General features: G+C 41.1%; 1 protein-coding gene across 1 annotated transcript; it reads left to right on the forward strand.

Moving 5' to 3' along the window:
* The first annotated feature begins 35,820 nt into the window (after positions 1-35,820).
* LOC126110722 (uncharacterized) lies at positions 35,821-121,261 on the forward strand. The gene is made up of 4 exons (XM_049915001.1): positions 35,821-35,920; positions 85,551-85,806; positions 85,889-86,003; positions 121,127-121,261. The coding sequence occupies exons 1-4, from the start codon at positions 35,821-35,823 to the stop codon at positions 121,259-121,261; spliced, it is 606 nt and encodes a 201-aa protein (XP_049770958.1).
* The last annotated feature ends 635 nt before the right edge of the window (positions 121,262-121,896 follow it).

The raw sequence follows: 121,896 nt of genomic DNA on the forward strand, positions 1-121,896 counted from the left end.
ATCGTGTCTGCCCAGGGGAGGGGTTAGTCGCACACTCGCAGATTTGCGGAAAGTGCGGAGCTACTCGCGAGAGGCAGTTATGTACAGTGAGCACCTTTGCTGCCTGGCGCGTTAGAAATTTCCCACGTGTTATGTCACCCTTCACATCGTGTTCTTTCGACTTGCAACAGTAGCTGTTTAGTTAAAGCATGTAGATCAGATAACGATAATGTTGATTCTCAAAAAAGGGAATGTGTCATGCAGAGAGTTGCTCACCTTCATGCCAACTTGGAAAACCTCATTTGTACTTATATGATTATGCTATACAGGTGTTCCGACCCTATATGTTTTTGTGTTTAAATCTCAGATTACTTCTACGATTTATTCAATAAATCAACTGTCACAATGACTAACTTTTCATTTCGCATAAATTAATATACCTTAATCACATAACAAATTTTGGTCTTTTTTCTGCAGGATATTAGATGTTATTTAGTTTCATCACAAATCTGCCAACTTAGGATTCAGTACGAGGTGCATTCAAGTTCTAAGGCCACCGATTTTCTTTCTCCGGACTGGAAATACATAGAAACATGTGCATTGTTTTGCAATGAGGCTGCGTTCATTGTCAATACGTCCCAGAGATGGCAGCACCGTACAGCAGATGGAATTTTACCGCCAGTGGCGAGAATGAGAACTGTTTTAAATACTTAAAATGGCGACGTTTTCCTTTCTTGAACAGCGTGCAATCATTCGTTTTCTGAATTTGCGTGGTTTGAAACCAATTGAAATTCATCGACAGTTGAAGGAGACATGTGGTGATGGAGTTATGGATGTGTCGAAAGTGCGTTCGTGGGTGCGACAGTTTAATGAAGGCAGAACATCGTGTGACAACAAAACAACCTCGGGCTCGCACAAGCCGGTCTGACGACATGATCGAGAAAGTGGAGAGAATTGTTTTGGGGGATCGCCGAATGACTGTTGAACAGATCGCCTCCAGAGTTGGCATTTCTGTGGGTTCTGTGCACACAATCCTGCATGACGACCTGAAAATGCGAGAAGTGTCATCCAGGTGGGGGCCACGAATGCTGACGGACGACCACGTGGCTGCCCGTGTGGCATGTTGCCAAGCAATGTTGACGCGCAACGACAGCATGAATGGGACTTTCTTTTCGTCAGTTGTGACAATGGATGAGACATGGATGCCATTTTTCAATCCAGAAACAAAGCGCCAGTCAGTTCAATGGAAGCACACAGATTCACCGCCACCAAAAAAATTTCGGGTAACCGCCAGTGCTGGAAAAATGATGGTGTCCATGTTCTGGGACAGCGAGGGCGTAATCCTTACTCATTGCGCTCCAGAGGGCACTACGGTAACAGGTGCATCCTACGAAAATGTTTTGAAGAACAAATTCCTTCCTGCACTGCAACAAAAACGTCCGGGAAGGGCTGCGCGTGTGCTGGTTCACCAAGACAACGCACCCGCACATCGAGCTTACGTTACGCAACAGTTTCTTCGTGATAACAACTTTGAAGTGATTCCTCATGGACCCTACTCACCTGACCTGGCTCCTAGTGACTTTTGGCTTTTTCCAACAATGAAAGACACTCTCTGTGGCCGCACATTCACCAGCCGTGCTGCTATTGCCTCAGCGATTTTCCAGTGGTCAAAACACACTCCTAAAGAAGCTTTCGCCGCTGCCATGAAATCATGGCGTCAGCGTTGTGAAAAATGTGTACGTCTGCAGGGCGATTACGTCGAGAAGTAACGCCAGTTTCATCGATTTCGGGTGAGTAGTTAATTAGAAAAAAAAATCGGAGGCCTTAGAACTTGAATGCACCTCGTACGAGGGCCACACACTTCATTAATTTGCGTCCGGCGTAAACAGATAACAGCAACGTTTGTTAATGACGGTTCTGCATTGATGGCCATTCCAGGGCTGAAGCTAAGCACAGCTCATTCCCACATTACCATACCACCATTACCATACCATGCAGCATAGAATGACGGATCCGTATCTGTCATTAGACATGTTAAAGGTGGCAAAGGCGACGGCTCTGTGCAATAAAGTTCGCACTCTGTGTGCCCCCGAATCACCTACCCTGTACAGCCACATTAAATAAAATTTCTCTATTTGCTATTCTTCCTGGTGTTGCAGTTTTAACGGCCACCAGTATATGGGTGAATCACCTTAAAACGTAAAACTCAAACAAATCTGGAACGGTAGGTGCTATTGATGCGCTGCTTCACGGAAATGATGTGTATATCAAGAGACTGAAATTGCAGCCCTCACACCCTTTTTAAAAATGGCTAGAATGTCTGTTTATTTTAGAACGTCACATTTTTAAAAGGACCAATGATTATTGATAAACAAAAATTAAACAGAGAAAATAAAAATTTCAATAGCGATTTTATTTTAGAATTTTAGTACAAGCAGTCTACATGCAAGCGCCGTTTGAAAACTGCAAATAACGGTAGTCGTCTGCTCTATGTGTCAGGAAAAAGGCGTATGAAAATGCTTTGGATCCTGAACATCAAAAAGAACTGGCCTTCTAAAGTGGTGTTCATAGTGCAAACGACAAACTCCAATGTCTCATGTAAAGATTGATACACACGTTCAAGCACTTCCTCAGAAATTACAGTGCAGGCAGCAATAAAACAGCCGCGCGGAGTGGCCGTGCGGTTTGAGGCGCCATGTAACGGACTGCGCGGCCCCTCCCCCGGAGGTTCGAGTCCTCCCTCGGGTATGGGTGTGTGTGTTGTTCTTAGCATAAGCTAGTTTAAGTAGCGTGTAAGACTAGGGACCGATGACCTCAGCAGTTTGGTCCCTTAGGAATTCACACATATTTGAACAATAAAACATCATTTCATATCATCTGCTGTAGTTGATATACTCTTGCGAACAGTGACTTTTACCTTTCCACGAAGAAAACAAAATGTAAGAGGTTCAAATCTTTCGAACAGACCAACTAGAGTACAGGTTTCCCTCTTCTAGTCCTACGATTTGGTAACAATTGGCATCTTGAATTATGCATCGACATGAATAATACTGATACCACATCATAAACACAGTAGTGATTATTAAAGTCTGAATATGGGCTGTCATTATGGGCCTATGTTCACACTTCACTTTAGTTAAAGTAGCACAAAACAGTGCCTTATAATTCAGGAGTGTTTAGGGTACAAGATTTAGATGGTTCAAGTAATCTATGCAGGAGCTTTTTCTCTCGCTTAATGTTTTATTCACCTCTAGCAATGACCATTATACGCGAAAAACAGCAAGTTCCACCGTGGTTTGGAGTGCTCGTAAAACGATACGCCAACCTACAATTGGCTGGATAACACAGTTCAAACGTCGATGGTAGTCACCCTTGTGATTGGGAATCGCTATAGATGTATGATGATGATGATGATGAGTCCCATACTTCTTTTCAGAGCGTAGGGGAGCGACGCGGGAGACCCGCGCCGCCTTACTAGGCAAGGTCCTAGTGCAGGTGGTTTGCCATTGCCTTTCTCCGACCGTAATGGGGATGAATGATGATGATGAAGACGACACAACAACACCCAGTCATCTCGAGGCGGGAAAAATTCCTGACCCCGCCGGGAATCGAACCCGGGACCCCGCGCTCGGGAAGCGAGAACGCTACCGCGAGACCACGAGCAGTCTGAGAACTCGATATTCAATGTACAAATCACTGTGATACTAGACCTGTAATTATATGCCTTTTTGCCTGTATGTACGAATAATTTAATTGGCATTTATGTTTTATTTTTGTATTAATCCGATATTTACAACATTACTGAAAAATAATGGGTAAAAAGCTTGATAATTAACTAAAGATAGGCTCGCGTCTCTTCAGCGCTGAGGTCGTTGGAGAAGAAGAGTAAACTCGAAATGGAAAAGAATTGGGAAATGTATGGGCCATGATCTTGTCATAAGACATCATTTACCACACATGACTGAGAAAGCGATGAAGAAACTGAATCTTGTAGGCCAGACTGATTTAAATCACACGTTTCCGGAATGTGAATGCAGTGTCTTAATAAAAGAGTCGCCGTCTTCGATAATGAATTGACAGCAACACTGTCCCTCCTCTCTTGACAACAGGCTGCCTGCGACGAATTGTTTAATGGATAAGGACTGGTATACACTGCAGCAGAATACTGTACACCAGTTTGGCTCCGAAGCGCCCACGTAGTGAAAGCAGACGACCAACTGAACTCCGTTATGAGAGTAATTATTGGTACAGTCCGGTCCACACCTACTTGCTGGCTACCAGTGCTTTCAAACATCTGTCCACCAGACCTCCGTCGAAAGCCCGCTCTTTACAACCTCTGTCAGCAAGTTTCTGACGATTTGCTATCACTGCCCAGGAAACGCCTCAAATCTAGAAGACCAGCTTATGAAATGGGAGTCAAAATGCTATCCACAGGATTCGACCAGGACGCAGAGTGGAAACTGGAGTGGCAAGCTACAAGAACCCGAAACCACGAACTTGTAGACAATCCGACAGTTCTAGTTCTAGGCTTCCAAAAGCCAAGGGAGGTGTGGGTGCAGTTGAACAGATATCGGTGCAAATACAACATGCACAAGTGGCGCTTTTCAAGTGACAGTGTGTGTGACTGTGGTGACACCCAAACAATGAGCCACACTGTGAATGAATGTCCACTCAGACGCTTCCCTGTTGGCATTGAGAAGCTCCATCAAGCATCCCACGAGGCACTCCGCTGGATCGAGTCCATCAACATCCGAGTGTAGTCTGAGCTGTTTTAAAACTTGTGTACTGTATATAATTTCACATGTTCATTTTTATATGTATTTTTTTTATTTTCCTAAATGTATATTACTGTAATTGATGCATACGATAATAATAATAATAAATTGATAAGGCTTAAACGGTTCAAATGGCTCTGAGCACTATAGGACTTAACATCTGTGGTCATCAGTCCCCTAGAACTTAGAACTACTTAAACCTAACTAACCTAAGGACATCACACACATCCATGCCGGAGGCAGGATTCGAACCTGCGACCGTAGCAGTCTCGCGGTTCCGGACTGAGCGCCTAGAACCGCGAGACCACCGCGGCCGGCAATTGATAAGGACTATCATACATTGTGTAGTTGCTGGTGCGACCGTGCGTTGCCACGCCGCAGTAGCAAATCGAAGGATAACCAGACGAATCCGCAATAATTTCATACACTGCCGGAAAAAAATAGCATACCTAGAAAGACGGCATAGATTGTGAACTGATAACGGCGTATGCCACCTGCAGGGCAGTAGACATAATGGCTTGCACATCGCCCTCCAACAGATAGCGTAGCGGCATACCTACCAGATCACCATCTGTGTCTGCCCTCTAATAGGGAATGCTCACAGCCAGAAGGCACAGTGTGGTGCAAACGTACGAAACAAGTAGGCAACCATGCCACCGAGAAGTACGCCTGCTTCCTACAGCCAGCTGAGCGAGTTTGAAAGAGATCGAATTGTGGCATTCGGAGTGGCGCCGGCCCTTTGTGACGGAACGGTTCTAGGCGCTTCAGTCCGGAACCGGGCGACCACCTCGGGCATGGATGTGTGTGATGTCCTTAGGTTAGTTAGGTTTAAGTAGTTCTAAGTTCTAGGGGACTGATGACCTCAGATGTTAAGTCCCATAGTGCTCAGAGCCATTTGAACCATTTTTGAACCGAGTGGCGGGACGGTCGTTTTGGAGAACTCTCACACAATGTAGACGCGCTGCGTAAGCTGTGCAACAATGACAGCGGTCACGTGAACATTCTCACACCCGTAGGCGAGGTTCTGGACGTCCACGCAGCACAAAAGCCCTCCAGGATCGCCCTACTGTAAGGGCAGCAGTGGCAGATCGTACAGTTCCTACAGCACATCTAAGAGGGCTTGTGAGCCCAAGGAGTGCCAGCCCGAACTGTTGAGAACCCGTTAGTAGCAACTGGACTATTGGCACCCACACCTCTAGCCCGTCTTCCACTCCAGCCACAGTATCGACGTGCACGGCTCCGCTGGTGCCGTCAGAGGATCATTTGGAAGATGGAATGGCGCGCCGTGGTCTTCAGCAATGAAAGCAGATTCTGCCTATACGCGAGTGATGGTCGTTTGTGCGTGCGACGTAGACCTGGTGAGCGCATTCGTCCAAAACACACTGGCGCCACCCCAGGCCTCTTGGTGTGGGGTGCAATAAGCTACAACTCTCATTCACCTTTGGAGTTTCTGGAGGGGGCGCTAGCCAGCGCTTCGAAAAGGTAGAATGTTGTTAGATCCGTTCTTTTGCTGTTCTTGCAACAGGAAAGAGATGTGTTGTTCCAAGAGTATAATACTCGCCCATACACAGACCGTGAAACTCAACGTGCTCCGCAAGACGTGCTGCAATTTTCCTTGCCAACACGATCTCTTGCTGTCTCCATTCCAGAACGTGTGGGATATGATAGAACGAGAAGTGCCTTGTGTCACTCGTCAGCCAACAACTATCACAGAACTACTTGAACACGTCTATCAGGCGTGGCATGACGTTTACCAGGACAGTATTCACCATCTGTACCATCGACTGGATCGCAGGGTCAGCAGCTGCACTGCCACCCATGGAGATTACACCACGTACTGATATGAGTGTTTCAGCATGGGCTAACACCTGGTACCTCAGAACCGCTTGCGCTGTTAGTTTGTAAATAAAAGCATTTCACGTACTCCATATGCACTGTTGCAACAATAAATCTTGACTGAATTGGAAACCTCTAAAAGGTCCACTAATCTTTTTCCCGAAGTGTATAAGTCAAATCATCTATTTAAATACAATTCTTCAATAGCAGACCCTTCTCGCTATCAAGAGAATTTGGGCGTAGACTGTTGAGTTACGTTCGTGGGAAATGTTTGCGATATAGTGAAACAAACGAAGACTCCATGCATGGATCTTCCAACAACACGATAATCTCTGGTGTAATGTCCTCTTTCATACCCTTTTATAACGAAAGTATTTAACGACATGTCTTTTCTTCAGTATGTAAGCGTTTGGTTAGCTCAATTCAAGTTATATCATTAGCTGCAGGTCGTTGTTAGAATTTCAATATCAGTGTTTTCGTCAGCTATGAATCACAATCAGAGATAACACACTTATTAGTAATCATAATAATTTGTAAAAAAATATCACCGTACCGAGCGAGGTAGCGCAATGGCTGGCACACTGGACTCACATTCGGGAGGACGACGGTTCAATCCCGCGTCCGGCAATCCTGTTTTAGGTTTTCCGCGATTTCCCTAAATCGATCCAGGCAAATGCCTGGATGGTTCCTTTGAAAGGGCACGGCCGACTTCCTTTCCTGTCCTTCCCTAATCCTATGAGACCGATGATCTCGCAGTCTGGCCCCCTCCCCCAAACAGCCCAACCCCAAAATATCACCCCTATATTAATCATAACAAGCGTGCAAGACACCAGTAAACTACAAACTAACAAATAGATCGTAAGAGTTCTTCAACAAAGCCTAAGCGACGTTGATAATTATGTTCAGCTCATTCGGCGCATCTTACATGCACATAATTCACAACCGTTGTAATACACGGTTCATTGATTTCTATTTAACTGTCTACCCCTGTGACGCTCGTTAATCGAGCATTAACAGCTCAGAAAGTTCCGTAAACAATGGTTTCTGGAATGCAAAATAATCATTCTAAATCTTCACATATTGACTATCAGTGATATTCTCACACTTCTGATGATATACCACGCGTAAGAACATTTACTGTCATTTAAACTACAATTTAGACTTCTATTCGCTTCCTCTGATATAAGAATCTCTATTTAAAGTTGCTTGGCTAATGTACCTCTCACAGTTAAAAATTGTCGTATTAAATAATTCTCACAACTGAGATATCTTAACTCGTCTTCTGAGCTCTTGTTACGTACATCACAAACAGACACATATCTGTTAGTACACAACTTTTAACGTTCACAGTGAGACATCAAGTAGAATAGTGAATAGAATTCATCATTACATTCATTAGTAAGACATTTTTAATAATAAAATTTCAGTCTCGACAATGTTGTCGAAGACTTCAATAACACCCGGTACACCCGCTGCCGCGTCGTCAAAACAGCGTTGGAACATCATACCGAACTCGTTTGTGGATCGCGAAACAAATACAAAACGAATATTTTTAGTACATCAATTCATATAAAATCTATAATACAAACTACAACAGTTAATTAGATTGAGGTGACAAAAGAGGTCGGATATCTCCCAACATCGTATCGGACCTCATTTTGCCCTGCGTAGTGCAGCAACTCGACGTGGTATGGAGTCAACAAATCGTAGGAACTCCCCTGCAGGAATACTGTGCCATGCTGCCTCTGTAGCCGCCCATAATTGCGAATTTGTTACTGGTGCAGGATGTTAAGCACAAACTAACTCTCGATTATGTTCCATAAATATTCGATGGGGTTCTTGTCTGGCGATACGGATGGCCAAATCATTCGCTCGAACTGTCCAGAATATTCTTCAAACCAATCACGAATAATTGTGGCCCAGTGACGCGGCACACTGTCATCCAAGACAATTCCATTGTTGTTTGGGAGCGTGAAGTCCATGAATGGTTGCAAATGTTCTCCAAGTAGCCGAATATAACCATTTCTAGTCAATGATCGGTCTAGTTGGACCAGAGGACCCAATACATTCCGTGTAAACACATTCCACACCATTATGGAGCCATCACCAGCTTGCAAAGTGCCTTGTTGACAACTTGGATCCATGGCTTCCTGGAGTCTGCGCCACACTCAAACCTACTATCAGCTCTTGCCAATTGAAATTGGCCAGGATTTTCCAGTCGTCTAGGGTCCAACTGATATGGTCATGAGCCCAGGAGAAGCTCTGCAGGTGATGTGCCGCTAGCAAAGGCACTAGCTTTGGTCGTCTGCTGCCATAGCGCATTAATGCCAAATTTCGCCGCACTGTCCTAACGGACACACATTGATTTCAGCGGTTATTTCACGCAGTGTTGATTGTCTGTCAGCACTGACAAATGTACGTAAATTCCGCTGCTCTCGGTCGTTAAGTGAAGGCCGTCGGCCACTGTGTTGTCCTTGGTGAGAGGGGATGCATGAAATGTGGTATTCTCGCTCCACTCTTGACACTGTGGATCTCGGACTACTGTATTCCCTGACAATTTCCTAAATCGAACATTCTATGCTTGTAGCTCCAACTGCCATTCTGCTTTCAACGTCTGTTAAATCCCGTCGTGTGGCCATAATCACGTCGGACACGTTTTCACATGAAACACCTGAGTACAAATGACAGCTCCGCCAATGCACTGGCCGTTTATACCTTCTGTATGCGATATTAGCGCCATCTGTATATGTGCATATCACTACCTCTCAGTTTACACTTGCCTGGCGTAGCTCAGCGGGACCTATCAGTTTTTGCCACTGATTATGATAAACACTACACAGAGAAATAAATACACTCCTGGAAATGGAAAAAAGAACACATTGACACCGGTGTGTCAGACCCACCATACTTGCTCTGGACACTGCGAGAGGGCTGTACAAGCAATGATCACACGCACGGCACAGCGGACACACCAGGAACCGCGGTGTTGGCCGTCGAATGGCGCTAGCTGCGCAGCATTTGTGCACCGCCGCCGTCAGTGTCAGCCAGTTTGCCGTGGCATACGGAGCTCCATCGCAGTCTTTAACACTGGTAGCATGCCGCGACAGCGTGGACGTGAACCGTATGTGCAGTTGACGGACTTTGAGCGAGGGCGTATAGTGGGCATGCGGGAGGCCGGGTGGACGTACCGCCGAATTGCTCAACACGTGGGGCGTGAGGTCTCCACAGTACATCGATGTTGTCGCCAGTGGTCGGCGGAAGGTGCACGTGCCCGTCTACCTGGGACCGGACCGCAGCGACGCACGGATGCACGCCAAGACCGTAGGATCCTACGCAGTGCCGTAGGGGACCGCACCGCCACTTCCCAGCAAATTAGGGACACTGTTGCTCCTGGGGTATCGGCGAGGACCATTCGCAACCGTCTCCATGAACCTGGGCTACGGTCCCGCACACCGTTAGGCCGTCTTCCGCTCACGCCCCAACATCGTGCAGCCCGTCTCCAGTGGTGTCGCGACAGGCGTGAATGGAGGGACGAATGGAGACGTGTCGTCTTCAGCGATGAGAGTCGCTTCTGCCTTGGTGCCAATGATGGTCGTATGCGTGTTTGGCGCCGTGCAGGTGAGCGCCACAATCAGGACTGCATACGACCGAGGCACACAGGGCCAACACCCGGCATCATGGTGTGGGGAGCGATCTCCTACACTGGCCGTACACCACTGGTGATCGTCGAGGGGACACTGAATAGTGCACGGTACATCCAAACCGTCATCGAACCCATCGTTCTACCATTCCTAGACCGGCAAGGGAACTTGCTGTTCCAACAGGACAATGCACGTCCGCATGTATCCCGTGCCACCCAACGTGCTCTAGAAGGTGTAAATCAACTACCCTGGCCAGCAAGATCTCCGGATCTGTCCCCCATTGAGCATGTTTGAGACTGGATGAAGCGTCGTCTCACGCGGTCTGCACGTCCAGCACGAACGCTGGTCCAACTGAGGCGCCAGGTGGAAATGGCATGGCAAGCCGTTCCACAGGACTACATCCAGCATCTCTACGATCGTCTCCACGGGAGAATAGCAGCCTGCATTGCTGCGAAAGGTGGATATACACTGTACTAGTGCCGACATTGTGCATGCTCTGTTGCCTGTGTCTATGTGCCTGTGGTTCTGTCAGTGTGATCATGTGATGTATCTGACCCCAGGAATGTGTCAATAAAGTTTCCCCTTCCTGGGACAATGAATTCACGGTGTTCTTATTTCAATTTCCAGGAGTGTATGAAAGTGGAATACTCTAAGGGTAGACAAAGATTAAAATCTGTGGCATAAATTACTGAATGTGCTGGTGACAGCAGGTGCACACGAAGAGTTTAGCCAAAACAAGAGACGGTGCACGTCATCGCACCAATAAAGAGACCTAATGACCATCCCCAGTCCCCCACCCAATTAAAGGAAAAACATGTAAGTATCTGGTAGCTTATTTGTGTTAGTAGCAACTTTTGTTGCTTCTCGCAACCCTCCCCTCCGCTGCTTGGGGACGGGCACAGGAAAGTGATGTGTTAGGAGGAAGTCTGCAGAGATCAGTGAGCTACCCAAGGACGTGCCAAGGACGGCGAGCAGTGGGGAAAGCAGCCGCGTTATACTTTGGACCGGTCCTGTGGGAGGCTGGCGGTAGCGGTGGCGGTGTGCTGTCTCCCAAGGACGCGCTGCTAAAACATGCAGGCGACGAGAACTTACTTCAAGAGTTCACAAGAGTACCAACGGGCAAACCAGTGAGGCCGTACTTTGAGTAACATATAAGCACTTGATCTTACAGCAGTGTCAAAGGGGAGAGTCCTTAGTTCTTTGACATTAGATTCTATCGTTGTCCGCCCCCCCCCCCCCCCCCACGCAATGCCATAGGCGTCCAGACGCAGACTCTAGACATGAAGATTATTTTTAATTACTAGTCTTCTGACTGGTTTCATGTGGCCCGCCACGTACTCCTCTCCTGTGTCAACCGCTTCGTCTCAGACTAGCACTTCCAACCTACGTTCTCTATTTTTTGCTGGATATATTCGAATCTCTGTCTCCCTCCACGGGTTTTACCCTCTACAGCTCTTTCTAGTACCATGGAAGTTATTCCCTGATGCCTTAACTGATGACCTACTACCCTGTCCCTTCTTCTTGTCCGTGTTCTCCACATCTTCCTTTCCTCTCAGATTCTGCGCAGCACCTCCTCTTTTCTTACTTTGTCTGTCCACCTAATTTTCAACATTCGTCTGTAGCAACACATCTCGAGTGCTTCGATTCTCTTCTGTTCCGGTTTTCCCACAATCCATGTTTCACAACCATACATTTCTGTGCTCCAAACGTATATTCTGACATTTCTTTGACAAATTAAGGCCTATGTTTGATACTAGTAGACTTCTCTTTGCCAGTGCTAGTCTGCTGTTGATGTCCTCCTTGCTTTGTCTGTCATTGGTTATTTTGCTGCCTGCATAGTTTAAATTCCTTAACTTCATCTACTTCGTGACCATTAATCCTGATGTTAAGTTTCCCGCTGTTCTCATTACAGCTACTTCTTATTACTTCCGTCTTTCTTTGATTTACTCTCATCATTATTTTTTCCTTGTTAGAAAGTTCCTTCGTTTCAGCAGATATTGTAATTCTTCTTCACTTTCTCTGAGGATAGCAGTGTCGTTAGCGAAACGTATCATTGATATCCTTTCACCTTGAATTTTAATTCCACTCTTGAACCTTTCTTTTATTACCATCATTACTTATGCGATGTATAGATTGAAAAGTAGGGGCGAAAGACTTACACCCTTTTTAATCCGAGCACTTCGTTCCTAGTCTTCCACCCTTATTATTCCCTCTTGGCTGTTGCACATGTTGTATATTACCCGTCTCCCCCTATAGCTTACATCCAACATTCTACATAACACCTTCACATGTTTTTTTCCCTTCTTTTTTTCCTTTCTAGAAATATTAACCCCCTCGCTATGCATAGCACAATACTAACACCTCTTCCTCCTTCTGAACTCAACATCTGACTCATTATGGAGGGATGCTGGCTCAGTTTTTCAGGATAGCAAATGGGAAGCAGCGGTACAAAAAATGGCCCAGAGATCACCAGTGTGTGTGTGTGTGTGTGTGTGTGTGTGTGTGTGTGAGTGTCTGTCTGTCTGTATGTGCGGAGAGTGAAGTGTTATGAAACAATGTGTGTATAGTGCGTGCAGTGACTGATACTGAGATATGAGTGAACAGGGTGGCATTACATTATTTAATAAGATATCTGTAAAAAAAAAAAAAGGAACCGTACACCAGGAATAAAAAAATAGTTCAAATGGCTCTGAGCACTATGGGACTTAACATCTATGGTCATCAGTCCCCTAGAACTTAGAACTACTTAAACCTAACTAACCTAAGGACATCACGCACATCCATGCCCGAGGCAGGATTCGAACCAGCGACCGTAGCATACCAGGAGTAAATCTAATGATTGTCTCTAACTGGGAGTCTGTAAATATATGTCTATACGAATTAGCTTATTTTAAATTGATCTAAACTTATAAATACTTCGACATGTCTTATATCCTAGCAAAAAGAGATCTACGGGTGAATAAAGCTTCTACTACTACCTATTTTCCTCAGTATTTCGAAAATCTAACACCCCCTCACATTCTCGAACGCCTTTTCCAGGTCGACACATCCTATGAATGTATCTTGATTTTTCTTTAGTCTTGCTTCTATTATCAACCGAAACGTCAGGACTGCCTTTTGGTGCCTTTGCCTTTCCTAGAGCCAAACTGATCGTCATCTAACACATCTACGAAGAATCTTAAGTAATAGTAACTCATCCACGAGGGAAGCGGCTTACAAGGAGCTTATTCGACGGATTCTTCAGTACCGTTCATCAGTCTGAGACCCTTAACAGATGAGACTGATAGAAGAGTTATAGCAGGTCCTACGAACAGCGGCATGTTTCGTCACGGGTTCGTTCCGTTGGCGCGGGAGCTTTACAGAGGTGCTCAACAAACTCCAGTGGTAGACATTACAAAAGAGGCGTTGTGCGTCACGGACAGGCTTAGTATTGAAATTTCGAGTGGTAACTTTCCGGGAAGAGTCAGACAACACACTACTTCTTCCCACATGTACCTCACGAAATGAGCACGAATAGAAAATTCGAGAAATATGAGGCAATACAGAGGTTTCCCACGCGTCATTCGCGAGTGGAAGAGGGAAGGGGGATCAGTTATTAGTACCAGAAGTACCCTCCACCACAAACCGTTGGGTGGCTTGTGGAGTATGGTGTAGATATGAATGTCCAACCTGCGACCCGTAGGCTGCATACGGCCCAAAGCAAATATCAAACTAGCCCAAGAAGTGAACACATACCACATGATCGGCAAAATTATAAATAATTCCACATAATTACATTTATGTGAAGGTACGATACTGAATGTTTTCAACTCGGAACTCTCACCAAACGATGCTCTTCATCCACTTCACTTTTTGTTAAGTGCATATTACGTGCGGCCCAAAAATACTCGTCTTATTCCAATGTTTCCCATGTAAGCTAAGAGACTGGACAAATCTGATATAGATGTAGATGTAGCTGTAGCCTCGTTTCGTCCAAGCCCTCTGACGTTCGTCTTGAACTGTATTCTCTATGGCTCTCCTAATGCATCTTCTCAGTTGTTACAATGCCTTGTCGTATTTGTAAGATGCTTCTCGCCATACATGGTGTGATACGATTGATCGACGTGGGCAGTAGAAATGATACAGTCGTATAGGAGCCACCTAGTAGTTTTACGTGCCCTCCACGAGATGGGTACTAACCAGACTGTACACAGTGCGACTCTTCGCTTCAATCTGCTCTTCTCGAATAAATGTCGCTAATATCTCCAAGATCGATGGATATATGAAACGCATCAGGTGGGGCAAGCTCTCCCTGTTGTTGTGATGTTTGGAGCTGAGCTTTAATGTACATAACTGCTGAGTCAGTTTGTAATATCTCTAACTCTCTAATAAATGAATAACCTGCTTCAAGGAAGCTGTGATTATTGGTGAGTGAGAAAGCAATTCATATTCGTAATTGCATTTCAAAAAATATTTTAATTGGTTTGTTTTACTCGATCTTGAAACACCTCCAAAGAATGAGCAAATTTGAGAGGATGTGATGTGCTCTTTGATATTGCGGTATTTGAATTCTACTAAATTAGTTGTATTCCATGAATCCAGGAGACAGGGTCTTTTTGGGGTGTGTAAAGAAGTCGAAGGTGAGCATGTTATTAGTGTGTAACAGGCTTAATCCGCAGCTCGTGGTCGTGCGGTAGCGTTCTCGCTTCGCACGCCCGGGTTCCCGGGTTCGATTCCCGGCGGGTCAGGGATTTTCACTGCCTCGTGACGACTAGGTGTTGTGTGATGTCCTTAGGTTAGTTAGGTTTAAGTAGTTCTAAGTTCTAGGGGACTGATGACCATAGATGTTAAGTCCCATAGTGCTCAGAGCCATTTGAACCATTTTTTGTAACAGACTTAAAAGTTAATGATATTATTGTATTACAGTGCTAGTATCAATTTTAATATAACCTACAAAATTTACAAATTTATATTGACCTAGACAACTTGTGTGAGCTGACATGACTACATCCAAAGTAATGCAACTGACTTAACTTTAATTTAATCGGCTTGGAAGCTTATGGGGCATAACGTAGTGGCAGTTACGATATGCCAATGGTGAGCTTAGGCTGGGAGACGCTAACATAGTTGACTTAATTTAGAATTTCCTGTGGTATTAATTTGTAGTGATTGGGTTGAAGGTGAAGGAGCAGGACATTCGAGTGAAATCGTAAGTTGTGATAGGGAGAACCTAATACAGTTGACTTACCGTTAACTGCCGCCATCTGAATTTAAAGTAATTGGTTCGTCGACTATTTTCGTGTGGACATGACGAAAACAAAAATTGGCTCTGAGCACTATGGGACTTAACGTCTGTGGTCATCAGTCCCCTAGAACTTAGAATTACTTTAACCTAACTAACCTAAGGACATCACACACATCCATGCCCGAGGCAGGATTCGAACCTGCGACCGTAGCAGTCGCGCGGTTCCGGACTAGGCGTCTAGAACCGCTAGACCACCGCGGCCGGCCTGACGAAAACAGCATTGACATGTTGTTACATCATGTCATGCGAATTGAAATGGCTTCATTGATGAACTGTCCTCACCACAACCTAAAGTAAGGGCCATCAGACAGAAAGTCGGGTACAGAGACGTACAAGTACATAACACTGCTCTTTTAATCTCTGCCCAGCAAGACATTAGGTTCAAAATTACATACTTCATGTGCTAAAATAAAGACAGGGTGTCCCAGAAGGAATGTTCGATATTCAGGTATATGACAGAGGGGTCCCCAGGATCTCGGTGTCCTCAATTGTCTGTGTAAGAGCTTTGTAGATTATTGTGGCGGACGTAGCGTACAGTGGACTGTGGGGCACATCAAGGTAATTAAAAACTTTACTAAGACCTGTCGTTAAGGGATCCATGAGTGGTCCATTGTTCTGCGATCTTAGTATTGAATTCTTATTACATGTGTTAGACGTGGCAGACGTTATTGAAGGTGTTGCTGCATACGACTGCTGACTATAAGTTACGAGAGATTACTGGTCATTCTTGGGATACGTGCGATGGATATCGTGGTACGTTACAGGGAAGCGCTGTTTTGGTTGGGGCGTGGACGATATGATCATGGTTACGATCACAGGCAATCATATTAGTGATAAAAGACGCTCACGATCCTGGAAGTTAGATGACTGGCAGCGTGACAGGAACATTAGAAACACTGCAAGGCGGATTTACTATGTATCCCTTAGCATCAGATACAGGCTCAAATTGTGCGACATTGCTCCTACTGGGGGGTATGGCGCTCCTATTAACAGGTCACGGCCCATACCCCAAACATTTGCGTCGAATGGGGTGCAGTAACACCTATCTGTGAATGTGAAGAGGGAGGCTCTGCTCATCAGGTCATTCAGTTATCTCCTTTCTCAGCTAGAGACAGACTGTAGACAGTTTGGTAGCGATCTTCAAACAATTGTAAGTGACGAGAACTTGTGAACAACAGTAAATATAATTGCGCATAGAATAGCTAAAAGCAGCTGCTTAACTTTCAGTCTACAAGAGAAATTGGACGATCTGAATATCAAAGTAACGTCAACAGGTCACAAGAAACGATTCCTCCATTATAGATAATGATAGGCACATATAAATTTAATTAAGAGAAATTTTAAGGTATAGATATACATAAAAAAGAAACATTTTTAAAAAAGAAAGAAAGAAAAAACTGTTATGACTGTCCACACAGGTTTGCGTAGACTCGAGGATTGCTGAGGCACACACGTATTGTGGGGCGGTGGGTGGAATAATTGTGAATGTTCCTATTATTTATTTAATGCTGTTGTTTGCCGTTCTCAACACTGGCTCTCTAACTACAATATTGGCAACCAGAAAGTGATTAGCAAAACATGAAGCCTGTAATTAGAATTTCTAGTGCCCACTTCATCTGAGAAATACAGGGTTATTATAAATGATTGAAGCGATTTCACAGCTCTACAATACCTTTATTATTTGAGATATCTTCACAATGCTTTGCACACACATACAAAAACTCAAAAAGTTTTTTTAGGCATTCACAAATGTTCGATATGTGCCCCTTTACTGATTCAGCAGACATCAAGCCAATAATCAAGTTCCTCCCACACTCGGCGCAGCATGTCCCCATCAATGAGTTCGAAAGCATTGTTGATGCGAGCTCGCAGTTCTGGCTCGTTTCTTGGTAGAGGAGGTTTAAACACTGAATCTTTCACATCACTATGCGTGAAACTTGCCCGCACGCGTTCAACCGTTTCTTCGCTCACTGCAGGCCGACCCGTTGATTTCCCCTTACAGAGGCATCCAGAAGCTTTAAACTGCGCATACCATCGCCGAATGGAGTTAGCAGTTGGTGGATCTTTGTTGAACTTTGTCCTGAAGTGTCGTTGCACTGTTATGACTGACTGATGTGAGTGCATTTCAAGCACGACATACGCTTTCTCGGCTCCTGTCGCCATTTTGTCTCACTGCGCTCTCGAGCGCTCTGGCGGCAGAAACCTGAAGTGCGGCTTCAGCCGAACAAAACTTTATGAGTTTTTCTACGTATCTGTAGCGTGTCGTGACCATATGTCAATGAATGGAGCTACATTGAATTTATGAAATCGCTTCAATCATTTGTAATAGCCCTGTACATTTATAGCTACAGAGCTTATAGCTCTGAGGAATTAGGAGATTGTCTGGGATTCATAATCAAAAACCATTCTCTCTAAAATGTTCACTATATTCTGAAAGTCACAGACGAAAAAGAATCCACACAATCCAACAACCAGAGCAGCTCAGAGTCTAATGCGATGATGCAACTATAACTGTTCAAATTAAATGTTTATGTGAATGCTCGCCATAAGGTGTTCATCAAACGCCACGCTAATAATGGTAGAATGTCTGCCCTGCGGCGGCACATGAAAATACGACATAAGCAAACTAAAGATAGATCATTAACGTCATCCCAAAATTAACACTTCACTCGAAAATGATTTCATGGTTACGCATATCCTGAGCAACTTATTACTGCATCCGAGGCTGTGACGCTGTTTATATCAACGATACCGACGCGACGTGAGTCCCAGCATAGGTGGTGCGCTAATCAGCGTGTGGAGAGAACTGGGGCCTTCCTCCCTTTTTTTCACGCAGCTTTCTTACATATAAAGCCGGGGTGCAGACGGCTAAGGGAACGCCTGATCAAATCTGCTCTCCCGACTAGCCGCTGGGCTAGTAATGCACCACTTTAAGCTATCGAATAAATCATTGCTTCCTTTGCTGATGGCCGATGAAGCTCTCAATTTAAATGTGCTATCAGCACACAGGTAAGTAATCATAATAAAAGTCTGACGTGGCTAAGTCAAATATTTTGGGCGAGATAATTAATTTAATTACACTACATGCAGTAGACTAGCTCTGAACTTGCCCTTTGGAGATACGCTATTGCTATAGTTTTATAGTTATTCAGTTGAAACTTCTGACATCTTTATTATTATAGCGGATCTCCCTTCTATTTAAATTTAAACATCCTAGCTTTATTTATTCGCCTACTTAATCTATCTTGCTTCCTTAATTTTTAAGATAAAAACCAGAGAATGGATTAAACTTTCGGGTGCCGTGCTATTCAAACCGCAGAAGAAACAGTGTAAAAGTCCCCTGTATTCAGCGTACGAGGGGCGTTCAATAAGTAATGCAACACTTTTTTGATCTGCCTGTATCGGTTGAAAAAATGTGGAATTTGTTGTGGACATTACGGAATATTCGCGCTTCATCCTTTACAGTTTCATGAAATTCCGGTAAGTGGTGACGCTAGATGTAGTCTTCAAAATGGTGTCCGTAGCTCATGTGCATTCCAAGCAGAGAGCTGTCACTGAGTTTCTTTTGGCGCAAAGTCAGAGCATCGCAGATATTCATAGGCCCTTGCAGAATGTCCACGGAGACCTGGCAGCGAACAAAATCACGGTGAGTCGTTGGGCGAGGGGTCTGTCATCATCGAAACGAGGTCGCGCAATCCTGTCCGATATCCTGCGCGCCGGCTGGCACCCATCGCCACAAAAATGCGAACGAACTTCTTCTTCTCCCTGACAACGAAAGGCCTTACACAACTCTGTGCATCCGAGAGGAGCTCACAAAACTTCTTTGTGTTGTTCTTCCTCGTCCACCCTACAGCCCGGATCTCGCACCTACCGACATACATCTGTTGGCCCGATGAAGGATGCACTCCGCGGAAAGCGGTACTACACGTGCAAACAGAGTTGACACTCGGCGCGGTGGCTGATGGGAACGACAGTAAAGGCATTTTCCATTTGTAGTCGCTCCCGTCAGCCACCGCGTTGAGTGCCAACTTTGTTTCCGCGAATTTTACGTAGATGATGACGAGGAGGTTATTCAAACAGCAAGACCTTGGCTCCGACGTCTACCAGTAGAGTGGGACCATGCAGGTATATACAGGCCCTCTCAATAAGATTGCGTAAAGCCGTTGCATTGAACGGAGATTAAGCTGAGAAATAGAATTTTGCAGCCAAAAGTGTGGGGAATAATATGTTGTATTGGAATCGTGAATAAAACCAACATGCTTTCAGAAAAAAAATGTGTTGCATTACTTACCGAACGCCCCTCGTATTATTATTGCGAAATAAATCTACAAAACATTTACAAAACTGAACTGTTTTTTGTTCTGTTATTCTGACACAAAAAGTAATGTACAACCATTTTAAAACATACTAATTTTTCGTTGTATTTTTGGAAATGCGTCTCTCAAATGATTTCCTCTAGCGTAATCAAATAGTTAAGAACCAAATATCCTTTGTGTGAACCATTTTGCCATCCGTTGTGGCCGAGCGGTTCTAGGCGCTGCAGTTTGGAACCGCGTGACCGCTATGGTCGTATGTTCAAATCCTGCCTCGGGCATGGATGTGTGTGATGTCCTTAGGTTAGTTAGGTTTAAGTAGTTTTAAGTTCTAGGGCACTGATGACCTCAGAAGTTAAGTCCCATAGTGCTACAGCTACATCTACATTTATACTCCGCAAGCCAGTGTGTGGCGGAGGGCACTTTACGTGCCACTGTCATTACCTCCCTTTCCTGTTCCAGTCGCGTATGGTTCGCGGGAAGAACGACTGCCGGAAAGCCTCCGTGCGGGCTCGAATCTCTCTAATTTTACATTCGTGATCTCCTCGGGGTGTATAAGTAGGGGGAAGCAATATATTCGATACCTCGTCCAGAAACCCACCCTAGCCGCGTGGGATTAGCCGAGCGGTCTCAGGCGCTGCAGTCATGGACTGTGCGGCTGGTCCCGGCGGAGGTTCGAGTCCTCCCTCGTGCATGGGTGTGTGTGTTTGTCCTTAGGATAATTTAGGTTAAGTAGTGTGTAAGCTTAGGGACTGATGACCTTATCAGTTAAGTCCCATAAGATTTCACACACATTTGAACATTTTTTTGAAACGCACCCTCTCGAAACCTGGACAGCCAGCTACACCGCGATGCAGAGCGCCTCTCTTGCAGAGTCTGCCACTTGAGTTTGCTAAACATCTCCGTAACGCTATCACGCTTACCAAATAACCCTGTGACGAAACGCGAAGCTCTTCTTTGGATCTTCTCTATCTCCTCTGTCAACCCGACCTGGTACGGATCCCACACTGATGATCAATACTCAATACAGGTCGAACGAGTGGCTCAGAGCCAGTTAAACCATTTTGTGAACCATTTTCTTGTACATCAAATTTAATATAGATCTTGCAAATACCAGAGTTAGTGGGCGCATCCTGCATATCGGGAGTACTGAAGTCCTGTAACGCTCCCTAAGGGAACGCCCGAAGCTACTTTTCTGTACGTCAGTTTCGTCCCATTACGAACGGGTTTCAGTCCTTTCTGGTAGCAAGTCCTGAAACCATTCGCAAAGCGTATACCATTCGCGGTAAGCTCGCGTTTTGTCTACTATGCAACAGCCTGGATCTATATCGAATGCCTTCCCGCAGACAAAGAACACTGTATAATAAGCTGCTACCTACAGCCCCGTGAGTCTAATGGGCGAACAGGGCGATCTGAGTTTCACAAGATCTCTCTCTGTTTGCGGGATCCACACTGCCTCCTTTACGGAAGATCTGTGTTCTTCCAAAAATTCATAATACGAGAGCATAAAACATCACAATTCTACAACAGGCTGACGTCAGTGATTAAGGCCTGAAATTATTTGCATCTATCTGACGTTCCTTCTTGGAAACCCCCGCCTTTTTCCCAATTACTTGTTATTCTTCGTTGTTCCTGCGACCTACGAGAAACTGCTGCTATAGTGGGACCAAGTTCTTGCACCAAATTTGTATAGAATCGTACAGTAACTCTTCAGGACCAAATGTCTTTCTTCTATTGAGCAATTTTAGATGATTTCTGTCCCGCAATCGCTTTTCCCAATATCTGTCGTTTCGCCTTTCATGCGATGATTGAAAGGACATACAACACTCCTCTTTGCCTCATGAAACAGTTTCGAAACACATAATTCAGTATTCCGGCTTTGTTCCAATACAATCTTTGAGCTATTGGATAAACGATTTTAATCCTTTCACTAAATTTAAATTACGCCAAAACTTCTTGTGATTTTTCATCAGTTAAGATTTGCTTTCGAATTCATTAGGCGCACCTCACATTACTCTTTAAACGCTCATTTTACCTTTATTCAGCTTTTGATGAGATCGGTAATGAAGCTCCCTGTAATTTTGTTCGAACTTCTTAATAAAATCTCTGAATCATCCACTACAACCTTGTTCGGCATACACCGGTAAATGTCTAAAGCATAATGTACAAAACCTCTAAATTTTTCCCTGTTGATGTTCCATATCTTCGTCCCTAGGGATAAATGTTTGTTACCAACGCTCAGACAATCGGCACTGACTTCCTATCACACTTGCTAAACAAAAACATTTTGCAATATTCACAGCTATAATTTCTTTTTTCTTTATTCGGTCTAAAATAGTTCCATGGGTAAAGCATTATTAACATTAGCGCCTTGCATAAAAAGGATGTAAAAAGTAAATTCCAGTTAAACTTAAAGACGCACGACTGTGAGAAAATAATTAAACTAAATCATTTATTTCGTGTCATATAGTCGTAAAGGTATAGAGAACACGAAATATGAAACGAAGTGCAAAATTATTTCTGGAACACATATTCAAATGGCTCTGACCACTATGGGACTTAACATCTGTGGTCATCAGTCCCCTAGAACTTAGAACTAATTAAACCTAACTAACCTAAGGACATCACACACATCCATGCCCGAGGCAGGATTCGAACCTGCGACCGTAGCAGTCCCGCGGCTCCGAACTGAGCGCCTAGAACCGTGAGACCACCGCGGCCGGCGAGCACATATTCATTTTGACTTCTGTGGTCATTGACCCTTCTCAATGTTAGTTGATTCGAAATGTTATTTAGGACATTACCATAATTTATAGTCAAGTGGCGGTCGAGTAGCACACTTGCATTCATGTTCACCCAAGTGTTCGAAAACTTTTAGCGTAAAGTGATAACTGGCTTTGTAAAGATGATAAGCTGTAACCCAAAAATGTCGTCTCCCCTCCCCCCTCTGGTGCAGTGTGCTCCTATTGATCCTTTCCCCGCCATCAATCCCCTTAGTGATCCCAGCATTCTGAGAGGGAACTAGGCATTTTCAGTCCGTACCTCACTCAAGCAACAGCAGCTGTAAATTTAGGTGATATTCGCGAATTTCCGGCAGAATATGGCACTAGCTTAGTTTTCGCAAATGTTTTAAGGAGTATCGCATCCAACGCTGTTTCCTGCAACGTGCGACACTATTCACGGTTTCGCAGAAAATTTTACCGATTTTTAAGAAAACACTCGTAAATACAGGTTTCATTGCCAGTTTATCAGTTTGTTTCCAGCTTCTAAGAACATATATGTAAACATGGTTCTCGTTTCTGTTTCCCTCTGGTTTTTAAGAAACCTGGGTTCCATGGTAATTTTACCGACTTTTTTTAGAAGACGCATCAAGTGCAACCTTCGTGGACATTTTACTGATTTTCCAAAAAGCTGAATTTGAACTTGAGTTTATAAACACCACCACTATACATGCCCTGCAGGTACCTTAATGTATGGCGCTATTTACGGTTTTTGGGTAATTTTTTCCGCTTTTTCAAGACAACATACGTAAATACTTTACTGTGAATGTTTAAAAAAAATTCACAATCTACTTTCTGCAAGCACACCGTAGTTCAATTTACACTGATCAGCCAGAACGTTGTGACCACCAGCCTAATAGCTGGTATGTCCACCTTTGCTTCAAATAACAGCGGCGATGCTTCGTGGCATGGAGCCAGTGAGGTCTTGATAGATCGCTGGAGGGAGTTGGCACCACATCTGCACACTCACGTCACCTAGTTCCCAATGAGCTCTGACGCCACGTTCAGTCACATCCCAGATGTGTTCGAGCAGGTTATGCAGCCAGCATATCAGCTGGAACTCACCACAGTGTTCCTCAAACAACTCCATTGCTCTCCTGGCCTTGTGATATGGTGCATTATCTTGTCAAAAATGCCACTTCCGTTGGAAAACATGATCTTCATGGAGGGTCTGCAACAAGGGTTGGATACCTGTTGGCCACCTTGATGCCATGCACAAGCTCCACTGGACCCTCTGATGCCCACGTGAATGTTGCCCAGAGCATAATTCAGCTGCCACCACCTTGTCTCCATCCTGCAGTACAGGTGTCAAGAAGCTGTTCCCCTGGATGACGACAGATTCGCGCCCTCCAATCAGTATGATGAAGAACATATCAGGACCATCTGACCATGCAATGCTCTGCCACTGCACGAACGTCCAGTGCTGATGATCAAGTGTCCATTTCAGTCATAGTTGCTGACATCATGGTTTTAACATTGGCACATGCATTGGTCATCGGCTGCAGACGCCCAGCGTTAGGAGTGTTCGGAGCATGGTGTGTTCAGACACACATGTACACTGCCCACCATTAAAGTCTGAAGTTAGTTCCATCACAGTTCGCCACCTGTCCTGTTTTATCAGTCTACCCAGCCTATGACATCCAACACCTGTAATGAGGGACGACTGCCTAAACTCATGACATCTGCACATGGTGTCACATTGGTTTTGCCACATGTTGAAGACATTCACCACAGCACTCCTCAAACACCTGGTAAGTCATGCAGTTCCCAAGATGCTCGTGCCAAGCCTCTGAGCCATCACAATCTGCCCTAGGTCAAACTCAGACAGATCACGAACCTTCCCATTCTCCACATGGATAGCAGACTTACTGATCTTACATACACCATGCCTGTGTCTGACTAGCAGCGATTCCTCACCAGGTGTGGCTGCTATCATCTCGATGGATTAATATCGATAGTAAGTCAGTGGTGATAATGCTCTGGCTGATCAGTATAGTTATACAAATTTATTTCACAGTAGTCCACAAAAGCCACATTTTTTTACACATGTAAAAAATCAGGCGTTAAGCAATCACCTTTAAGAAATTATGCAGATCTACTAAATATCCTCCCTTCATCCACTGGACAGACGTGTGGGACAGTGCTGTCAACAACAGTCCTCTGTGCACTATAACCAGTCCCCACCCCACCACCCACCCACTCACCACATGCAGACCTGTCTCTGCAGGCTACAGGTTGCAGTGGCATCATTTCTTCAAACAAACTTTGAAAGTAATTAGGAAACTATTTCAGCCATAGCGCGAATCTGCAACATGCAATTTGTATTCTACAGACTCTCTCTGGTCAAACGTTTCTCGAGACCTAATGATAATAACAACAATAGTTACACTGTTGTAGCATTGGAGAAACAGATTTCCCCTCCTAAGAGTAATGCATGTTATTATTATTAACAAGAGGAGCAAACATTTTCCATTAACTCATGGCTCTGAGCACTACGGTACTTAACATCTGATGTCATCAGTCCCCTAGAACTTTGAACTAATTAAACCTAACTAACCTAAGGACATCGCACCCATCCATGCCTGAGGCAGGACTCGAACCTGCGACCGTAACGGTCGCGCGGTTCCAGACTGAAGCACCTACATTAACTTATGTTATTTGCTACACTCCTGGAAATGGTAAAAAGAACACATTGACACCGGTGTGTCAGACCCACCATACTTGCTCCGGACACTGCGAGAGGGCTGTACAAGCAATGATCACACGCACGGCACAGCGGACACACCAGGAACCGCAGTGTTGGCCGTCGAATGGCGCTAGCTGCGCAGCATTTGTGCACCGCCGCCGTCAGTGTCAGCCAGTTTACCGTGGCATACGGAGCTCCATCGCAGTCTTTAACACTGGTAGCATGCCGCGACAGCGTGGACGTGAACCGTATGTGCAGTTGACGGACTTTGAGCGAGGGCGTATAGTGGGCATGCGGGAGGCCGGGTGGACGTACCGCCGAATTGCTCAACACGTGGGGCGTGAGGTCTCCACAGTACATCGATGTTGTCGCCAGTGGTCGGCGGAAGGTGCACGTGCCCGTCGACCTGGGACCGGACCGCAGCGACGCACGGATGCACGCCAAGACCGTAGGATCCTACGCAGTGCCGTAGGGGACCGCACCGCCACTTCCCAGCAAATTAGGGACACTGTTGCTCCTGGGGTATCGGCGAGGACCATTCGCAACCGTCTCCATGAAGCTGGGCTACGGTCCCGCACACCGTTAGGCCGTCTTCCGCTCACGCCCCAACATCGTGCAGCCCGCCTCCAGTGGTGTCGCGAAAGGCGTGAATGGAGGGACGAATGGAGACGTGTCGTCTTCAGCGATGAGAGTCGCTTCTGCCTTGGTGCCAATGATGGTCGTATGCGTGTTTGGCGCCGTGCAGGTGAGCGCTACAATCAGGACTGCATACCACCGAGGCACACAGGGCCAACACCCGGCATCATGGTGTGGGGAGCGATCTCCTACACTGGCCGTACACCACTGGTGATCGTCGAGGGGACACTGAATAGTGCACGGTACATCCAAACCGTCATCGAACCCATCGTTCTACCATTCCTAGACCGGCAAGGGAACTTGCTGTTCCAACAGGACAATGCACGTCCGCATGTATCCTGTGCCACCCAACGTGCTCTAGAAGGTGTAAGTCAACTATCCTGGTCAGCAAGATCTCCGGATCTGTCCCCCATTGAGCATGTTTGGGACTGGATGAAGCGTCGTCTCACGCGGTCTGCACGTCCAGCACGAACGCTGGTCCAACTGAGGCGCCAGGTGGAAATGGCATGGCAAGCCGTTCCACAGGACTACATCCAGCATCTCTACGATCGTCTCCATGGGAGAATAGCAGCCTGCATTGCTGCGAAAGGTGGATATACACTGTACTAGTGCCGACATTGTGCATGCTCTGTTGCCTGTGTCTATGTGCCTGTGGTTCTGTCAGTGTGATCACTCCCACTTAAAAGATTCGAGAACTTCACGAGTGGCATTTGCCGTGTGGGCCCGGGCGTTGTCGTGAATCAGCAAGATCTTTGAGCCCAACTTTCCCCTGCGCTTGTTTTGTATTGCTCTTCTGAGGTTGTGCAGAGTTTGGCAATACCTTTGAGAGTTTATTGTTGTGCCTCTTTCCAGGAAATCCACAAAAATCACACCTTTTCTGTCCCAAAAGACAGTCGCCATCACCTTCCTTGCCGACATTGTCTGCATGTATTTCTTGGGTTTTTGGGGGGAATTTGTGTGGCCCCACTGCATTGACTGCAATTTTGTCTCACAGTTCACATGCTTAACCCATGTTTCGTCACCAGTAACGATGCGATCGAGTAATGAGTCGCCATCTTTCTTGTAAGCGTCCAAAAACGTTAACGCTGCAGCCATTCGCTGATTTTTGTGAATCTCTGTCAAGATTTATGGTACCCATCTTGCACAAAACTTGTGGTAACCAAGCTTTTCGGTAAAGATTTCGTGCAACAAACTTCGTGAAATTTGTGGAAAACTCATAGAGTGTTCCGTTATTGTGAAATTACAGTTTTCACGGACTGCGGCATCGATTTTTTCGACAAGTTTGGCAGTCACTATGCTGGGTCTTCCACTTCGCTCTTCGTCGTAAACGCTAGTTCGGCCATTTTTAAATTTTATGACCCATTGACGCACTCCACCTTCAGTGATTATGTTGTCCCCATACACTTCACAAAGCTGCCGATAGATTTCTAACGGTGTACAGTTTTTTGCAGTCAGAAACCTTATTACAGCACGCACTTCACACATCGCGGCATTTTCAATTAACGCTGACATTTCAAACTGTCACAGTAACTCAACGGAGTACAGCACGAACCTATCACTAGGACGGCAGGATGCCGACTGAGCGGCGGAATGCCATGACACCAAGATGGCCGCGCTAGCCCCGCCCCTAACGTACACAAACGAAAACGTAATGTACTTTGTGGATAGTCCTCGTACATGAATGTCGTGAATGATCTCTCTGTCTATTTATATGCAGCAGGCTACATTATGTTCTGACCAGTTACTAGTCCTCACGTAATTTTTATGGTGTTAAGGTATCTGGCAATGGTGCAGAGGAGTCTAGCCATTTTGTGGTGCAAGACTTATATTTATTTACATTCGGGTAACTACTAGACCGTGGGCTGATCCCCCAGAGGTCTTCTTGCAGTTCACAGCACCGTTCTTCCTTTAGGTAATTAGACATGACTGTCTTAAGGAGTATGACTAAATGTAAGTTTTTCAAATTTATTTAACTTCAGTGTAATGGTCAAACCATAGTCGCATCAAATTACAGAAAGTATGGCTACTTTTGGTGAAGCTCTGTCGTCATTGTCAAATGTAACAAGTATGAAGTAAGCCTGCTCTTAATTACGAGAATACGAAATATAAGAAACATCTAACCACAATACCTTAGTCATAGGAAGCAACACTACGAATTTATCATGTTAAATTAAATCTCATTATGCAGTAATGCCCAAAGTAGCAACATTATTGCAATTGATTGCTGTGAAGCCTTTACCTATACAGAACATTAAAATCCTACAGCCCGCATCACATAGGATGGCACTTCTGGGCATAGAGGCGCAGCGATAAGGAAGCGTGGAGGTATGAGAACTGCGCATGCGTGGCAGTGAGGAGTGGGCGGACAAAGTCCAAGTTGCTGAACTGTGTTGTTGCAGACAACAGCCAGGCTCATATTTTGCCTGTGGCACGTAGTACCATATGTTCAAATCTATGAGGGGAATAGAAGCTTTCAAATTCTCACTTGAAATGCTGTAAATGATCCCCCTCACCTGTTTGTGAAGCATTTCACATTTATTGCTGTCATGTGACCTTTTTTTAATCTCACTTAAACATTTACAGATATGCATTCACAGTTATACTACTACAAGAAAAAAAAGGAAACAAAAAACTGGCAGTTGAATGAATAATTCGGTTGTCGCGAAGTACGGCAACAGGGCAACATTTAGGGGCGAGATTCTCGCTGCCTAGCTGTAACTCGCTGCTAGTCACTCGAAAAGAGAATGAATGCCAGTGGCGAGTGGAGGGGGATGCGCAGAACGGCTGAAAATTGGGCCGCCTTACTACAAGACGCTGACTTTAACGTCGTGTATGTTGGATTAGGATCGACGTTGTCCAACTACTTACATAACGAACATGACAAGTGAAAGTTCATGCCTTATTAATCTTAGCAGCTCTGGTGGATTTCTGAAATATATATTTCCCAAGTATGAGACCGAAACTGTTAACTGAAGTATCAGATGAAATTAATGAAATAACAACATCCATGCATGAATACTGCATATTACTATCTGTATATATTGTCTGCAAACCAATTGGGCAAATCTGAGAAAAAAATCTCGACATCTCAAAGTCTTAAGGCTGAAAATACATCCCTTGTAACCTTGAACACAGCACTAAATATCACTATCTCCAAGATACAACTGTTTGCTTGCACGACACATATACAGTCAAGGTCAACAAATAATTGATCAATACGATGCATGCAGCTCTCACTGCGCTCAGTAGCACTGTATCCAAGAAATAACTGTTTCCTTGGACGACACATATACAGCCGAGGTTACGATATGACTCAAGGCTACGATATGATAACCTAATACATACACACTTTGCTAGTAAACTTTGAGAACAGTAAACGTCTTCACAATGAAGACTTGGGAACTATGACGCCCACTGCTTAGGTCATGAGTCTCTAAAAGAAGTATTTGCTGACTTTACCCCACTGATTAAACAAATTTTTTACTACCCCTCTCCCCAAACGTTGTAGAGAAAAGAATTATTTTGTTGCGGAAGAAAACTCCAATTTCTAGTTACAGTCATTTCGTGAGATGTATGTGGTAGCGAGTAATATCTTGCTCACAACACAAGAACAACTACTCCTTACAGCAGTCATCGATCACATGCAAATCCTGCAAATCGCTACTGGTGCTGCAACCATCCTGTATAGACGAAAACCTACATCTAAGCCCACATTCCACAAGCCACTGTACAATGCAATTTGGGTCTATGCGATAGCAATATTACCGATCGCTATTTAACGACTTGTAGGTCGGATGCGTACTGTGTTTACCTGGTATACACGCAGTCCACCACAGATTTATTAGAATATTCACACACTATGTGATAAAATCCCGTAGCCTCGGGAGTTGACAACATTCCATTAGAACTACTGACGGCCTTGGGAGAGCCAGTCCTGACGAAACTCTACCATCTGGTGAGCAAGATGTATGAGACAGGTGAAATACCCTCAGACTTCAAGAAGAATATAATAATTCCAATCCCAAAGAAAGCAGGTGTTGACAGATGTGAAAATTACCGAACTATCAGTTTAATAAGTCACAGCTGCAAAATACTAACGCGGATTCTTTACAGACGAATGGAAAAACTGGTAGAAGCCGAACTCGGGGAAGATCAGTTTGGATTCCGTAGAAATGTTGGAACACGTGAGGCAATACTGCCCCTACGACTTATCTTAGAAAATAGATTAAGAAAAGCCAAACCTACGTTTCTAGCATTTGTAGACTTCGAGAAAGCTTTTGACAATGTTGACTGGAATACTCTCTTTCAAATTCTGAAGGTGGCAGGGGTAAAATACAAGGAGAGAAAGGCTATTTACAATTTGTACAGAAACCAGGCGGCAGTTTAAGAGTCGAGGGACATGAAAGGGAAGCAGTGGTTGGGAAGAGAGTGAGACAGGGTTGTAGCCTAAAATGGTTCAAATGGCTCTGAGCACTATGGGACTTAACATCTATGGTCATCAGTCACCTAGAACTTAGAACTACTTAAACCTAACTAACCTAAGGACATCACACAACACCCACTCATCACGAGTCAGAGAAAATCCCTGACCCCACCGGGAATCGAACCCGGGTGCGGAGTTTGTAGCCTCTCCCCGATGTTATTCAGTCTGTATATTGAGCAAGCAGTAAAGGAAACAAAATAAAAATTTGGAGGAGGAATTAAAATCCACGAAGAAGAAATAAAAACTTTGAGGTTCGCTGATGACATTGCAACTCTGTCAGAGACGGCAAAGGACTTGGAAGAGCAGCTGAACGGAATGGACATGGTCTTGAAAGGAGGATATAAGATGAACATCAACAAAAGCAAAACGAGAATAATGGAATGTAGTCGAATTAAATAGGGTGATGCTGCGGGAATTAGATAAGGAGATGAGACGCTTAAAGTAGTAAATGAGTATTACTAGTTGGGAAGCAAAATAACTGATGATGGTCGAAGTAAAGAGGATATAAAATGTAGACTGGAGATGGAAAGGAAAGCATTTCTGAAGAAGAGAAATTTATTAACATCGACTATAGATTTAAGTGTAAGGAAGTCGTTTCTGAAAGTATTTGTATGGAGTGTAGCCATGTATGGAAGTGAAACATGAGCGATAAATAGTTTAGACAAGAAGAGAATAGAAGCTTTCGAAATGTAGTGCTACAGAAGAATGCTGAAGATTATATGGGTAGATCACATAACTAATGAGGAGGTATTGAATAGGATTGGGGAGAAGAGAAATTTGTGGCACAACTTGACTAGAAGAAGGGATCGGTTGGCAGGACATGTTCTGACGCAAACCGCAGAGGGAGACCAAGAGATGAATACACTACACAGATTCAGAAGGATGTAGGTTGCAGTTGCTACTGGGAGATGAAGAACCTTGCACAGAACAGAGTAGCATGGAGAGCTGCATCAAACCAGTCTCTGGACTGAAGACCACAACAACAACAACAACATGTGATCAAAAGTATCCGGACAGTCCCAAAAAACATACGTTTTTCATATTAGATGCTTTGTGCTGCCACCTACTGACAGGTCCACCATATCAGCGACCTCAGTAGTCATCAGACATCGTGTGAGAGCAGAATGGGACGCTCCGCGAAACTCACGGACTTCGAACGTGGTCAGATGATTGGGTGTCACTTGTGTCATACGTCTGTACGCGAGATTTACACACTCCTAAACATCCCTAGGTCCACTGTTTCCGATGTGATAGTGAAGTGGAAACGTGAAGAGACACACCCAGTGTACAGGCCGACCTCATCTGTCGATCAGTTGTAGAATTTTGGAACACGTATTGTGTTCGAGTATAATGACTTTTCTGGAGACTAGGAATCTACTCTGTAGGAATCAGCATGGGTTTCGAAAAAGACGGTCATGTGAAACCCAGCTCGCGCTATTCGTCCACGAGACTCAGAGGGCCATAGACACGGGTTCACAGGTAGATGCCGTGTTTCGTGACTTCCGCAAGGCGTTCGATACAGTTCCCCACAGTCGTTTAATGAACAAAGTAAGAGCATATGGACTATAGGACCAATTGTGTGATTGGATTGAGGAGTTCCTAGATAACAGGACGCAGCATGTTGTTCTCAATGGAGAGAGAAGTCTTCCGAAGTAAGAGTGATTTCAGGTGTGCCGCAGGGGAGTGTCATAGGACCGTTGCTATTCACAATATACATAAATGACCTGGTGGATGACATCGGAAGTTCACTGAGGCTTTTTGCAGATGATGCTGCGGTGTATCGAGAGGTTGTAACAATGGAAAGTTGTACTGAAATGCAGGAGGATCTGCAGCGAATTGACGCATGGTGCAGGGAATGGCAATTGAATCTCAATGTAGACAAGTGTAATGTGCTGCGAATACACAGAAAGATAGATCCTTTATCATTTAGCTACAAAATAGCAGGTCAGCAACTGGAAGCAGTTAATACCATAAATTATCTGGGAGTACGCATTAGGAGTGATTTAAAATGGAATGATCATATAATGTTGATCGTCGGTAAAGCAGATGCCAGACTGAGATTCATTGGAAGAATTCTAAGGAAATGCAATCCGAAAACAAAGGAAGTAGGTTACAGTACGCTTGTTCGCCCACTGCTTGAATACTGCTCAGCAGTGTGGGATCTGTACCAGATAGGGTTGATACAAGACATAGAGAAGATCCAACGGAGAGCAGCGAGCTTCGTTACAGGATCATTTAGTAATCGCGAAAGCGTTACGGAGATGATAGATAAACTCCAGTGGAAGACTCTGCAGGAGAGACGCTCAGTAGCTCGGTACGGGCTTTTGTCAAAGTTTCGAGAACATACCTTCACCGAAGAGTCAAGCAGTATATTGCTCCCTCCTACGTATATCTCGCGAAGAGACCATGAGGATAAAATCAGAGAGATTAGAGCCCACACAGAGGCATACCGACAATCCTTCTTTCCACGAACAATACGAGACTGGAATAGAAGGGAGAACCGATAGAGGTACTGAAGGTACCCTCCGCCACACACCGTCAGGTGGCTTGCGGAGTATGGATGTAGATGTAGATCTGTTGATTGACAGAGACCGCCAACAGTTGAAGAGGATCGTACTGCGTAATAGGCACACACCAATCCAGACCATCACACAGGAATTCCAAACTGCTTCAGGATCCACTGCAAGTACTATGACAGTTAGGTGGGAGGTGAGAAAACTTGGATTTCATGGTCAAACGGCTGCTCATAAGCCACGCTTCACGCTGGTAAATGCTATCGACGCCTCGCTTCGTGTAAAAAGAGTAAACATTGGGCTATTGCACAATGGAAAAAATTGTGTGGAGTGACGCATCACGGTACACAATGTGGCGATCCGATGGCAGGGTGTGGGTATGGTGAATGCCCGGTGAACGTCATCTACCAGCGTGTCTAGTGCCAACAATAAAATTCGGAGGCGGCGGTGTTATAGAGTGTTAGCGTTTTTCATGTTGCTGTTCTGCGAGGCACTATCACAGCACAGACCTACATATTTGTTTTAAGCACCTTATTGCTTCCCACTGTTGAACAGCAATTCAGGGATGGCGATTGCATCTTTCAACACGATCGAGCACCTGTTCATAACGCACAGCCTGTGGCGGAGTGGTTACTCGACAATAACATCCCTGTAATGGAGTGGCCTGTACAGACTGCTGATCTGACTCCTAAAGAACACCTTTGGAATATTTGGAACGCCGACTTCGTGTCAGGCCTCACCGACCGACTTCGATACCTCTCCTCAATGCAGCACTCCGTGAAGAATGGGCGGCCATTCCCCAAAAAACCTTCCGGCACCTGACTGAACATATGCCTGCGAGAGTGGAAGCTGTCATCAAGGCTAAGGGTGGGCCAACACCATATTGAATTCCAGCATTACCGATGAAGTTTAAGTAATTTTCAGCCAGGTGTCCGGATAGTTTTGATCACATAATGTATGTTACCTGGGGGTGACACATCAATCAAAAGTTGCTTTCGTCCTTAGCTTTTGCTCACCAGTGAATTTCTGGGGTGAGCGTACCCTGCTGAGTACATCATCAACATCATGCTGTAGTAGTTACATGACTTCGGCATAGCGTGATATGTCTACACTTGATGTAATATTTAAACTAAATATTATATGCATCTCTCCTGTATTAGCATTTGTTTGTTTGTAACTGCTATGGTGAACTACTGTTTCTGTGTCTTTTTATAGTAAGGTATTGCAAAGGATTGGTCTTAGGTATAATACCAATTAGTGGGCCTTTATATGTTGAAATAAATCGAGACACAGTGAAATAAGACGCAGTATCATTGTGCTTATTGTTATGTTTTTATGACCCTGAATTTATTATTCGAGAGACAGATACGTGCGAGAGAGAGAGTCACTCAGTGATTTACATACATAATTCGATTCGCGGTACTAACAGAAATTAGACAAGAACATTACACATACTGCGAGATCATTTTAGAGCTTTGGTGTATCGTTCGTTCAGATTATTGTCTTCACCTTTTGATTAATATGTTAGTAAATAAGATACCATCTAAATCTTAAATAAGCTTCATTTTGCCCATTCTCCTCTGTTTTTGGAACATTGACCTTTTCTTTGGCGGATGACACTGTAGGACCGTAATAAATTTTTATGTTATATGGCTTTATAATGCATTTAATCAATGATAAACAGCTCATCTTAAAATATTGAATATTACTGTTTTCTTGACCAAAAAATCGAGATGAATGAATAAAGAAAAATAAAAAAATGGACAAGCATATTGCATAAATTATAAAATTTTTGTACGCCTTAACTCCAAATTCGTTTTTTCTCGGGACCCTTTCAGCTGCAGCGGCGTATCTGCAAGCTATTTCACAGTACCGCCGCAGCATAACTTACTAGAGCAGAGACGCAGAAATATAATCAAGAGCAAAACAAAACAAAAAATAGAAATCGCAGTAACAGCAACATTCGCGCTGTGAAAGTTGTCGCAAACAAACGAAATGCGCTTTAATTTCGCTCTTAAAGTCTTTATCTAAGTGTATTCCAGATACAAAATTCAAATTATTAAAATGCTTATGAAATCACGTGTACAAAATACGCAATAGATCTAAGCAGGGTTATCAGCAAATGAATAACGTTTAAAAACAGCAGAGTGCATACGGACAAACGTTCCGACGCATCGAAGTCAGGTGACTGGGAGACAGTACAATGGAGGTAAAAAAAGGAGGGAGGTGGCATTACCTCACAAACTGTAAACCGATATTCGCCACCTTAGTTAGCCGAAAACATTAGGTTCACCGCATTTATAACCCCATAGTTCACCGCGGTGACGCTTCCCTGTGACGTCACTCTGACTCTGCCGTATTACTAGCACAAATACACATTCAACAACAGAGGATCTTTTGAAAGTGCCTTCCTGACACTATGTTATTCATGTAAGCCCTATAAAATTGGTCAAACCTGACGGGTTATATCCCCTGCTAAACTAGACCCTGTTTACGAGTGCTTCTTGTTCATTATTTCTGTTGAGTGCTGTTTTAAATTCTGCTTTATATTCTAAAAACAATTGTCTTCTAATGTTTTGGGCTACTTAAAATGGCGGCAGGCCCACCCACTCTGGCTTCAAAAAACGTACAGTGGAAGTCTGTAGTGCCACCTTCCTTCATTTTTTACCTCCTTGGGCAACACATATGTTGACAAAAATCCAATTCTGCTAATCTAAGTTTACTCCAGAGATACAGCTACTCCATGACGTTAACGAGATGACAAAAGCCTATGAGTAATGTTATATTCGGTGACTCAGCGCTGTTCTTAGAGCTTTCCAATGAAACGGATACGTTTTAGCCGATTCATAGGAAGATTTTTTCATATCTATCTCTGATACCGTCTATATGTGAAAATGGGAAACAAAATAACTGCTTTCTTCCAGCGAGTGTGTGATTATCCGATAAAGAGGAAGCCCATATGTTTCCTGAGACAGGAAGATTACTCCTCCACAGGTAAGCATCGACCGCTTGCATTTCTTCGCTAACAACACAAAATGCTTGTAGTCGTTTCGAACATTTGAGTAGGTGTACACTTGATAACAAAGTTAGTTTTCTTCTTTCGATGCGTATAATCACTCATAAAATTTTGGTATAAAATTTTTGTTCACGGTGCTTACAAATACAGGGTGAACCAGAACATTGCGGACAAAATTTCGGAGATTTTTTAGGGATATGTTCTGAATATTTTGATACAACGGATCCGTGGTCTGTTACAAATTAATTGCATTTTTTACACACACATTCATTATTTCTTAATTAGCGCGATTTCTAAGGATAAGATTAAGCTGGAACTTTAGAGCAATAGTTAAATTTCTGCAAGTGAAGCGATTAGTAATTATAAAAATAATGTTGTTTCTTACAATTTTTTGGCTGTTTTTGTAATGTGGCAAGCTTTTTCAGGATGAAGTTAGCGAGGTGGGTAAGTCCGTTGCTTATATGGTCGTGACAAAAATGAGCTGTTATGCTATTCATAATTTTGGTTTTTGCTATAATTTTCTTTTCTTCAAAGGTGACGTTGTTGAGTCGTTGCGTATTTAAAATCGATTGTTATATTTCATGGAGTGTTGTTGTTAGCAGCGGCTCGCTCTTGTGGCTGGTGTTTTCTTGATGATGTGGTTCATAGTAATGACTTACTTAAGTCGTTGAGCTTTTAGTATATATTGCTTACTTTTTCCTTTATGATTATTGAGTTGTTAATTTTCGTTTGTATTGCGATTTCAATTTTTACATGTATTTTGTTTCTGTTTATTGAGGAGGAAATTGTTTCTGTTTCTCTGATTAAGTAGCATTTTTGTAGGGGTGTGTATGGTATCCCTTTTTTCGTTTCAGCTATACGTCAAGCCAGGAATGCTATTGCAACTGTGCGATTTTTCCGGTTTATTTTAGGGGCATTCGTTGGTTCAATTTTTCGTTTACATAGCTTTTTTGTTGGAGGGGCGAGGGGGGGGGGGGGGGGAAGCTGTCTCCGACAGACATACGCTGTATATAGATATATATATAGGTCAAGAGAAATATTTTATTTTAGTAGCTTGTTTATTGCATTTTTTTCGGTATTTATTCTGAAGGAATTTGCGCATTTTTTTCGATCTTATAATGCCTTTGCTGTGTGGATGTCTGGTAGCGTTGTTGTCATTTGATTTACGTAGGTCCAGAGTACACTGCGATTTCAATTTTTTGTTCCATATTTCGGAGTTTTATTATGGAGGAAGTACTTTGTGTTGTTATGCGATTAAGTCGTGTCTGGTGCTCGTGGGTCCTAGAGCTGTCTTCGTTTGACTGTATAGGTCTGCACAAAATTATTCGATTCCAATTGTGTATTTTCTCTATATTTTCTTTCCGTTCACATTCACGTGCCCTATTTTTGATGTCTTGGTTGCTCTGGAATTGTCTTTATTAACCTTTTCTTTAAGTTTGCCCCACCCACAACTCCCTCATTCCTTCGGTTGACCCGTTAATTTCATTTTCTTTGCTGCTTTATAAATTGTGTATTTTCTACGTTTATTTACGAACAGAATGGTCTGGGTCAATGCTAGTCTGTCTTGTCACCGCCGTTTTGAAGAATGTAGTTGGCCTGTTACTACATGTTGTCTGTGGTTGCCTCAGTAACTAAATCAAACTATCCTGTTTACGCGTAATATGACAACATTGATCAAAAGAGATGAATGTAACAGGACTTTACCATGGAGTTAAAAAAAGAAGGGAGATGGTGCTACAGACTTACGCTGTACTTTATTTTGAAGACAGAGTGTGCGAGTGTTGTGGGAAGGGGGGGGGGAGGGGGAGGGGAAGGCCTGGCACCAGCTTATACAGCCCAAAACATTAGCAGACTACTGTTTACAATTGCTTCTTATTCATTATTTCTCAACAACTGTTTTAAATACTAAAGATTACGACTCTTATATGAAGTACACAGTGTCAGAAAGGTAATTTCGAACGTTTTCCTGCTCTTGAATTCATATTTGCTCTAGTAATCCCCCACACTTGACCTCGTAATGTAACTTGTTTTCTGTTGATATATTTTGAATAAGAGAAGGAAGTGATGTGAAAAGCATGCTTTCGTAATCCATTTAATTCAACTTTTACTATATTTGTATCGATCGCAAATGAAGCTGGAACTCCGAAACTAACCATCCTGACCTGCTTCTTGTTACTTTCATTTTTCAGCTCTCATCTCATACACACAACATTTTTGATGTTCACGTTTGCAAAAGAAACTTACCTACGTGTTCTCTGCTAATCCATAAGCGTGGTAATGATGAAATATCGTATCATGTGCATGTCAGCAAAGTAAGCAATTACTTAAATGTCAAAGAAACAGAACTGCGTAGTGGTATACCTTCATACGGAACAGAGTTCTTGTGCATTAGTTTCACAGTGCGTCTTCTCACTTCAAAATCTTACCTATCTGCATCATTCCGTGTGTGACCAATAATAGCAATTTACAAGGTAAAAACACGATATAATTCCTTAAAACATGTTCCAGCACTGTGTAATGCTGTAAATGTGATTGAGGGAATGCACTAAAGCGCTTAGATCGCCTAAAATGGATGTTTTGTTTTAAGATGTATGTATGTCAATTTTTAGTAAAGATAGCCTAACCTGCGTACCACGTAGACCTACCTTTTCAACAGGTTTATTCGCTTCTTTTCTCGGAATATTTCTCGTCAGTAACTCTGCCAGTATTTCAGGAATAACCAAACATATCACTATTGGATTCTACATGTACTTTCATCATACGCTTCTTTTTACTTCTAAATTTAAGTTTGAGACTTTCAAAGTATGTAAGTCTGTACCACGCTTTGTGATATACCAATAGTTAGTTAGTTTCATATTCAGCGTATCATTTGAATGATAAATCGTAATGCTGCGGAACATGTCATTTTATATTAAGATCACCTTTTCGTAAATATGCCTCCATGCTGAGCATTATCGTTTTTTTGTTTATAAATTAAAGACAGACAGATGTTAGTAATTCCTTCTCGTCATCATCCACTCGTTACAGTAATAGATAGTCTTATGCGGAATAGAACGAGTTATCAAAGAGAAATGTTTTCAGTTTAATTTCAAATTTTTCTTTCATGTCTTTCAGGCAATTTGTGTCACTCGGTAAGTGATCAAAACTTTTCGCAGCAGAATTGCGAATCCCTGTTTGTGCTACAGACGGCCATAATGTGGCATAACGAATGGCACTTTTTTCTTCTGGTGCTGTAATTCTGTACATCATTGTGCCTGTTGAAGGGCAATGGATTCTTTACAAGCCTCATGAGGCAATAACTATACTGTGAAGTGGATGGAATGCTACTCACTCGCCGAGCTGCAGGCAGGCACGACGAAAAGATTGTTCACATAAGTTTTCGGCCGAAGCCTCCTTCAAAAAGGAACCAGACAACACACAAACACACACACACACACACACACACACACACACACATATATATATATATATATATATATATATATATATATATATATATATATAGGGCGTTACAAAAAGGTACGGCCAAACTTTCAGGAAACATTCCTCACACAAAAGAAAGAAAATATGTTACGTGGACATGTGTCCGGAAACGCTTAGTTTCCATGTTAGAGCTCATTTTATTATTTCTCTTCAAATCACATTAATCATGGAATGGAAACACACAGCAACAGAACATACCAGCGTGACTTCAAACACTTTGTTACAGGAAATGTTCATAATGTCCTCCGTTAGCGAGGATACATGCATCCACCCTCCGTCACATGGAATCCCTGATGCGCTGATGCAGCCCTGGAGAATGGCGTATTGTATCACAGCTGTCCACAATACGAGCACGAAGATTCTCTACATATGGTACCTGGGTTGCGTAGACAAGAGCTTTCAAATGCCCCCATAAATGAAAGTCAAGAGGGTTGACGTCAGAGGAGCGTGGAGGCCATGGAATTGGTCCACCTCTACCAATCCATCGGTCACCGAATCTGTTGTTGAGAAGCGTACGAACACTTCGACTGAAATGTGCAGGAGCTCCATCGTGCATGAACCACATGCTGTGTCGTACTTGTAAAGGCACATGTTCTAGCAGCACAGGTAGAGTATCCCGTATGAAACGAAGGAAATGTGAAAAATGAATAATTACACTGATTTCATTGCACGGAACTTCTGAACGTTTCTAGGGTGAAATTTAGAATCCAGATTTGAACTCAGTTTTCCTCAGAAATTACAATTTATGAATTTCAGTTACGTACAGTTTTCCGAAAACCCCTGTTTTCAATACTTGCAAATTTATGTTTATTTTTAAGTTTAATTTTGTGTGTTATTTTGCTTTGAGATTTGCCAACGTTGTACGACCTTGAAGCAGTTGAGTTCAAGTGATTAATTCAAAATGTCGCATTGTTGGTGTAAAAACAGTCCTGACAATTTTTGTTATGTGTGCGGACAGTTTACTCCTACGAAGCAGCGACGGAACGTAACTACATTTTTGAAGAAAGCATATTATGAAACTTCCTGTCAGATTAAAACTGTGTGCCCGACCGAGACTCGAACTCGGGACCTTTGCCTTTCGCGGGCAAGTGCTCTACCAAATGAGCTACCGAAGCACGACTCACGCCCGGTACTCACAGCTTTACTTCTGCCAGTATCTCGTCTCCTACCTTCCAAACTTTACAGAAGCTCTCCCGCGAACCTGGCAGAACTAGCACTCCTGAAAGAAAGGATATAGCGGAGACATGGCTTAGTCACAGCCTGGGGTATGTTTCCAGAATGAGATTTTCACTCTGCAGCGGAGTGTGCGCTGATATGAAACTTCCTGGCAGATTAAAACTGTGTGCCCGACCGAGACTCGAACTCGGGACCTTTGCCTTTCGTGGGTAAGTGCTCTACCAACTGAGCTACCACTACAGTGGAAAATTTACTTTTTTAGAGAAATTGCGAGGTTCAAAGGGGAAAAAAAGGAAATAGTTCACGGAGGCAGAAAAAATGCCGTGCAACAGCATACAATCTAATCCAATATTTATTTATTTCTTAACCTAAAAATTATCAATCTACCTAATTGAAAACAGATATGACAGTGGTAGCTAAAGTACATGTCAAAACTATGTATTGTAGTCGACAATGCAGTTCCCAGTTATGTTATAGAATAGTAGAGCGGTCTGAATAGTTGATAATGAGTTCATCAACATAGTACCGCTCGGTAGTAATCGCTGTACGTCATAATCGTTCCTTCCTCCACTGTTTCTAATCTTTGCGATGTACAGAGATTGATATCAATTATTTCAGTTTTCGCTCGAACTCTGTAGCATGAAAAGTAAGTTTCCGCTTCTGTACACGATGCTTCTGAGGCATCGCCGCCTTGAAAGACAGGATGCTTCTTCCTTCCTCCTCTCAAAACCTCTTGAGGTGACCTATTGTGGGCGCAGTGGTATCACCTGTTCGAACTTTATTGCAGCATTGTCAAATAATGCCAGCTATAGTTTGCCCCTCTCTAAATATACCATATCGTGCTATTTCGGCACAAGTTGGAACACTAAGGGTTGTCTGTCATCTGTTTCCGATTGCTGACAGCATTAACGTTCTGTAAGCAGTGGCCAACACACACACACACACCTACTGAGAATAGACCGGGAGGGCTTTCTTCCCCGTACTAACAATAGTAACAACCTCTGAGGCCCTCCACAGATATTGGAAACGCAAAACAATGTGCTTCTTTCTCAAAAGCTCTCGGATGACGTCGGACCTTGTCGGAAACGTTCGAACACAAAAGTGTCAATGATCACTTAACAGTTTACATATGATAATAAAACTAAAATGGATACCGGAATGTTTCCTCTCAAGCCACAGCCTGGCGATATTAATATTTAATGGAACAAATTTTAATTAGAGAATTTAATACACCGGAGACTGCAGAGTACATTGACACACTCCCTTAGTTCCCTAGTGCTCCTCTGCAAGAATGAGTACTGCTGTACATAATTGTCAAAGCTTATGTGGAGATAGAGTTGGTGGCGGTGCAGTTGTCGTATACACTATGTGATCAATTATCCGGATACGCCCAAAAACATATGTTTTTCATATTAGGTGCTTTGTACTGCCACCCACTGACAGGTACTCCATATCAGCGACCTCAGTAGTCATTAGACGTCGTGAGACAGCATAATGGGGCGTTCCGCGGAACTCTCGGACTTTGAACGTGGTCAGGTGATTGCGTGTCAATTGTGTCATACGTCTGTACGCGAGATTTCCACACTCCTAAACATCCCTAGGTCCACTGTTTCCGATGTGATAGTGAAGTGGAAACGTGAAGGGACACGTACAGTACAAAAGCGTACATGCCGACCTCGTATTTTGACTAACAGAGTCCGCCGACAGTTGAAGAGGGTCGTAATGTGCAATAGGCATACATCTATCCAGACCATCACACAGGAATTCTAAACAGCATCAAGGTCCACTGCAAGAACTACGACAGTTAGGCGGGAGGTGAGAAAACTTGGATTTCATGGTCGAGCGGCTGCTCATAATCCACACATCAGTCCAGTAAATACCAAACGACGCCTCGCTTGGTATAAGTAGCATAAACATTGGACGATTGAATAGTGGGAAAACGTTGTACGGGGCGACAATCAGGGTACACAATGTGGCGATCCGATGGCAGAGTGTGAGTACGGGGAATGCCCTGTGAACGTCATCTGCCAGCGTGTGTGGTAGCAACAGTAAAATTCGGAGGCGGTAGTGTTATGGTGTGGTAGTGTTTTTGATGGAGAATGGCTTGCATCCCTTGTTGTTTTGCGTGGCACTATCGCAGCACAGGCCTACACTGATGTTTTAAGCACCTTCTTGCTTCTCACTGTTGAAGAGCAATTCGGGGACGGCGATTGCATCTTTCAACACTATCGAGCACCTGTTCATAATGCATGGCCTGTGGCGGAGTAGTTACACGACAATAACATCACTGTAATCGACTGGCCTGCACAGAGTGCTGACCTGAATTCTATAGAACACCTTTGGAATGTTTTGGAACGGCGACTTGTGACAGGTCTCAAGGGTCTAGTGCAGCAGGGGATACAACCCGTCGGCTTTGAACAATGACGTCATTCCTTAGTCATAGATCGTAATGTCTTCACTTCGAGGCATAGATAATAAAGCAGTTCTGTGTTCTAATAAGCACTATCATTAAAATAATTGCATGTAAATCTAAAAGCGATCGCTTGATATTGGGTGCATCATTTTACTGATTGCTTAATAAAGTAGGATCAGTTTATTCTATCTCGTGAGATTTTTTTTTTAAAAGCCAAAAAACACTTATTAGGTACTGAAGGGAGCTGCTTAATAAAGTAGGATCAGTTTATTCTATCTCGTGAGATTTTTTTTTAAGTCAAAAAATCGTTTCTTTACTGATTGCTTAATGAAGTAGGATCAGTTTATTCTATCTCGTGAGATTTTTTTTAAAAAAAGCCAAAAACTCTTATTACGTACTGAAGGGAGCTAGAACACTAAGAAGAATCGCTTCTCTGCTTTTGACAAGATATTGCTTAATAAAGTAGGATCAGTTTATTCTATCTCGTGAGATTTTTTTTTAAAGCCAAAAAACACTTATTAGGTACTGCAGGGAGCTGCTTAATAAAGTAGGATCAGTTTATTCTATCTCGTGAGATTTTTTTTAAAGTCAAAAAATCGTTTCTTTACTGATTGCTTAATGAAGTAGGATCAGTTTATTCTATCTCGTGAGATTTTTTTAAAAAAAGCCAAAAACTCTTATTACGTACTGAAGGGAGCTAGAACACTAAGAAGAATCGCTTCTCGGCTTTTGACAAGATATTGCTTAATAAAGTAGGATCAGTTTATTCTATCTCGTGAGATTTTTTTTTTAAAAACCAAAAAACACTTATTAGGTACTGCAGGGAGCTGCTTAATAAAGAAGGATCAGTTTATTCTATCTCGTGAGATTTTTTTTTTTTAAGTCAAAAAACACTTATGCTTTTGACAAGATCAATGTTTATCTCTCTCGCATTCCTTTGTTTCGCAACATTCTCCTCAGCTCTTTCATCTCTGTAATACATGCTCTCTGGCGACTTGTGACGTCATTGTTCAAAGCCGACGGGTTGTATCCCCTGCTGCACTAGTCCCGGTCTCAACGACCGACATCGATACCTCTCCTCAGTGCGGTACTCCGTGGAGAATGGGCTGCCATTCCCCAAGAAACCATCCAGCACCTGATTGAACGTGTGCCTGCGAGAGTGGAAGCTGTTACGGCTATAGGTGAGCCAACTCCATATTGAATTCCAACTTTACCGATGGAGGGCGCCACGAACTTGTAAGGCATTTTCAACCAGGTGTCCGGATACTTTTGATCACATAGTCTATGACTGCTTCTTTTGTGAATTAGACGGATGCTGTGAAAGTTTAATGCGGCGTCTGCATTTTACTTCTTTACAAGGTAGTCCTATGCACCTGCTAAATTTTGTAATTACATCTAACTCCTTAGCAGGTGGTTAAAAATAGAAAGAATCTGCCAAGTTCCACTACACGGACTGCAATAAGGGCATATTCATGACAGGTAAAATTCAATTTCTAGAAACATTTACAAATTAAAAGCCTGATATAATTATACGTAATTTAGCGTACATGGAGCCCGCCCCTCCCCCCCCCCCCCCCCCCCCAATAATCAAGTGCACGTGACGCCCGTGGATGCAGCATTAGTTATGTTGATCGACAAGAAACAGTAAATAGCCTGCTAGAGACTGTGAAGTTTTTTTTTTTTTTTTTTTTTTGTCATATTACTCCGAAGCTAGGCGTTTAATCATAAACGATAAACTGTCAGCGAAGTAGAGCCTTAAGCTCTGCGTCTATTCAAACCAATAATTTTCATTATTGATCAAGCGATCATATTATAAAACTATTTCAGAGGACCTCAGTTTCTACAGTTTTCGAAAACTCTCGGTAATCGTTTGCTATACGTGTAAATTTCGTACGAGACAAGTAGCCCCATGCTCTCTAGTGCCAAATGGCACGATTTCGAACATTTCGTGCCGATTCTCTTCTGTTTGCAATGTCTGTCACCCTGAACAACCTAACGGAAATAGCTCCTTAGTAATCATTGTTGTCATACTCATTGCACCGCATTGAAACACTCTTAATCTAATTTCATAAACTGTGTTAGAAATAAATACCGCATATCTAGACAACGTTTCTATAATGTGCTTCCACGAGCCTTGTTAAACTGTGTTTAAGGTCTACATCTGCTTGTCTCCTGCCTCAAGTGAACGGTCGTAGCATCCTGGGCTGTGATTTAAAGGCACAAGCAAAAAACGGTGTTCAGCCTGGCGGGACTGCTGTGTGCATTCATTCACGTTAACCTGAGAATCAACAACGCCGAGTTCCAACGGCCCGCTCAAACAATGGAATGATTTAAAGACTGATCTTGAAAGCAATGTGTCTCATAATATCATAACTGCAGTGTTTAAGTGACAAGACCCAACTAAAACATAAATGAGTCCAATTCGCCAAATATGACAAAGAACATTGAATAATAAGAACAATGCATGGTATAAGCCAAAATAAATGTAAGGACAATGATTAGCACCTAATATTAAGTATTTTCTTTCACTGTATGCAATTCTTCTTGTAATATTATGTGTATAGAAAGTAAGTTATAGTTTTCAACTGGGCAAACGCGCAGCTCTCGGGAGAAGAAAAGTGAAATAGATCTCTCACACCCTTTCCTGTCCTCTGGTCTTAAAATGAAAGGTACTTCCTTGGACCACATACATATATTACTCATAGAAAATACCTACATTTTCAAAACTGTAATTTTTATAATCACGGTAACAACTACTACTGTCTGCTGTCATAAGCAAGAACTGAAGCATGTACTTCCAGCAGACAGGGATGGCAATTGTGATGTTACTTAGTAGATGAAAAAAAATTTGTGGGAAAAAATAACCGTTCTAAAAATTTGTGAAAGAAGTAGGAATTTATTCGAGAATCATTACTGCGACTTTATGTAGTAAATACAGTGTGATTACTGGTACTATCAGAGAATCATTACTGGAGAAGAAAAAGTGAATCATTACTATTTTTTGTTACCTTTTTAAGATAGTCTCAGCTCTTGTTCTCACGAATGTGATAGCTGTGCAAACATCTTGATTTGTATGGGAAGATGAAGCAGTATTTTTTGTAATCTACGTGCTAACTATACAGTATAAAATATACAAATGTTAGTGAATTAATCCCTCATAGAATATTGCAGCCAGAGTCAGTCTTAAACCAAAAAGCCTTAGCAACATTAATGTCGGATTCGTCACCATTACAGCTAACATGGTAATGACTATTAAAAGGAGTGGCGACATAATAGACCTTAACAAAGAACACAACTAACAAAAAGGTAAAAAGTCGAACTTCATAATATTTATGAACACTGCACTGCGTGACCCCGTCGAAGAACTGATACACGGAGCTTCTCAAGAGAGACGACTCACCATAGTCTCATAATATTACATAAAAATAACATTTCAACTAATAGCCTACGATTTAAAGTTATAAATATAAATATTTTCCTTGTAAGCTTGTCCACAACCCTCTCTATTATTTTATTAATTTAACATTAATGTTACATACTGACTCGCACTTTAACACAAACCTAATTAGTATTCTTACTACACTCCTGGAAATGGAAAAAAGAACACATTGACACCGGTGTGTCAGACCCACCATACTTGCTCCGGACACTGCGAGAGGGCTGTACAAGCAATGATCACACGCACGGCACAGCGGACACACCAGGAACCGCGGTGTTGGCCGTCGAATGGCGCTAGCTGCGCAGCATTTGTGCACCGCCGCCGTCAGTGTCAGCCAGTTTACCGTGGCATACGGAGCTCCATCGCAGTCTTTAACACTGGTAGCATGCCGCGACAGCGTGGACGTGAACCGTATGTGCAGTTGACGGACTTTGAGCGAGGGCGTATAGTGGGCATGCGGGAGGCCGGGTGGACGTACCGCCGAATTGCTCAACACGTGGGGCGTGAGGTCTCCACAGTACATCGATGTTGTCGCCAGTGGTCGGCGGAAGGTGCACGTGCCCGTCGACCTGGGACCGGACCGCAGCGACGCACGGATGCACGCCAAGACCGTAGGATCCTACGCAGTGCCGTAGGGGACCGCACCGCCACTTCCCAGCAAATTAGGGACACTGTTGCTCCTGGGGTATCGGCGAGGACCATTCGCAACCGTCTCCATGAAGCTGGGCTACAGTCCCGCACACCGTTAGGCCATCTTCTGCTCACGCCCCAACATCGTGCAGCCCGCCTCCAGTGGTGTCGCGACACGCGTGAATGGAGGGACGAATGGAGACGTGTCGTCTTCAGCGACGAGAGTCGCTTCTGCCTTGCTGCCAATGATGGTCGTATGCGTGTTTGGCGCCGTGCAGGTGAGCGCCACAATCAGGACTGCATACGACCGAGGCACACAGGGCCAACACCCGGCATCATGGTGTGGGGAGCGATCTCCTACACTGGCCGTACACCACTGGTGATCGTCGAGGGGACACTGAATAGTGCACGGTACATCCAAACCGTCATCGAACCCATCGTTCTACCATTCCTAGACCGGCAAGGGAACTTGCTGTTCCAACAGGACAATGCACGTCCGCATGTATCCCGTGCCACCCAACGTGCTCTAGAAGGTGGAAGTCAACTACCCTGGCCAGCAAGATCTCCGGATCTGTCCCCCATTGAGCATGTTTGGGACTGGATGAAGCGTCGTCTCACGCGGTCTGCACGTCCAGCACGAACGCTGGTCCAACTGAGGCGCCAGGTGGAAATGGCATGGCAAGCCGTTCCACAGGACTACATCCAGCATCTCTACGATCGTCTCCATGGGAGAATAGCAGCCTGCATTGCTGCGAAAGGTGGATATACACTGTACTAGTGCCGACATTGTGCATGCTCTGTTGCCTGTGTCTATGTGCCTGTGGTTCTGTCAGTGTGATCATGTGATGTATCTGACCCCAGGAATGTGTCAATAAAGTTTCCCCTTCCTGGGACAATGAATTCACGGTGTTCTTATTTCAATTTCCAGGAGTGTATGTACGGGTTGATACACATGTGGCACCACGTAGGAAGTAACAGTGTAACTCATATCATTATCTCAAAAGGTGTTTTCTTCCGTTACTGGTATTATTTGTACCTCTCAACTAAAAATGTAAATGTCGTGTGACTAGCGCCTCCCGTCAGGTAGACCGTTCGCCGGGTGCAAGTCTTTCTATTTGACACCACTTCGGCGACTTGCACGTCGATGGGGATGAAATGATAATGATTAGGACAACACAACACCCAGTCGCTGAGCGGAGAAAATCTCCGACCCAGCCGGGTATCGAACCCGGGCCGTTAGCATTGACATTCTGTCGCGCTCACCACTCAGCTACCGGGGGTGGACACCTCTCAACTTAAATATTTTTACGAGGTGTTAATATATGATGCTCATGTAATGGTTTTATTTATCTTTTATTAATTATTCTTATAACAAAGCATATTCATCTCGACATGTGGAGTAATCGGGTGCTACCTGAAGAAGGCAACGAGTTACGTGGCCGAAATATTGTGCCAGAGCGACACAAACATCCCGCAGTAGACCCGATTACTCCACATGTCGAGATCTCGCCGGGAAAGCCTGAAGAGTTACAATATTCATCTCGCTTGTTCTTCTTCTTTATGTCATGAGTACTAATGCATTGATTTCAAATATGTGCAATACAGAGTATTTTATTTCATATCTGTGTTGTAATACTTAAAATTTAATTTTGCATAAGCATTTGACAATCTACTAGTGGTCCCATCTGCTAAGCTTTTGTGAAATGTTGATGACTACATCAGTTATGGGAGAAAATGTGAAGGTTAACCATTTCTTTACTGCGAAATGCGTTACTATAATCAGCGAAAGCGTTAAGTTGTCAAACGTTGAGTAGCCAGATGCTTCAGTTATTCATACGCAACTCACAGCAGATGCGTCAGAACTAGTATGTTTTCCTACAGTACGTTCTTAACTATTTTCATATTCACAGTAATGAGCGTTCATGGATTTTTCAGTGCTTTGCATATAATTTGTCATCACACACACTGACACATTCATACATAATTATATTCTCTACAAGTGGAATCCTCACATTTCCTACCACTGTATACATAAATTCTCTCCTATCAGCTGGGCCGTCCACTGGCATCATTACCAAGTAACTAATACTATACAAACTATTTAGTTGCTCAGTTACCCATAGTATAGCCAGCTCGCCACCCATACCTAAGCACAACATTTGTAGAGTAATTAAAGAGCACACTGTTCTCTATTTTTGCGAAACATTATTCGTATGTCTTGTACAGTCCATAAGTACTAAATCTGAGTCCATTCAGACGAGATTCTGGCTAGGGAAGATACGTATTTGTCTTTCGTGTGTTAGCAACCTGGTGTTGCAACACGTTGCATTACCAGACAGTAAAAAACCAGCCTTTTAAGCATTTCAAGCCGTTTAAGGATGAGGGCTTAAGTAAAACTTAATTTAATGTTTATCTACTGAAAATCGCATTTATTTCTTCCCACTTTAGTCGTAGCACTTAGTCATATTACCTTTTATTGATCGCAGTTACTCACTGTTGTGGAAGGAAGTATTGGCTCTGAGCACTATGGGACTCAACTTCTGAGGTCATTAGTCCCCTAGAACTTAGAACTAGTTAAACCTAACGAACCTAAGGACATCACAAACATCCATGCCCGAGGCAGGATTCGAACCTGCGACCGTAGCGGTCTTGCGGTTCCAGACTGCAGCGCCTTTAACCGCACGGCCACTTCGGCCGGCGTTGTGGTTAGTGTAAATATTGTAAACAATATACTTTTAGATAGGTAGTGGTGTAGTGTAGTTCCTCTTTTGTACGTATTTGTTCTCTTCTTTCTTTCTCTGTGGTTTACTGCCTTATCCTAAGTCTAAAAATTAATATTTAAGATGTGCAGGTTTTTTACTTTCCTTTTGTAATTTCTAACTATTATTTGAACCTGGCAATAGGATATTTTATCCTACCCCTGTCGACTTTAGCACACAAACTTCTTTATGTCTCTAGGTGGGTATAATCCGCGTATTTTTCCTGAATAGGGTTGACCCGTAAGACAACATCCAGAGTGTAGGATGTTGACTACCGTGCATGACCCTGCATAGAGTACTTGCCGCTTACAGTTCAGTTCCTTTAGTTTGCTGGATTTAGGGTGCGTGCGTAAGTGTATCTCCTCTTCGACTAGAAAAATACACATACGCCCTAATCTTTAATCAGGCTTTTGTTTTCTCTTTTCTGCCAGTGCGTTAACGGTTGTTAATGCCTGCCAGACCTTTTCTTCTAAAAACATTACATTTTGGGGCATTCGCGGTAGTGATTTAACCCCCTCATCAGTTACAGTCTCTCCATTCATCAACTCTGTCGGTGTGAATCCCGTGGAGGCGTGTGTAGGATTATTTACTATTTGCTGAAATGGGGCCAGATATTCTATCCATTTAGTTTATTTATGAGACGCATATGTCCTAATGACCCTGTTAAACTCTTTAGCCGGCCGCGGTGGTCTAGCGGTTCTGGCGCTGCAGTCCGGAACCGCGGGACTGCTACGGTCGCAGGTTCGAATCCTGCCTCGGGCATGGGTGTGTGTGGTGTCCTTAGGTTAGTTAGGTTTAAGTAGTTCTAAGTTCTAGGGGACTTATGACCTAAGATGTTGAGTCCCATAGTGCTCAGAGCCATTTGAACCATTAAACTCTTTAAATACCATCTCTATCGAACTTGCTTCTGTGTGGAAGTGTGAAACTAGAATGTGTTTCAATCGTCGTTCTTTCAAAAAATCTCTCCGCTTGTAAAGTTGGAAGCGTTATGTGTTAATATTACGAACGGTTTAACCAACTCTCGGTAAATAATCATTTGCAGTTCTCCTGATAACAGATGCGGAAGTCCTGTTTTAACAGCGTACATGTGAAAGTAGGTAGTGAAAACATCATTTAACTCAATTATATATTTTAACCCGAGCCTTGCTCGTGATAGGGACCAGCTGCGGCTAGGGACACTAACTCCAGTGGTTTAGTAGGAATAATTGGACGTTGTTCCGTTAAACTAGATCGACTTTGGTGTTTCAGCTTTCGAAGAACGACACATTTTCTTATGAATCGCTGTACCTTTCATCGGACATTAGGGAAATAACAGTGCAAAACGATTTGGTTTGAGAAGCTTGATACCCCATAGTGCCTCCAGACGCAGTGGGTGTATTTGATAAATTCATCGCATCAACTACACATACGTACCGCTGGGACGACTCTGGCGTGTGACAATGAAACAGCACTCTTTGGAGCCGAGTATAGTACTCACGCAGTTTTTAACTATTATATTCTTGTAGTATCCGCTTTACATTCCGCCTATGTAGATATTCCTCCTGTGACTTACTCATATTTTGACATATCCTCAAAAATATGATTGATAAGTGCCATCGTAGATAAGAAATATGCGAAAATCGGAAATTTGTTCTGTGAGTTCGCAGAATTCGTGTGAAGCTTGTGGCAATCGTGAAAGCGCATTTGGTATAATATTCTGCGCTCCTTTTACGTATTCTACTTCAAAACTGAATTCTTCATAGAAAAAACACCAGAGGACAATATGCCTGTGTAACAACTTGCAGGGTAGTTAACAGGACAGGGCTTGATGATCGCAAAACACGTGTGTGTGTTTAGGGCTTGATGATAGCAAAACACGTGTGTGTGTGTGTTTATCTCATAAATTTCCTGGCCAAGGCTTCAAGTTCTGTTACCGAATTTTCTTTCATATTCTGTCATGGTTCTGCTTGCGAAACTAACCACGCATCTGGTAGATTTTCCGTCAAATTTTCTGGTGGGCATGCACCCACTCCCTGTAATGGTGCATGTGTGCGTAGACTGGCCCATATCAGGATCTTGTATCAGGCTCGCCTTGGCTAAAGCTTCTTTAACTGCTTCATAATCTTTCTGGCAGTGCACTGTCCTCAATCAGGCTTAATAGAGTGCCACTGTTAAGCAACTGATTTGGCACAGATTTTCTGAAAAAAGACATTAATCCTAAGAATGTTTGAATTATCGCCTATGTCGGGATGCTAGAAAAATGTTTACTGCATCGATCTTTCTTTGTCTGGCACTGTTTTTCTGAGGTAATAGTGTGACTTAAAATTTTTCTGACGTCCAGATCCAGACTTTTGTAAGTTTATTGTGACATATTCTCTTACAATCTTTCTAACTCTTTGCTTAACAATCACAGGTGTTTATTTCCAATAGACCATCCACATACGTGGTCAGTCTACTTAGCAACGCTGGGCCGAAAACTGTATCCAGAGCTGCTATAAATACTTCCACACTAATATCTGTTTGTAAGGGAAGTATATGGAACTGATAATTCTGCCTGTACAAACGAATGCTGTATGCACTATCAGGATAAAGGGCTATCCTGTAGTATAAGGGAGGTAAAATATATGCTAGCTAAGTATTTTACATTTTGAAGTTTGAGCAGTTGCTCACATAAATTTTCCGGCTTTGTCCCAACTGGGATAGTGATTTTGTTTATTTCTCTGATGTCTTAAAGTAGGCAGACACTGCCGTTCAGTTTCGTAACTGCCAGAAGAGGGCAACATGGTAACTGTGAAGGCTCAATAACTTCCCAAGTTATAATTTTCTGTATTTCTTTATGTATTGTTTCCCTTTTTAACCATTGTGCTGCATACGAAAAGAGACAAAAGGTTTGGTGGGGATACATCTCCATCTTATACACCTAACCTTTAATGATACCAGGACGTTTTTCAAATACTTGTTTGTATTGTAGTTCACATAATTCATTTCTTTGGGTTAAAGATGGGTAATAGGACTCCTGCCTCTTGTAATGTGTGATTCGCACATCGGTAGTTGTATCTGATGAATTGGTTAGCGTACGTATCATTTAAAATATATGGAAGAATGACTTGTAAATCTACTTCATGTTGACTGATATCTTGAATTGTTGTCGTCTCGACGAAATCAAGATCTTCAACTTAAAAATTTCACTTACCTTTATCTAAGCCCATTTTCGCTTCATACTGGCAAAAAGTATTCGTACTACGAATGCAGTTGACTACTAATTTTTCGAAGATAAGAAATTTACACATTATTATAGTATCGTTTATCGTAAAAGGTATATATGATTGCATTTTCACTACCTACGATTTGTTACTCACCGCTGCTAGAATTCTGCATTTTTGCGCAGGTATTATAGGTACATAATATTTCTTTTGATTTCTTTGGTTAACTGACTGACATTACACCCATCGAAGTGCCCATGTCAAGATTAATGTGTACAGGTAAGTAAAACGCCTACTTTAGTGATTATCATTACCTGTATCACTACATCTGCCTCTCTGCCATCACATGTCTCATCAGAATACAACTCATCTCCTATACCTTTATCCTGGTCGTATCTTAAAAAATGTATATGTTCGTTCCGTTTTGCCTCTCTGCCATCACATGTCTCATCAGAATACAACTCATCTCCTATACCTTTATCCTGGTCGTATCTTAAAAAATGTATATGTTCGTTCCGTATGTCCCCACTGCTCCTACCGTTCGTTGTCAGGGGGCTTACCGTGACAGATCGGTGTTTTCTGTCAGTGGCGGTGAAACAGTGTTACTATTGTCAACAACCTCGACTAAATGCACCACGTGTTCTGTATTGCACCGGTTTGTGTCTTGATTGCTACGAAAACCTTGATCCGTTCGCCTAACGGTAACCACTCTGCTTTGCATGGTTCCAGAATTAATTTGCCTATACTCATTATGTGTCTCATTATTTCTTCGCCTTGTATCTATATTGCCTTGCCACTGATTGTACTGATTTCTGTTTTCGTGATTGGGTGAATGTTAGTATCCAGGATAATATCTTCGACCTCATTTTCTCTTGTAATGATTATTTCCGTAATGGTAATTGTTTCTCTACCTATAGTCTTGTGGCAGCGCATACGGATACTAAGCCTGACCATTATTATTGTTGTTATTGTGCATTTCCTTTACTCTGGAATTTCGGTTGCGCAAACGCGTTATTCGCTACACCTCAACCGTCCTCGTAAATCAAATCAACAGAGTCCGCTGCCTCCAGTAGCACACAAGGTTGCCTCGAATATGGAGTGGTTATCGATCTTTCAAAATTTTCAGTGCATCCAAATGATATACAGGTGTGCTCAGTTATCTTGCTTTGTTAGTATATTTTTCAAAATATTTCCTTAATCCTCCCAGTTTGCCATTGAATGGTCGTGCGTCAAGTATTTTCCGCCACAATAGTCCTTGAACAGCTGCCCACCAAACTTTTTCCAAGAAGACGTGCTCGAATCGATCTGATTTATCTGTAGCCCAGGTCAAGGCGTCTGAGTAAATCCCACCACGCAGAGTGTTTCCTGTTGTTCTGACCAGCTACATGGCAGTACGTTACGAAACACTCCTTTGACATTACTGGGTGTAGTTTTGTCGATTTAACTATAAACACTTGAAATTGTCTGTTTTTCAAAAGGCTTTCATCAGCTAACATCGACAATTATAAGAATCTGCTCCTGGTGTATGTAACACTGACATCTGGTTGTGTGTGGTTACTTGTTTGGTTCGTCATTTTAACTGCGGCAACTGATTTATAAGTGCCAGAATTTCTCTCGTTAATACCGTGAATCTGCAAGGGTGGCTTATCAAACCGTCTGGCTTGGTTCCTGCGTTAACTTTGATTCGTTCGAACTGATCCTGTCAGTGTTCAATTCCGATCGAATTTGTGAACTGCTGTTTCGTTATCTCTCACTAGTTTAGCAGCAATTTTCCTTTCTTTCTCACAGATCAACTTTTCTATCTCATCTACGTACGTTCCGCGTTGTATTACAAATTTTGTGCACTTGTGGTATCACAGTCAAATATGACTAATCATACACGGTCGTTACGTTCGTTTACATCGGTACTAACACGCTTTTGTTCAAGCTTTATAAACCCGACCTCCACCGGCAGTTTCTGTACCTTGTCACAAACTGCAGTTCAGAAACTTCTGTCTGAACTTCCGTTATGGTTTCTGCTAATTCATCGTGCTCAGTTTGCAAATAATCTTGTTTCGCAGTTAGCCCATCTAATTCAGCTGCGGTTTTCTTTTCTTCATCTAATATTTTCGAAGAATTGCCGCTCGAATTCCTTATCAAGATTTGTAAATTTTTGATCGAATTTTGCATCAAGAGTTGTAATTTTGTGATCGAGGTTTTCAAACATACCCTTCAGAAATCGCATCCTTCATTCTCGCTGCTCGTATCAGTTGCTGAAATGTACCCTAATGTCTGTAATGCTGTTCGCACGACATCGTACTACTTGCAATTTCCTGCTCTGAGAAGAAACGCTGTCGGGTCTTCACTGTGGTGGTTATTTCGTCCACTGCATTGAAATATTACCTAACAAAATTCTCTCAGTCATGTTTTCCACCAAGTCCTTATCACGACTGCCATAATGGTGCCGTATCATACCTGTTGTTTGTATCTGCACATCAACACTTACTATTTCTTGAATTTGGTTATTTAAAATATTTATTAATTTGCTCACTGTTTGTTGGTTCCATTTTAAGTGGCTAAACAAGTGTACACGCGTGCAAATGTTACTGTGAGTCGCAAGTATTCTTTATGTACTGGAAAACTTTTAGTGCGGCATTCGTGAGCATCGAGATGGCTGCTACTTTGTATGAGAATGTTCTGTGCAGCACAAAATTGCTAACATAGAATGCTATGTTCTACTGAAACTTACTACTAGAAAAATTACATAGAGAAAGCCTATTCTCGCAGTTGGATCTAATTGCACAGCGTTTGACTGACTACAGGGTGATAAATATCAAGCCTTACCCTGAATGAAGGTGTCATTGATTTGTTATTTCACGTATTACTTATTCTTTGTATTATAATTTTGGAAAAGCGTCGGTTCCTGTTGTGGTGTCACCGCCAGACACCACACTTGCTAGGTGGTAGCCTTTAAATCGGCCGCGGTCCGTTAGTATACGTCGGACCCGCGTGTCGCCACTATCAGTGATTGCAGACCGAGCGCCGCCACACGGCAGGTCTAGAGAGACTTCCTAGCACTCGCCCCAGTTGTACAACCGACTTTGCTAGCGATGGTTCACTGACAAAATACGCTCTCATTTGCCGAGACGATAGTTAGCATAGCCTTCAGCTACGTCATTTGCTACGACCTAGCAAGGCGCCATTACCAGTTATTATTGATACTGTAAAACATGTACCGTCAAGAGCGACGCTCATCATTAATGGATTAAAGTTAAGTATTCCACCAGCTACGTCCGTTACTCTAAAGTCTAATTTCCTTGTCCTGTTCCAGATCTCACGCCAGCCTGCGTGAGCTAAAACGCGTGCCTTTCGGCTTCCTCTAGTACCCGGTGTTGGCTCTCCTGCCAACCCACAACACCTGTCTCTTTCTTTCTTCATAAACCTACTCGTTTCTCCTTATTTCTATTATTCTACTTCTCTTTTTAGCATGTAAAGAGAAAGAAAGTTTTCATGCATTATTAAGTGAATACCTTTTACAAACGTGTGTAAGTACGTGACTGTTGTTACAGACACTGCCCCTGTGAGGTCGTCACGACACTGCAGAGACTAAGTCCGATTCATTCACTTCAGGCTGCCAATAAAACCGACCGCATCTCAGTATTCTTTGACCAGACATATGCACGATTCGGCAACATTGCAGGATGCGAAAATGTATGGAGGAAGTATTGTCTCCTCCTCGAGGTGTTACAGCGGTGTATGAGCTCGAGGCGTACAGCACTGGCATGGTAGCTCAGCGTGTTCGGCTCAAATGGTTCAAATGGCTCTGAGCACTATGGGACTTAACTTCTGAGGTCATCAGTCCGTGTTCGGCCAGAGGGCTGCATGCCCTCTGGAAAAAAAAAAGACCGAGTGAGGTAATCAACGATGAATATGAAGTGCTCTTCTCATGTGAAGTCAAACCAGACCAAATGCCGAGAACAGAGCGACGAACAAAATGACGGAAAAGTAGTTAACGTCACGTAATGTAGACAAGAAGTTGCGAATTCAGGTTCATATGTTTCCTCATTTTTTAAATTACATATCTGCTGTCTGCTGTGTCCATCAGTCAGATGGAACCTCAGAGATAAAGCTCTTCACTTTAACCTACCAGTAACAGTAAGAATTTCCAGAAACTATTTCGCAAAACAGCTCGTGTCTGGGTCAAGATAGAATAGCATATGGTACAGAGTTTCTTCGACTACCGCATCCACCGGCTACCAGCCATTTAACCGTCGTGCGACATTTCCATTCAATGGGCAAGGTTCAGAACTTGTTTTAGAAATACTGCACGCTCTAATTCCGAGCAAAAAAAAGAAAAAAAAACAGGTGAATATTGCTGCATATTTTCTTGAACGTAGCCAGCTCGCTCATTGAGCATTCTTATGGAATATTGTTAGTGGTGATGTGTTATGATGCATTTATGTTAACTTCTTAGCAGAAATGAACAGAAGACATATACTCAAGCAAAGGGCAGTGTCAACATAATAGTTTTTACCTGGTGGTTCGAAGACGGTGTTGTCCCCATGAATTACTCCCAACATTTGTGTCCGTTGCAGCTCCTATTTGTTGCCAACAACTGAGACACCTTTTGGTCGCAGAGTAAGAGAAACGACTGACAAAACTGTATCGTGAGTTGCCACTACACAAGATAAGGCATTCTGCTGATGTCACAAACAAAACTCTCCATGAGTTTGTTTGGGAAGTCTTTCAAGTACTTATTCTCAAATATGTCTTTCCCACTCCTCATCTGACAACCGTCAAGAAAATTTCTTTCCAGACGAAAATGCAGTTCAAACATGGTTTTACAACATCCTTAGCTCAGAACCAATAGGTTTCTCCAGGCATGGAATCTGTAAACTACCTGACCTTTGTCAAACTGTTTTAAATAACGTGAAAGAATATACGGGGTTTTCCAGGAGGAACAGTCAATATTCAGCGATGTGACGGGAACGATCATTCAAAACAAAAAAGTCTAGTAAATATGGACTCTAAGATGCACATTAAGAGCTATGAGTATTTCTTCATCTTCGATACAAAACAAATCCTTTCAGCTACACGATCTTTGGTTTCCATATATTGGGACGTGGCAGTATGGACAAAACTTCCTTCAAACATTCTAGTCACACCTGTCTGTGTTCTCACAATGTGTTTTGTTATTTGAGCATCGAATAACTGATGATGGTCGATGTAGAGAAGGTAAAGTGGTAGGTCTAGAAAGTAAGCACTATTTGTATTTCTTTCCGTGACACTGCTAATATTGCAGTTCAGTGCACGCACAGTAGTTACTTTGAGTCAAGGATAATGAAATGGCATTATTTTGTGTCCTCGGTGCGTTGCTTATGCTGTAGAATGCTACTTTAGATTAGATTAGATTAATACTTGTTCCATAGATCATGAATACGACACTTCGTAATGATGTGGAACGTGTCAGGTTAATAAAAGATGTCTGTACAAGATATTACATTACACAAAATATTGCATGACACTAATGTTTAAGTTGGTTTTTTTTCCCTCCCTTAATTTATATCTAAAACTTCAGCCAATGGGTAGAAGGAGTTGTCATCTAGAAATTCTTTTAATTTACTTTTAAATGTTGCTTGGCTATCTGTCAGACTTTTGATGCTGTTTGGTAGGTGACCAAAGACTTTTGTGGCAGCATAATTTACCCCTTTCTGTGCCAAAGTCAGATTTAACCCTGCATAGTGAAGATCATCCTTTCTACTGGTGTTATAGCTATGCACACTGCTATTACTTTTGAACTGGGTTGGATTATTAACAACAAATTTCATAAGTGAATATATATACTGTGAGGTTACTGTGAGGATCCCTAGATCCTTAAATATATGTCTGCAGGATGACCGTGGGTGGGCACCAGCAATTATTCTGGTTACACGTTTTTGAGCAATGAATACTTTTCTACTCAACGATGAATTACCCCAGAATATGATGCCATACGAAAGCAGTGAATTAAAGTAGGCATAGTAAGCTAATTTACTGAGATTCTTATCACTAAAATTTGCAATAACCCTAATAGCATACATAGCTGAACTCAAACGTTTCAGCAGACCATCAATGTGTTGCTTCCAGTTTAACCTCTCATCAATGGACACACTTAAAATTTTGAAAATTCTACCTTAGCTACAGACTTCTGTTCAAAGTCTATATTTATTACTGGAGTTGTGCCATTTACTGTACAGAACTGTATATACTGTGTTTTATCAAAATTTAAAGAGAGTCCGTTTGCTGAGAACCACTTAATAATTTTGTGAAAAACATCATTTACAATTACATTACTTAGTTCTTGGTTTTTGGATGTTATTACTATACTTGTATCATCAGCAAAAAGAACTAACTTTGCATCTTCATCAATGTGGAATGGTAAGTAAGTAATGTATATCAAGAGCAGTAAAGGACCTAAGACCGAACCCTGTGGGACCCTGTACCTGTTAACCCCCTTAGTTTGAGGAATCAGCTGTTGTTTTAGCATTACATGAACGGCGAAGTTGATTGAAAATGCACCACTTGTGAGATTAGTTCTGTAATTCCTCTTCTGAGCATGAAGAACACTAAACCAGTCAATATCCATTGGAAGATTTGTGAGGTTTACACAGGAACGGATCCAAGGAGGAAGAGGGAGGTCATTGGGGTCCTGACCCCCCTCCCCCCCCCCCAAAAAAATACAATGCAGTAGAAGTATTCACATTTTTACATAATCTCTATGGACAAAAGATTGGTCACCCCAGTGTGTCATGAGCGTAAGGAAGCAGCGATCAGTGAAACATTTATGTTTCAAGCGGACATTGTACATAAACAGGGATAAATGTAAGGATATGACCGAATGGAAAAAAGGGACAATCGTGTTTGGCTGTGCCCATGGCCGCACAGTGAGTGAAATTGCTCGATTTGTTGGTGTTTCGCCTCGTACTATTTAACGTGTCTACAAGCAGTGGTGTAACACGCCTGGCCACGAAAAGCGACGCCGGAATTGTGGTCGAAAAAAGATCTGAGCGAGTGGGACTGTATATGCGTTTTACGGCTTGTGTTCAAAATTGCTTCCAAACCCGACAGTATTGCTGCAGGCAGTGAATGAACGGAGGTTCCTCCCAATCTGTTAGCGAGAGAACGTTGCGACTGGAACTGCATACAACGAACAATTGGAGTTGGTGACCTCATAAGAGGCCATTGCTCGAACAAGCACACAAAGTTGCATGTCTTCATTGGGCTAGAAATCAGTGAACGTGGACAGTAGCTGACTGTCGGAATGTAATGTGGTCTGACAAATCACGTTTTTGGCTATATTCAAATAATGCACATCGCTGAGTGCTCTGAAGGCCAAATGAAGCATTTCATCCTGAATGTGTGCAAGTTTAGGTTCAAGCCAGAGGTGGATTTGTGATATTTTTGGGGTTGTTTATCTTACCAATTGTGTCCACTCACTGAGGTGGCCTAACATAGACAAGTATGTTTATTTAAACATTCTGAATGATCAGATGTTGCCTTTCGGTCAACATCTGCTCGATGAGTATGCCATTGGTATCCCTATTTTGCCTCCTGGTTAGCTAAGTTATACCTGGATCAGTGTAATAATTTGATTCACATTTAGGTATGGAAAGGTGTGCTGTTATCATTTTTTCATTACCCACATGACCACAGCAGCAGTAGCTGTTCAGTTCACTATTAAATTATTTAATATGTGTTCCGTTAGTGAAAAAGTGCTCATAGCTCCTTAAGATACGCTCTAAAGAGCCCATGCTCACTGGATGTTGTTTTTCTTGTTTTGGTCCATACTACAACCTTCCAAAATATGTACAACAAAGAACATGGAGTAGAAGAGATTTGATTCACAGTATCTAGGATGAAGAAATGATAATAGCTCTTAAGATGTGTATTTTAGAGCTCATGTTTACTTGATTTTTTGCTTCGAATGATCTTTCCTGTCAAACCCTTTTTGGGGTACCTTGTAGAAGAATGTTGAAAATTAGGTAAAATACTAAGTAATAACGAAGTTCTCTGCAGAATCGATGTGGAAAACGTGACAAGAAGAAGAAACAGGCTGATAGGACATGTGTTAAGACATCAAGGAATAACTTTTGTGTTACTTGAGGGAGCTGTAAAGGATAAAAACTGTAGGGACAGACAGAGTCTAGGTCATATCCGCCAAATAACTGAGGATTTACGTTGTAAGTGCCACTTGAGATGAAGAAGTTGGCACTGGACAGGAATTATTGCTGATCCGCATGAAACCAGTGAGAAGATTGATGACAAAAAGGTGTACTGTCCTTCTCTTTTTTATCTTCCCTCACTTCCACCAGTTTGATGGTTCTACTTGTGGACTTATGATCCATGTTGGATTTGTTATTGATGGCAGTTAACGTCAGCTTAGGAATGTGTGCTTTTACTTGGCTAGAATGTTAGCGGTCAGGGCATGAGCCCACCCACGTGGCCAAGCCCTCGCAAAATACAGTGTGTTAATTATAGTGTGTAATCCATATAATGCCTTCCCATACTCGAAAATATTTCATTTCAAGCAACGTTATTCTCTGAAAGGTAGTTATGAAATTGGAAAATGGACGTAAGCCCAAAAGACAGAAAATTAGTCACTCCTAGAGAAATCATTAGGCCCTACACGCATCATGTAGTACTATGTAATTCTGCCCATGGACTGGATAGCCATCTGGATTTGGTGAGGAAGTGAGTCCACAAGGCTTTGCAGGTACATCGCATCCAGGATAAGCCACTTGCTTAGTTTTTGATAGTGCAATTCCACCACACTGCAGGGATGCTGATGTCGGTGTTTTACATGCTGTTCCAACGTGCCCCAGAGATTTTCTATGGGCTTCAAGTCGGGTGATTTTGTAGGCCAGTCAAGATATAACAGGGTGGGGGAGGGTTTATAAAACCAGTCTACCTTGCTTATTTTCATTCGCTTGTGTCATATGGTCTTATAATCTGGGGTAACTCTTCCCAATCTAAAACGGTATATCTGAGGGGATGATGATGTTTGGTTTGTGGGGCGCTCAACTGCGTGGTTATCAGCGCCCGTACAATTACCCAATCTTTGCTCAGCCCAATTTCGCCACTTTCCTGGATGATGATGAAATGATGAGGACAACACAAACACCCAGTCATCTCGAGGCAGGTGAAAATCCCTGACCCCGCCGGGAATCGAACCCGGGACCCCGTGCTCGGGAAGCGAGAACGCTACCGCGAGACCACGAGCGGCGGACAACGGTATATCTGTGGCTAATAAACAGGCAGTTCGGGAAATAAGTGGCGTAAGTTCGCGAACCTCTTATCGACCCCTGTTCACTGGTCTGGGTATTTTGACATTGCCCTCCCAATGTATATTCTTTACTGTCGTTTCTTGTTAACAATATCAGCTTATTCCCAAGAATTAGCAGCTTTCATTCAGTTAATACTCAGCAGAAATCCAATCTACATTTGGATCGCATATCCTTAACTCTTGTGCAGAAAGGTGTGCAGTGTACAGCGTCATCCATTTTCAATAAAGTACCACAAGAATTCAAAAATATTATCAGAAATTATGCTCTTTCAAATTGAAACTGATGAGTTTCCTCATGGGTCACTCCTATTCTGTTGAGGTTCAAATGGCTCTGAGCACTATGGGACTTAACATCTATGGTCATCAGTCCCCTAGAACTTAGAACTACTTAAACCTAACTAACCTAAGGACAGCACACAACACCCAGCCATCACGAGGCAGAGAAAATCCCTGACCCCGCCGGGAATCGAACCCGGGAACCCGGGCGTGGGAAGCGAGAACGCTACCGCACGACCACGAGCTGCGGACGGTTAGTATTCAGGAGCTCATATTTTTAGCCAGTAAACAGATTGTTATAATACCTAGAAAGCGTATTTTCCGTGCAAACACACACTTCTTTAAATGGAATTAATGCCGAGTGATATTGATGATGATGAGTCCCATACTCCTTTACAGAGCGTAGGGGAGCGACGCGGGAGACACGCGCCGCCTTACTAGGCAAGGTCCTAGTGGAGGTGGTTTGCCATTGCCTCCCTCCGACCGTAATGGGGATGAATGATGATGATGAAGACGACACAACACCCAGTCATCTCGAGGCAGGAAAAATCCCTGACCCCGCCGGAAATCGAACCCGGGGCCCCGTGCTCGGGAAGCAAGAACGCTACCGCGAGACCACGAGCTGCGGACGCCGAGTGATATTAGCAGACTAAAATTAGGGTAAATTAGAATGTCAGTGGTTTTTGTTGCAGGATTCTAGTGCGAGTCGTTTACAAGATTTCGTATTTTGAAAAGTTCCTACGTTGACACTTGTACAATACACATGGTAGCACACACTAAAGAACAACGCAAGTGCAAATACTGGTCATGTCGATTGGGACAAGGAACGAGACTATTGACCACCATAGGTTGTGTTCAAAATGACGACCAGCAGCTGCAATACACGCTTCCAGTCGGGTACGGAATGACTGTTGCGCATGTTTTAGCATTTCAGTGGTCATGTTGATGCAGGATGCAATACGTCATTGCATATCATCTGGTATAGTTGGCATGTCCTTGTAGATAACGTCTTTCAGCTTTCCCTATAGAAAAAGTCTACAGACATCAAATTCCAGGAATGGGCCGCCCAATGCACAGGTCCTCTGTGTCCAGTTCAATGATTTGGAAACAATGCATGAAGACATGCTGTAGTTCCTCATGCACTGTGCCCTGGACAACTTTCAAGTTGATACCACAGTTTCCTCCTAGTCTGCAGAGCAACGTCTTCTAGCCTCTATGGAAGATGGTCTGCTATGAGGCAGCAATTCTTGTGTGCATTCAGTGTTCCATCTTTGAAGAAAGGACCTATGAGCTGACAGTTCACTATCCCACACCACACATATACCCTCCATGAGTGCTGATGTTCCACATGATGAAGCCAATGGGGATTGTCAACAGACCAATAGTGCATGTTTCAGCGGTTTACCTGGCCATGATTGGTAAATGTGGCTTCATCACTAAATGAGATACATGATACATCGGGTGTATATTATCTTAAGGCCCACGTATGGAAGTTAACACGATTCTCATAATGATTTCCATGTACACTACTGGCCATTAAAATTGCTACACCAAGAAGAAATGCAGATGATAAATGGGTATTCATTGGACAAATATATTATACTAGAACTGACATGTGATTACATTTTCACGCAATTTGGGTGCAGAGATCCTGAGAAATCAGTACCCAGAACAACCACCTCTGTTCGTAATAACGGCCTTGATACGCCTGGGCATTGAGTCAAACAGAGCTTAGATGGCGTGTACAGGTACAGCTGCACATGCAGCTTCAACACAATACCACAGTTCATCAAGAGTAGTGACTGGCGTATTATGACGAGCCAGTTGGTCGGCCACCATTGACCAGACGTTTTCAATTGGTGAGACATGTGGAGAATGTGCTGGCCAGGGCAGCAGTTGAATATTTTCAGTATCCAGAAAGGCCCGTACAGGACCTGCACCATGCGGTCGTGCATTACTCTGCTGAAATGTCGGGTTTCGCAGGGGTCAAATGAAGGGTAGAGCCACGGGTCGTAACACACCTGAAATGTAACGTCCACTGTTCAAAATGCCGTCAATGCGAACAAGAGCTGACAGAAACGTGTAACCAATGGCACCCCATACCAGCACGCCGGATGATACGCCAGTGTGGAGATGACAAATAACCGCTTCCAATGTGCATTCACCGCGATGTCGCCAAAAACGGATGCGACCATCATGATGCTGTAAACAGAACCTGTATTCATCCGAAAAAATGACGTTTTGCCATTCGTGCACCCAGGTTCGTCGTTGAGTACACCATTGCAGGCGCTCCTGTCTGTGATGCAGCGTCAAGGGTAACCGCAGCGATGATCTCCGAACTGATAGTCCATGCTGCTGCAAACGTCATCGAACTGTTCGTGCAGATGGTTGTTGTCTTGCAGACGTCCCCATCTGTTGACTCAGGGATCAAGACGTGGCTGCATGATCCGTTACAGCCATGCGGATGAAATGCTCGTCATCTCGGCTTTTAGTGATACGAGGCCATTGGGATCCAGCACGGCGTTCCGTATTACCCTCCTGAACCCATCGATTCCATATTCTGCTAGCGTCATTGGATCTTGACCAACGCCAGCAGCAATGTCGCGATGCGATAAACCGCAGTCGCGATAGGCTACAATCAGACCCTTATCAAAGTCGGAAACGTGATGGTACGCATTTCTCCTCCTTACAGTAGGCATCACAACAAGGTTTCGCCAGGCAACGCCAGTCAACTGCTGTTTGTGTATGAGAAATTGGTTGGAAACTTTCCTCATGTCAGCACATTGTAGGTGTCGTCACCGGCGCCAACCTTGTATGTATGCTCTGAAAAGCTAATCGTTTGCATATCACAGCATCTTCTTACTGTCGGTTAAATTTCGCGTCTGTAGCACGTCACCTTCGTGGTGTAGCAGTTTTAATGTCCGGTAGTGTAGCTCTTCATGAAGAGATATGTGATAAGGATGGAACCTATGTTGATGGAGAGTGAGTAGGTCATTTGCCTGACTCATGCCACTTCCTTGTGCAATTGTGGGGAACTAAAATGCAGATCAACTGCAACAGCAGCAAGAACATTAGCTTCCTCCTCGTGCTTCTCGCTTGTTTCATTCTGCTACATTGTCTAGGTGTTACACTACCACTGTAACGTAAATAGCTGAAGAGTTTGATAAATAATGGCCATTGTCTATTGGAATATCTTGTCACATACATCATACAAAAACATACTGATGAAGCCAATGTTTCAGTGGTTACCTGGCCATGATTGGTAAATGTGGCTTCAACACTAAACGAGATACAGTGGTGAAAATATTTATTGCATCACCATGAATTACTTCGTCTTTTTGTCTTTTGCAGCAGTTTGCCTCAGGTTATACTAGTCCCATTGTTGCTAAACTTCGTTGTCATATTCTTGCCTTAATAATCTGACGTCTTCACGTATGTTTCCCAACAATACACAACTCTTTGTTGTTGTTTGATTTTACAATGAAACCAGTGTTTATACTGCCATTTTGAGTTGAGACTTTGCAGGTCAGTTGAATTAACGCCAGAAAAGAAAGCTGCTATACTTGCTTATTCGTCTGTTGATCTCAGCACCAGAGAGATAGCCTCTAAGACAGGATTTAATCAGTCTAGGATTTCAAGGTTACTGAAAAAATACAGGGAAAAAGGAAATGTTGATCGTGAGAAAGGAAGAGGTCGGAAGAAGGGCGTCTACTGCCAGACAGCCGGCCGGAGTGGCCGTGCGGTTCTAGGCGCTACAGTCTGGAACCGAGCGACCGCTATGGTCGCAGGTTCGAATCCTGCCTCAGGCATGGATGTGTGTGATGTCCTTAGGTTTAATTAGTTCTAAGTTCTAGGTGACTGATGACCTCAGAAGTTAAGTCGCATAGTGCTCAGATCCATTTGAGCCACTGCCAGACAGGACAGGGTATTGAAAAGGCTTTCTCTCAACTATCGTCGCCTGTCATCAATTGAACTAAAGCGAGACTGGGAAGAAATGTGCGACATCTCAGTAACCAGTAGAACTGTAAGAGATAGACTACTGGAGGCTGGACTCTCAGCCTGTCGTCCTAGAAGGAAGCCTTTATTGACCAAGATAATGCGACAGCAGTGACTACAATGGGCAAAGGCACATGCTACATGGACACCAGAGATGTGGAACAAAGTTATCTTTTCAGACGAGTCCAAATTTAATCAGCATGGCTCAGATGGAAAAGTGTCCATACGTCAAAAAAAGGTGAAGAATTTTTGCCATCATGCATAACACATACAGTCAAACACCCACAAGGACAGATGGTCTGGGGGTGCATTTCCAGTCAGAGAGTAGGTCGTCTGGACTTCATCAATGACACTGTCAATGCAGATGCCTACATAAGCGACCTTGAAAGGAAGCTTATGCCAACCATTAGAGCCCAGTTTGGAGATGTTTCCAATTGTATTGTTCAGGATGACTCCACTCCTTGCCATAGATCTTTGAAGGTGAGTCGTATGACTAATATTTGTACCAAACACGAAGCAGATTACTTTCTTGGTTAATTATCACGTATGTCTACATTTCAGGTAAAAATCTTTCCTTTCACGAAATGGGTTCGAGTATCAGAGTGGCCTGGAAACATCCCTGATCTCAATCCTATTGAGAACTGTTGGAAGGTTATGGGAAATACCACGGAATAAATGGGAGCTGTTGGAGACCCTTGTGCATGTGTGGTTTCATGAACTGAGAGAGTATATTAAAAAGTTAATTCTTTCAATGCCTTTATGAGGTCAAGCAGCGATTAAGGCGCATGGTGGAGCAACAAAGTATTAATTGCAACAGTGTGTTCATATGAAGCAATACAAACACTAAAATCCATCAGTGTTATGTTACAACAGTAATATGCAGTGTATTTTTCAATATTAGTATTCATATTTCAGAATAGCAAACAGAATAGCTGACACATCCACTTACATTCATTTTTCAAGAAAGTGTTAAATTATAAAAAACAAACATTTTTATAGAAACAAAACTTAAGAATAAAGACGAATTGACAAAAATTATTGTGTATATTCATTTCTGATAGAAATCAAGAGAAATCAGGCAAATTTAGCCCAGTTATTCAATGGTTGTAACAAAAATTGTTAATTGTAACAGGTAATGCAATAAACATTTCCACCACTGCACATGATACATCTGGTGTATCCGATCTTAAGGCCCTTGTATGGAAGTTAACATGATTCTCATAATGATTTCCATACAGCTCTGTCAGAAACGTCTTGAGCTATATTGGAAACAAATCCTTATGCAGTCTTTAATTTGTTGTTTTGCACCATGAGTTAGTGTATTTAATTGGAATTGGGGCAACTTTGGCCCTTGAGAAAGTTGTCCTAGATAACCTTTATAGCAACACAAAATGTAATTTCCAAATGTTTTAAGGAAGTACACAGATATTAAGCTTTATTAAAGGGGTAATGTTATTTTATATTAAACAAGTAAAAACACTGGTACTTAAGTGAATTTTATGGGGAAATTAAGACCCAAAGACAAGAAAGTTTTCATGCTACTTTACCATGACCAAAGAGGGGAATCCCTTGTAATAATGCTTCCAACATGAAAACAGAGTTGGAAACGAGTGTGACCAACTTAAACTGAGATTATACATGGTAGCAAAGAGTATGCCATTGTGAAGCCCCTGTACAAAAAGGGCGATAAAGCTGAACTAACTAACTATCGGCCTATCTCTTTGCTGACAGCTTTCTCCAAAATTCTAGAAAAGCTAGTACATGTAAGAATTACTGATCATCTCATGAAGAATGGAGTTCTCAGCAAGAGCCAATTTGGCTTTCAAAAGGGCCATTTGACAGAAGATGCAGTCTATGCACTTGCAAATGAAGTCCTAGAAACCCTTAATGAAAAAATGCTAGCACTTGGTGTCTTCTGTGATTTATCCAAAGCGTTTGACTGTGTTGATCACCAGATTCTCTTGCAAAAAGCAAAATTAGTAGAAATAAGTGGTGTTGCAGGCAATTGACTACAGTCGTACCTCCAAGACAGAAAACAAAAAGTTGTCTTGAATAGCTCGGGCGGAGTATGTGATGTTTCCTCACATTCTGAATGGAGTTCCATTACATGTGGAGGGCCTCAGGGCTCAATTCTTGGGCCACTGTTATTCCTGATTTTTATAAATGATCTACCATCATGTACAAGCATGCCGTGTAAATTTACATTATTTGCTGATGATACCACAATTTTTATGAGCAGTAGAGCAGACAGTAATCTTGAGGAACTCATTAATCCATTGATCACATACTCTCAGATGTGGTTAATTGGTTCAAGGTAAATGGTCTCTCATTAAATTCCAATAAGGCCAGCTTTATTCAGTTCTGTACAAAAACAAAAAAGAGAGAGAGAGATAAGTGTGACATGTGGTAATCAGGCAATAGAAAGAATGGAAACAACAAAATTTCTTGGAGTGCATATTGACAAGAAAATGAACTGGTCTTCACATGTTTTAGATCTCTGTAAGAGGCTCAGTTCTGCTACATATGCTTTACGGGTTGTCACTACATGTGTTGAACCTAACACTGCAAAAGTGGCATACTACGGCTATTTTCACTCACTCATGGAATACGGCATTATTTTTTGGGGCAACCAGCCATTAGCAAGGAAAGTGGTCATTGCACAGAAGCAAGCTTTAAGAATTATATGTGGATTGCGCCCAAGAGACTTGTGTAGAAACAGCTTTCAAAAACTTAAACTATACACAACTACATGCCAATATATTTTTTCTCTCATGTGTTTTGTTTGTAAAAATATAGAGATATTTCAACCAAACAGTAATTATCATGAGCATAACACACGGAGGAAGAATGACATACACAGCAAGCATAGAAATTTGAGCTTGGTGCAAAAGGGTGTCCACTACACTGGAACAAAAGTCTTCAATGCTCTTCCTTCTGAAATAAAGACAGAGATTCATAACAAGAGTAAGTTTAAGAAAGCACTAAAAATATTTCTGCTAGAAAAAGCTTTTTACAGTCTAGATGAATTTTAACTAAATAAATTGTAAAATTTTAATATTATATAACACGTGTTGACATAATGCCACTAAGAATGTTATTTAACTTGAGCTCTGTACCTGTGTGTGCTCTGTATCAGTTTTCTTTAGTGCTTTTATGTATTTTCTTTTTACTGTATTCCTGCTCAAAGATTTCACTGTATAAATTTTTATATAATTATGTACTCATATGTCTGTATATGCTATAAGATTATCATATTGTATTTGTTAAAACTGACTCATTCCATGTCCTTGTGAACCCAACACAGTTGGACCAAAGAAACATGAAATAAATCAAATCAATTCAAATAAAATCAAGTACAGAACACTTGGATTTCCAATATCTTTGGCAGAATTTCTGGTGGAACATTACTTACCTTTTTCCAGTATGTGGAACAAAGCTTCGTTTACAGTAGTGGCGTGACACTTTTTTGTTTCAAGTTTCTTCTATTTCACATGCTATAAAAATTTGTTTCTGAATAGAAGCAGTGATATAATAAGGATACCTATAGGTTTTTAGTAATACGTGAGAGTGATGAAACAATTTTTATCTTATGTGGAAGATGGTTGTAAATTTTTATCACACTATTTGTTGTGGAAATCTTAAAAGCTGATGACTTTACTGACTGGATATAGATCTTTTCTTTTTGCTTTATATCATTTTCGTGAATTTCAAAATTTTTATGTTTGTCTTTTTAATTATTTCTAAAATAGTTATAAGATATAAGATCTAGCAATGGTAGGTTTAATGATTTTTTTAAAGAGGTGCTGGCAATAAATCTATTTGTTGAGCATGTTGCTCTTTTCTTAAAGTTCTTTTCTGGATTAAGTTGATGACTGAACTTGATGTATTACCCCATAGTATAATTTATGCTGAATGATGCTATGGAACTGTGCAAAGTAGACAATTATGATGGTATGAAAATTTGGTTTTAACAGAAAGTAAACCAAGACTGTAACATTTCTTATTTGGTGATGCTTGGATTTTGCTTAATGTGTGTGCCATCTGAAGACATTTCGAAGACAAATAACTAAGAATTTTGTTTTTTTGGGGTGGGAGGGAGGGGGTGGGTGTAATCTGTTGGGATGTATTGTCACAATGGTGTTGCAAGCATCATATTTTTTGATTTGATTTGATTTTTATCGATTCCTGTAATCTTGCTGTGTTATTATATGTAAATACAGGACAAGTTAAAAGAAACATTTAAGTTACATAAATGTATAAATATATACATTGTAGTATTCGGCTTTATAAAATACAAATAAGTTACATACTTGCATAAATATACCAGTACACATTTTTAGGTATTCTTTTATGTAAGGCACACACTGTTTGTCGATAGTTTTTTCTCTTATAATATATTTCTATGTAAAGCCATCAGATACAGATCACAATGTGATACATGTATACACTAATTACAGTATGATATCATATTTGTAAATAACTCATAGAAAAGAACCAACCGCTACATCCATCAAATGAACAAAGCCAGGTGAAAGATTTTAACTAGCACTCACAAATTGCTCCACAAAATAACAAAAGCGTTTCTGTAGCACAAATATTTGGCTGTTTATTCTTGAATATGTGAGTATTTCTGAGGGTGTGCTTAGGCAGGAACCTAAGAGCACAGCTGAATTGCTGCAAGCAAAACTTCCATAAAACTTGATGTGATTGCGAAACTCAACAGCATTTGACAAAAGTGCTAGATATGTGCACATCATTTAGGCATCGCTTCCCAGAAAGATTCAGGTGACACTAGCTCCTCCCACGCCTATATCTACATCCATACTCAGCAAACCACTATGAAGTATATGGCAGAGGAAACTTCCATGTGTACCAGTCATTAGCACTTTCTCCTTTTCCTTTCATGTATGGGATGTGGGAAGAATGATTGCTCAAATCCCTCTGCACACACTGTAATTAGTCTAATCTTGTCTTCACAATTTTTAAGGGAGCAATAAATAGGGGGTTGTATAGCCATCCTAGATCCATCACTTGTAATTGGTTCTAGATACTTTCCAAGTACGAGAGGCATTCAATATGTAAGGCATTCCTTTTTTTCTGAAAGCTGGTTGGTTTTGTTCAGAATTTCAATACATATTATTACTCCCCACTCTTTTGGCTACAAAATCCTATTTTTCAACTTAATCTCAATTCAATGTGACTGCCTTACACTACCTTAACTGGGAGGGCCTGCGTGCTCATGTTGTACCACTCTATGGATTGATGTCAGAGCCAACACATCTTGCAACATCAATAACCTCCCCATCATGCATGTACTGCTTTTCAGGGAGTGCATCCTTCACTGGGCCACACATATGCACTTCACGGTCTTCTTCTGTTAAGTAATAATAATAATAATAATAATAATAATAATAATAATAATAAACCCCGTGGAGGCCCGGGAAAAGAATAGGCCTCCGGTATGTTCTGCCAGCCATAAAAGGTGACGAAAACAACAAACCACTAATAGGGCTAACCCCCCTTTTAGTGTGATTAGTTGGTTCAGGACAGAACTAAAGAAGCCTCGGACAAGCGCCGTCATGGTCGGGGACGACGTTTGAACCCTATGCCCGCCCACAATGGTAACGACACTGCTAGCCAACTGGAAAATGATTTAAATCCAAATAGAGGTGTTTTGCAGGATATGCTTCTTGCAACCACCCTAGAAGGAAAACAAAGACAGAGGAAGAGACGGTCAGGTGAAGTTAATCGACACCTCATGTTCTGTTATTACCAAGTAACAAACCTAGGAACCAACACAAATGGATACAGATCACAAGTATACACAACATTTATTATCAGATACCCAGAATTAAAATTTTTAACAGAACAACGACTAACTAGCTGATCAGATCCATGTAATAATCAAAAATAACAGGATACCCCAGTCAGAATTAGAAAACATCAAACAACAAGTACAACAAATACTGGAACAAAATAATGTGCAATCAGAAGAAGAAGAAAATACAGTAATGGACTCAAACAACCCAGAGCAAACAAACAAAGAACAACACGCATCAATTAAACAATCAGAGGAAAACAAAATCTTAAAACAGCCACCAGAACAAGCACAAATAGAACTCAAAGTAACACACAAGTTAGATATAGAAGAAAAATTTCAGCTGACATATATAGAATACAAAGACACAAATTCAGACATTAGACCATTCTTGCATAGACCACCAAATAACCCACAAGTTGAAACAACAATAACAACAGTCAACACAATCATACACAACAAAATAAATGAAAACACAACTATGGAAGAGTTACAACTACTGATTTATATAGGAGCACTCACTACACTAAATATACACACTAGGCAGAGATCAGGACCAACCAACACACAGAAGAAACCCACAAAACCAGCATGGCAACACAGGCTACAGATCAGAATACAAACACTGAGAAAAGACATTGGACAGCTAACACAATTTATAGCAAATGAAATGTCAGAAAAAAAACGAAAAGGGTTAGGTAAAATCTCACAACAAGAAGCGATAGAGCTATTAGATGAAAAGAAGCAGAAATGACAAGCATTGGCCAAACGACTTAGAAGATACAAAAAAAGTGAAAATAGAAGGAAACAAAACCAAACATTTAACACAAACCCAAAGAAATTTTACCAGACAATAGATAACACACACATTAAAATAGACAATCCACCAAACATAACAGACATGGAACACTTCTGGAGCAACATATGGTCAAACCCGGTACAACATAACAGGCATGCATGGTGGATACAAGCAGAAACAGATACATAAAAGATGATACCACAAATGCCTGAAGTGATAATTTTGCAACATGAAGTCACCCAAGCAAATAATTCTACTCACAATTGGAAAGCCCCTGGAAAAGATAAAATAGCAAATTTCTGGCTAAAGAAGTTCACCTCAACACATTCACATCTAACTAAATTATTTAACAGTTACATTGCAGACCCATACACATTCCCTGATACACTTACACATGGAATAACTTATCTGAAACCTAAAGATCAAGAAGACACAGCAAACCCAGCTAAATATCACCCCATAACATGCCTACCAACAATATACAAAATATTAACTTCAGTCATTACACAGAAATTAATGACACATACAACACAGAACAAAATTATAAATGAAGAACAAAAAGGCTGCTGCAAAGGAGCACGATGATGTAAAGAGCAACTGGTAATAGATACAGAGGTGACATATCAGGCTAAAACTAAACAAAGGTCACTGCACTATGCATACATTGATTACCAAAAAGCTTTTGATAGTGTGCCCCACTCATGGTTGCTACAGATATTGGAAATATACAAAGTAGATCCTAAATTGATACAGTTCCTAAACATAGTAATGAAAAATTGGAAAACCACACTTAATATCCAAACAAATTCAAATAATATCACATCACAGCCAATACAGATTAAGCGTGGAATATACCAAGGAGACTCATTAAGTTCTTTCTGGTTCTGTCTTGCTCTGAACCCACTATCCAACATGCTAAATAATACAAATTATGGATATAATATTACTGGAACATACCCACACAAAATCACACATTTGCTATACATGGATGATCTAAAACTACTGGCAGCAACCAATCAACAACTCAACCAATTACTAAAGATAACAGAAGTATTCAACAATGATATAAATATGGCTTTTGGAACAGACGAATGTAAGAAAAATAGCATAGTCAAGGGAAAACACACTAAACAAGAAAATTACATATTGGATAACCACAGCGACTCCATAGAAGCGATGGAAAAACAGATGCCTATAAATATCTAGGATACAGACAAAAAATAGGAATAGATAATACAAATATTAAAGAAGAACTAAAAGAAAAATATAGACAAAGACTAACAAAAATACTGAAAACAGAATTGACAGCAAGAAACAAGACAAAAGCTATAAATACTTATGCTATACCAATATTGACCTACTCATTTGGAGTAGTGAAATGGAGTAACACAGACCTAGAAGCACTCAATACACTTACACGATCACAATGCCACAAATATAGAATACATCACATACATTCAGCAACAGAAAGATTCACATTAAGCAGAAAGGAAGGAGGAAGGGGATTTATAGACATAAAAAACCTACATTATGGACAGGTAGACAATTTAAGAAAATTCTTTATAGAATGAGCAGAAACTAGCAAAATACACAAAGCAATCACTCATATAAATACATCGGCTACACCACTGCAATTTCATAACCACTTCTGCAACCATTTAGATCACATAACATCAACAGATATGAAGAAAGTAAATTGGAAAAAGAAAACACTACATGGCAAGCACCCGTATCATCTAACACAGCCACACATCGATCAAGACGCATCCAACACATGGCTAAGAAAAGGCAATATATACAGTGAGACGGAAGGATTCATGATTGCAATACACAATCAAACAATAAACACCAGATATTACAGCAAGCATATTATTAAAGATCCCAATACCACAACAGATAAATGCAGACTTTGCAGACAACAATTAGAAACAGTAGATCACATCACAAGCGGTTGTACAATACTAGCAAATACAGAATACCCCAGAAGACATGACAATGTAGCAAAAATAATACATCAACAACTTGCCATAAAACATAAACTAATAAAACAACATGTTTCCACATACAAGTACACACCACAAAATGTACTGGAGAATGATGAATACAAATTATACTGGAACAGAACGATTATAACAGATAAAACAACACCACATAACAAACCTGATATCATATTCACCAATAAAAGAAGAAATTAACACAACTAATTGAAATATCCATACCCAACACAACAAATATACAGAAGAAAACAGGAGAAAAAATTGAAAAATACATCCAACTGGCTGAGGAAGTCAAGGACATGTGGCATCAGGATAAAGTTGACATTATACCAATTATACTATCAACTACAGGAGTCATACCACACAATATCCACCAGTACATCAATGCAATACAGCTACATCCAAACTTATATATACAACTACAGAAATCCGTAATTATTGATACATGTTCAATTACCCGAAAGTTCCTAAATGCAATATAACATATACCGTACAGTTAAAAGGAAGTCACACTTGATCAAGGTCCGCGTTACTTTCCATTTTTGACCAGACATAACATCTGAGAAAAGAAAGAAAGGATAATAATGTTAATCTTACAGTCTTGGACATCATCATTTTTTGTACAATTATATCAATATCATGTCATTCCAAGGATGAATATATATATCAAGTAGCACATTGTATATCATTCAACCCAGGGGGCACACACATTTGAGTACCACAAGTGGTGGACAAGTGTGTCAGCACTACCAGCAAGGTGTGCAATTGTGACTCATTGATCACCTCTAGTGAGAGTGTTCGCACATTCCAACACTATAGCAGTTTCAGCTGTGTGCATCTGACCAGCATGCAGGAGATCAGACAGCTTTGTGTGACCTTGTTGGAGTGATGACACATGCTTCACCCAATGACTCACTGTGCTTTTGTTCACTACCAGGTCTCTGTAGACATTCTGCAAGCACCAAGAAATATCTAGTTTTCCTCCAAAAGAAGTCCAGTGACCGCTCTCTGCTTGGAATGCACCTCTGTTACAGAAGCCATTTTGAAGGCTACACATAGTGTCGTCATCTATCCAAACTATAGAAGCTGAAGCAGGAATATTCCATAGTGATCCAAAACAAATTCCACTTTTTTTTTAACTGAAATTGGCCGAGGAAAAAAATGTATCACTTTACTTATTGAACACTCCTCGTAGGTTTTTTTGGGGTAGTTTGTACCTATCTTCAAGCATCTACCAGTTCAGTTCTTTTAGTATGTTTGAGACATTCTCCCATACGTTGAAGAAACCTGTGCTCTTCATTTTATCCATTTATTTTGGACAATTTGTTGTTTTGTGTAAACCAAATTGTAGAAATGGCTTCAAAATCAGGAGAATGCACGTTTATTTTAGGTATGTCCAGCCTTCTGGTGTGTAAAATCAAATGAGTACAGTAACTGTCAGAATAAAACTGAGAAATACAATCAGTTGTTGCCAAAATATAAGAAAATGTACCTGGAAGCAGATAAGCTTCAGTTAGAAAAGAAATTAAATTCATTGTAGATGAAACATAGGAAGAAAACTGAAAAGGATTAAGAGTATAAAAAAATATGAACTTGAGCAGACAAGCTACTGGCGCCAACACTTCAGTGCTCTGATGCTGTGAAGTTTTTGCCAGCAAGAAATCCGTTCTGATTCAAATATAGCCACAATTTCCACTTTAAATACTTATATACTGGTATTCCTTTATTTATCTATCTATAATGTTTAAAGCATTCTGTCATATGTGTACACATTTCCATCATGATTAAGCTCGTAGATTGTGATGCCATATTAGGTCTTAATATGAATTTCCTGTAGCCAAATGATGTAAGGTACATGACAAGTGTTGATGTGCAGGAATAGCCTCTCATAAAATGAGTGCCCTTCTTGTTTAACTTTAGGTGTATCCATTAGCAAACATACATCTAATGTATGAGCGTCCATCCTCAGGAAATTTCAGATAATCAGTGGCTCACTTATCCTCAAGTCAGTGGTAAATTTGCCTGGATTCATCTTCCTCTCTTCTGATACCACTCCAACCTTGTATGCTTTTTCTTTTCTTTCCATGAGACTTCAGAAATCTTTAGAACAGTGCACAAGTTGTATTTGCTACTTTTTCATACTGACTGCTGTGTTATTGGAATTCATTATTTCTATATTTTATAGCACAAACCTTGTTTAAAAAAAGTGTAATAATTTTATCTTTGATTTTCATTTTGTTGTGGTTAAAGTCTAATTCGTCTTTGTGGCACTTCTTCCAAAACCATACAGTCTTTTTTTATTTTTAGGATTGAAATTTACATGTGAGCACATGAGTAATGACATTCAGTTTTACATGTGAAACTCACTATATCCTTTACAGCCCGCTCTTTGCAATAGCATGTAGCTTCCAAATTCACAGTTTCCTTTGACTTGCAAAACAGAGTGCTGAATGTTTCCATGTGGGCTGTAATTATCATATGGCAGTATACTTGGTAGATATGCTAGTGTATTAATGCAGAGCTGATTTGTACCGAAAAAAAAAATTACTTTCAGTTTTGGCAAATGTGTTGCTGTGAATGCAAGAAAATTGTATAGAAGTATTTTCATATGACATGGGTTAGGAACAGGACAAAGACAGTAAAGGTCAAACAAGTGAGAAAGGCAGAATGTTGATTTTTATTATTAAGTATCGCTTACATAATTCAGGTTACCTTCCATTCGGAAAGTGGATACACTCAGTGACTGTATGTGACATAAATTATAGAGTGCAGCAATCAGGTATCCTTTTTAGATTTGATTATGCAAATCCAAATTTCAGCTAGTAGCTAGCCATTATCAATGAATTCAAGTCCCTGTTGTTCGGGCATCAGTCACAGTTCTTTAAATACTCAAAATCCCCACTTCATCGCTACCTCGGAGATGCTGTTACCTATCACTCTTTTGTTGAGTATAACATCATGTTCAAACTCACTTATATCTTGATAACCTGTCATTGTAGCAGCAGTAATCAATCTAACAACAGTGCCAGACATTAGTTGTCCTGTATAGGCATTGCCAACCGCAGTGCCATCTTCTGCCTATTTACATGTCTCTGAATTTGAATATGCATGCCTATACCAGTTTCTTTAGTGCTTCAGTGTGCAACTTCATGAAAATAACCATAAAATAACTGACTACACAGTAGTGGCTAGTACATTTAACAATTACATTTCAGCCACACATTCTGAGGCAGCTTGTCACGGTCGGTGCGGCTCCCCCTGTCAGAGGTTCGAGTCCTCCCTTGGGCATGGGTGTGTGTGTTGTCTTTAACGTAAGTTAGTTTAAGTTAAATAAAGTAGTGCATAAGCTTAGGGACTGATGGTCTCAGCGGTTTGGTCCCATAAGCCATTACCACAAATACCCAAATTTACATTTGAAATATAGCATAACACCTGACTATCAAACATCACAACTCACAACCAGACAGCAATATACTACATTCAGATTCAAAAATTTATACAGGAACTCTGTTCATGACTTCTGCAACATCTGAGGATTTATCTGTGATTATAGAAAGATTACCCAATAAATATTCAGTAGTGCTGATGAAATACCAGATACTGTCATTAAAGCTAGTGTAATGTTTGTCATAGAACCATTAACAGATATTTTCAATTCATCTTTCATGAGTGGTATATTCCCAAAAAAACAGAAAATGACAGAAGTAAAACCACTGTATGTGAAAGTAGACAAATGTGAGACTGCAAACTATAGGCTTGTATCATTATTGTCAGGCTTTGACAGAATTCTTGGGAAACTGTTTCTTAGGAGAATAACAGGCTTCCTAAATAAAGAAATGATAATAAGAGATTCACAACATGGATTTAGAACTGGCAGATCAACACAGTCAGCTATTTTTACCTTCATAGATGTAATTCTAAGTGCAGTAGGTAATACACAACATGTTTCTCCCATATACCTCAACCTGAGTAAAGTTTTTGGTGTAACTGGTCATGACATTCCATTTCAAAAGCAAAGTAATTGTGGAATAAGAGCCTTACCAAACAAGTCAGTCCACTCTTACCTCCATGATCATCAGCAGACCACTCAAATAAAATATAAAAATATGAAAACAAAGAACATTTCTAATTTGTATAATAACTCTTGAAAAAACAATCCATATGAAGTCCCTCAAGGATCAATTCTTGGGTCCACTCTTTTCATTCTCCATGTTATTGACCTATCAAAAAAATCAACTAAAGGAACAACAGTACTTTCTGCAGATGACGCAAATACCCTAATTAAATTATGCAATAAAAACAGCCTACAAAAGCAGCTGCAGATGTAATACAAAATTTAACACATTGGCTCAGAAAAAGAAGTTGATAATAAATTCTGAAAAAGCAATGATGGTCCATTTCCATACATCACAGGGACTTAACATACAACACTAATTTTTAACATGATGGAGAAACTGTCTCATCTGAGAGTACGACGTAATATTTAAGTATGTATATTCAGCACAACCTGAAGTGGAAGACACACCTGAATAATGTAAACAAAAAGTTAAATAGGCTTATATATAATGTAAGAATCCCCTCACAAAATACAAGCCATGCATCAGTGGTCAGAATGCACCATGGCAGTACTCATTCACTGTATGGAATTATCTTTTGGAAGTACTCAATAAGCAGCAGAAAAAATTAGGCCAATATACTGCTCCTTCCTTGTTCATATATCTATGGAGTACTAATATTCTTAAAGGAAGCATCTTAAAACAAGAAGATGTATTCAAGCATAATTGTGATTTCTGCACTCAGGAGTACCTGCATGTCAATACAGTAAGTATAAATATTTGTGAGGAATGATTGTCTTATATTGTTGTTATGTTTTATAACCACATGCCATCCTATCTGAAACATACATACAATTTACGTAAGTTTAAAGTGAAACTGAAAGAATACGTGCTTGACCACTGCTTCTATTCTTTTTCTGAGTTTTTGGTGTGCCAAGAAAATATAATGTAATTGGTCACATATTCTTAGTCATACTATGATTTCAATCATCTTATTGTTTTGATAATTATCATACCAATATTCAATATGCGTTGAATGATTTTTCAGAATCACAGTATGTATAAACTTGTATGTGCTATGTCAAACCTGACTTGCCCTATATTGTTTGTACAAACTATGTACTAAATCATGATTTACTGGACAAATTAAGAAGTACAAATTCAAACACATTTAATCAAAATAAAGGACCTGTTCACAGGCTGATCATACCTGCAGCCAACAACAAATCAGGCCTTGTTCTTGAGTCTAATGACAATCCACAATATATTGAGGGAGATGAGATGGAAATGGAGAGGCCCTCCACTAAGGGCAAAAAATAGCAGAAATATTAAATTTCCTGACAGTAGATGGAAACAAATGGAGAAAAGCAGCCATCCTGTCATTTACCCTAAGGTGACAAAAGTCAGGGGATAGCAATATACACATATAAAGATGGCAGTAGTATCACACACACAAGGTAAAAAGGGCAAACCATTGGTATAACTATCATTTGTACTCACGTGATTCATGTGAAAAGGTTTCCAATGTGATTATGACCTCACAACTGGAATTAACAGGCTTTGAACATGGAATGTTAGTCGAGGCTTGATGCAAGGGATGTGCCATTTCAGGAATCGTTAGAGAATTCAGTATTCTGAGGTCCACAGTGTCAAGAGTGTGCTGTGAATACCAAATTTCAGGCGTTACCTCTTACCGCATACAACACAGTGTCTGATGGCCTTCACTAATGACCAAGAGCAGTGATGTTTACATAGAGTTGTTAGTGTTAACAGACAAGCAACAACATGTGAAATAAGCACAGAAATCAAGGTGAAATGTATGATGAATGTGTCTGTTAGGATATTGTGTGAAATTTGGCATTAATGGGCTGTGGCAATAGGTGACCAATGTATGTACCTTTGCTCACAGCATGACATCACATGCAGCACCTCTCCTGGGCTCATGAACATATCTGTTGGACAACAGATGACTGAAAAAACCATGGCCTGGTCAGACGAGTCCCAATTCCAGATGGTAAGAGCTGATGGTACGGTTTAAGTGAATTGCAGGCCCCATGAAGTCATGGACCATAGTTGTCAACAAGCCACTGTGCAAACTGGTGGTGGCTCCATAATGGTGTGGGCCATGTTTACATGGAATAGACTGGATCCTCTGGTCCAACAGACCTGATCATTGACTGTTAATGGATACATTAAGCTACTTGTAGACTATTTGCAGCCATTCATGGGCTTCATGCTCCCCAACAATGATGGAATTTTTATGAGTGACAATGGACCATTTCACTGGGCTGTAATTGTTCATGATTGGGTGAAGAACTTAAGCAAATGATTTGGCCACCCAGATCCCCAGATATGAATCCCATCAGGTGTTTATGGGACATGACTGACAGGTCAGTTTGTGCACAAAATTCTGCCCCAGCAACACTTTTGCAATTATGAGTGGCTATAGAGGCAGCATGGCTCGATATTTCTGAAGGGGACCTCCAGCAACTTGTTGAGTCCATGCCATGTCAAGTTGCTGCACTATGCTGGGCAAAAGGTGGTCCAAGACAATATTAAGAAGTATCCCATTACTTTGCCATCCCAGTGGCCATGCTCAAATAACCATTATCTGCAGAGCTGTGTTCATAGTCATAGTGCTAACAAGTTAAATACAGATAGTTCTGAATGCACATTTCAGTTTTTAATCACGTAAATTATTATTACTGTAATTCTTGCTAAAGCGATTTCCTAAGCATTAAAGTAGGCAAATTATTATTATTATTATTATTATTATTGTTGTTATTATTGTATCAAAACATTTATATATGTTATTGTTGGTATTACTAATACTAGGGAAATTTTGGTTAGATGTGAGAGTGAAAGCAAACTATATTCAGGAGAGGGAGGGGGAGGAGAAATTAAGAAATTCCCACAAAACTTAACCCTTTATCTGCACCAGGGCTCATATCGAACATGTTTACATCTTCATCTACCTTGCAGACAACTGTGAAGTATATTCCAGTGGGTACCACTCACTGAATCATATGTTAAGGTTGCTCCATGTTTCTTTTGTACATTGGGTGCAGGGAAAATAACTGCTTCTACAGTTCTGTGCACACCATAGTTAGTCTTTGTGGTGGTCTCTATGGAACCTAGAATCCTCACTTACAGTTTGTTCTTGAAATTTTGTACATAGACTGTCACGAGAAAACTGGCATCAAGTCTTCAAGCATATGGCAGTTCAGATATTTCTTCAGCGTCTCCCTTACATTCACCTGTGGCTGAAACAAATCTCTGATCATTTGTGCTTCTCTTCTTGATATACATTTAATATTCCCTTTTTATCCTATTTAGTGTGATTCTCAATGCTTGAACAGTAATTCTAGGACTGATTGCATGAGTGTTGTATGTAAACAATTTATCGGACATTGTGCATTCAGTCTTGTTCGTAGGCAAAAATACTGTACAATGTGTTCTACAAAATTTGAATCCTTATTCCATAAAAATGAACCAAAACTGAATGTCACAAAGACCCAGATAATGTAATTTTTCTCTAAATCATCAGCAATGTGACCTGTAAAAATAGCTCGTAATAATTAGTTGTTATTTCAAATCCATAATTCAGTATGGGATAATTTTCTGCAGAAATTCTACAAAGAGCACAAGGCTATTAATTCTAAATCATTATAAATGTATGTGCTGCCCATAAAAATGAGTCATGTCTCCCATTATTTCATGTTTCCCATTATTCAAGCAATTAAAAATACTAACTGCTGCTAGCTGTAGCACTCTCACTTCCCGAGCACGGGGTCCGAGGTTCGATTCCTGGCGGAGTCAGGGATTTTCACCTGCCCCAAGATGACTGGGTGTTGTTGTTGTGTCGACTTCATCATCATGCATCCAGATTACAGTCAGAGGAAGACAATGACAAACCATCTCCATTAGGACCTTGCATAGTATGGCGGTGCGGGTCTTCCATATCATTCCCCACACTCTGCCAAGAAGCATGGGACTTCATTTCTATTTTTCCTACAATTCTTTCATTGTACATTTTTGAAAATTTTGATTTTTATATGCAGTAAGTAAGATGAGCTTGAAAAACAAACCCCACTTTAATAATGGCTGCAGTACTTATCACAAGGAGAACTTCAGATCCCATAACGTCACTTACAGCTTTACACTCAGACACCACGGTACATGGGGCCAAAAATATAACAAACTGCAAGGCAGGAACATTTTGAACATGGACCTTGGCTCTTTAAAAAGATTACTCCATAACAGTGTATCAGAAAAATGTCACTGTACCATCGAAGCATTCATGGAAAACAATTTGAAACTTTCAATAACAGAAGTATGTAGACTATTAATCTGTAAACTGCTAGTATATAATAAATATTGTAGTGTTACATGTATTTCTATTAGATGCACTTGCATAACTTTTAATTTATAATGCATGTTTCAAAAAGCAATGTAAAAAGATCTTTTGTAAATAATTACATTCTTTTCAAACTTGATGCGTCTCCAGTACAGCAGATCACATAATCTGTACAAGGTACATAATGGGGCTAATAAATCAAATTTCACATTGTTCTGTATGTAGTCTCATTTGTTGATTGAGTTTATTTTCCCATCATCCTACCAACAAAGCAAAGTTTGCCACCTGCTTCACCTACAACTGAGCTTACCTGGTTATTCAATAATCACAGTGTGAATTTACCATTTCCAATGGTGATTAATTGATACTATAATCATAGGATACTATGTTTTTGCATTTAGTGATGTGTGCAGGTTTAAAATTTTAAACATAAGAAAGAAGTTACCAATCTGTGTTCACTTTCAAATCTTATAATCTGACTGAATTTTAATGAATTTTTAGACAGTACTCGATAGTGGGTAACTACATCATCTGCAAAAAGTCTGAGGTTACTGTTAAAATTGTGTGACACCTAATTAATATACAACATGAACAGCAGGGGTCCCAACACACTTCGCTGGGGCACACTTGAAACTACTTATTCATTGGTCGATTTCTCTCCATTTGAGATCACGAATGGCATCCTCCCTACTAATAAATCCTCAATCAGCTCACAAATTTCATTTTATAGACCAAATGATCATATTTTCATTAATAAGTGTTCTCATTGTGATGAATCAAATACTTTTTGTAAGTCAAGAAATGTAGCATCTATCTGACTGCCTTGATTCATAACTTTCAAGATGTCATGTGAGAGACTTCTGAGTTGGGTTTTACATGAGTGGTGTTTTCATAAACCATATTGGGTGGTATGTAGGAAGTCATTTTGTTTGAAGTAATTCACTACATTTGGGCTCAGGGTATGTTCTAGGATTCTGCAACAGGGGGATGTCAGTTATTTGGGTCATAGTTTTCTGCTACTCTCGTTGTAGATGACTGCGACATATGATTTCTTCCAACTGCTCACCACAGGGTTTTTTTTCTGTATAGAATCTGATGCTCTGGAGCCTTGATCAGTTTTAGTGAGTGTAAATGTTTCTCAGTGCTACTAACACTAATATCTGTATAACTCACCACTGCAGTGGTGCAAGAATTAAGCTGGGACAACATTCCAATGTCCTTCTTTGTAAGGGAACATTTAAAACAAAAGGGTTAAGAACTTCTGGTTTCCCTTTGTTACCTTTAGTTTGAGTTCCTGTGTCTTCCATGAGTGTCTGGAAACAGATTTTGCTGCCACCAACAACCTTTACGTATGACCAGAATTTCTTTTGGTGTTGTGAGATCTTTCAATAATATTTTGCTGTGCAAGTCACTGCAGGCTTCATTAATTACCCCTTCTGCATTTCATTCAGCATCTTGCAATCTGGAGCCCTATACTTCATTTTGTGCATATTTATTGTGGATTAGTGACTATTTATTTTGAAGTTAATTTGCACAGACTGCAAGCCAGGAGGTTCCCTCCCATGATTAAGTGTTCTACTGTTTGTGTATCTATACATTGCATGATCAATTCTTCTTATAAACTAGAGGCTCAGTGGATACACATCCAGCTTGAAATTTCATGAGGTTTATATTATTTTGTAAATATGCACAGATGAAGGGGCTCCTTCTACTTCTTTTAATCTCTATTACTGTTGGGAAGCACTTCATTTATATTGGGTGATCAAGTCCCAAAACTTTTTCATATTATAAGATAAATGTTATCTTGCAGTCCTAACTTTGAACTCACCTGCATATAACTTGTGCAAAATATTTAATCTCTACTTTTTTGAGTTATTTCTAACCATTTATACTTACAAGCCTACAGATAAAATATTGTGTTTTACAGGACAACGTTTGCGACATGATGAAGCTCCCCTACGAGGTCCACCAACAGAATATGACAAGCTAGTTGAGGATTTCTATGCAAAACTTCAGGCTCACCGTAAAGAGGCCAAGCATAAGTTGGATGAGCGCCAGCAATCTGGAGCAAAAAGACTGGTTTCACGGTTTCCTGGCTGGAATGAAATGACAATCACCAACCTACACAACATGTTCCTTCTCTTTGACAGCAGTAATCTTGGAATGCTCAACTTTGATGACTTGTAATGAACAGAATAGTAAATATGATCAATACAGCTTTTGTTCTTAGAATATCTGTGTCCATTTTAGCCATTTCTGTGTCAGCTGTGCCATTCTGGGATGCCTTGGTGACGAAAGTCCCTACGATGTACGTAAACTTCATCATGATACAGCAGACAAAGACATGGATGGTTGTATCAGTTATGAAGAGTTCCTTTCGGTATGTACACTCATCACGCAAAGCTTTAGACTCATTCTGTAGCACAGGTTCTAGCATTGAGAGCTGTAACTCTTGTCCAGTAAACCACATACGTATTTCACTCTCCATCCTCTTCTCCTTTAGCTTAATACATCTTTATCATGAAGATCATTAAACAGAGAACATTAGTTCTTAGTACATGAGCTTTTGGGAAGTAACTGTCACTGATCTTACAGAAAAAATTCCTTAGGTATATCTGGCACACTCAGAGTTCAGTAATCATCAATGCTGGCAATCATTTAGCACTGTAAACTTAGGACTTCCCACCATGTTTGGATGGACAGTGGAGCATCATATGTGTTGAAGAGCAGGTATATTGATAGAACCATTTGGATCTTGAAGATAATACAAACCTCTAAAAAAATTTATAACATGTCAACCTCAACGTTTTTGCACACTAATGGGATAACTGACTGTTGAGACATAGCACTTATTAACAGGTAATTCAGTTACACCTGCTGCACCATAGTTGTATTAGCCTTTACCTTTATCAATGATTATTTTGCCTAGCTGTCCATGGGAACTCTTAGACAATCATAAGATACAAAATAGTGTATTCCTGCCAAAGAGAGAAAAAAAAAAGGATGATCAGAATTTGACATCCTATCAATGACGGGAACAAACCACAAAGTCAGATCAGGAAAAATGGAATTGGCTGTGCTCTTTCAAAGGAACCAAACTGTCATTTACCTTAAGTGATTCAAGGAAGTCAAAAGAAATCTAAATTTGGATGGCAGGGCAGGTACTTGAACCACCATCCTTTCCAATACATGTCCAATATCTGACAATAGTGCTATCTTTATTGGTAAAGACAGCAAGAGCTGACCAAGAAAACTACATCTTAAATATAAAGGCACTTGAGGTCTATGCTACCATATGTGACATAGTATTGAATTATAATAAAAGTGGACATATTCTAAACATCAAAAAATCCACTTAAAATGGTGTGTAAGGTACAACTGACAAACTTGAAGATGGCAGCAAAGCCTGTCAAAACCAGTTGCTTTAAATAAAGCAATATTTATGTGATGTAGGCTGTTGAATGTTTTTGGTAAGTAAAAGAGATCACTCCTACGGTCTTCTCAAAATGAGAAAATTCAGTCTGTAAAATTAAACATGTTCTTACAACAATTAAAGAATACCTGCACCATTTATACAAATTAGTGCTTTGAAACTTAAATTAAGTGGATGGAAGCTAGCCTGGAGATCTAAACTGACTCAGGACCAAGGGAAATTAGTTTCCAAAATCAAATTACTTTTAAGTTTATTGAATTTTGCTGTTAATTTCTGTCAGGTTCATTTCTCTATTCAACCAGACTAATAATCCACAGGCACATTTTCACAATCACGTGAAATCATTAGTACAAAAAACATTAATGACAAATTCACATTATATGGGAGGTAAGCAAATAAACATCCTGAAAACAAATTTGCAACTGTATGAACCTTAAGAACTGTTGAATAACTATTTCATTCTGTATTTTCAAATATGTTTTTTAAATGTTTAATATTACCATTATATTTCTGAAAATTTTGGATAACTGTAACCAGAGTGCCATAATGTTTATACAAATCCTTAAAAAGTTGCCTTCAGTCATGTAAATGTTCTTTCACAGCAAATTTTAGCTCTCTTACACAATAGTAGCTTAACATTTACCACTATGTGTTGTCTAAGTTATTGATTTACCTATTTCTTCATGATGTTACTTACAATCTGTTAATGGATGAAGTCCTTTTACCAAAAATTACTACCACAAAGATGGGATCCACAGTGGTAGATAATACTTCTTACATTCTTCATTACTAATCTCATTATTACTTTACATACCTTATCACCTTCTATACTTCACATACCTCATTATTCCATTATTTACTTCTACATTAGACCATTATTAACACTTGAGCAAACAGGCTTTTTTTTCATAACATGAGCAGGCGTGCAGTGCACTTTGGACACATGTAAAGAATAGATGTCTTTATGTTACCAAGGTAAATATATATTAACAAAATTGCAGTTTAATCTTAGTTTAATTAAACAACAATAAAATAAATTAACATTATATGACGTAAACTACTGTTTAATTGAACAATAGTAAAATAATCCTTTCACTGTATCATTCTGTTGCTACACACAAATGTTACCCCCAGCAATAACCGACTTGGAGCATTAAGTAGCACTGTTGCATCAGTTACCTGCCAATTGCTTATTTGATTAATAATTATCTCATAAGTGCCTCATTGTGGAATTGTGCTGATAGCTCCGAATCTGGGTCATTTTGTTGGATGGATGTTAATTTTTTTTTCTCACCTAGCTTGCTGTTTATTTAATATCACTACTGCTCACTTGTTAGGTGAGGCAAAAATGAAAGAATAGCTATGGGCTTGCAGTTGTAAAACAACAATGGAACAGTACAAAACAATCTTACTTGTGATTGGTATACTTTAAGCACAGGCATGCCCACTCGAGAGTTAAACTTCACATTCCCTGCTTTGTCTTAACTCGCAAATACTGAGTAAAAATAAAAAATAAAATAAAAAGTATAGCTGCTACTGATAAGCCTAACTCTTATTTGAACAACAGATAATACACAAGTTAATCAAAGCATTATTTCACACTATTTAACATACTTTTCTTTTCTCCAACCTGAGGAGCTACACTGTGACACATTTTACTCAAAACACACATTAGTGCAGGCAACTGTAATTAATTCACATGTAACTTCTTACATAAATGTCACTGAGTTCAGTTTTGAAATCTTTCCCTCTGCTTTTGCTACACAAATTTCTAGTGCTTTCTGTGTGATTTTCCATTAACATTTTCAAATTAATTACACAGTCTTCCATATTTTTGCTTACCTCAAATTTTATGTTATTTATATCAAAAAGAGATTCATTATTTTGAACAAAATTTTGTCTTTATTACTACACCTCCAAAAGTAAAATAAAATATTTTTCCTCTTTAACTCCATTGAAATATTCTTTACTTTCATCTTCTTGAACATTGTTAGTAATTACTGAAATAGAAATTTTAATTGGAGCTAAACTGAGGATAGTAGAAAACAGTTACATTACTCTTACAGTCTGGAAAAACATAGTGAAACAAAAGATGAGGAATGGATTCACCCAGTTGAGGAAGCACTGTTTGCCAGACACTGTATTCACTAGAGATCAGTGAGATTTCTACTTATTTATTTTATACACTCCAGACAGAGTTCCAACCCTGTTTACAAAATTCATTTCCCCTAACTTCAGAAATGATTCACCGTCTTTGTGCTTCACTTTGAAACGTTTTGTAAGAGCAACATATGGTTTTAACTCAATAATCTCTCTCAAAGCATAAAATTCATTAGATTCCAAATAAACCAGCTCATGTGCATCGTTGCGGTCAATCCTGATAACTTAAATGGACCATAACATACATATAGAAATTTACATAACTCCCCATTCACTTACTACATTTTTCTTTGACTTGCCTACGATTGAATTTCCTAATTTGTGGTTAGTTGGCTTCCCTTTACTGTCATGCTTTCCTTTTCAGGAGATCTCACCATGGAGTATTGCTCAAATGTGTGGGATCTGTACTGAGTAGGACCTGAAGGAGATACTGAACATATACAGTGAAGGGTGGCATGATTGGTCACACGTTTGTTTGGTCAATAAGAGAGTGTCACAAAGAAAGAAACTGAACTGGCAGATGCTTGAAGATAGATGTAAACTGTCCAAAGAACGCTTACTTATAAAGTTTCAAAAACTGGCTTTAAATGATGACTCTAAGAATAGACTACAGCCTCCTATTTATCGCTCCCATATGGATAGAGAGAACAAAATCAGATTAATTGTGGCAAACAGGTAGGAAATACTCATTTTTTGTGCACTATGTACTTGAATGGAATGGATAAAAATTAGTAATGGTACATGCCATGCACATAACAGTGGTTTGCAGAGTATAGATGTAGATGAAGATTCTAATTTTTTCCTCTATATATTTCACATAAAATCAGAAATTCTCTTTCTTCCTCAGTAATAATAGTAGGCTTTTCTACAAACATCAATTCACAAGGAGCAAAACCAGAACATTCATTCTGTAAGTTGTGGTTAGTTGGCTTCCCTTTACTGTCATGCTTTCCTTTTCAGGAGATCTCACCATTATGTTTTCAAAGTTTTGTATGTAATTTTCTCAGGCTGTGAGTTTCTTTCTACAACAGATATGACACAACCAGTCAATTTTTTTTCAGTACTCTCTGACTCATACTTCTTCATGGTAGTAGACTGAAATACTTATATGTTTAATTTTATACATCCTCCTACATTGCATAAACCTTGCTAAAATCAACTGGGGTCCACTATCTGAATGCTCAGGACCCCTACCTTGTGAAAATAGTCTTATTCTAATCTTTCCACAACAATTCCTGTGTTTTGCCCATTTTGTTGGATATAATTTTACATGTTTAGAGAAGGTAACCAATATAACAAATATAATTTTTCAACCCCTCCAGTAGAAGTAGATAATGATGCTAATAATTCATCTGTAACAAATTCCTTCAACGTATTGAGAATAACAGAGTGCATTAAATTTTTTTGATGAGACTGTGTTTGTTTTCAATCTCATTTGTGATATCCAGACAGACTGTCCTTGACTCTTCTCTATAAATTATTAAATCTAATTGTTTGCTGTGATTTTGCTATCATTTTCTAATTATATAATGACCATAACTATGTAATCAATGAATTTTTCAACATGCTGTTCAGGGACACACAATTTCCTTTCCTGAATATTTAAAGATATCTTTGAAAAAATATCTGAGTTGTAATATTGTTTAATTTCTCTAAAATTTTCATCCTCATTCTGTTCCCTGCACATGTGTTTACAAATTTTACAAATCAATTTTTTGTCTTTTATCACCATCCCTATTTGGATTCTGATCATTCCCTTTCCTCTTTCCCATAGACTTTCTTGACAAAGTATCTGCTATTCATTATATTGTCTTTACCCTGTGGCGTCAATAGTTCGTATCGATCATGAAACTTAATATCTGTGAACTCTCGAGCTTCCATCTTAACTTTACTTTAGTCAGTTCTTTGTTATACTTCATTCTGTGTGGACACAGTGTCAAGTTTAAATATATATGAGCTACGGCATATATGGGAATTAAGTTTTCTATATCCTGTTTACCAATCCCATTCCCATAGTGGTGCCCCCACAGTTCATACGTGTTTTGCATCTTCCACGCCAGTGTTTATGCAACAGGTTATATGCACTACACAATTACCATGCCAAACAATTCCTTGTTTGAAGATGTGGAAGCACAACTCCTCTCACTGAGTTTCATTGTTTCTTCACCAATGGCGTATTCATCATTTACGCACAGTGATTCGCATTCTCAACCAACACCGTGTGCTAACCTCATTAGTTTCCAAGAGTCGAAAACTATGACATTAGAATGAACAATGGGCTCAGGCTTCATGTTACTGTATTATGCCCATCTGACAGTGAAATGTGAACTGAACAATATTTCAGATTGTGTCTCTTCAAATTGAGTGTTTCAAGAACAATGTGATCTCCATTCGAACATGTGTTTAGCCACCCACCAGCATGCTACACCAGTTACTGTCAGGTCGTGTGCAATGCCGCCATTACTACAAACCATACCGGATCCATTCCACACACGTGGTGTTCCAGTTGTGTCTGTTTCGCCTAACATGGACTCCTTACCTCACCTCAGTGGCCCACCACATGCACTACAGGCATGTTATACATCAGATAGTTTCCACACGGGTGATGTTCTCAAGTTCTCAACCCCCACCCCCCACTTGCAGGGGGCTCCGTTTCCGATCACTCAACCGCCTGCCGCTCCCACAGCACTGCCTGTGTCTGCGGCGCCGGTCTCTCACCCTGTTCTGGAAGCGGGTCATTTCCATCCAGCACTTGTCACTCACGGTCCAATTTCCAGGCCCCCCTCATGTGCCATCCATCCGCCCATTTTCACGGTACTGTCTGTGCCTGCCATGCTGTGTTTTCATGACACACAGTCAACTATGCCAGCTGCCGCTACTATGGATTCGCTCACCTGGTTTAAATCTGGACCTACCATGCCGGCCTCTGACTTAACCTCAGTTCAGCCGCTACCCCAGGAGACACCAAATCCGCCATCATCACCGCCTCCTGACCACCTGCCGAAGATACCGCTTTTATATGAGGACAACCTGGCATCGTAGTTCACACTCGTCAAGTGTCTGTTCGAGTTACATCTGACAACAACTCAAAGTTTCTCTGCCTCGTCACACACCTCCACAACCACTCAGATTTTATTTGTGACCTACTCCTCTTGCTGCCACCTGCACCAAAATATGAGTTTGCAAAGAAGAATATAATGGAACGACTTGCCTGCTTGCCTCACAACTCTGGCGCCGCCTTCGATTGGTCATGTACAAGCATACCATGCCTAATGCCACACTATGGGCTGTGTGGTCTGCCAAACTACCTACTGATCTACAGATCCATCTGTTACCACACTCGTTCGAGTCCATCGGCACCCGCCTATGCATCACTGACCAGTTGTTTTAGCTGCTGCGGCTACATCAGCTGGTTCATTCCACACGGTTCATCAGCACAGCCACCCCCACGTACCAACCTTCAGCTGGCAGATGCAGGGCTTGCTTCGCCGTCACCTTGTCTACTTCTCCTGTCCGAGCACTCAAGGATTGCCCACACACTTTACATACCGGTCTATTTACCGGAACAAATCAAAGAGGACAAGCTGCCCCTGCTGTCTCAGTCTTCACCTCCTACTCACCCTGCTCACCCTTTCTGCTGGTACCACAAAGTGTTCAGTGACGATGCCAAGAAGTGCAAGTTGCCATGCCAATGCCCAAAGCCGACTGCAGGAACTAAGAGACACCGAGTCCTGCAGGGAACCTAACAGGCATCCTCTTACATTACACTCCGTTCACTCATCTGCTCGGTTGAGTGGTTGTCTCTATGAGCCTGACATTGCATCAGGTCTAGTTTTTCTGGTTGACACTAGTGCTGACGTGTCAATCATACCTACTTCGATGGCTCCACCCGCTTATTCACAGATGAAGTCACTTCTACAAGCTGTCAACGCATCAACATTACCTACCTCAGGTTCAGTAAAAATTATGGTGACCCCATCTCCTTCTCTATGTTTTCAGCAAGGTCCGAGCAGGCACACGGGGGGAGGGGTTTATTAGTTATTGGGAGCTCCAACATTAGGCGGGTGATGGAGCCCCTTAGGGAAATAGCGGGAAGGTCGGGGAAGAAGGCCAGTGTTCACTCTGTCTGCTTGCCGGGGGGCCTCATCCGAGATGTGGAGGAGGCCCTACCGGCGGCGATAGAGAGCACTGGGTGCACCCGACTGCAAATTGTTGCTCATGTCGGCACCAATGACTCCTGCCGCCTGGGTTCAGAGGTCATCCTCAGTTCGTACAGGCGGTTGGCGGAATTGGTGAAGGCGAAAAGCCTCGCTCACGGGGTGGAATCAGAGCTAACAATTTGTAGTATCGTTCCCAGAACCGATCGCGGTCCTCTGGTTTGGAGCCGAGTGGAAGGCTTAAACCAGAGGCTCAGACGATTCTGCGGAGATCTGGGGTGCAAATTTCTCGACCTCCGCTATCGGGTGGAGAGATGTAGGGTCCCCCTGAATAGGTCAGGCGTGCACTACACGCTGGAAGCGGCTAGAAGGGTAGCGGAGTACGTGTGGAGTGCACATGGGGGTTTTTTAGGTTAGAGAATCCCCTCCCTAGGCCCGACAAGACGCCTCCTGAGACGCGGCAAGGTAGGAGTAGGCAAAATGCAACAGGGAATAACAATGTTAATGTGCTAATAGTAAACTGCAGGAGCGTCTATAGAAAGGTCCCAGAACTGCTCTCATTAATAAACGGTCACAATGCCCATATAGTACTAGCGACAGAAAGTTGGCTGAAACCAGACGTAAACAGTAATGAAATCCTAAACTCAGATTGGAATGTATACCGTAGATACAGGCTGAACACTGAAGGGGGAGGCGTGTTTATAGCGATAAGAAGTGCAATAGTATCGAAGGAAATTGACGGAGATCCGAAATGTGAAATGATTTGGGTGAAGGTCACGGTTAAAGCAGGCTCAGACATGGTAATTGGATGTCTCTATAGGCCCCCTGGCTCAACAGCTGTTGTGGCTGAGCACCTGAAGGATAATTTGGAAAATATTTCGAGTAGATTTCCCCACCATGTTATAGTTCTGGGTGGAGATTTCAATTTGCCAGATATAGACTGGGAGACTCAAACATTCATAACGGGTGGCAGGGACAAAGAATCCTGTGAAATTTTTTTAAGTGCTTTATCTGAAAACTACCTTGAGCAGTTAAACAGAGAACCGACTCGTGGGGATAACATATTAGACCTTCTGGTGACAAACAGACCCGAACTATTTGAAAAAGTTAATGCAGAACAGGGAATCAGCGATCATAAAGCGGTTACAGCATCGATGATTTCAGCCGTAAATAGGAATATTAAAAAGGGTAGGAAGATTTTTCTGTTTAGAAAAAGTGACAAAAAGCAGATTTCAGAGTACCTGTTGGCTCAACACAAAAGTTTTGTCTCAAGTACAGATAGTGTTGAGGATCAGTGGACAAAGTTCAAAACCGTCGTACATTATGCATTAGATGAGTATGTGCCAAGCAAGATCGTAAGAGATGGAAAAGAGCCACCGTGGTACAACAACCGAGTTAGAAAACTGCTGCGGAAGCAAAGAGAACTTCACAGCAAACATAAAAATAGCCAAAGCCTTGCAGACAAACAAAAATTACGCGAAGCGAAATGTAGTGTGAGGAGGGCTATGCGAGAGGCGTTCAATGAATTCGAAAGTAAAGTTCTATGTACTGACTTGGCAGAAAATCCTAAGAAATTTTGGTCTTATGTCAAAGCGGTAGGTGGATCAAAACAAAATGTCCAGACACTCTGTGACCAAAATGGTATTGAAACAGAGGATGACAGACTAAAGGCCGAAATACTAAATGTCTTTTTCCAAAGCTGTTTCACAGAGGAAGATTGCACTGTAGTTCCTTCTCTAGATTGTCGCACAGATGACAAAATGGTAGATATCAAAATAGACGACAGAGGGATAGAGAAACAATTAAAATCGCTCAAAAGAGGAAAGACCTCTGGACCTGATGGAATACCAGTTCAATTTTACACAGAGTACGCGAAGGAACTTGCCCCTCTTCTTGCAGCGGTGTACCGTAGGTCTCTAGAAGAGCGTAGTGTTCCAAAGGATTGGAAAAGGGCACAGGTCATCCCCGTTTTCAAGAAGGGACGTCGAACAGATGTGCAGAACTATAGACCTATATCTTTAACGTCGATCAGTTGCAGAATTTTGGAACACGTATTGTGTTCGAGTATAATGACTTTTCTGGAGACTATAAATCTACTCTGTAGGAATCAGCATGGGTTTTGAAAAAGACGGTCATGTGAAACCCAGCTCGCGCTATTCGTCCACGACACTCAGAGGGCCATAGACACGGGTTCACAGGTAGATGCCGTGTTTCTTGACTTCCGCAAGGCGTTCGATACAGTTCCCCACAGTCGTTTAATGAACAAAGTAAGAGCATATGGACTATCAGACCAATTGTGTGATTGGATTGAGGAGTTCCTAGATAACAGGACGCAGCATGTTATTCTCAATGGAGAGAAGTCTTCCGAAGTAAGAGTGATTTCAGGTGTGCCGCAGGGGAGTATCATAGGACCGTTGCTATTCACAATATACATAAATGACCTGGTGGATGACATCGGAAGTCCACTGAGGCTTTTTGCAGATGATGCTGTGGTGTACCGAGAGGTTGTAACACTGGAAAATTGTACTGAAATGCAGGAGGATCTGCAGCGAATTGACGCATGGTGCAGGGAATGGCAATTGAATCTCAATGTAGACAAGTGTAATGTGCTGCGAATATACAGAAAGATAGATCCTTTATCATTTAGCTACAAAATAGCAGGTCAGCAACTGGAAGCAGTTAATACCATAAATTATCTGGGGGTACGCATTAGGAGTGATTTAAAATGGAATGATCATATAATGTTGATCGTCGGTAAAGCAGATGCCAGACTGAGATTCATTGGAAGAATCCTAAGGAAATGCAATCCGAAAACAAAGGATGTAGGTTACAGTACGCTTGTTCGCCCACTGCTTAAATACTGCTCAGCAGTGTGGGATCCGTACCAGATAGGGTTGATAGAAGAGATAGAGAAGATCCAACGGAGAACAACGCGCTTCGTTACAGGATCATTTAGTAATCGCGAAAGCGTTACGGAGATGATAGATAAACTCCAGTGGAAGACTATGCAGGAGAGACGCTCAGTAGCTCGGTACGGGCTTTTATTGAAGTTTCGAGAACATACCTTCACCGAAGAGTCAAGCAGTATATTGCTCCCTCCTACGTATATCTCGCGAAGAGACCATGAGGATAAAATCAGAGAGATTAGAGCCCACACAGAGGCATACCGACAATCCTTCTTTCCACGAACAATACGAGACTGGAATAGAAGGGAGAACCGATAGAGGTACTGAAGGTACCCTCCGCCACACACCGTCAGGTGGCTTGCGGAGTATGGACGTAGCTGTAGATGTAGATGTATGTTTTCCGTGGATGTTCTACATTGCCGACATCAATGAACTGGTCCTTGGTACGGATTTTTTGTCTCATTACAAACTATCTTGGAACGTCATACAGGGTTCAGTGCTCCACCATCCTATGAACACTCACATACTGTGCACCCGCACCTATGTCCAACGCTCTGTTTCCAACACAAAATACAATATCATACACGAGTGCTCTGCTCTTGCGGGCAGCATTGTGACCTCCATTACTGACCTACTGTCAGAATATGACTCGGCAACACAACTCCTCCAGGACAATGAGAAACTGAAACAATGCATCACATCCACTTACAGCAAGCTTGTCACGGCTCATACCTCACTTCTGCAACTGCTGTCCATGGCGCTGCCACCTAAACAAGATTGCTCGGCCGAGCCTAGCTCAAATTCTCAGCAGGTTAGTCCACAAATTTTACTTTCATGTGAAGTTGCAACCCCCTCCCATCGTGCTCACCTCATCCAGTGCCATATGTTTCAAACAGTGCAGCTAATGACAGTCGTGAGTGCATTGTGACCATGGCCACCTCTCAGACAGCTACCGCACATGTTGATAAACATTCCCCCTCTCTCACTCACCGGCTACATGACCCAGAGGACATTGTGGCCCCACATGTGACGCCATTGCTGCTTTCACCCACGCTGGTTGTCCAGTGGACAGTCGCCGCCTGTTTCCCTTCGCTCAGCGCTGCGTGCGCACCCACCCCCTCCACACAAGCACATGTTACACTCCCATAAGAGCCTTACTTTTGTGCTACCTTTCCCCACTTGCACTAATGGCTGCACCTCATCTGAGGACTTGGCACCAGGATGTTAACCAATTTCATGTGCAGTTCTCAGTTTTTCTATCACTGATGGAATGACACACAAGATAGTTACCACTGCCAGCCCTCCTATTAGGTATAAGGTCCGACGCCTCAACCCTATCAAGTTGCACATGGCCCGGAAGCAGATTAATGAACCTGCAACCTTCAGACAGCAACTAGTCTTCACCAATCCACCTCATCCCCAAACACAATGGATCTTTTCGAATGTGCGGCGATTATAGACGGTTAAATGCTTGTACTGTCATGTACAATTACCCAGTGCTGAACATCAGTGACTTCACTCATATGATATCTGGCGCCACAATTTTTCAGTGTTATTGACTGTAAACGCACCTACCACCAGATTCCCGTGGCACCAGAAGACATTCATTAGATGGCTGTTGTATATTCAGCAAGCAGTAAAGGAAACAAAAGAAAAATTCGGAGTAGGTATTAAAATTCATGGAGAAGAAGTAAAAACTTTGAGGTTCGCCGATGACATTGTAATTCTGTCAGAGACAGCAAAGGACTTGGAAGAGCAGTTGAATGGAATGGACAGTGTCTTGAAAGGAGGATATAAGATAAACATCAACAAAAGCAAAACGAGGATAATGGAATGTAGTCAAATTAAGTCGGGTGATGCTGAGGAAATTAGATTAGGAAATGAGACACTTAAAGTAGTAAAGGAGTTTTGCTATTTAGGGAGTAAAATAACTGATGATGGTCGAAGTAGAGAGGATATAAAATGTAGACTGGCAATGGCAAGGAAAGTGTTTCTCAAGAAGAGGAATTTGTTAACATCGAGTATAGATTTAAGTGTCAGGAAGTCATTTCTGAAAGTATTTGTATGGAGTGTAGCCATGTATGGAAGTGAAACATGGACGATAACTAGTTTGGACAAGAAGAGAATAGAAGCTTTCGAAATGTGGTGCTACAGAAGAATGCTGAAGATAAAGTGGGTAGATCATGTAACTAATGAGGAGGTATTGAATAGGATTGGGGAGAAGAGAAGTTTGTGGCACAACTTGACTAGAAGAAGGGATCGGTTGGTAGGACATGTTTTGAGGCATCAAGGGATCACAAATTTAGCATTGGAGGGCAGTGTGGAGGGTAAAAATCGTAGGGGGAGACCAAGAGATGAATACACTAAGCAGATTCAGAAGGATGTAGGTTGCAGTAGATACTGGGAGATGAAGATACTTGCACAGGATAGAGTAGCATGGAGAGCTGCATCAAACCAGTCTCAGGACTGAAGACCACAACAACAACAACATCAAGCCGCTCAGTTTATTCCAATACCTCTTCATGCCGTTAACCCAAAAAAATGGAGCACAAACATGGCAACATTTGATTGACTCTATCTTGCAACAATTCAAGTTTTACTTGAGTTATCTGGATGATATTCTTATTTTCAGCAGCTCAGTGGAGCAACATGAATATCATCTGTGTACGGTCCTCCAGACCTTGAACTCCAGTGGTGTCGGGGTCAACAAAGTCAAGTTTCAGTTGCGCCAGGCGTCAGTCTCCTTCCTTGGTTACACCGTCTCCACTGATGGAATACAGCCTTCCAAATCTTGTGTGCAGGCTGTCATGTCTCTGCCAACCCTGGCTTCTTACAAAGAGCTACGCTGCTTCCTCGGCACCATCAATTACTATCATCACCATCTGCCTTCCCCTACTGCTGTTCGGGCACTCCTGATGGACACGCTATCAGGTAAACAAACTTCTGGTATCAAACCCATCTCTTGGACTGCTCTGATGCTAGAGGCCTTCAAGGCTCTGAAGACTTCTTTAGCTCACACTGTGACACTCGCCCACCCCAACCCCTCGGCCAAGTTATTTATCACTACGGACGCCAGCGACATTGCGGTGGGGGCAGTGTTGCAACAACGCAAGGGTGACACAGTTTCTCCCCTTCATTTCTTCTCCAAGAAACTATCTACAGCTCAGAGAAAATATTCTGCATTTGATAGAGAGCTCCATGCTGTTTACGAAGCAATCAAACATTTCTGCCCTGATGTTGAGGGATGTTCGTTTTTCATCCTCACCGATCACAAACCACTGGCAGAAGCATTCTGCAACCCACCTGAGGACCCACCCCCTCAACGTTACCGCCACTTTGACCTGTTTTCTCAATTCACAACAGACATCCATTACATCAAGGGTGCGGATAATGTTGCTGTGGATTTATTCTCATGGATCAGTGCTGTTTTTGCATCGTTGATCTTTCTGATCTGGCCTCCCTCCAGCTTCTCACGAAGATTCTCAGGCTCTCCTACGAGACCCACAAACATCACTTGTTTTCACAAAGGCTAAATTTCCTGGCGTTTCCGACGAAGTGTGATGTGATTCTTCAACCGGAACTCTACACCCTTTGCTCCCACCCAGGCTGTGCCGACAGGTTTTCAATTCCCTGCATAACCTAGCCCACCCGGGCATTTGAGCCACCACACATCTCATGTCAGAATGTTTTGTTTGGAAGAATATCAAATGGGACTGTCGAACCTGGGCATGCAGCTGCGTCACTTGCCAGTGCAACAAGATCAGCCACCACACTTCACTGCCTCTGGGCAAGTTCAACATTCCCATAGGACAATTCTGTCATGTACATATTGATCTGATCGGGCCTCTTCCTCCTTCTTAGGGCTATAGATATATCTTATCAACTATCAACCATTTGTCTCACTGAGTCGAGGCTGTCCCTCTCCCTAACATTACTGCTAAGACAGTAGCCAAGGCCTTCATTGGCTCGTGGATCACTCGTTTCGGGTGCCCGACCACTATCGCCGCTGATCAGGGTCAACAGTTCGAATCCTCCCTTTTCACCATCCTCTGCAATATCTGCAGTATTAAAAAAATACACACTACCGCCTATCACCCACAGAGCAATTGGTTGGTGGAGAGATGGCACAACATCCTCAAGACGGCTCTTCGATGCCATGATTGTCTCTGGTCGGAAGATCTCCCGTGGGTGCTTCTTGGTCTATATAAACCTGACCTACAGGGAACTATATCCGAATTTGTTTTTGGCGAGAATCTGGTCCTACTAAGGGAACTTATTCTTCTCCAGGTTAGCAAGGATCTTCCCCCCTCGCCAGATATCACTGCCCGAGACTTATGTTACCATCACACTCTCCGACTGCTGCCACATCGTGCTGCATGATGATGTGGTTAAGCAGCCTCTTCAACCTCCTTATCTTGGCCCCTACAAAGTCCTGTGGCAGGGGGCCATGACTTTTGATATCATGATTAAAGACCACACACAGACAGTTTCTCTGCATTGCCTGAAACCAGCTTTCCTCAACCCTGATGGTCTCACACCGCCGCAGTCAGACTCTGCAGACGATCAATCCATACTTGATTGAGAACTAAGACATGCTCCCATCAACCTCACTACACACCTCCTCCGCTGAAGACTGTTCACCACCATATGCTGGTTTCCCGACCTCACCCCCTGCTTCACCCTGCACAGATTTTGTGCCCTCACCTCCAACGTCGGACACACACACACACACACACACACACACACACACACACACACACACACACACACACACAGAACGACGATTCTATAGTGACGTTCGATGACCACATGGTCCCGCCATCAGATGGTCCCTTACATGTCAACATTGCACCCAACCTCACACTCCCACACGAGTGTGACTGAGCATCTCTTCATGCTTTTATTTCTATGGATGGCTCGATCCACTTAAGGGCCACACATGCCTGCACCACACTGTCGACCACTCTGCCTGCTTACTCCCAGGCTGGCTGCCATCTCGTCCGGCCATGGTGGCTGACTGACTATGAAGTGGACCTGCCTCTCACCGCTCTGCCTGCACAACCCACCTCGTTTGAGATGGAAGTACGTGTGGTGTGCCTGCCTACGCACACAATTTCCACCAACATCGGCGCCTGTATACCCTCACCCTTGGACATCTATAGTACTCTGTACTGCGGGGGAGGGGGGGGGGGGGGGGGGGGTATGCTGTGTGGCATCGATAGTTCGTATCAACAATGAAACTTAATATCTGTGAGCTCTAGGTGCTCTGTCAAGCCTCCATCTTAACTTTACTTTAGTCTGTTCTTTGTTATACTTCATTCTGTTTTGATGCAGTGTCAATAGTAAATATATATGAGCTACGACATACGTGGGAATTAAAATTTTCTATCTCCTGCTTACCAATCCCATTCCCATAACCCTTTATGTATCATATTTGAATTTCAAATTGTTGTAAAATAATGTCCACCTAACCAGTCTTGGGTGCTTTGGTCATCAATGTTGCAAGGAACTGAAAGGTTTGTGACCAATATTTAATATCACTTTATGTCCCAATAAATATCCTCCAAATTTCTCAAATCATGCACTATGGAATAATTCCAATCCCAAAGAAAGCAGGCATTGACAGATGTGAAAATTACCGAACAATCAGTTTAATAAGTCACGGCTGCAAAATACTAACGCGAATTCTTTACAGATGAATGGAAAAACTGGTAGAAGCCAACCTTGGGGAAGATCAGTTTGGATTCCGTAGAAATATTAGAACACGTGAGGCAATTCTGACCCTATGACTTATTTTAGAAGCTAGATTAAGAAAAGGTAAACCTAAGTTTCTATCATTTGTAGACTTAGAGAAAGCTTTTGACAATGTTGACTGGAATACTCTCTTTCAAATTCTGAAGGTGGCAGGGGTAAAATACAGGGAGCGAAAGGCTATTTACAATTTGTACAGAAACCAGATGGCAGTTATAAGTCGAGGGACATGAAAGGGAAGCAGTGGTTGGGAAGGGAGTGAGACAGGGTTGTAGCCTCTCCCCGATGTTATGGAATCTGTATATTGAGCAAGCAGTAAAGGAAACAAAAGAAAAATTCGGAGTAGGTATTAAAATTCATGGAGAAGAAGTAAAAACTTTGAGGGTCACCGATGATATTGTAATTCTGTCAGAGACAGCAAAGGACTTGGAAGAGCAGTTGAATGGAATGGATAGTGTCTTGAAAGGAGGATATAAGATGAACATCAACAAAAGAAAAACAAGAGTAATGGAATGTAGTCGAATTAAGTCAGGTGATGCTGAGGGAATTAGATTAGGAAATGAGACACTTAAAGCAGTAAAGGAGTTCTGCTATTCGGGGAGCAAAATAACTGATGATGGTCGAAGTAGAGAGGATATAAAATGTAGACTGGCAATGGCAAGGAAAGCGTTTCTGAAGAAGAGAAATTTGTTAACATCGGGTATAGATTTAAGTGTCAGGAAGTCGTTTCTGAAAGTATATGTATGGAGTGTAGCCATGTATGGAAGTGAAACATGGACGATAACTAGTTTGGACAAGAAGAGAATAGAAGCTTTTGAAATGTGGTGCTACAGAATAATGCTGAAGATTAGATGGGTAGATCACATAACGAATAAGGAGGCACTGAATAGGATTGGGGGGAAGAGGAGTTTGTGGCACATCTTGACTATAAGAAGGGATCGGTTGGTAGGACATGTTCTGAGGCATCAAGGGATCGCAAATTTAGTATTGAAGGGCAGCGTAGAAGGTAAAAATCATAGAGGGAGACCAAGAGATGAATACACTAAGCAGATTCAGAAGGATGTAGGTTGCAGTATGTACTGGGAGATGAAGAAGCTTGCGCAGGATAGAGTAGCATGGAGAGCTGCATCAAACCAGTCTCAGGACTGAAGACCACAACAACAACAACAACAATATGGAAAGTGTCTCTGACACATAGTAATGTTTTTCATGTTCATGCAAAGCTCTAGTTCCAAATGCAATTGTTTTATGAACTATTCCTTCTTCTGTCCTACCCACAGGAACAATCATGAACTTAAATCTGTACTCATACACAATGACAGGGAGAGATCTGGATGATGTAGAAAATTACTGTTAATCAATTAATTTCTTATAACTTTTGGAAATCCTTTTCATATTCCTCTATATTACATTCCATATTACATTTTTCTTCAATAAAATACTCAAACATGGGACATTAAAAAATTGATCAGTAATGAATTTTCAATAAAATCTAAAGAAACAAAACCTTGCTATTAACTATTTTTTAGCCTTAGATGGAGGAAAAGCTTCTATAGCTTTTAATTTTCCAAGGTCTGGTTATGTTTCCTTTTTGGTTACTGTGACCCAGAAGTGAAATTTCATATTCACTAATTCTGACTTGGTTAATCTTAATTTCATCCCCTCCATTTGAAATGCACTTGACTTCATTTAATGTTTTGCAGTGATCTTGCTGGCTAGGACTAGCTATTAAAATCCCATCCATATACACTGTTACTTCATTAAGTATGGTAGTCAGTAGTTCTGTTCCCTGTAAATAGCCCTTAAAAACACACAAACAGATTTTTTACAAGGTACCACCCAGTTTTGGTAATCCTTTCCTTCATCAGAAATGCTGTATATGGGCTTACTTCGTTAGCTAATCTGATATTTTGAGAACCACAAGTTACATCACAATATGATAGAGAAATTTAGAACCATGAAATTTTTGTAAGGTTTTGTCAGTGCTGGCAGGTTTTATCGTTTCTCTTTTTACTACTGCATTTAACTTTTTAGCATTCAATACCACTCTGTCACCTCTATTCTTTTTACCAACTACTGTTAACAGGTTATTGTATCTACTGTTAGATATCTCAGTTATTCCTCATATTAAAATTTCTCTCTCTCCTTTCTCATAGCTTCTTTCTTAGAAAAGGGAATTTCAAATGACTCTATCAGGCTTTATTTCAAATTTACACTAAGAATCATTTAATAGACTTATTTCATCTGGAATTACAGAACTAGTGTCCCGTGTCTTTTGTTGTTTGATATACCTTCAGTGTCCCTTGTTGTTTCTTCACTTCTGTTTGAATTTTATTCTCTTCACAGTTGTCAATAACTCTTGCTATATATCTCAAAGGTATATTCATTTCATTATTTTCTTTCATACACATTTTCTCTAGTAAGGGTACATGATTTAATTTTCCATCACAAACAAAACTAAATTTTCCCTCAGTAAACATAGTTTTCATATCCCATGTACATAAAAAGTTCGTTCCAGCATCACATATATACTCAGATCTGCTGTTATCAAAAATTTATATTCCAACTATTGATTTGCAAATTCAGTCTGTAGGAATGCTTCTTGTCTGATACTTTCCATACTTTTTCCATGGCTTCTATTATTCTAATTTCTGAATGTGGAATTAAAAACACATTCTCTCTATTTGCTATAGATTCAAAACATACTTGGAACATTCCATTAAAATCACTTCCAGTATCCAGTAAACATTTAACTTGGATTCCCTGTATAATTACGAAAACTGTAGGATACTGTACTTCTTTAATATTCAGTTTCATTCCTTCCGCGTACAACATATCCTCATCAGTTTCCTCACTTGAAAAACTGTCATCTAAATTACCAAAATTTTTGTCTTCTCTTGCAAGTAAGTGACACACTACACAGTTTTCCACCCCACATGCTTCCTCTTTCTCTACTGCTTCTTACTCACTTTTACTCAGAATATTACCCTCACTATCGTTCTCTGCTTTGTATAAATCTTGTTTCTCCTTCTCCTCCTCCTCCTCTTTCTCCTTGCTATTTAAGCCTTCACTGTTTTCATTACTGCTACGGCTACTTGTTGTGTCACTATGATTGTCAATCCCGCCATCTGAAATCAAACAAACAAACAGAGTAGCAATAGTAGTTTTCTTCCTGTCACTCTTTGCAACTTGAATCTGTGCATATGCCTTGTGGCAGTCGATAATACTGAAAACTCTTGCTCCTGCTACAGTGTTGTTGCAGTGTGCCACCTGAGGTAATGCATATTTATTGGGAATAATACAGGAATTTAGGATTCTATAATCCCCAAACATGCACCAATTTCTGTCCTTTTTTTGACTATGTGGATAAGTGACGCCTGTCAACTGTCAGACAGAAACAATACCTTTAGTAATCTCTCTGACCATGTCATCCTTAGATGTGGTGAACTTTTATGGCACGAGACTGCACTACTGGAGGACTGGGTGATGTTCAAATGTAGTGCTGAGTGTCATGCTTGCAAGCCATTCCCATTTTCCTGATATCTGTAATCTCTGGAAGTACTTGCAGTATCGCATCACATCTGTTGCAAACTTGTGCCAGTTGAGCCACTTCTAGTACTCAGTTAGAAGACAAGTCTGGAGCCAGTCAGAAAAATTGCAAAAATCAGCTCCCAAAATCATGGGCATGTAATGTATGTTGTAGCCCAAGATCAAGGACGAAAACCTTTTTCCCTGTGATCTTAGTTCTGGAATTATTTGCCATTATTAAAGTTATTGAAACCTTGGAATCATCACTGTGAAACTTCCAGCCAATAACACATTACAGTCAGGACCTGCATTTACCAAAAGCATTGTTCCAGACTTGTTGTCCCTCACAAAAAACCAGGGGGACTGCTTCTCAGTTGCACATGCAAGGACAATCTGTTTTGTCAGTTGCCTCCTATCTGCCCACTGCACCTCCTCAAAACTACAGTTTTCGAATCTCTCTTTAAATGAAGAGTACAGGAAAAGAATTTGTTTTGTCCACTTTTTTTCCAATATGAGTTTTGTATGCTATGAGGTGCAGGATTCAATGTTGTTTAATATTGTTAATCAACCAGTGTGATAACACAAATCATTCTATAACCAATTTTAGAGAAGGCATGCAGGGAACGAATGTGCTAATGTCTCTCACGACAGTAAATAAACGTGTTTTGTTAAATGCTGTGAAATAAGTTTTAGATTCCTTGTGGGTTGGCAAACAATACTAAAGCAAGGAACAGAGAATTTTCATTTGTTGTACATTCTTAGCACTATTTAAAAATCATTGCTTTAGTTTGAGACATCTTGTTTAGTAATGCAGGAGTTCTATATGATTCATTTCCTTTTTAATAGTTTATTATTTATACTGGAGGATGAATATATGATCTGAGGAAGAAAGACAGAGAAAGGAGAAGTATGTGAGCAAATGAGTACAATCATGAAGAGATTAGGGGTTCAGTCACGTGAACTAGCAGAAGTTAAAGTGCTTTGCAGAAATAAGTGCTGAAGGAAGATTGAATATTATAAGAAAAATGTGAGTATGGCTAATGCCTTCCATTGGGTAGACTAGTCACCTGGTGCAAGTCTCTTTAGTTGATGCCACTTTGGCAACTTGTTTGGGCCCAAATTGAGAAAATCTCGGACCTGGGGAATGAAATCTGGGTCCCTCATAAGGCATTCATCAATCCTGACCACTCATCTATGGAGATGGACATTGTAAGAAAATTTAATGATATGAAAGACTGAAATGAATAATCATTGCATCTACCAGGCTCATTGCAATACTTCAGTTCACAGAAGGTGATCAAGGAAGAATGAAGATAAAGCACAGTTTCGAGAGCATAATTTCAGTTCCATCATGTTCATCGTGAGGAATGACCATGTAATGTATCTTGTAGCCCAAGATCAAGGGCCAAACCCTTTTTTCCTGTGATCTCAGTTCTGGAATTATTTGCCACCATTAAAGTTATTGAAACCTTGGAATCACCACTGTGAAACTTACAGCCAATAACACATTACAATCAGGACCTGCATTTACCAAAAGCATTGTTCTGGAGTTAGAGTAAAATATGACAACATTGTAGATGAAATTCTATATAAGGAAAAGACTTCGTGACAGTACATGGAATAACAAGGTGACAATGACAGTTCAGAAATTTATGATGCTAGGCAAGTTTCCTCATGATGGAGGGGTAGGCCATGGAAAATTAAGGAGGAAGTAGGAAGGGCAGTATGTAACCACACTGATTCATTTAAGGATAGATCAAGTCAATGTAGCAATGACAAGTTCATAAAGTTGAATCTTCCAGAGGAACGTTTGGTGGAAAAAATGCATGTAGTGTTCAACAAAAAATTTCTGAATTCATATGAAGCATTGGCAAGACTTGGCATCACCAGGAGCACCTCCAAAGATGTTGAGTACAACCCTGGACAAAATGTCAGGAACCAAAATGTTTCTTTAACCCCAACCATACAGCCCAGAAGACTTATCAGTATTAGAACAGTATTCAACACCAAATTTCACATAGCTTTTAGGCATCCAAGGAGTGACACATGCTTTGCATGCGATAAGCTCACTGTTGAGATAAAAGTGCTGAATACAAAATTATGTGAAAATTTAGGTGGTGACATGAAAAAAAGGTCTTGAGAGAAATTACTAAGATCTTCACTGGCCACAAGGTACACAAAGCTGTAAACTTTTATTCAACAAAGAAAAATGCTTCTTTAAGAAACTGAAAGTCTAATGAAACAGAAGCAATCTGTGTGGATTTCCCTTTTAATGTTCATCAGATTTGAAATGTGATTACAGTGTTCAGGTCTTAAACTGACAATATTGGAAGACAAAAGGGCCAATGAAGTTGTTTCCTTTCAAATCAGTTTATTGCAGAATTATTGGACAAGAAGGTGAAACACTTTGAGATTTTTTTGGTGATTTGTGTTCAGGTCAGAAGAAGAATTATGATATCCTAGGGTGCCTTAATTATCCTGTGAGTGAACTGAAACTTTTGGAGACAGTGAAAGAAACTTACCCTACTAGAGGATACTCTTCTGTGGAGCGTGATAAGAATACAGGTCTGACTGATACAAAAGTAGTAGCAGAAGTTCCAATGGATTAGGTGCAGATCAGGGTTGTAGCTTGATGAAAAACCTAAGCCTTTTGATGTTGTGATGGCCAGTCAAGATATTATACAAAATTGGCAGTCATTTCTGGAGAAGGAATATTTGAGTAAACATCCATTCCTCTCAAGGAAATGAGAAAGGTAGTCATCACAAAAAGCATCCCAATCTCATTCAATATTGATAAACCTATAACAGAGGTTGGATTTCATTGGTGGTGACACCTTCATAACAACTTCAAGAGCAGCCGTCTGGAGAAACCCATTTCTTGCTTACAGAGGTAAAATATAAAAATATAATAAAATATTATTTTGCAATAATTTTACATAAAGCTAATAATAATAATAAAAACTTGTCTTCATAGGTCCTGTAGCAATATCGAAAAAAAAAAATATTGTGGACAAGAACTAGAGTATTTTGCACTAACCTTTTACACTAGGTTGAGAAGTGCATGTTGGGATGAAGTGATATTATTATTATTATTATTATTATTATTATTATTACCACTTTATCACATGAAGTTAAAATAGCAAAGAGAAATTGTTTAACAAATAGTATCTCTGTTGTTTCCAACAGCGTTTTCCATTACAAAATATTTGGCACATAATGTTTAACAAAAAATACATGTTTTACTTGTTATATTCTCTGTTCTGCTACATACAAGTAGCAGGTTTTACTCTTGTAACATATGATGTTAATTTCAATACTATGCCAACAGAACTGAAATTTAAATGTTTAGATTTGAGTTTATATTAAATTTAACGTATATAACATAGGATTGGGGAGAAGAGAAGTTTGTGGCACAACTTGACTAGAAGAAGGGATCGGTTGGTAGGACATGTTTTGAGGCATCAAGGGATCACAAATTTAGCATTGGAGGGCAGTGTGGAGGGTAAAAATCGTAGAGGGAGACCAAGAGATGAATACACTAAGCAGATTCAGAAGGATGTAGGTTGCAGTAGATACTGGGAGATGAAGAAGCTTGCACAGGATAGAGTAGCATGGAGAGCTGCATCAAACCAGTCTCAGGACTGAAGACCACAACAACAACAACAACATGTCCTTCCAGATGACTTCGGTATTCATTAATTTTATCCATTAGTACCCATGAAACTTGGTTTAAAACTTCAAAATTGCTCTCCAGAACATTTGGTAATGCAGGCAAAGCATGTTCTTTTCTTGTGCTCTTAAAACGTTATGCACAGTCTTATCGGAGAGCTCTGAGTTCCATAATAGTCAACACATGCTGTTGGTGTAAAAATAGTCCCATGCATCCCATTACATGTCAGAAGTACTTGACCTGTTGATTGATGTTCGTTGAATGGTGATACCATGAAAATCTTCTCATGTGACATACCTGTGTATGTTCCACGGAGATTAGATTATATTACATTAATACTTGTTCCATAGATCATGAATATGACACTTCGTAATGATGTGGAACGTGTCAGGTTAATAAAAGATGTCTGTACAAGATATTACATTACACAAAATTGCCTATCTATGATAGCAATCAACTCCTGAAACCCAGGTGCAGTAGACATGGAAGAAAAAGAAGCAGTAAGGTTTCTCTCTTTCTTTCTTTCTTTCTTTTTTTCCACCACCTATGTCCTTCTGGGCTCATCTAATTAGCTTGGAAAATTGCATGGGCAGTTGCATTTGCTTGCATTTCTGCTGAAACACTAATGAGATCAACACTACAAAGTCTGAACTGATTGTTTTTGTTTATCTGTGTCTACTTTTATTCCCAGAGAAGTTATTCACTCACATTTTAGAGCCCCCACCATGCCTTATAATTCCCTCACACACTCTGTCAGATGTTCTAGTTTGCTTAGGGATATGTTGGCACTGCACCTGAGTTGTGGCCACCTTGCCTGGTAATGCTTGGTTCAGGGCCTTCAGCCAGCTGGTCTGTTTGATGGTGTTACAACCTTTACACTCTGAATATCCAGCCCTCATCTCAGCTGTGTCAGCCAAGACTGCCAAGGATAATTCAGTTTGTGCTGTTAAGACAACACTGACTGTTGGTGGTAGTTGCCTAAGCCATAATAGCAGAAGGGAAGCCTCAGGCAACAAATCATTTCTAGCCAGTGATTTCAGTTGTGCCAGCATTTGTTTCAGTTTCTTGTTCCTAGTCGGCATCTTATGTAACAGATTATGCAAACAGCTCTCTGGTGTTAAAGAATACTCTTTGATTAATCCTGCTTTTAGAATCTCATAACTCTGCGAATTTAACAAGTTCTCAGCTTGTGTAATTTGTGCCTCATCCAAATGTGCCAGCACACAATGAAACCTGTTGGGTGAAGCTAGGATACCATGTTGTAAAAATATGCTCTCTATCTGCCTGAACCACAGGTCTGGTCATTTCATCCAGAAGGTGGGAAGTTCAACATTTCCAAAGTTCCTATCTTGAACTGTAAGAGACTCTAGGTTCATTTAAAAAGCTTTCCTCTGCTGTGGTTTTGTGTGTAATTGCATTTTGAGGTTGCTGCTGTGGCTCCAATTTGATTGTAGTGCCATCAGAATTGTTAATCATGGTTCTAATTCTTCACTGGGGTCACCAGTTTAGCTATCTACCTTGTATGAATAGAATTTATGGTAAGAAAGAATAAGCTCCACACTTGCAAGATAACTTAATATATTTACACTGAAGCACAAATTACAAAAATGTGAGTTAGTGCCAAGACATACAGAGAGCTAGCACCACAACAATAGAACAAAGAAGTACATGCATAAAGATAAAACACACGGAAACGTGTCACTGCCATCTATGTCCACTGATTGATATCACTTGCCACCATAAGCTCAAGTTCTGTGAAACGTTAGAGCATGTCTAGTACATCTGGCCAATTAGAATCTTGAGAAGGCTTGTCTGATGTACAACTTGATTTGGAATGCAGTATCTTAAGGTTCTTAGGAGGGATAGATATGGGAACACTAGCACCATGTGGTACAAATCTTCTAGTAGATTCCAAATCACAATAAATCATTCCTTTTTTTCTTTTTCTTATTGAAGCCTTTTACTTTGCAAATACAAAAGTAACATTCAACTAAGTGATTCTTTGGTAAACACCAAACCATTAGAAATCCAGAATTTTCCTTTTGGCCAGCTTTCTTAACTCCACTACACAAAAAACACTTTACACTATGTGAGGGCTCCATGAATTGTCCTCATCCCCAAGCTTCACTCCAAAATAAGCAAAATAAACTCTCTTACAAAACAAAATTGTTCTGCCTCTACATGGTGATCATAAAGCATCCACAAATATAGCAAAACGTATCTGAATTGTTCAAAAACTTTCTCGTCTATATGGTTACAGCCCAACAAATAAAACAAAACAAAACAGTCCACTTAAACACACTTCTGGATACTCTTCGTCAGCACTAGTTGAGTAATTTGTAACTGGCTTCTGCCATCTAGCAGTAGAAAGTGCTGCTATCTGCTGACAAGACTCTTAAAATACTTTTATCTGTGAACACACAGTAATGCAAAATTAATTTCTTCGAATGAACTTCTTACTTCGAAATAAATATTTGTACTTCTGGTTCAGTCTGGTTATTGCATTTTTAATGATCTATAATTGCAAACACTAAAATTTTAACAAAAACTGCATGTGGTAGGATAAATATAATGTTACTTTTGAATTCACGTGAACAAAGTCAATATAAATCAAGTGATATGCTCAAAAAAGGAAAACCAGTGTTGACCTGAGAAATTATTTGGCCTACTGTTTATTCATACAGCTTTAACCTACACTTATTCCATTATCTATCTAGGGATTCTGAGTCATTGGTGGCCCTTTAAGGGTCCTTGATTGTTTTTGCCCTTTCAGCTAAAACATTCATACAACCTACAGGAGAGGTAAACATGTAATAATAATAATTTTTCAGAAAGAAAACAAACCAGAACTCCAACTGAAGATAACACATAAAGTGCTGAAATATATCTGGGTAATAATAAAACTGTAAAATGGTGTCTTGCTAAGGCAGGGTTGCTCAACAGTTTTTCTCAGCAAGCATGGAAAATACAGAGAAGTACGACATCCTGTGGTGATGCGCTACAGAGTGTGTGTGTTTGCCACCCCATCTGCGTCAACAAATGACAACAGAGATGTTGTGGATTGGCCATGAGTAAAAGAAGCCAAAGTAGTGGAATCTCTCTCCACCATGCACTGCGTTGATGCAGCTCCAGGGTTATTCCAGAGAGAAGCATGTGATGAGAAGAGCTCTCTGACTGCCACTTCCTGCACCAATGGTTAACAATTGACACGATCACCCAAGCAAAAGCATCTTTTGTGCTGTGTAGACTTGAAGATGTGACTGCCACAAGGTGCAGTGATGATATCCTGGACATGTATGGTTGCAGAAAAGACAATGAAAGTGAGTCTGTATTGCATGCTTCAGGTGAAAAATGATTGCAGGCACCTGCAAAACCCTTACTGAGTGTAATTGTCAGAGCATTTGAATTTTATTCAGATGGAATAATTTGAGATTGATGTTTTTCACATCACTGTTGGCAGTTTAACAGAATCAGTAGGCTACTTCCACATCACATTATTCTCAGTAATATTTGTATCACAGCAAATACTGTGCCACATGTCACCTGATTGCCATGGTCCACCGCAAACAAGCCTGCAATTTTTTATTTCTTGTATTTGCTAGATATGGAATAGCTGTGTGTAATTTTCGACATAGATGATTCGTTACTTGCTACCTTCAGTTCTGTGAGGCTACTATATGCTGCAGGAATTATTTCCACTGTGTCCATTTTTATTGCTATGTAATTTTACTATGTTAATGTCCCATCCTAATTTTTATGTAATTGTATCTTTTCCAATAAAGAAACTGAAAAATCAAGAGTACTTTCCATCTCCCATTCACCTTTGTTTCCCACTAAGACCTGTACATACTAGTGTACCACCTGGACTGTGTTTGGAAAATCAGTGAGGAATGAATTTCTCACAGTCCAAAAGTTTTATTGCAATGTGTTACATATTTAAAATTATTTATGGTATTGAATTATTTTTGCTGTAATTATCCACATGTTTAAAACAACAATTTGATTAAATGAATGCTTAAAAACAAATAGCATAGGTAAGAATAATTTAATAACTGGTTAGAGATAATTATATAGCATATAATTTCATACACTCATTCAGGAAATCTTCTACAATGTATTTTCATTAATATGAGCCAAGTTTCTTTTCCTGTGACTATTAGGTACAAGAATTCTGCTCATGGCAGTGTGTCTTTAATGCTATAAGCTCGGTGCAGAAGATTTATATATTTTAATGTTTTAATGCTCATATGACATTTATCACCAAGACCCGTCATTTAGGTGGTTTTCCACATCCCCCTAGGTGAATACCAGGCTAGTCCCCACATGCTGCCTCAGTTACACAACTCACAGACCTCTGAACATGTTCACACTATTCCATGAATTACACTGGACACAAACAGCTGGGGTACACTAATTCTGTCCCAGGGGGTACAGAGTGGTGGCAGGAAGGGCAATTGGCCACTCCTTAACATTAACCTTGCCAAATCCAATTCTAACAATGCCAACCCTGCGAAACCATGGGATAAAGGCACAAGCAAAAGAAAGAAGAAAGATGAAGACTTTTGAATAGCTCCTTCTCAGTAAGCTAAAGCCCATTCTGATCAGTGATTTTTTGTGAGCCGCCTCCCCTTTGCTGGAATTCAGTAATAAAAAATGTTTCCAAGAGACCTTTATAGCTTCACAAATTCATATAGATTTATTTATATGACTTATAGACCTACTTCAGTGTCATATTTTAGAAAAATACATCAAGTTTTTTACATTATAGCTAAAAGCATAAATTTGGCTTTCATTGGTTATGTGACACATGTCCCATTTGAAGCAAATATCTTGCCACACCCCACACCCACTGTAGAGTATCAGGCATAGCTTGCTCAACAGTGGTATTGATTCTTGCTCTCAACTTTGTTAGAAAAGGCGGGAAGGATGGTGCAAATACATATCTCTAATGAATTCCCACAAGAAATAAATGTAGAGGTGTCAGGTCTGGTGAATGTGAGAGCCATATAATCACCACACCCTGACCAAGCTGACTGCAAAGCTGTTATTGAGGAAATGCCGAACATCAGCAATGCAGTGCAGCAGTGTGTCATTTTATATGAAGTGCACGCTGCCCTCTTGGTCAGTCTCAACAGTCAGTGAGATTAAAAAGCTCTCCAGCATACTGGATGTTTTCTCTTGAAAAAAGAAAGAGCTCTTAACTTTCCTCTAGCTCAGGGCACTAAAGAGAAAACTTTTGGACTCTTGTGCTATGACATACAGTCTACTATTCAAGCATGGATATTTATACTTCAAATATGACCAATAATGAACATTCAAACCAGCATTTATCACTATGAGTAATTTCTGTAGACTGGAATACTCATCTCACATTTGGTACTTCTCTGTGTAGAATCCAGAGTGTGAATTTGTCTTCACAGTCTGAGTAATCACAATTTATGGTATCTGGATTTCTGAAAACTCAACACTGCTTTACATCTCCTTGGCATTTATTGTGAATTTCCTCCACTCCACTCACAACAACCTCTAACCTCACAACAACCACTGACTTCTAATCCCTGCAGCTCATCAACATACATACGAGGTGGATTCAAAAATTTTTGGGACTGGTGCTGCCATCTGGAAAGTAGGAGTAGTAGATCTTTGCACTGCTAGGTGGCAAAAGGTGCATATCTGATGAGAGGATTCAAGAAGCATCGCTGGTGGTGATAAACACTCTCAAAGAACAGGACTCCCAGAAAACGTTTGACCAGTGGCAGAAACACTGGGACTGGTGTGTACATGCAGATGGGAACTACTTTGAGGGTGATGGGGGCCATTAGTCCAAAGGTAAGGTTTTCAACAAATGACAGCACCAGTTCAGAAAATTTTGGATAGCACCTCATATATGTTTTTGGCAATCAAGTAAACAAAACAGTAATTATTTAAATTGCCAAATACATGGCTTACAATTGAAAATGTTAGTTACAAAAGATCTTGCTGCATTAGTTTGTCATGAGGTAGTAAATATAACTGTAAATTTTGTAATTTACTGTCCAAAATAATCTTTTATTCTGGTCCAGTAAATCAAAATATAAAATATAAATTTTCTTCTTAATTAAAATTTGAAATTTGTAGCTAACAGTTCCTTAATTACTAAATATATTGCTTGATAAGATCATTAAGTTTTTTCTTTTTTTCTTTTTTTTTTTTTTTTAACACACAGGTTTTATCAAAATATGGAAATATACTGTTTGTTTACAGCACATTTCAAGAAATTACTTTTGAAATACTATTCTGTTATTTGATTAGCTTCTCAATGCCTTACAGATATCATTAACATTGCATCCTGACACATAGTTTGTGGCAATATGCATTCACAGAGATGTGAAACATTTGGTATCGGATTGTATACTAATACGTAGTGCTCTAATATTCAGCTGAACTACACAGTTTGTCCCATTCAATGGCCAGGTTGCAAGGTTTGCTATGAGTTTTCAATGGCCAAAATCCTAGAGTTATGTTTATTACCTTTATAAGCGAAAAGCTGACTCATCGCTAAAGATAATGTATCATGTGAAACATTTATCTTTATCCAATCAATGGACATTTCCTCACAAAAGTCCACATGATCAATCCTATCAGAATTTTTTAGTTGTCATTGGTAATTTGTATGGTTTGAGGTGCATATATTTTCTTAACATACACAACATAAAGTAATCATATGTGAGATGCCAGCTTGCAAGAAGCATGCAACATCAGTTTTTGGACACTGTTAACAAAGCTTCCCATCACTTGCTCTACTACATGATTAGGTGCATATATTTGAGCTCGTCATGGCATAACATCTCTGATGGGGGAATAAAGGAAGATCAATACCCCAGGAAGCAAGCAGAGTTTAGTATGCTCTGGACACTTGTAATGATTACACAAGTTATGTATAGTGTATTTAGCAAATAAATAGTATGGAAAATGTATATCTATGGTATGTCACTATTCTCCTAGCACACCTCTGGTACCCCATTTCCCACAGTGGTGGCCCTGAGTTTCTGTGTTGTCCCATGATTTTACTGTTAAGACAAAAATCTACCACATCGGTTACACCATCGAAAAAGCTGCTGTTATAAATGGTACAACCTCACTGTTTCTTTGGTAATGTTGACAAGTTCTGTCAACAAGTACTAATGAATTCCACAAACATTCTGTGTGAAAAATTGTAAATATCTGCTAAGGCTTGGACAGTACTACAGTGCCGAATGACATAGCGACAATGTCTCCATTGTTTGCCATATCTTCGGATCTGCCTCACATCACCGCCAATGTCAAGCAGGAAACTGTGCCACAATGAGTGTTGAATTTACCCAGTGACTTCACGATAAACATTCCACATTTGACACCAAGTGAATCTATTCCTGGTACTTCACATAGTGCTGCAGAGAATCACAATAAACAATGTCCACCCGCCTCTGTAACAAATGTTAATCTAAGCATCTCCAAACATTGCACAAGACAAAACATTGTGTGTTCCATTGTGTTATGACACTCATATTAATGACATGAACCATACCGATGCCTTCCACAGTCCCATTACGTTTGGACAACAATGACCCACACCATACCACTCAGTTGTTCTGTTTCATCATATATCTGCCAATGGACAATGGGATCAAGGTTTTCATCATATTTCAGTACATGTGCATTCTAATTTTCCAAATCCTGTTCCAAAAATTGTGACTAAATGCCAGTTCCACGAGACAAACCATGACATCACTTGCATCCCAGCCTCACCAGGCATCAAAAGACAACTCATTTCTGGTCCATTGCAGTGCTTTGTATTTGCATCATCTGCATCCAGCACGAAAACCAACTACAGATTCTGAGAACACATTTTCATGACCTTACCTTGGAAAGGATAGATACCGCCTCCCGGTTTGAGTGACATCACACCCACATCAGCCGTGTCGCAAATGACTGCAATCTGCATGAATGCCATGAGACATGGACTGTGCTGCTGGATACTAAATAAGTGGACCATGTCTTCCTTCTCTGTGCACTCTCACATACATTTTCCACTGTGTCAGACAACTGGCATTGGGAAAGTCATACCTACCAAGTTCAGCCCAGAAATTCACTCACATGCATGGCCACCCGAGTTCTACACACACTGGTTCGGGACACCAATGCCACCCACACTGTGACATGACTCACCTCATCACATGCTTCCCTATGTCGACTACCATTCCCGGCCTATCTTGCATATCTCCCACATTTCTCATGCTGTGCCATGCCCACCTTGTAATGGCACCTTACAATCAAACCACTGATGGCCATCATACCATCAACCACCATTTGAAACTACTGATGTTCTAAGCAGATTCTCCCACAATGTGGTTTGCCCTCAGCAAATGTTAGATGTTAAGCCAGAAGCATCATTGAGGACAATGAGAAGTTCGCCATTCGCCTTAACCACCTTGGAGAGGGTGCGGGCCTTATTAGTGACTTACTTTTGAATGTTCCAGCTTCTCACAAATATGAAACTGCCAAGATACTGCTGCTACACTGACTAAGACACACGCTTGAGCAGCAGCTACATCTCACCATTAATGAGACTACTTTGAGTAACAGCACACCGTCTTTGCTCTGGTGCTGCTTTCAAGTTCTAATTGACCCAACAGTCCTGCTTGATCACGTGCTATTGACACTTTGACTACTAAAACTGCCAAAGGACATCCAGGCAGCGATGATGGCACAAGAATTGGCACCACTGGAGTTTAAACTTTGACTCATCGACAGAATGCAGGCATTATCACAACACCCAATTCTAGTGAACAGCGTTATGCTGCAGTCAACGCCCAGTATGCCTGCACTGAGGTCAATTTTACATGATCCCAGTTGAGCTGCCCCAACACTCTGTGCAGCCATGGACTGACCAGACAATGACCGTGTCAACCCAGATTGGGCCATGCCCACTGCCTCTACCACCCCAGCACCTTCCACAGCTCTGACGGACAATAGTCACAGTCATGTTCCATGACAGACGAGGTTGTTGCTCTCCTACTCCACTGGCCACTGCCCTGATTCTGTAAAACAAAAGCCAACCAAGTGCATTGCTTGCTTCCGCACCCAACATACAGCAACACTAATCCTGGTTACACACCAGATTTTGGCAGGACATACTGTGCTGCAGACAACCCTGTGCCTACCCAAACTAGAACAGTGACTTGACATAGTTGCATTACGCCACTTTTCATTAACAATACACCTCTGCACACCGAAACAAAACAGCACCAATTCAACATTTCAATGGGCAAACAGTTCCTGACTATTCATCCATGACACGTGTCTGCACACATTTCCTCATTCATACTGGGGTCGATGTGACCCCTCTACCACCTGCTTTCATGCTTGCCACATTGTCACCATCACCACTGCAACTGTGCACAGCCAACAACACTGTACTCACAGTTGCTGGAACTGTACGCTTCACGCTTGACATCAGCACAGATACACAACTACCTTGGACATTCCTAGTTGCAGAGTCAATTGAATCAGTGCTGGGAGCCAGTTTCCTCTGGCACTACCAACTACTGTCAGATTTAAATCATGCCCTTTTATTTCAATGAGATGGCCAGCAGTCGATCCATGGTGTGGTCAGCGATACACTACCTGCTGGTCCTGTAATACTTCCTGTCACACTGCCACTGCTCAACACACCACTTGAGTCAAAGCTCCAAAGTGAAGCATGTGTCAACCAGCTACAATTAAAGGCAGCCGAGTACTCATCATTACATCATGACAATGAGGTCACATGTGCACCAACGAACAACTATGGAGTTAAATCAAGGATCCCACTGCATCAATACATGTAGGACAACAGCATCTCAATGGTCTTTATCATCTTGATACCGATTGCTACCACTGTGCTGCTGCTATGAATACTTCTCAGGTTAGTGAAGTGTCAAAATACCCCACTCAAGTGTCCTTCCAAGACAGTGCAGTGTGTCGTTAACAGTGATGGTGAATCACATCATGCACTGCCAGCTGGATTCACTTTCTGGTCCCCCTTTAGACTACATACAATATGTGTCATGTGGGTTGCTGCAGTCCACCAAATTGCAACAGCACCAGGTCCTCCTTTCTGCCACTGTCTGTCATCTAGCTCCCCAAAACTTAAAGTAGCTAAAGCTGTGGTGGGTGGACTTTCGTGAGCTGGGATAGTCAGGCCTCCAGACAGTGCTTGTGACTCCCCAATTAAACTAGTTTCTAAATAGAATGGTACTTAGCTCCTATCCAGTGACTACTGCTACCTCAATGCCCATACAGTCATTGACAGCTACCCCATTCTGACCTTGCATAATTTTTCCTACATTTTGGTTGGGGCATAAATTTTGTGTGTCATTGATTGCAAAACAGCATACCTGTAAATTAGGAATATGGCCAAAGACATACCAAAAATTGAGGTAATCTTGCCATTCAGTCTCTTTGGGCTCCTCTACATGTTGTACAGACAAAAAGATATGGCACAGACATGGCAAAGATTTATTGACTGTGTACTGCTCAATTTGCCTTTTTGTTACACCTATCTAGGTGACGAGATAATCTTTTTGCAAAAAGAGTAAGACCATAATGACCACCTGTGCATCATCCTTGATAAGCTGGCCTCTCATGGGGTCATGATAACTGATGACATTCACAAGTGCCAACTCCATCAACCCTATGTGACTTTTGCCAGACACTACTTCAACATGTTTGGTGCATTTCCTACTCCTGAGAAAACTGAACAGAGGCACCCCCTCCAACCTCCCAACACAGGTTTCTGAGGTAACAAATTTCTACAGGAACCAATTGCCACACACTGCTGAGACTTTACTACCTCTCACATAAGCATTGCATGGCAAGAATATATATGGTAAACCATGACTCGACTGGACACTGCAAATAGCAGATGGCCTTTGACAAAATGAAAGAACACCTGTTACATACCACAACATACATCACCCAACGCACATCTAATTATCAACTTCAATGCTGGTTTTTTGTGCAATAGTCATGCAATAGTCATGCACCATGTATGGATGAATTATCATGATGCAAGAGCCATGAATTGTCCCACCATATTTCAGGCTGTTTCCTTCTCATATTTTCTCGCTGGCATCGCAATGCATCCCAATAGTACCAATATTCACATTTTGTTCCTGTGGCATGAATTTGTGATTAACTAATCCTTCAAATTCACAGAAAACTATCAGCTTGGCTTTGATATTTGACCTGATCTAATGAGCTTTTTTTGGTATTGGAGAAACTTTCCCGACTCACTGTGCAGATTGAACCTTGGTGTCAACATCACAACCATAGACCCATGACTCATCACCATTTATGATTCTCTTTAGGAATATCTCATTATTATTTGTGCAATCAAAAGATCTTCACCCATTGTGAGGCTAAGGTCTTTCCAGTCACCTTTAAATTTTGTGGACCATTTGTAACAGCAAATACAGTTCAAGCACATATATCACCGTAGGCTTCCTACATCATTTGGTGTGTCTCTGCAAAGGTTTTCTTCAGTTTCACACAAAATTTAATGCAGGCGTGCTGCTCCTCTAACTCCACCATCTTGAAATTCAGAAACTGTGCAACATGGCACTGGACAATAATCAACAGACATACAACAATGAAGCTTCTGGTAGTTACACATTAAACACAGGCATGTGCAGGAATGCCAACTGAATTATGCTCCAACACACCATTGGTGCGAAATTATGAATGTTATGGAATTTTTAGATAATCTTTTTTTAACATAAAGTATTTCACTTTTCAATTAAAGTGAACTTTTATTGTTTTGTAATTCTGTGTATATCTCTCTAAGCAGTGCCTAGTCACAAGCAAACGAATCTGAATTAGTGTTTTCACTCTTTGCAGCTTGTGTACAATTTTGATCCTCCCGAGGACAATGAGATTAGAGGACTGGCCAAACTCTGCCTTAAAATGGCTGACGATATTAAGTTTGTTGGTGGACTCTCACTTGGAGAGCAGTTGGAATACGGACTGTTTTAGTATAAGATTGTGTATATTAAGATATTCCTACTCAATTAGTCACAAAAAGCTGTGACTCTGTGATGTGAAAATATGATCTTTTGTTGATATGTATGTAGTATGTAATGAAGGTATCTACCCATTAAATTATTTTAAAAGAAAGAAAACCAGTTAATGTTAATAACATGTCAGATCTGCTAACACTAGTGACACATGTTCGCCCAAAAATTTTTCAAAATAATTTTTTCTTGGATTAGAAACATTTGTGTGGAAAGACACTACTGTCTTCCATAGTCAACTGTTGAGCCCAGTGGTCTATAAAATGTTCATCATAAGAATAAACCTGATGTAAATAAACATAAATGCGATGATTGGTCTGAAGCCATAGTACACGTATACTGGTGTTGATATGCTCTTGGAAGTAGGTCCTACTTATATATTAGATATCTTATTACTAAGTTACATTAAATAAAACTTTAAGATATTCAAATGTATTAACTGCCATCAATGTTTTTCTTAATCACACTTTAGCCACGTAATCTTTATTTAAAAAATTGTGTACAGTCACAGCCTCTGCAACATTGCAGTCTGATTGTCACGCTGTTAATGCACCGTATGAAAATGACTGAGACTGCTTTCTGTTCTGTAATGAAACA

This window comes from Schistocerca cancellata, chromosome 1, assembly GCF_023864275.1.
Source record: "Schistocerca cancellata isolate TAMUIC-IGC-003103 chromosome 1, iqSchCanc2.1, whole genome shotgun sequence".
Lineage (NCBI taxonomy): Eukaryota > Metazoa > Arthropoda > Insecta > Orthoptera > Acrididae > Schistocerca > Schistocerca cancellata.

Bases quoted from the DNA above. Each gene is read 5' to 3' on its own strand.
- LOC126110722 (XM_049915001.1), top strand. From the start codon at position 35,821: ATGGGAAACAAAATAACTGCTTTCTTCCAGCGAGTGTGTGATTATCCG. The intron at 85,807-85,888 runs GTAATGAACAGA...TTTCTGTGTCAG, and splicing joins ATGCTCAACTTTGATGACTT to CTGTGCCATTCTGGGATGCC. The intron at 86,004-121,126 runs GTATGTACACTC...CACTCTTTGCAG, and splicing joins GTTATGAAGAGTTCCTTTCG to CTTGTGTACAATTTTGATCC.